Source organism: Xylaria bambusicola, assembly GCF_022495145.1.
Source record: "Xylaria bambusicola strain CBS 139988 unplaced genomic scaffold F5B22scaffold_81, whole genome shotgun sequence".
Lineage (NCBI taxonomy): Eukaryota > Fungi > Ascomycota > Sordariomycetes > Xylariales > Xylariaceae > Xylaria > Xylaria bambusicola.
The window spans coordinates 3,432-134,200 of record NW_025953634.1 but is presented as its reverse complement, the minus strand read 5'-3'; the positions used below and the strand labels follow the sequence as shown (position 1 = coordinate 134,200).

The following is a 130,769-nucleotide window of genomic DNA, read 5'->3' as shown; positions in this document are numbered from 1 at the left end:
CCAGGCTGCCTCGACCGGCGGTTCCTGCGCCACCCTACTTGAAGCTGCTGGTACTGATGGCTCTGGTGACGTTGCCCAACCCACTGGCAAGGTGACCGGTGGCGGTGGCTCCGGCTCTGATACCAGCGACAGCGCTGCTGCTCCTAACGGTCTTTCCACACCCGCTTTCTTCAACTTCGGCAAGACTCTCTTTATTGCCTATGCCCTTACCGCTCTCGTATCCGGAATTGGCATGCTTGTACTATAAGACTGTTAGCTTTGATGTCAGCGAGAGAGGGTCTGGATTTTTACTTGTAGGAAACGAAATGATGCATTATACTGTAATTGATTTGTTTGGCATTGCCATTGGTCCCCTTAGTTGTGCTGTGGATGCTTAATTTTGGGGTTCCTGGTCAATATGGCTTGGAAGACTAATTTGGCCCATTTAGAGTTGAAGGAATGCACACTAAACCCGGCCACGTGGTTGCAAATCTTTCAAGAAAAGTTGATGTATGAAGGAACCATGATTTACAATTGGACTTAAAGATACAGGGAAAGCTTCTTCATGATTCTGTATACTTGCCAAGAGCAGCCTCTACTTATTCGGTGCAAGAGATTGCTGAGTGTGCCTATAGTTCCTTGTTGCCACCAGATTCATATGGAAAAGATGACAATTACAGGGGCTTCACATGAACCACGCTTTCGACTTCACTCGTCGTTTGCACCAAGCAACATATACAATTTCTTAACTAACTGACTGACTGACTGACCTAAACGAATGGAACTTGTCATGACCGAGGACGAAAATTATGCAAGTGAGTAGATAAATTATTTAAGAGGGGGGGCGGGGTTAGTAAAAAAACACAACAAGGTTCTCATAACTTCGTGAAAATATGATGCTTGGCCCTTTCCTTCCTTCCTTCCCCTTTACCCATCGTCTTTACACTCACTGTAAGGACCAGCCTTTTTGTTTCCTTTCTGTTCTCATCAAAGTTCGCTGACTTGGCTTATTATTTCGGCACTTGCACGGACAATTCGTATGTCGCGCCGGACTGGATCGATGTGAATCGGGCGCCCGGCAGCACGGTATTGCCGTGTTTCACGACGACCTCGTCCACGTCGGCCTTCGAGATATTTACGTGGAATGTCCCCCCGCGGAATAGACGCGTCGCTTTCATCCCGCCCCAGTGAGGCGGTAGTTGAGGTCGGATCGTCAGACCTTCGGCGTCCCCGCGTAACCCGCATAATCCCTCGATGAAGCATCGATAGGCCCAGGACACGGTCCCCGTGTTGAATAGCTGGCTTGATCGCCCCGCTGTGCGCGGATACTCGCGCCACGCGCCCCGGTAGTAGTTGGGTATGTACACGGGCATCTGGCCCCGCTGGATGTAATCGGCGTCGCTGGGGCCCGGGATCAGCTTGCGCAGGACCTCGTACGCGCGGTCGGCCTCCCCGATGCCGTAGAGCGCGTGGATGTAGAATACCGCTGCGTGGTTGTATACGGATCCGTTCTCGGCCGAACCGGGATACTTCTGCGTCACGCGCCCGACGTCCTCGCGCATCCCGCTGTACGGCGGGTCGAACATTAGTGTCCCGTACGGTGTCGAAAGATGCTCGTCCACGGCGCCCAGCATCTGTCGGATTTGGCGCGGCGACGCGGCACCGCTGAGAATCGACCATGTCTGTGGATTCAGCCAGATCTTCCCTTCGCTGTCGTCCGCGACGCCGAAGACGACGTCGTCGTCGGTAATGCCGCGCGCGAACCACGATGCGTTAAGGGGCCACATGTGCTTGTTCGCGGCGTCGTTGACGGCGGCCGCGCCCGCGCGGTATTTAGATGCTAGCGAGGTTTGTCCTTGGTGCGAACAGACTTCCGCCCATAGACGACATGCGAACCCCGTCGCGAGCGTCAACCACCCTGATACCCCCTTGCCCTTGTAGCCTACCATGTTCATCGGGTCGCACCAGTCGCCTTGCGCGATGTAGCTCAGGCCGCGCTCGTCGCGCGCCGAGAGAAGCCAGTCCACCGCGTGGCTTACGCGCGTGAACACCGTGTGCTGATCCCCGCGGACGTCGGAGACGGGCTCGTCGAGCAACGCGTAGTCCCCTGTTTCGGAGAGGTAGACCTCGAGCGCCACCGGGAGCCAGACGCAGTGGTCCGTGTGCGGGATCTGATTGATGTATTTCAGCTCGGCCCCCTCGGCGAGCAGGATCCCGTCGGGCATGGCGCCCGTGGCTTCCTGCTGGGACAGCGCCGTGAGAAATGCGCGGCGCGTCACGCCCGGGTTGATGTAGGCCATGCCCATGTTGTCCTGCAGGTAATTCCGCGTCTGCGGGTCCGTGGTCAGCCGGTTCACGTCCCCGTGGTAGTAGCATTGGCGCGGCAGCCAGTGGTTCACGAAGTTGTCGAGCGCGGCGTCCGGCGTGCTGATCTGTAGACACCCTGTCCCCTTCGCGATGTACGACGCGTATTCGCGGGCGCAGCGCGCGAAGCCCGCTTTGCTTAGGTACCGGGACTTCATCGTCGCGATCTCGGCGTCGTCGAGAGCCGGGCCGAGAAGGAAGCGCAGGGTATGGCTTGACGATGGCGACAGAGAGAGACGGTATTGTACTGCTGCTGCTGGCGTCTCGTAGCGCGCGTCGCTGCATCCTAGCTCGTCGTTGTCTGTGATTGCCGAGGGCGCATGCAGTCCTCCTTCGCCCTCGAAGGCGCTCTGTCTTGCCTCCCAGGACGTCGGAGCCGTCTCGCATAGGAAATACGATTTATCTTTCAGTAACTTGTTCTTGAAGTAATCCTCCGCCTTCTGGTACGGTGTGATACTGCTCGCTACGACACCGTTCAAGTCTGCGCGCCATTCGCCGGATTGGTTCATCCATGACATGTACCCGAAGGGGAAATAGGGGTACACGCTGATCTTCCGGGGCCGATCGCTTAGGTTCGTTACCGTGACGGACCAGAGCTCTACCACGTCGTGCGTGGGGATTACGAGGGTCATTTCTACGCGCAGGCCGAGACTTTCGACCGTCCAGCGGACGTCGCTTTTTCCTGCCGAGAATACGAATTTATCAATAGGTGCGGCGTTGTTGCGCACGGGTTCGAAGGGTGCGCTGAACATGTTTTGCGGGGACGGCATTTCTTCATCCTTGATGTATACGAATCGCCCCGGGTGGTGCGCGTAGTAGTTCTGCTCCGGCTGCATGAAGGTCCGCGCCTCGAGGTTCGGCGCGTGGATGTACTTGGCTGGCTCTGGCTGCATGAACTGCGCCGTCGCGTACCCCCGGCATGTCACCTGGATCATCATCTTCTGGTTCCATAGAAAGGCGCCGGCTTTGGGGAGCGCCGTTGGGCTTGTTAGCTCGTACCGGGAGCCGTCGGCCGTTGGACTGCAGAGAGGCGGCACATTGTGGTTGTTACTGATACCGTTGATGTTGTTATTATTGCCGTTACTGCTGCCGTTGGTACCATTGCTGGTGTTGCTAGTACCGTTGCTGCTATTGGTACTATTGTTTGCATTATTACTCCTAGCACCATTGGTAGCCGTTACCGGCGTCCCATTGCTGCTGCTGGCCGAGTTAATCGTCATTGGGAGAGATTTCCTACTTGGTGGGTGGCCGACTTGCTCCGTGACATTCAGACTACGTCCCCGATATCTGCCGAGTCCGGTTCGGGGTCTTACGGAAGAAACAGGGGGGCGGTAGGGTCTCTACGCTTCCGAGCCAGACAACAACACGCCCACTTTCCGCAGTGGAGATAATCTTAAGGAAATAGGGAATTTCCGAAAAGGTATTTCGGAAGGAGAGACAAATTCTTCGAATAATTAAAAGAAAACGGAAAGGGAAGTGAAGGGAAAGGGGAGGAAAGAAGGGAGAGAGAGAGAAAGAAAGAAAGGAAGGAAGGAAAGGGGAAAAGGGAACGGAAAATACGATTAGATCGACTTTCCTCTTGACCGCCTCGCATGCGAAAGTAGGAAAGGAAAGGGGGAAAAAATCTTCAAATTGTCATTCCAGTCCTTGTCATGCATGTGTCCATGGTCGACCGCCGAGTATAGCATCCCGGCATCGAGTCAACGAACGGGAGAACCAGAGAGCGAGACGAGGGCACGAGGTCACGGCTTGCTTACGGGTAGCTAGATTACATGACGTTACCTACATACCGAACCTTGCAGAAAAGAAGCGAGTACCTAACTAACCTAGGCTACCTTTTTCGTGCTGCGTCTGTCTGTCTGCCATGCAAGCCATGCCATTTTTTTCCTCTATAAATTTTTCCTCTCTTCGTATTTCTGTTCTGCCGCGTGGTCATGAGCCGATAGTACCGGCGCCGCCACCGGACCGTTGGGACATTGGCGTAATGCAATGTGTGCCATCATCATACAGTCATCCTACTTTATACTGTACGACAAACAGTTAACGAACCACTGTACAAAACTCGCATTGGCCCCCTTACAACCGCCCGAGAATATACACGCACACACCCCGAAAAACACGGTCGCCAGCCAGCAAATGCTGTAACCCCTGGAATGCCTAGCACGGCTAGCACGGGAGAATCCGCGGGTAAAAAGGTGCGGTGAGGCAACCCCCATCCCCCAGAACCATAAACCCCCAATGCAGCCGTCCTCCCCTCGCTCCAATGGAGTGTAGGTCAGCTGACTCCACCGAGCTGTCTCGTCGGGACGAGGGAAGGGATACGTATATGTACTTCAACTTTCAAGGTGGGAACGCGGGCTGATGAACGAGGTCTGGACAAGTGCTGTGCCTGTGCTGTGCTGTGTTGTAGCCTGTAGCCCGAAGTGTGTTTATGTCTGTATATACATCGTGCTTTGGTCTGCATCAGTTATCTCATGTCGGGTTTGGTTTCTCTTGTCTCTTTTGCTTATGTATAGGACCTATTAATTGTCTATGTAAGTAAGAGGCGCGTGGGGGACGGCGGGAGGGATATGCGACCTCAGGCCTGTATAATCATGCCCCTGCCTCCCAAAAGAGGTAGGTAAAAGTGGTTTGGGGTTCATCCTACTGAGAACATGTTTCTGATATAGCTGGTACCCCCGATTTCACGATGCTGATCATCGCGATGGGGCTTGGAGATTCAGATGTGGGCAATTGGAGTTCATGGCGAAATAGTTCACTTGCATTGCCTACCTACCTACCTAGGTACTCACGCTACAGTGGGATTGGGTTGGGGCTTGGAGCTTACTTTGGTCCTTTTTCTTGAACAAGGTAACGGTACAGTATATGTATTGGTCTACGAGACTTGTTCAATGGATAACGGCGTACTTCAAACCCGAATTCTTCTAGACAGACATGTAAATGAATGCTAATTGATAGGGCACGCAGCAGGTTTTTGTTTTACTAGTGGTGGAGCCATACAAGTGTATATAATAGCCTCGAGAAAGATACGCGTCATAGTCAGCTGAGGCTGCAATTGACGTTCTCAATACTTCAGGTTCTTCGGGTAAAGAGCTGGAATAGGTAATTCGATGGCTTTACTCGATCCAGGCCCTTGTACACTAGAGTAGAATCGATGTAGGACCATTGCCAGCCACACCCCGTTTGCCGGCCATCGTAGTGTACCGGTACTCTGCCTCCAACAATGAATGCCCAGAGTAGTAACCTGGTGTGTTTAGACTACAGACATACAAGGTACGGACCGATTCTCAAGAAGCTTCGACGAGGCTCCAGCTATGTTAGTTAAGGCGCCTAATAAACTGAGCTAGCTGGTCAAGGTACTCAGATAAGTAGACCGCGAAGTACCGTCAGTCGATTGATGGCCAGCCGGTATGGCGCAGCTCGCTTGCTCCGTTGGTTCCATCGCTTTAAGGCGTTATTTCGGTCCACTTCGGTTTAGCTCGCCCCGAATCGGCATCATTAATATACGGGGGGTTGCAAATGGCCGGGAGTGTTGGTATTAAGGTATGAATATTGTAATGGCTTTCAAGTCGATGTCATTCGGCTACCTACCGAAACTATCTATAGTAGCGGACCTGATGACGAGGTATGTGTCTTCTGAGACACGGCCGCATGAATTGCCCGGAGTTGCATATGCGTCTTTGAGTACGGCATATCTACAACAGCCAGGTAAACGCCTGGGCTTGAGAGCTAGGAAACTCGGCCCGGCGACCGTCAACTTGTCCATGTAAAGAGTCGATACCATGCCCTAGACAATGTCTTCTAAGTCATTGATGAGCCATCAGGTGATTCCGCACCTAGCTTTACACAATTGGTACTACTTTCCTACATACCCAGGAGTCACGACGCTCCGAGGTCGGTTGCTTGATCTGTGTCGAGGAGGTAGCACTGGCCAGGTAACATTGGGGGGCACAGCCCGGGCATTATGTGGCACGGTTGGAAGAATACTTATCTATACCGACCTTGTGTATTGATATACGACCTGTCATTTCCATGTCGGGATTAATGGATTCTCCGCTGAGGGACGACGAGGCAATCTCCAGCATTTCTGACGCACGCTTTCTGATAGCGGGAATTGAAGAGACCGCGTATTACACTTGATTAGTCGCCCGGCATCGCGTCAATGCTCGAACAGGGAACAGCCAATCTTCTTACTTCGTAGACGGATGCTTCTTTATTGCATAAGTCGAGCGGTGTCACACAATTGCTGCAGTGCGACAATGTAGACCGTGAGGTGCATTTGGCATTCTCTTTCTCTCGTCGCTTGTTCCAATATGCCACGGGCCACGGCATACACCGGAACACGATGCGCGACTTCATTTATAGTCGCGAGCTCACAAGGCCACATTAGCCCTTCAACGGATATGGTCGGCATATCCGCGTGTCTGAATCGGCCTGTCGGACGCCGCCAGGGAGAGTCCGGACAGTTTGCTTTTGCAAGACCTGGGTCTGGGTATGCGCTCATGGATATCAAGGCGAAGGGTTAAGATGTGTAGTGTAAACGACGGCTAGGGATCAGAAAGGAGGGCCAGGCCTCATTCGAGAGGGCTTCTTCTAAACACGAAGCGCTTTAGGAGCATATGTATGCAGGTCAGCGCACTTTATTTATGTCTCCTCCACCAATCCGTCATCAATCGTCAGCTTACCGGATTTCTCGAGTATCTGTCTAGACTATAAGGATATCTGAAGCGTGAGAAGCCTCCCATTCCCTGAAGGATCGCATACCAAGTCAAGCTAGGGGCTTTACAGTATCGTCCCTGTCGCCCACGCTAGGGAGGGATAAGGGACAGCGCTTAGTGTGTATATACACAATGCGTACGTAGTCTAGCTTATGTCCACCTCATGGTGAATGAGCGCCGATCATCCCCACCACTTCCTCAACTTCAGCCTCTACCCCTCGTTCTGCAGAATCACGGTTCATTTTCGACGCCATAGCGCCACCAAATATGCCTGAGACTGAACGTTTGCCCACCATCTTCTTTATCCCTGGTGCGTGGCACAAGCCTTGGGTCTTTGATAGCGTGCGCGGCATCCTCTCGGCTCGTGGCTTCGAAACCGAAGCGCTGGTACTTGCTACAGCTGGATCGTCCGATCCCGACATCGGTCTCCAGGACGATGCCGCCAAAGCCCGCTCGGCTCTCACGAAACTGATTGATGACGGGAAGGAGGTTCTTGTTGTAGCCCATTCATATGGCGGTATCGTTGCCTCCAACGCCGTCAAGGGGCTAAGCACTACGCAACGTACTGCCGATGGTTTGAAGGGTGGTGTAAGCATGGTATTGTATCTAGCGGCATTCATCATTACCGCAAACACATCGCTTGTGATGGCTGCTAGCCATTCCTCCTTTGGTGGTGGTGGTGGCCCTCCCGATTGGTGGGACATCTCGGAGGTACACGTCCTATTTTCATTTATAACTGTAGCGGGAGACTAATACCATGGCATACAGGACGGCAAATTTGTCACGCCCTCCGACCCGCGTGAAATGTTCTATCACGATGTCGAACCATCGCTAGCACAGAAGGCCATAGATGCTCTTCTGCCGATGCCTGTTCGATCAGCGGCAGATGTATCCCTCTTTGACCCCCGAGACGGCGGCTTCGAGGTCGGCTATATCTTCGCTGAAGAAGACAGAGCTGTTCCAATCGATGCTCAGAAGGGCTTATTCGAGCTATTTCCAGCCGGATCTTTCTCTGCTAGCCTGCCTACTAGCCATTCGCCATTCCTCAGCAATCCTGATGCTCTCGCTGATACTCTCCAGAAAGCCATCAAGCACCTGCTTACTAAGAGATCACAAGCATAACTAATTACTATATGCCCTTTTCATCTTTCCATACCTGTGGTGGAAGGATTATGAACTGAGGCTTTGCCCCAGACATGGCAGACAGGGGGGGTCATTCGGGGTCTAGATTCAGGTAGACAGGGTGTTATAGATACAGGAAGATAACCTTGCTTCTATCGGTCTCATATACATAGACTAGACATAGAACGAACTCGGTCGTCTGTAATAGATTCCTTGTTGATGCATCTCTAGACACTTCAGAAAGGATAGCGCGCATTTTCTCTACAGGATAGCTTGCTTGCTGGAGCTGCTAATGTTTTAGGCTATTCATTCACAGAGTAGCAAAAAGGCTCATGTAACAAGGGATATAATACTATGCCTACTGATCGACACGTGTATTTCTGCTCGAATATGTAGCATTGTGGCCTTTAATCAAGCGCGTCCATCTTAGGCGGTACTGCCTTCATCGATTGCAGAGGCGCAAGTTTTCCATATTGGTTATATCAGTTGATCAACCTAATAAATGTACCTGAAGTTCAAGTTCTCCTTATCCGTCATATCGGCAAACGCAGTGGTATCCAAGTCTCGCCCTTCGAGCCCACCTTCCATAGCAGCCTGGATCTTGTCTCTACGTCTATTTTCTCTCCTCAAGAGGATCCAAAATGTAATGATAAGAAGCACTTCGATGAGGTGGGAGACAATCATTGACCAAATTCCAAGCTCATAATAGGGTGCCTGGTTGGTCAAGTAGAAAAAGGGGCCAACAATCTGCGGAAATTTGTTAGTAAGGTAATATAGTTTCTAGAAAACCAAAGGTTACAGCTAAAAAGGTTATCGTAATAATAGGTCGGCGTCAGGAACAGGACGTACTATTCATGGTTAGCTTGATCCTAAATTCATATATGCGTGTTGCAAGGGTAACACACCATTACCAGTGCAATAACCCAGGAACAGAACGGCATTGGTGACAACCTTTTTAGTGTGGCCGGATGTGTTCGCAGTCTGGAGTGAAAGGATCATAACGAAGGCAGCATTGTACGGACCAGTCAAGTAGTACGCAATAAGTCTTCCGGCTTGTTGCTCGGTGCCAATGTAGCGTAGACCAAATGCCCCGGCAATATTGGGTATCAAAAAGATGAGAATGAACATACAGCGTCTGTTCACGAATCGGTTATTTAGGTAAACGCATGCCAGAATACTAATAGCGATCAAGACCCCGTAAGGAATCTGCAGTAATGTGGTGCCCAGCGTACTGAACCCGAAGCCCTGAATAATCAACGTGCCGAAGTTGGATATGCCTCCATTAGGGACGTTGCAAACGACGCCGAGGACAAAGAAGAGGTAGATCTTGATATCAAGAAATGCTTCTTTGACCTGATACGCCTTTAAATGTTTATTCTCGATTCCTGTCTGGTTCTCTCTCAAGCGCTGGACTGCCATGCGCTTTTCGGCCCTCGAGAGACCCTTCGCTGTGACCGGAGAGTCGGGCAGGAAGATGAACATAACAATCCCCCACGCGGAACATAATGCCCCTATGATTAGGAATTCGTACTTCCAAGACGGGAGGGCGCCTCTTATGCTACCAATCGCTAATACCCCAATTAGCTGTCACTGATCTCAAGGACATGAGATAGGCACTCACCATATCCGAGTAACCCGCCCAGAGCAATGCCAAAACCATTTGCAGTGTACCATAAGCCCATGCGCACAGGCTGCTGCTTTCTCGTATACCACATTGATGTAATCAGCATGAAGGAAGGATCGGAGCAAGCCTCTGCCGCGCCGGCAAGAAAACGAAGAGCTAATAGCTGTCCAAAATTCTTTGCGGCCGCCTGAAGCATTAAGAAAAAGCCTATAAGGGGTTAGCAAAGCCAGCGGGATATAGACGGAAGCACGTACCCCAAAAGAAAATATTAACGCCTAAATACTTTCCTAGTTGCTGTTAGATTCAATTTGCTTTCATCTGTAAAGAAACAGGCGCCCTTACCGATTGGTAAGCGCTGCATTAAAAAATTGGTCGGAAAGGCCCAGAACAAGAAGCCGAAGTAGAAAACCGAGCTCAACCAGTTATAGTCGGCGCCTTTTAAGTTGAGATCCTCCCGGATTCCAAAGATTGCTATGTGGTGTTAACAGGATAGGAGAGATAGACGAGCCCTTGGGAAGAGACGAACCAGCATAGGACAGGGTTGTTTTGTCGATATAGAAGAATGCGTAGCAGACAGCGAGATATGGTATGATCATGAAATCAATCTATATGATTAAGCATCAGCTTACAACTTATGATAGGAACTCGTCTGCCCCCCCGTCACCTTTCGCACGAGTTTCCGCTCTTCGACTGGGTCGAGCGGCTCGTGAATTTGCTCTGGCGAGTCGAACAAAGCCATGGCGACATCTGCATCTCGGGCAGCAATACCCTTCCGTGGCGGGGAGATGCTTGTGCGCTCATGGTGAACTGCCGAGGCAGGTTCAATATCGTCAGATTTTCCTGCATCGCTCGCCATGCTTTAACTGCTGCACCGTATTGAAATAACAAAGAATAATAGTGCCGCGCGTCCACGCTAGTTCCACCGGTGGTCTGAATGGCCTTGTGTCAAATCGAAGAGGCTCGATAGAAAGTCAGCTAAGATCGTCTTATGAGCAACTGATATAGCGCGGGCTGGAGCTTAAAGCTTGGGCTTCACATCAAGTCCCCCCCCCTTCAAGATGCATCGGGAAACGAGTTTAAATGAAAGTGATGAACTACCAGAACTAAATAAACAGGGCCTGGGAAAGGTTTTAACTCACATACGATTCTCAGCTGTAAAATCAGGGTTGTGAATATCAAGGAAAGAGACAGCAACGAGCTAGGTCCAACACGACGCGATGTTTATGTTGTACCCCTTCACTGAGATGACGCCCCCGACAATAGGTCTTCGGCAATGTGTGGCTTCCCCACGGCGATTTCCCCAGGGGTTTGCCTCGAATGCGGGGAGAGACGCCCACCATTGCCGATCACGATGAGGGGAGGGCATCATGCCACTTATCTCCGTTGATAGCGAGAGTTCCCCAACCTGTACTGCGAATGGGCGAGTATTGCTGTGAGATCAAGGGAAACCTATTCCGCCATATGAGGAAGCCCTCAGCATGGTGTCCGCATAAGCAGACTAGAATATTGAAGTGATAGCTGAAGGACACACTGGCATAGTTCCGATAGTGCTTCGGTAAAGTTAAGTATTTCAATAGATCATAGAGAGCCTAAAAATATGCTTGAGTCCAGAATAAAGGCTTTCCCATCTATCATACATAGAACTGCATCCAATTAGCAGATAATTATTTGGGGTTCTTGAGTTTGAGATTCCTACGTCACATTATTTTCGTGAGCGAAACTAGAAGGCAGCACGTTACCAAGAACGACTTTGAGCAGTCTGATTCAAATCAATCTTTATTAATAGCGATTCTGTAATGGGCAGCTATAGCGGCTTCCGGTATATATGCATGTGTCGAGTCCACAGTCAATCAGGCGCAGGTACGTTAATATCATCTGCATGATTGCTGTACATCGTGATCCATGGAGCACCCGGATCTTGTTGATGGTCGTCAAGATTGTCCGTGTGCAGCGTATCCTTGATATTCTATACCACCTTTCTTATTGCATACCTACCTATCAAACTGAAACCTAAGCGGGGTGTTGCAAGATCTCCCTAGCCTAACTCGATGAAGCCCGCAACATACTTACATGATGTCAAATTAGCCTGCTCTCGGCCATGTCGGGATGCCGGGCCACTCTTCCACGTCGACCGTGTCGGAAGAGAATATTCCACATGTCAGAACAGGCTCTGTACTCTAGCAATACCAAGGTCGTAGCGGATCGTTATTCATAACTCAATGCTATAGCTTGGCTTGCGGAACAAGACGAAATTGGGAAAGTGGAGAACTAGAGGCACACAAGAGAAACAGTCCAAAAGCACGGAATGGACATCATGAAGAGCTCTATATAAGTCAGGCGTGAGGGAGGTCACTGGGCCACACTCCTTCACTGCATCACAGATCACCTTGCTGCATCTTACACGAGGGTAAACAGCAACTATCCAAAATGGCCGGTCTAAACTTATTACTTGGTTTGGCCATCTTGGGTCTTTCCACGGCCCAGAAGCCTGTTGGCGAGGTCGATAATCACCCCAAGGTCACAACATACAGATGCACCGTTGCGGATGGGTGCAAAGAGGCGACTAACTACCTCGTTTTAGACTCGTCTTCGCATTGGGTTCACCAAGCCAGCAGCAATGCAGGCTGCGGTAACTGGGGAAGCGGTCCCGATCCCACAGCTTGCCCGACCGAGGAAGACTGCGCGAAGAACTGTGTTATGGAGAGAACCCAAGATTACAGTGCCATCGGTGTGACGACCGAGGGTGACAAGTTGCACATGGAACAGATTATCAACGGCAACGTTGTGTCTCCTCGGATATACTTGTTGAACGAAGCGCGAGACAAGTATGAGATGTTGAAGCTTACTGGCCAAGAATTCTCCTTCGACATCGACTCGACTCATCTGCCATGTGGCATGAACAGTGCCCTTTACATGGGTGAGATGCTTGAAGATGGAGGCAAGAGTGATCTGAACCCCGGCGGTGCAGCATGGGGAACCGGCTACTGCGACGCCCAGTGCTACGTTACCCCTTTCATTAATGGTGTTGTGAGTAAATTCTGCTCTTCTTCTCCTCCTCCGCCTTCTTCACATCGTGCGACTAAAGATAAGCTCCCACTTCTAGGGAAATGTCGGTCAAAAGGGTGCTTGCTGCAACGAGATGGACATCTGGGAGGCCAACGCTCGATCAACTCAGATTGCCCCTCACCCCTGCAACCAGACTGGTCCATACCTCTGCACCGGCGCCGAGTGCGCTGCGGGAGGCGTGTGCGACAAGAACGGCTGTGGTTGGAACACGTACCGACTGGACCAGAAGGATTACTACGGAGAGGGCCCCGACTTCGACGTGGACACGACGAAGCCGTTCACTGTAGTGACGCAGTTCCCCGCTGACGCCGACGGAACTTTGACTGGCATCCGTCGGCTATACTTGCAGGATGGCAAGGTCATCAAGGCCAAGGTGATTGAGAAGCAAGGCGTTCCGGCGGTCGATCTCGAGACCGACGATTACTGCAAGGCAACCGGTGCCACCGATTTCATGAGACTCGGCGCCATGCCCGGCTTTGGCGAGTCGTTGACTAGAGGAATGGTGCTCACATTCAGTCTGTGGTGGGACGAGGGCGGTTTCATGCAGTGGCTCGATGGTAGCGCCCAAGGTGCCGGCCCCTGTAACGCGACCGAGGGTGATCCCAAGAACATCAGAATCATTGAGCCGGCGCCTCAGGTCACTTTCAGCAACATGAAGTGGGGAGAGATTGGATCAACATTCTCCGAGGCGTAGGTAGACTCGGATCAGAGCGGAACTGCCGCCTGAGACGCACCCGGCGAACACTGGATGAGGAAAGCGTCTGTATCAATAGACTTAGATAGATGAAGTACCGTGCATTTACCTGGAGGCTGATGCTGACGGCACTACTGTATTCGGTGATATTCGGTGACTCGGACTAACGGCCCCCAACGTCATGATCAGCAGCCATGTGTGATGGTGCAGTGTCACGCTTCAACATCCGGCTCAATGAGGCTCTCGCAATGCTAACAAGCGGTGACCGTTTTAGCAAACGAATAAGCACCTCGTGTCCGCGTAAGCACGAGGTTGGCCCAATTCGTTGTGTGTGCGAGACGAGCAAGGATATAAATAGGGCTCATAGGTTGTAGTTGGTAACCGTAAGCTGACGGCGTATGCAACAAGCTCCAACAAGCTCCAACGAGCTCCAACGAGCTCCAACTCGGTGAGAAGAGAAAGCTGCCTGGCATGCTTGCACGCGGATATGCCTCACGGGAAGCCGACCGGGACCCCGAGTATAAAAAACGTGGTTTGACCGGAAAATGTCATTGATATCGAGATGACTCAAACTGCAAGGCTCTGCCCTAGCTTCATATAGCCATATATTCTCACAAACAAGTCGGCGCTCTTGCTTCTTCACGATACTCGGTCATTCTCATTCTACTTACCCGAAAAGATGCATGTGGCACAGTTTACGATCAGCGGCAAGCACGAGATTGCCCGTGGCCGGCCAACCTCTACTCATTCGTGGCGGTAATTGGATACCACAAATATAAAGGTCAGTCAAGCGAATATAAATTCAATGAGACATTTGCTCATACTGAACTTAGGCCTTCGAGGACGGGCACCACCTATCTGTCCAATACGGCTTTATGAGTTTTCAATATTCAAGCCCCTGTGCCATCAAGCAGAATGTAATGATAGGATATCTGTGTATGAAGGGAAGAGTATCGATTCGACAACCAGTCAATGATACCGTGCAGTAATGGTTCATTTTATACGTGCTGGGATACGAGGGTATGAATAAACACGCTAGGTAGTGTGTGATGACTTGGATGGTTTTACGAAGATGGCTAAAACGATCGCTATATGAAATAAGGTGAGAGAGAGAGAGTATCTCAATTTATCAGCAGAGGGAAACTATCGTCGGCGCAGATTGTGACAACGGGGCAGAGATATAGTTAATACTCAGATCTGAATATCAAATACCGTCATGAATTCCCAAACAAGGCTCATGTGAGATGTTTCAGCCGTTCCCTGCTCTGATTCTCAACACCAAAAGCAAGGCCGTGTGAATTTGAATGCCATTTGCATAAGACAATAACGCTCTCCTATTTTGTTACTGGCCTCCTATAAACTGTCGGGCACGTTATGAACTTGTTGTTTCTAGACGCCAGTGTTAATATTCGACTTTCTCCTTAAGCCCATCTTTACCTTTTTCAACATTGCGGCAGTGAATATTTGAGTGGCAATGTGAGTTATAGTGCGCATCATAGACAGCACTAAATCATTCATAACGTGAAACGACTGGTACCGTGGTACAGAATCTTATGCCTCTAACCCTCTTCACTGTTATCGCCGAATTGAGCTGATCTGTCATGTAAAAGCATCGCTCACAGCAGCATCTAATACAAAATCTCTAGAACTAGTTCTCCGTGCCCGTAGCTTGTACACATGAGATTGAGATGAGCGATTCAAACCTTGGTAATATTGTGACAGACAGCTGCATCAATAGCACTCTTCGACACCGTTGCGAGATAATTGACAAGACTCCAGATACTGAAGATAAACTGAACTAGAAAAAAACGAACGCTAGTACGCCAAGTAGATGAAAGCATGGCAGGTGCAATAACCATTCTCGACTACACATCAAAAAGTTGATGCGAAGCTAAGTTTCATGATATCGTGAGAGTAAACGGCGTTAGGGATTGATAGTGTATTGCAGCCAATCAGAGCATCCACTTAGAGCACTATCTGTAGTCCGCCCAGATGAGCCAAGCGTGGTCGCTTACTGTTTATCGAAGATCATCGCTGTGATGAAATGATTGAAGGGGTGCCAATAAGGACGCAGAAGGCCAAAGACAGCATTGGCAGGTGAATACTATATATCTATAGAGCCCAAGAAATGCTGCAAAGTAACGATCATGGCTCTCATGAACACTAGTGCAATCTCCAGAAGTTTTGAGTATAGAATATCAGTCTTTTTATCCCCCGTGCCAACGCGAACTAGGTATAAGCTTTAGTAAGCTGACAAGAATATGGGCTCATCAAATGAAGAAGTAAGAATGGCATCGTATGGTATCGTCTTTCGTAGCTTCTTGGCAGGGTTTAGATATCAAAGTCATCTAAAGACAACCGGGAGGGTGCTCAGGTTTTGGGACGCAGATAAGAGCATCATTCTCAAGCAGCCTACTACCCCGTAGTCTTCATTGCAGCTCACCACCATGGCCTGCATTAGGACGGATGTGCTAATCGTCGGCGCCGGTCCCGCGGGGGCAAGTTTGGGATGCTTCCTGACTCGATATGGTGAGTAGCATGAGAGCTTCGTTCAGAATGGTGAACCTGATCAGAATTTATTAGGGGTGACGGGCCTCATTGTTAGCAAGACATCTTCAACAGCAAGAACACCGCGAGCCCATTTTACTAGCAATGCAACATTTGGTATGCCTTCAAGGCCACGACTTCCCAAATGTGCGTTTGATTCTGATAGTCCATGTGCAGAATGTCTCCGAGACGCCGGCTTAGAAAATGAATGTCGGAGTGTTTCCACATCCAGGGAGCTCATCAAGTTCTATCGCTTCTGCCATACAATGGCGGGAAAAGAGCTGTCAAGGTCGTACTACGCAGGAAATGATCCACACAGAGAGGTGAATCAACCTCACAAGGCTACCTGAACCTTTTCGTAACTGAGTGTCATAGGGAGAATATAAAAGAGCCTCGCCTTGCGAACAGGCAGACCTTCCCCAGTCTACTCTAGAGCCGATCTTGCTTCGGGTAGCCACGCAGAATGGATTTAAGCTTCGTTGGGACTACGAATTTATTTCATTTAACGAAGACGAAGAAACTGGGAAGATCCATTCTACTATTAGAGATATTCTCTCTGGCAGTTTGTTGAAAGTGGTGTCGAATTACCTTTGCGGTGCCGACGGCGCGAAAAGCGTTGTTGCCCGAGAGCTGCAGCTCCCGTTCCATGATACTCCTGGTGGTGGTTTCGCGTTGAACGTGTGGTTTGAAGCAGATCTAGTATGTCAATCAACTATAATCTTGGACTATTACCGGACAGTCGCAGGCTAACACATATCCCCATTTCCAGAGCCATATGATGGCGCACTCTGCCGGGTTGATACATATGTTGTTGGCACCCGACAAACCTCAGCCAGATTACTGCGCTATTGCTATTACACGCCAAGTCAAGCCCTTCTCTGAATGGGTAATTAGTATGTTGGCTAAGCCAGGGATCGCGAAGGTGACGGCTAGCGAGGACGAGATCATTCAACATGTTAAGGACCTCCTTGGAGACCCCTCAGTAGAGATCAAGGTCAAAAGCATGACAACTTGGTCCATTCAGGACTGCTACGCTGAGCAATACGCTCGCGGAAACGTATTTTGCCTTGGAGATGCTGTCCATCGGCACCCACCTTTTAACGGACTTGGGTCTAACACATGCATTCAGGACGCATATAATCTTGCGTGGAAAATCGGATATGTACAAAAGGGGTGGGCTTCTCCCTCGCTCTTAAAGTCGTTCAGTGCCGAAAGGCAACCAGTCGGAAAGGCTGTTGTCAGGCGCGCCAACAAGACAGGGACTATTCACGCGCAGCTCTTCGCCCTGATGGGTGTTTTCGAGCCCGATCTAGCGAAGAAGCGAAGAATCCTTGACAGTTTGGAGGAAAACACTGAAGAAGGCGCCGAAGCGAGAGCTGCGTTTCAGCAAATCATTGAGAACCTCGATTCCGAACGCCATGGATTTGGTGTCGAAATGAATCAGTTGTATCAATCCCAGGCCGTATGGGCCGACGATGAACCGAACCCCCCTCCCAGCTTCTCTACTCCTGAAGAGGCGGATCTTCATTACTTAGAAAGCACCTATCCCGGCTTTCGACTTCCTCACGCCTGGCTTCGAACCACAAATGCAAAACCGAGCGACCCCATGATCTCAACACACGACTTAGCAGGCAAGGGCCACTTCACCATACTAACCGGGCTTGGTGGGAAGGCGAAATGGGCCTATGCGGCACTCCGAGTGCAAATAGATCTATCAGTAGAGATCCCAGTGTATAGTATAGGGGCGGGAGACTACCGCGACGTCTTCTACGACTGGTCTAAGAAAAGTGGGATTAGTGAAGATGGGGCAGTACTGGTTCGGCCGGATCGTTTCGTTGCTTGGAGATCTAATGGGGACGATCGAGATCCGGAGAGAAATGCAGATAGACTTATCGAAATTATGTCGCGGATTCTAGGTCGATGAAGAGTTTCTGAGCATGGCTCATACCTCAGGTTTGGATTTGGTATTTTGTGGCCATATCTACTCGCTACTTTGGTTACCATTATCTAACCATTTCAGAGGCTAAGGCTAAATTCTTAAACATAAGTGGATAGATTAGCTAAACGTCCATTCTTGCATTTTCTACGTAATGGTTTGATACGTTTGGTAAGATAGGATAATGTATGGAAGTTATCATAAATGAATCAACCATTGCTCCCTAAAAAATTCATAAGGAGGAGAGGGGGAAGGATAGCTTGGAAAGTTACAAAAAATAGTGTTTATACAGCCTAGTCTAACCAACTTTCTCTGTGTATTCGCAGTTTTTGCGCTTAGAAAACAATAGCATACCAGCCCGTTTCTTTGTACTCCCATGACGAATGAGACCGAACCAAACCCATGATTCAACTGTCAAGATTTCGTATAGGATTATGCCTTATAAATATGTAGTAAATGGGTATTCGCTGGCTGAAACCGAGGCATATGGATGTGATAGAGACTCATTGCTGCCAGCACAACGGGAACTCACTGATAAACATGAACCAAAGCTTCCACACTACGTAAAATGCCTGCTTTGCCCTACTGTAAAAGCTGGAGTGGCGCGACCAATATTCATCAATCAATCGCGTGTAATATCAGAGTAGTACAACGATTCGCTTAAAAGTAAGTTTGTAGTCTGAGAATTGTCAAGGGAGAGTAGCCAGAGGGGAAGAGTCAAGCATGGCCGTTCAAGGGGTCACGATAAGTGGTTTTATGTGGTCTCCAAGTTCCGGTATGATTGGCTACCGAGCAGTGTGCTCTTGAAGGGAGAATAGTCAAGGGAGCTCACATACTCTCACATCATCAACTCATACACATGTTTGGATACTAAGTACGGAGACAAAGCAGAGCCTACTCACGACTTGTTAATCAATTAACAAACAAAGAACCTGGAAGGTAGCCTCTTAGGCTCCATCACTTCTCTTTCATGCCCAGAATGGGGCAAAGATGGGAATTAGAGTGAAAATGGCATTGTTGAATAGATGCGCACTAAGAAAACAGAGTTTCTATTCGAATACTTAAGGATATAACTTCACCCAGGCAAACTCGTTCATAATAAACCAAACCGATAACTCAAACCAACCTACGACCAAAATCAACAACAGCAACTCGAAGCTAGCTTTCCAAACACAAAACTATTCAATTAACTTACCGATTATCGACAACCACCTCCACGCCGAAACTTACAATCCAAAATGCCTTCGTTCAAAGCTTTCCTGTTAACTGCCACCCTAGCGAGTCTAGCAGCAGGCCACATTGCCCTCGAGAACCCAAAGCCGTACAAGCTTGTTGCCGACGGTGCCACAAACCCGCTATTGTCGTCAGGAGCAGATTTCCCATGTAGAATCCCTCCGGGTAAGTCATATATCATTGACGGTGAGCCGACCGAGATGGTCATCGGCGAAGACCAAACCCTCTCCTTTTCCGGCCATGCAGTGCATAGTGGAGGCTCCTGCCAGCTCGCGCTCAGCCGCGGATTCCCGACGAAAGATTCACCCTGGAAGGTCATCCACTCGATCGAAGGCGGCTGCCCCGCACGAAACGTCAAGGGTAATCTCGATGGCGAAGATCAAGACAAGTACATTTTCCAAATTCCCGAGGGAATTGAACCTGGTACCAACTGGACACTATCATGGACCTGGAATAATGCTGGTGGATCTGCCGAGATGTAAGTAACTTTTTTTCTTGTATTCCACAAATCTTCATGCTTATTCAGATTCAGCTAACTTAGATTTAGGTATATGGCATGCAGTCCGATCACCATCCTTCCTAGCAAGAAGAAGCGCATGAGTCTGCCAGAGCGTCGGGATGCTTTGGCAAAACGGGAGACTAATTTCCCCGAGCTCTTCGTGGCGAATCTGGGCGAGTTCAGCAATGGCTGTTCCACTTCGGAGGCCGTGAAGGACATAATCGCCATCGCTTACCCTGATCCTGGATCATCCGTGGAGCGTCCTAACGGTGACAACCTTTTCAAGATGACGTGCAATGGCAACCCTCGTGCTAAGGGTGCCCCTGCTGCTGGCGCTGGTGGCGACGGCAGCGCTGAGACAGAGACGCCTAAGTCGAGCTCGTCATCCTCAGCCTCAAGCTCTACCGTCCCATCAAGCTCCGCATCCAAGAGCCCGGTATCATGCCCCCCACTCACGCCCCCTAGCTCAACAGCAGCGGCGACGACAACAACGGGACAAGCATCTACCACTGGCTCACTTATCCCCATAACCTCGTCTTTCTCCGTCTCTCCCTCCCCAGGAACATCTGCTATGCCCAGTAGCGAGAGTCACAACGATGAATCCTCCTCCGCTACAACACTGTTTCCCATCCCTTCTGCATCAACATCAATCATGCCCAGCGCTAGTCAAGACTCGTCCCTTCCTTCTGAAGGCAGCAAGTGTGTCGAGGGCCACCTAACGTGCTTGGACAACGGCCTGTTCTTCGCGACATGCACCGGTGGACAGCTTACCGCGCACCAGCCCATCGCGCCGGGGTACAAGTGCGAACCTGGTTCCGGCGTTGGGCTTGAGATCGCGCCTATGTAAGTAGATATCCAGACAGCCATGTACTCTTAGTAGCAATGGGCTTGCCGGCTTGTTTTTCCTTATGAACCCTCAGGCGCGTGTGTATAATCCTTTAGTTTACCCTCTGTTTCATAATCAATTCTGGAAATTGATTCATATAAAATGATTCATTTACTTGCTATGCCTGTGAAAAATGCATGTTGCGGTTGGTTATTAGGTATATGTTCGTATCCGTTTGAATTAAGAGATTGTCCAGTTGGTGCAATCTTAGCCGATCTGTTGAAGATCCAACAGGGGTTAGATTATTAAGCATCATCGCCCAACCTACTACGTAGACAAGTACACAGTAATCTCGATGTCTACCCTGACTGTCCCGTAGGGAAAGCCCTGTCTTCATCAGTTCAATGGGACACGCCCAGTGGATACACAGCCGCGCTCTCGGGATTTGGGAGCGGAGTTTGCTTGACGCACAGGAACTGGGCGTTGTTACAAAACGGTTGAGGTTTTTCCATGGGGGAGTTAGAGAACTCCAACAGTAGTGCAGTGTAAATTGCCTGGCCACATTTGCGGTTCCTCTTGCATATGGCACTGGAAACGGTTAAGAGCATGTAATATATAACCCTTGATAAGCAACCATTTCCTCTCTTTTGGGAACTTGCAGCATCTTACATAGACGCTAAGTGAAAACCCCCCGCGGAATGTAACCCTACCTAGTGTGAGGTTAGGCTTCCGCTGAACGTAACATCAACATCTGGCTTCCATCTATTCGACGTCTGAGGTCTAACTTGAGCGCTATGGTCACAATTACTCTTTAAATGTAACATGCATGTCTTCCAGTTCGATATATGATTCGCGCTCGGGTTTTCCAGCGACATTTCCTGCGTAAACCCCTTCGCCCGCCAAGTCAGATTGGCTATCGCGGGATTCATCAGATAAGAGTCGATTCCAAAACCGTATAATGGTGTCTGATCCCCCTGGGCACGGGTGGACCTGCGCTTCGCACCGGACTTCCCGGAATGTAGGTCCCGAGAGCCGCGGACTGGTATTGACGCAGGGGAGTGGCGAAGGACCGTTCGCACGCTACGCTAATGTGGTTTAGGGGCTTCGTTCTTCTTCCTCGGCAGAACGTCCCCTAGGAGGGGAGATGGAGACAAGGAGAAGCGGAGGGCGGAAGCAAAATACTCTCATAATTGGTAGACGGGGAATTAGCGTCGGAGATAAACGCTATGGTAATGGGATAACCTCCTTTTTGGGGAAGGAATGAAGATTGATCTGTTAGAGGCGTAAAGCAGGCTCTTCGCTAATAGTATCAGAACCTTCTCACTTGTATTTAGTAGACTGGCGCGGTAATACAGCTGCAGTAATGGGCGCTTGACTTTGCGGTTGTAGTGTAGATGCATCATTATGTATTGTAGGCGGTTGCTGATCACAGAGAGCACTAGAGAATACAGATCTCAGGTATGCAGATGATGAGAATTCTGTTGCCCATCCGGGGTATTTGCTGACGTACTGCCCGGCGTTTCCGCTCCCTCCCCCCGAGAAAAAGAAAGACAAACCCCTGTGACATCCGATTTTGTTTACTCCCCAATGAAACCAGTTAATCCTAGATAAACACAACCGTGATAATGGACAGGCAATAGAGACCATATTAAATTGACAGGAAATATCTTCTTAAGAGATAGGATGTATGCGAGTCTGATAATGCAGAAATAGCAAGTCGTGGCAGCGCCAAAGCAATGCAGTAAATGTTGTAGGTTTGGTCAGTTTCATGCGTGGATATAGCTCGATATAGCACGGATGCAGGCTTGATTGGCCGGTTTATTCCCCTTTGTCCACCGCTCAAGAGCATGCTACGCTCGTCGTTTCCACGACTTCTTCCGTCACGGTAACCTTGACAGCCGAATTGATGTCCCGAATGGCCTCCCACGGGTTGTCTTCTCTCGGCATCCAGGCCACCTCGATCTCTCCGCAGCACACGATGTAGAGCTTTGACTTGCTCGGATCGGTGGGATGGGAGACGAGGTTAAGGCCCGTGGGGCTATCCAGACTGCTCATAATGACATGGGATGTTCCGTTTCCTGCCGCCGAATCGATCTGCACCTTGTGCAGGTGACCGTCGATGTGACTTGCCACGTAAGCGTGCGTCTGGTCCGGCGCAACGGCCATCCCGTCTAAATGCGAAGGCAGATCATCGACGATGGTCTGTACCGGGCCTGCTAGGCGGATCGCTATCTCAGGCTGTGATGCATCCAACTCCACCGGCAGCCGACATAGCGTGCCGCCGCCCGAGTTCGTAAAGTAGACAAAGTCCCCAACAATCTGTAGCCGGTTCACACCGAAGAACCCTTCTCCAGTACCGCGCTTCATTGACTCGTCATCGGCAAACATCGTCTTTTTGCCCGTATGTGTATCCAGTTGCCATATGCAACCCGTTCTCCCGTCGGGTAGGAGAAGAACACGGTCCGATACGGCCCTCACACCTAGGCAATACCCATCATCTTGTACACTCGTGACACGGATTGTCTTGGGCGGAATGCTATCGTCGCTCCCCATAACTACACGCCAGAGCCAGACATCTGTATGACTGACTAACTCGAGGTCAGCAGTGCTGCAGAGGACGAAATACTCGTCTTCGCAATCCGGTATAGGGCAGATATTGACAAGTGAGTTGCAGTCGGGCAGTGTGCACACCAGCTGAGGAACGGCGTCTTGGTCGCCGGCCATGAATGTGTATAATTCAGGCTTGTCTAACCGTGTCGCCAAAACTTTGCCATTCGGACGGACCACGAACCCTTCGAACCACGACTCGGAAGGAGCCTGCGTCAATAACACGACGTCTTCTTCAGGCATTGTCTCTCTCCCGTGACAATAATGGTATGTATTCAAGAAAACACCTCTTTTTGCGGGTGTGCGTCAGATGGCGCAGAACAGTTGGGGAACAGGGGGACAGGGGTTAGAGGCGATTGAATGATTACGTGATTTCAGGTTGAGGTGAAGAGTGCGCGAAGCTTGAAGAACGCAAGATGCCGTCAGACGATATGGAGGAAGAACGGGAATGAGAGAGAAAAGTGGTAGTGGTATGACAGGTAGGGACTGTTTGAGGCTCTGGTAGAACTGTCAGGTTTCAGAAAATAAATCCAAAGCAAGCCGTTGCTGCTGCTACTTTCCCGCGATTGCATATGCGACAATCTTCCACGCAGAGAGAGAATCGCCCGCCACACCCCGGGCATATGACCAGGATCGTGACAGGGTAACCTTCGTGGTATATGTAGGGTAGGTATACCACCCTCCCCAAGTAAGTAAGATGTGCTACACTAAGTAGGTGGCCGTCTGGCGGTAGTTCGTGGCCCAGATGCTCTGTTGAATACCGAGGTACACCCCATCAGTAACTTGGTCTAACCTGGTCGTGTAAGACTGACAAGGTTACCTGTGTAAGTAAGTATGCCAGGGGCAGGCATCCCGAAGAGGACAACTATCAATCAGAAAGAACGTCAATCTAGGTACCGTAGCTGAAGATGTTGCTACCATGTGACCTAGGTAAGCCTCGTCCGTAAACCTCCCGGTGAGCGCGGTGGCATGGTTCCTACATGTACGTCGGTAGGTTGGCTAGTGTGCACTAGTTAGTAGAAACCTCGTGATCACGAAGTAGCCTTTCTGTCTACAATATCGGCCTAGATAGCCTGTCGTGTAGATCAATAGGAATCATCAACCGTTCCCCCTCCCAGGAGTTCACTCCATGTATCAAGTAAGTAAGCATGCCCTGTAGTAACAAGTTCGGTGACATACTCGGTGACATTTCGCTGCGCCTAGCACAAGACAAGTCTCGGAAGTCCAATCCATCCAGCTGAGTCGAACTGAACTAACTGTGTGAGGTGGGGAAACCGTCCGCCATCCAGGACGGGAATAGGCCAACCGACACCTGGACTGATCTGGGCTGGAGATGCGGAGTAGTCTACCGGCAAACTACCAGCCTTGGTCTCAGTAGACGTACATTTGACCGCCACCCTTTAGCCGACTTGGTCGATGGTAGAGATCTAGATAGTCTCGGTAGGTAACGTTAGGTAAAACCGGGTTAGAGCTGGGTAGGTTAGGTAAGTAAGTATCCTCTCTTTTTTGCATAGTTACTGCCGATGACATCCACCTCTTACTCATCGTTACCAGCGTGGAGGTAGGCGACTCGGCGAGGAGGTACCGGTAGCCTAGATCGGCCCAGTCTGACACACAAACTCCCAATGAAGGCAGAAGGCTTTAACATGCCAGCGCCAGGATCGACAGGGAATCCTGGAGTGCACTGACAAGCACTGACGCCACCCAGCTTGTGAAAACTACACCCTGAGCAGAAGAACTTGGGCATCTGACTTGGGGACCTAAGTATCGCAGTGGGAGAAAAGCAGGACCAGAGGGCATATAACAGCGTACATATACATACATGTGATTCAACTCACCTATCCCAGAAACCCATAGAATGCTGTTGGTTGGCTGGTAAGAGGTAAACGTACCAGCAATGCCTCGTTATGCCGGATACTGATATGCGCGGTACTATCATGTTACATTAATGTGTACATCTAGATACAGTAGGGTTGCTAATTGTTGCCGCTGTCAAGTCTGTCGGATGCGGGGAAAAGGCCTCGGATCTGCACTCCGGGCCCGAACCCTTCACTCAAAGCCCTCACTAGGAACCAACTCAAGACTGATCGACTAACAAATCTTCGACTCGAATGAATAACGGCGCGTACAGATTAGCAGTACTGCCCAAATACTGCTGTTATCTTTCTTGGCAGAAGCGTCGCTATCATCGTCGTTCACTAACATCGCACAACCCCTATATCACGTCTTCACAATGTAATCGCCACTTTATACAACGCAGCATGACGATAGCAAGACAGGTATCTAGCTGTACTATCTCGAGAGCTTGAATAGAAAAAAACTCGGTCTTCTCCGTCGCGCCATTTCCGGTTCATCACCTCATCGTGCCGAGACGGTCCTTTCACAACCGACATTGCTTTCTTAGTCAATCAGTACATACATCCCCCCCGCAACGCTCAGATCACCAGACCCTTCGGTTGGCACTCTAGAGAGAAGAAGCTATGCGTAGTTCCCCCAACTTGGTCTTTCTTGACAGTAAAATTGTTGGCTGCCTTGTCAAAGTAAGAATTGTCGGTACTCGGCAAACCCCCCATCTGCTATATTGTAGGACAGGCATGATATGCGCTAAGAGAAAGAAAAGAGTGTAGTACTAGTCGTCTGTGTACCGTATGACGTCTGTGTGTGCGTGTCCGTGTCCCGCGTCTGTGCCTTTCTTGTTCCAAACCAGTAGAGTATGTCTACCGGTATGTTCGTTCGTTTCGTGTGTCTGTGCGGAGGAGGATCTTATAATATCTGGCTTGATACATGTATATACTTGCCTATTTACTCATACAAAAAAAAAAAAAAAAAAAAAAAAAAAAAAAGGAAACTGGCTGATCGCGTACATGTATTAGAATTAGGTACCTATCCAAATTAACAATCAAGAAACGTATTCAAGGAGCACCTTCGTAGGTGTAATTAATACGTGTTTATTATATAAACACTATTAAGTAACTACCCATGCAGTAAATACCTATACTACTATGTAAGTAAGTAAAAACCATACAGTATAGTAATTAATGCATGAATAATCCTTAATTCTGCTTACTTTATTACATCACATCACATCAGAATATCTCGCTCTTTGTGCTACTCCAATTCAAGTTTTTTGTTCAAGCAAAATTTTAGCTCTTGTTAGGTAAGTTCGTTCTTAGTAGATTGGCAAAGGCAGTGTGCATCTATGTCACGGAACAGAGTAAGATTGTAATACTAAACCGCTACGCTATCTGTAAAAGATGGAAACGACATTATCAGGTCGAGACCCTGCGCGCCTACACTCACTATATTATACTGTGATAATCTACGTACTCCTTTACCTACCTACATAGGTGAGTAATGTATGCAGTTTATGTAGGCGGTTTACATATAACGATATACTCTTCCCGAGACAAAACGACCCAAAGGAAAGGAATAAACATTTCAGCAAATGATACTAGCTTGGGTAGTTACTCCGTAGATAAAGCAGTTTACACAGACCTACTGTAGACTGTCTAGATTGTCTGTCTGTGGTAGATAGTAGGTACGTGGCACTCCGAGCTACTCAATCAATCCTTTTCTTTTCCAGACCACATTCTCACAATCTCATTAATCAAGTGAACTATCATATTCGCAAAGTCAAAAGCCAATTATCATATCCTATCATAATATCTATCGTGTCTCTCTATCATGGGTATAATACTCGCAAACAGGGGGTGTTTTTATAAACAGTTGAACAGTTGGCAGGTAAGGCAGGCTCCCTCCCCTCCCCAACCTAACCCAACCGAATACCGAACAAACAAAGAGCAAGTGGTGGCATTAATTACAAGGTATTAAAAGCAATAAGCCAAAAATGCAAACAAGAAAGAGAAAAAGAGACATTATCTTTTCCAAGGGGTGTCGGTGTCCGTATTAACAAGTGGTTCGAATGCCATGCCTTATCTAGACTGCATAGAAGCCCTAGGGGAATTTTTCTGCATAGACGGTCTCGGAGACTTGAGCGACGAAGGACTCATGGGCGAACCTCTGGCCATATCCAAGCTGTCGCGGACAGGCACGTGGCTCTTGACAGCCTCGTCGAGCGTCTCGCTCTTCCGCGTATCTTCAATCGCTCGCTCAGCCTTAAACTGCTTCTCGATATCGCCGTCCTTCTTCCCTTGTTCGCGGATTTCTTTGAGGGCTTCGCGCGTCAGATCCTGGCGGAACATGCGCTCGACAACCTCCTTCTTGCGCGTCTTCCGCCCGCCTATGCTGATCAGGATTCCGGCCGTGATGTTAACGGTGATGGACACGCTGAGGATGGTTGCCGTGATGGCAGGGTGTCGCGTCCTGTAGTCGATACCCCAGGTTGTGGCGCCAAGGGAGATTTGCAAGCACGAGTGGAGGTCTAGGAGTAGGACTATGGTGATTAGGAAGCTCTGCGGGAACGCGTAGTGTGTCTTGGTCTCGTGCGGCCGATAAAAGGTATGTGATCTAGCGAACTTTTCTTGGTGATGGACAAGGGTAGCTTGTTCGGCCTCGGTCAGAACCGATATCTCGTCACGGGCAGCCTCAAGCTCTGGATCAGTGGGCAAGTCGTTCTTGTCCCGCAACTTGCCCATCTGCAGCTTCTTTCGGAGCTTCCACGTCTTTCGGTGATAGTGCCAGATGAAAAACATGTGATATGTGTCGACGACTCGGAAGGGCGCGAGGCCGTCACCCATGATAGCAAAGAGAGCAACAAGTACGTAGTCAATGACGTTGATAACATACAGTTGTTTAGCGCCTACATAGATCCAGCCGATGAGGAACAGGACCCAGGCGAGACCGAACAAAGTAATAAGAGTGGCATAAAGGGTGACGAAAAAGCCAACGGGCCTGCTCACGTATTTTCCAAAGGCCTTCATGGTTCGTTTGAACTTGTTTCGTCGTGAATGAAGCATATGCCGGACATGGTCATTGAGCTCGGCCATCTCTTCTGTACTCCATCCTTCCAAGGACACACCCTCGGGGAGCACGGCGTGATTGAAGTTAAAATCGTAGTGCTGATCCTCGATGTGTGGCGCCTGCTGAAACCTATCTTCGGGTCTCTGTCTCTGGGGCACGTCTATAGATGATGTTATTGTTCCACGACTAGGGGCACGAGTCAGGTTATAGGTGGGATGTCTGTTGATGAGCCGACCGAGAGACGGAATGAAGAGAGAATTCTGGATATTGGTAACATTGTTCAAAGTCGATACCTCGGGATCTGGCAATTCGAAGTCCTTGTTAGCGAGACTGGAGGAACAAGCCGTGATTGATAGATGTGGGATATGGGGTGTGTGATAGGAGGACTGAGAAGCAACAAGAGAACGTCGACTACGCACCAATGACATCCAGGACGTCGGCAAGCTCTGGGTTCACAGCATTACGGCCGTCGGGGGCGTTGAAGAAAGCCGTGCTTCCAATCCTCTTATCCTCGGGGACGTGGGCCAAGGTTGGGGCGGCGGCGGCATTTCCGCGAGGACGGAGGACGGCCAATCGTGGGCGTTGGCGGCTTCGGCCTGATGGATCGGAACTGGAGCGTCGCCTCCCAGAGTCGGCCCTGCTGACTAGTCCATCGTCGTCGAATTGGCCAAACTCTCTCTCGTGATTTTCGACGACTGACTGCGGTCGATATAAGCTCGGGCCGATATCGTCGTCGTTGTTATTGTTGGCGTTGCTGGCGTTGCTGTTCCTCTTGAAGCGGACGTGGCGCCCGTTGTCCTGCGGCATGATCTAACCTTCTCTCTTGTCTCCCCTCTACAACGTGGGCAAGGCAGAGCAGGGCGTCCAGGGCGTTGAAGCAAAGGGGAGGGGAAAGAAGCAAAGAATTAAGCAAATTACAAAAGAAGAATGACAGACCACAGCACGGTTGGGGAAGATAAGTATATGGAGAACATGGTCTGTCTAGCGTAGGCCGGATCGCAGGAAAGACGGCATACCTATGTAGGTATGAATGGGCCGGTAGTGCCGACTACGACGTAGCAAGGTGTGTCAGAGGTTTTGCTGGCGCGGACAAGTTGGCAACTATGATCTCATCGAGTCCCACCTTCAGCCCGCCGCCAGCCCACTGGACCCAGCCAAGGTGCTTGGGTACAGGCGCTGTGACACGGCCGCTGCGGGGGATCGGGATTATCTACCTGCGAGGCACTTGTAGCTGAGCTGATTGTAGTCTAGTCTCCCGCTAGACGCCTGCAGCTGCTAGGTACTGACATGTACTCTGCGATCTCGAAAGCCCAGACCAAACCCCAGTCCTGCAGTATCCAGTACCTTGGCTAAGTGGTTTGGGTTCAGGGATCGGGGAAGATAAGATACTACCTACAGTACTACTACCTACTACCATGTAGGTATTTCACATTGTTTGTCTCATCGACGCGATGGTAAGAAATCCTTAGCACGATACACTTCATGCGGTTTGATGATGTATTTATTGCATGGGGGATTTTAGTATAGCCTCAGTATTGATCACCAGGGCGTTACTGCGTGTATTCGCTAATGGCCAAAGGATTCCAAGGTTGCATCTACCATTTGTCGTTGATCATTATATTACTAGTACGGTAAGTAGGCTGCTAGCCTTGGACTAATCGCAGGCCGATTTTGTCATTTGTTTTTTACATGACTGCACACCTTCCTCTATTCTCCAGCGCATTGACGCGCTCTTTGAGGCTCTTGACGGCTTCTTCGTTAAGTCGCCGCTCATCATTCAGCATCTTCTCGAGGTCCTTGAGTCTCTCCTGATAGTGTTCCTTGAGCGCCTCCACCACAAGCTTGTTCTCGGCCGCCGTGTTCCGCATCGTCGCCTCCATGTCCGCGAGTTCGCGTTTGTGCTCCTCCTTCATCTTGACCAGTTCCATCATGACCTGTTGACCCGCCGCTGTGTCCCTGAGTGCCTTGTTATCCTTGCCCATTTCTTTCTGGAGCCGGACGAAGAACGGCTTGTTGGCCATGAGGATTTGCGCTATCGAGCGCGCTGACTCGGCCGTTCCCGCATATCTAAGGGCTTTCGCTTCGAATGCTAGCAACACTTTCCAAAATTTGTTCTTCAGCTCTTGCTCACGCGCCAGTCCTTCTTCTGGCGATACCTTGTCCCACATGCTCGTCGCCAGTACCACATTTTTCAGGTTGTTCTCTCCCGTGAGCTTCTGGAACATTTGTAGGTTCTTTGTCGCATGGTGAGTTACTCGCGTGTCGGAGATGGGATGCAGATAGATGATTCCTGAGAGCTTCATGTCGTTCTTGTACGCCGCGGCGAGGTAATCGGCAATAAGCTGTAAGACTTCGCTATCCGACAGATTGGTGTCCGAAAACCCGGGCGTGTCAACAAAGCGGACCACTCGGCCGTCGATTTTGGTCTCGATTACCTCGATATCTCGTGTGCCTGGAAACGGAAGACGAGGTAAGTATCAGTCCGGTATCCTCTCGCGTCATGAGCTATTCAGAAAACGTACAGGATGTCAGGCTATGCCCAATCTTCAAATCAGGACGCCCTGTTACTTTGGATATGAAAGTTGTCTTGCCAGAACCTGTCATTCTAGAGGCTGTAAGCATCTAAAGCTCAAAAAAGAATCTCACGAAGGATGGGAATCGCTTACCCCATGACGGCGATGAGTAGATCCTGGCCGGTCCAGAATCGCTGCATTACCGATTTGGTATATTTCAGGGCAGACGAGCCCTTCTCAGGCTCATCGTCATTCTCCGACATCCAACTGGAAGCTGCAAGATAGGAGTCATTCAACGAGTCCCGGGTACCTGGTGCGACTGGAGGCTGTTGGGCATGTTGGGAGGGTTGGGTTGGTTGTCCGTTGTCGAAGGCTCGTCCATAGTGTTCGGGCGGCCAATATTGATGTGGCGGCTGGCCATGCTGGGATACGGGAGAGGACAAGTCGCTCACAGGGTCGGCGCCTTCGACGACATCGAAGTCCTCGTCGTCGGAAACAGAAGGCCCGTTAATTACGGCCATCGTGAGTTGCTTGGTGTATTTGAGGTGGGACACTTAAACTAGCTGCGGTGTCGGTCAATATTTTTTGGTTTGGATAGGTAGGTAGGACGAGAGTAGCGCAAATATGGATCCTAAGAGAGGTAATTGAGGTAGGTGAACCAGGCAGCCATATTAACTCGGAGGTTATCCATCCACCCACTTGGAACTCTCAGGGTCCAACTCGAAGGTCGACAGGCTGGTGGCCTCTGGGGGGAAGGTGGGGGTGGGGGAAGGAGGGAATACCACCCAACGTACCTGGTACATGCAGATAGGTGGAAGAGACAGACTTTGTGCACAGGTAGGTATTAGAGCCCCCGTAGGTACTGTGTACTTCGTAGAGAGAAGCACATGCATTCGTCCATTTGGAGCAACTTGACGTCACAACTGCAGCCCAACGAATGTCCATCTAAACTGCATGTGAACATCTCAAGTTTTCCCCTCAAAAGCAGCTTACCAGAGCCTTGCTAAGGAAAAGCTTTTTTAATATCTACATGCAATGAGTTGATTGGATAGCTAGATAGGTACTACGCCATTGTCGCAATTTAAAGCTTCAATTCAGGTTAAATCATTCATGCGTCCATCCGTGCACAGATGGCTATTTGTCGGCATGATTTGCTGAAGAGCTTCGACCAGATGACACTCCTACTTGTAGTAGATGCTGATCCATAGATCGGTCCGCAGCATCAAAAAACCAAGCATCAGTAGGTAAGCTACACATGGAAGCACAGTGCCTCGTCTGTAATATGATGTTTACTATGATGTCTTTAAGAGATTGCGGGCCAATGACGGAAATAGGAATCGATATATTGCGGTTGCAATCATATGTCATCTGAACCACCAATTGGCCGAAGCGTTGAGTTCGGCTTCATGCCCAACGCTCCGAACGCTATGCCACCAGCCTTGGGGGATGAACAAGGCGTCGCCGGGGCCCAACGTGGCTTGCCAGACCTCCCTCGATGCGCCCGGGTCGCCCCATACAGCACGATGGAGCCCTTCTCGCTCGGGGCCATCCATCATCTCGGGACCGCGGAACCGTGAATTTCCGACTGCCCCGAGGCTCCTGCGAACATGTTCGAATACCGACAGTCCAGCTCTCGGGCGCAGGAGACGCACGGCTTTGGACCCGACCAGTTGGCAGAACAGGTTGGGGTTGGGGTCTCGGTGTAGTGGTGTATAGGTGGGTTGCAGTCCTAGCCAGATGCTCGAGTTGTAAATGTCACCTTTTCCGACTCGGCCCACGATGTCGGGCACGGGCAGGTCTTTCCCCAGTGCCGATGGGAGACTCCGGATATCAGACTGCGCGATGTAAAGCTGGCTAACGCGTTGCGAGGGCTTAATTTCCTTGCCTCTGTTGTACTGAGAGGCCTGGATGATGAGACTGAGCGGGGCGTCAAATTGTAGAAAGCGCGATTGACTATTCTCTGCTGACTCTAGCAATCGACTGATGAGGTTCTCTAGAAAATGGCTGTGCGGACTGGTCGACGCACGGGCAAGCCACGCTTGAAATCCTTTCAAGCAATCCGGTGAGCACCCGGAGGATTCGTCCCCGTGTGTTGGAGGAGGAGGAGAAGAAGAAGAAGAAGAAGAAGAAGAAGAAGAAGAAGAAGAAGAAGAAGAAGAAGAAGAAGAAGAAGATGATGATACTATCAGCTCATAGGATACAGTAGTATCAGAGAAAGACTCCAGCTTGTCGCCGCCGAACGCGACTAGCCCTGTTACTTGGTCGTTTGCCGTGGTCCAGCTCTTCATGGCTGGCAGCCGGTGGAACCTGTTCAGATGCACTGGTATAGCGGGCTCCCAGGCGAGCGAGCGGAAAGTTTCGACATCGATGGCTCCCGAGAATGCCGTGACAGGGCGGACTCGGTCACTGCGGTCCAGATGGCCGGGCACGGGTGTTACGTAGCGTCGTCGCACCTGTAGATGCCCCGCCCGGGACCATAATGCTTGGAATGCTTGGTACGCTGATGTTCGTTGCATTCTTTTCTTTACACTCTAGCACTATCATTGACAATCAATAAGAGGCCAATTGCATCATGTCATAGCTACCATGCGACTAGAGCATGTTGATTGCAAGCGCGTGTTGTCTGCGAAGGTGGTAGTGATAGTGATAGTGGTAGATGGTCTCGGCAGGTTTCGAGATCTACAAATTTAACCCCATCAGAACTACCTAAGTGCATATGTAAGAAGATAAAATTAAAACATTCATCATCTATGAACATGAGACTGCCCCCTTCCCTTCCCTTCCCTTCAATGGCGGATCATTGTATGGGCATTCTACCAGGTTGATTACCTAATACATCCATCTACATGCAAATTCCGCTTTGGGAATTTCCATTCCACAAACGCAATCCCCACTGGGCAACGCAATCGCTGGACATACATACCACCGCATCGACGAGACCCCATCCGGCATTCAATATGCGGCATTGGGCATCTACCGGCATATAAAAATGTGGCCAACCACTTCACTTCCACTGCCTACTTACCTACATGTGTACTTCGTATAGGTTAGGTAGTCTAGGTATCTACAGAGAGGTACCGGTAGGTAGAGACCATTGGCGTTATCGCTTATCGCTATCGCTAATCTGTGTAGGTACCTAGGTAGGCAGCTTTGATGATCTAAGCCCCCCCTTCTTAAGTGCCTACACTTCTTATCTGCCTATCTCCTAGGTACCTAGGTAGACAGGATTGCTGGCTACATGCATGCACCGGCACCTGGGGCAGATGCCGACACAACCTCAATCGCAGCCACACCACCTTGGCCGGGCACCACTGTCTGTGTCTACCTGGTTCTGCTCTGGTGCGAGACCCAAAAAATTAAAACATCAACGTCTATTTCGCACATTGTATCGTCACGGCCGAACATCATACACACCATAGTGCCTTGTTTTTCTCGGCCTCTTCCTCAGCCTTTTCCCCGTCTATCGGCCCGTCCGTTCGTCTGTTTATCTGCCTGCCTGCCTGCCTGCCTGCCTACCTACCTACCCATCTTCTCTCTCCTCAGCTCGACCCTCGCCCCGCGCCTCTTCCGACGCCGAACCACATTGTCTAGACTAGCCACCTGCCCGCGCGTCATGCAGGTGATATAGTGTAGATAGTGTGCTTCGGTCCCTCTTTCTCTCTCTCTCTCGTTTCTCCCAATTGCCCTGGATAAGTGGACTGGCCAGGGTCCCAGGGGTCTGAGTTCTAGGTCTGAGTTCTAGGCCTCTCTTCCACACCCCCGCCCTCCAGCCCGCCCTACCTATCATCGGGACCCCTCCAACGCGACATCGACCAAGCCGAAACGCGCCTCGAGCCCGATCCCGACCCCATCCCCATCCCCGATCTTGCTTTGGACTGGACCTGATCCTCGCCCTGAAGCGCCTGTCCCTTCTGCTGACACCATGATGTCCTCGTCATCGGGCACCCCTGAGTCCTGGATATCCTCCTTCTGTTCACTCCTCGGCCACGAGTACTTCGCCGAAGTCTCGGAGGAGTTCATCGAGGATGATTTCAATCTTACCGGCCTGCAGACTCAGGTCGCCATGTATAAAGAGGCGTTAGAGGTAAGATGGCTTATCATTGTTCCCCGGATTGTCTCTCCCAACCCCGTGGCTCGTGCTTATCGTCTCCTCTACGCTATTAGATGATACTCGACGTGGAACCTGAAGAAGATGACGAAGACGAAGAAGAAGAGGACGAAGAGGAAGATGAGTCCATCGAGGGTGTAGAGCGCATGCGGCATGGCGAACGTCGCAACCACAGCCGCATCGCGAGCGACCTATCTGTCATAGAGTCCTCCGCCGAGATGCTATACGGTCTTATCCACCAGCGTTTTATATGTTCGCGTGCTGGTATCCAACAAATGTCGGAAAAGTATGAGCTTGGACACTTCGGCGTTTGCCCCAGGAGCCATTGCGACCAAGCCCGCACTCTGCCCGTCGGCCTTTCTGATATACCCGGCGAGGAGACTGTCAAGCTCTTCTGTCCCTCTTGCCTCGACGTATATGTACCCCCTAACAGCCGTTTTCAAACTGTTGATGGCGCTTTCTTTGGCCGCACATTTGGCGCCCTGTTTCTCCTCACCTTCCCCGAATATGATCTCACCAAGCGAGGCGCTGATGTCTTAGCGGGCGCACGAGTTGCCGAAGACGACAAGGAGATGTTGAACGGCATGTACCGCTGTAACATAGCACCAAGTCTGGGCAGATCGAGGATCTACGAACCTCGAATCTACGGCTTCAGGGTATCCGAGGTTGCTCGATCAGGTCCTCGAATGCAATGGTTGAGGGACAAGCCAAATGACCTGTCAGAATTGGATGAGGCACGACGCTTTGCCGAGGAAAATCCGGAAAGCGATGATGACGACGAAAGCATGAATCTTAATGGGAGGCCTGTACGTCGGTTGCGGCAGCGGAGACGGAACGGGGCAGGAGGTGGTGGTGGCGGTGGTGGTGGAGGAGGCAGCCCGATGGAGACGAATGGTGCCGAATCCGAGCTCTAGAAAAACATGAAATACGCATATCATTATCAACCAAGCATTTAAGGGTCTTCCACTCCTATGACAGCATGACCGTCTGAGATCGAGACTGTGAAAGATGAAAATTCCATGCGAAATATAGGGAAATACCCCAAGTTCCGATGATAAAGGACAGGGTCGAGAGAAATTATATACTTCCCTCACCCCCTCTATAATTGTGTGAAGAAAGGGGATTGTTTATCATAACCCGTCCCTACCTACGCACAGTCACCGAAATGATGAAGGAGAAGGCAAAGAGCCCTCACTCATGCGGGCGAGGGATTTGGTATATGGCATGGTGTGACGAGACATGGAGGAGGCGAGGCGAGCGAGGTCAGGAGTGCAGTTGCATGGATGAGTCTGAATGAACTTGAAAAACTTGAACTTGAACTGCCATTGCGTAGGTTGGGTCAGGTTAAGACGGACTAGGGCTATGAGGTAGACAGTTCTATCTGTTCGTCTAGCTAATTGTCTGTCTAGACAAGCAGGTAACTATGTGGAGGGTGGCTGGGCTGGGCTGGGCTGGGGCCGGCGTTGGTCGATATGTTGTTATGTTATAGACTAAGTGAGCGAAGGGGAGAGAGTGTGAGGGTGTAGTCCGTGTTTTAATACATGAAACATTTTTTCAAATCATTTTTAGCCAATTTTTGAAAAGTCTTTGTGTATTATTGTTCATTGTATTCTGGGGTGGGATGGTGGATTTGCTGGTGCTGAGTACTCCCACTTATTCCGCTGGCTGGCTTCTCGTTCTTGTCGTCTTCTTGATTGGAATTGCTTGGCTTCGTTTGAAGTTTTAGGAGTGGGTTGGGATGGATTCAATGTGGTGTTTGGGAAGATAAGAGGAGACAGAAGTGAGAATAAGGCTAAGGGGTATAATTAGGTGTATTAGAGTGATTTTAAGGTAGTACCTATCTAGGACGGTGTTGTATATGTAGTTATATATATGTATATATACACGCATACACGTATACCTACACAGTGAAGAAACTTATACACCGTCAGGTACTTTGATGGAGTTCCTAATATCTTCATGGTATGTAGACGCGGATATCAAGAAGTAGGTAGATTAAGATAGAGAGAGAAACTATGACAAGCCGTAGTAAGGCTCGGTATTTAAGCTAGAATCATCTGCCACGTCTGTTAAGGTCCTAGTTGGCCGTGGCGGTACTATATAAAATGGTTATGAGTTTAAGAACGGGTTATTAATGTTGGTGTAGCTTGCTGAGTACTAGCTATTGCGGGAAGCGAGATGCTTCGGTACCTTAAGTAATCTATTGTATACGTTTATTCGTGACTACTATGAACTTTTAGGTTATATTATAATGAAACGAAATGATGGTTGAGAACATGACTAATGCCTAGCCTGTGCTTTTAGAGATGCGTAGGACGTAAGGTCTTACAGACGCCGATGAGGATACGGGTGCTCATTGTACAAAGGCTAATGGAAGGACATAAAGTTGCTAGATTATATGAGAGGTGGGCTATGCCTATGTTGATTAGGAATGGATATAACAACGCGACATAGTGTTATATCGCCTGCCTTGCCGGTTCGGATGAGTTTAGGCACGAGCTGAAGTTACTGCTTTTCAAGCAAACACTATGCTCATGTCATGAGTGATGGGATACAGAATATACTTTTTTGGGCTGGAGATGGCTGAGGGAAAAGGTGGATGGTTACAGACTAGATCTTGATGTTAGTTCAAATGGGGGGGAGGGGGGATCTCGGATCTCACGTAGAGTCTGAGACTTACAAAATATATATCCTTAGTTTTCTCTTTCTTTTGTTGGGGAGTCAATAAGTATATAGATCTTTTAGCATCATTTTTATTCTACTTTTTAGGTTTGTATATATGGGTTGGGCACCAGTAAAGAATGCCTCCTAAGAATGATGGGATTCCCAAAAACTGACTTTTGTAATCGCAAATAGATATATTTGTCACACACACACATACAATTGATAAAATACAAATTATTTATTTAGCTACTTGCCCTGTCACTTGTTCCTGTTAGAGATAGGAATAAAAAGTTCCAAGAAAGCCACAGGAAGTAATGCAGGCATTGGTAGAACTCAAGGTTGCGCTGAGTTTCATCCAGTACCGCCTGGCACTCTCCGGCCAGATTGGAGCTCGGGTACTATCCATACGCAGAAGCCTTCGGAAAGGAGTAATGCCACATCACGTGGAAATATGTGCTCTTGCTTATCCGAAGCGGCGGGAGGCGGCATAGATAGCAGTAATCGACTAGGTAGTGGCGTCTGAATACACCAGGCACACACAGCATTGGGCTGAGTGGCCCGTTTTTTACGAGACGCAGAAAAAGATAAAGTCCGCTGGCCCGATGTTACCGGCGATTGATGCAGCCGAATTGTCTTAATTCCGGATGTAATTCCTCAGATTTCACACTACGTAGTGGAATCCTATTATCTTGGTTAGCACTACCAACGGCAAGCTAGGTACTTACATAGATATTGAAACGAATACGGGCCTACCTTCTATATAGCCATGTTCTTGGGCAGTCCTACGATAGCCTGATAGCCCGATATACTGGTATCGGGTATGAACCGGCAATACCTAGATGGAGACTTGGGTGCATTGCATGCATCTGCGTAGAGCCAGTACCAAGGCGCATGATGCTTTCGTGTAATCAGTGATCAGTAAGCTATTGATGCTCGGCTAGAATTCGGTCGAAAATACAGCTCACTCTCCATCACGTAAGTGTCATGGTATGATATAAGACGCACCATTGTCGATCTCTGGTAACACAACTCTATATATGCAGGGGAGGGGCACGACATACCAAGACGTTGTTGAGCACCTCAGTCATTGCGCGACTGAACCCCCAACGGTGTCTGGGAGGGTATATCCCCTTAACTTCCAGCTCAACTCCGTGACACTTTTAATCGGGTCTTAAGTATCTTTTAACTTTGCTAACAGATCTAGTTACATGTAAAAGATTAAAACTACTTAGCTTTTGCCGATGATCTATACGTATTTAGTGTAGCGATAGGTATTTTCGATATTAAAGCTACTATAGTACATATGTAATATGCCTTAATTGGCTACCTATGTCGAATTTTAGCAGGTTGCGGAGTTGAGCTGGAAGTTAAGGGGATAGTATGAGCAAGATACTGTATCATACTGGTTTCCGATTGGCCCCGGCTGGGAATCTGGGTAAGGCGAGTGACGGATGGATAGGATCTGCATGTGTACTCCGAACTGTAGTCTATCCGTAGCATCTGCGACATGCATGATGGGTGCATGGGGAGAAACATACAAACGAGCTACAACGAAGCGAATGTCTATGCTGATACGACATCACATCAGCGCGTAATTGCTGTCAGCGCGCTATGGAAGCCACGACATGCTTCTCCTGTACCTATCGTGTGGAGGATAGATATCTACATGTCATGTACCGGTAGGCCATTAGGGAGACCGTGTTTCGTCTCAGGAATGAATTGAGACAGACTCCCATCCTGCAGATTTGTGTTGTGTACCTGTACATGGACGTGAACAGACTCAGCACCAACCCACGTGTTGAATGCACAGAACCTATATGTACAGTACAGTACCATGCAGATTGCCAACAATGAAACATCGCAGAGGCTAATAACTTACTGTATTGCAGCGCTATGCGATGGTGTAATACGCTGAGGGAACCCTCTGCTATTGCGGTAGAGAGGCAAGATCTGCGCCGCGGCGATCCGGAGGAACAATAGCTACCGATAGTAATAAACCGAGAGCCCGTCTTGGCATTCCTGGGTAGTGCCCCAATCAACGGGCAGAGGGGTTCTCTGACCTCGAAGGCGCCCGTATACCCGGATTTCCGTGCGCAGTGTGTTGCTCACTATGTGATACGCCGACGTGATGGCTACGGCTCTCTTAACTTCCCTACAGGTCTATACACTGGCAGTACTGCACTAGCTAAATGTAATATTACTTAAGTATAACTGGTGTTTGGTAGCGTGGTGTGTGGATAGGAAGTAAGTAGGGACTTACTATGTAGTTAATATACTCTACGCACGCCGCAGGGTAGGTGGCCAAACTGCGGCAATCGCATAATAACCCTGGACGGCCCGTATAACGTTGGCGGCCACGGGATCTGACGAATGGGACCAGGCAGATGGCGTCAAAGGAGATCAGATTCATAATGATTCATACGCCGTCAGCAACGGCCAAGACCCCCTCTTAGTGAATTTGTACATTTGACTTTGCCCACGATAACAATTCACTGTAGGTATTGCAAGAACATGTAGGGATCATCAACCAGATCGCTGGACGGTTTGAGTTTTATACCCTGTTCCCTTTCCTTCTTTCTCTCTCTGTTTGGTTAGTTTCTTTGTTCAGGATTCGCCCTTGATGATATGATGTATGAGGTGGTACACACAGTGGAGAGCTACAAACAGATGGGATAAGTATGTCGGTGCTGTTGTACAATGTAACTTGAAGTCCTCCTCTCTGATTGGTAGCATCACATAAGTCAACATTACTCATTATAAATCACTCTTGAGTGCGACATAGCGGACGTTCCTGACTCATGGCCGTAGGCGGGGAAATCCAGGGTACTTCACTAATCTGGCCGTAAGACTCTAGAGGAGAAAAAAAAAAGGAAGTAAAGAAAGATGAATGGTAGCGGGCTGTAGCGTGGTGTATGGGGGTGACTGTACGCCGGCAGTGTGGATGGTCTGGATCTATTCTAGAATGGTAAAAGTGCAGCCGTGTAGGAGTGGTAAGATGTTCCGACGCGATTCCAAATGTGACCTCAGCACCAACACCAGCTACTAGCGCCCGTTGATTGATAATCTACATCCCCTACTATCCTCTACCAAGACAACTAGAATGCTCCTTTACTGTGGCTACTAAGTAGGTTAGGTACATGTGCGAAATTGTGCCGAGGAACCCCTACATATCAGATAGACAGGGACCTCTTATGGTATGTACGTGTAGGCAGACTGACGACACGCTGCTAGTCTTTGGCAGCTTTCGGAGAATAACGACATCCGTCACTGCCATAATAATCTACGTCGTGTGTCGTATTAGATTGTATCGACCGGAGTAGTTGGTTCGCTTGTGATCATTTGGGCTACTACCATCTCACCTTAGTGTACCGTACCGTCTCCGTGGGGACCCCAAGAGCAGACCAAGAGGCAATATTCGGTATCATGGACAAGGAAGGATGCACGAGAGCGGGGACTACAAAATGACAAGACAGAAGAGGAACAGGGCGCGAGCGAGAAAAAATAATAATATCATTTGTAAGTTTTATCTCCGCCGCTCAATACCGATCAAGTGGGGGGAGGTTTCTGGCTTGGGTACGATTAACTCCCCGAATTCTTTGTTATACATACATAGCATTGGCCCTGCACCCCAAATCCTCCTCCGTTGTTGTTTTCGAACAATCTTGCCCTGCCCTGCCCTTCCTGCGCTCTATCTGTGCCTTGCTGGCCTAGAGCATTGTTGCGGCCTGGCTCAAGATACTAAGACATCGAGATACCGCGCCGCCCGTTTGTAAACTGGTTTCTTTCCTTCCTTTGCATGTCGGTTCGGCCGGTTTCTTATCACCGGAAGCTGGCCCCTAGCGCTTCATCGACCCGGTTCTGATTCTTAGCGTACAAGAAACGTGTCGCAATATTCACAGCATTTGGGATTCTTAGATACCCGAGGTAGTCGAAACAGCCGTTTTCATTAACTCACCAATATCGGTTAGGTTGTAGGGAATAGCCGGCCTGGAATCGATTCGGCTTGCTTGATCACGTCGTTACACAGTTCGGCCCGGCGAGGACTTAATACAGGCCCGTAAGCCACGTTCAACTCCGGACCGTTCGACATCGCCACTCAATTTACGCACCCTGCCCGGATCCGCTACAACATCGCGACCATGACCGAGGGAGTTAAGGGTCCCGTGGAGGGTTTGAGCGCCCCTGGAACAGGTCACAACCTGAACAACGATGCACAAACATCTCAGCGCCCGCCTTCATCAGCAACTTCAGTTCCCACCTCGGACTCTTCTGAAGAGCAACGGGAGAGAGCGCGGCAGAGTAATCCCAACGGGTTCTCTCGCATTCACTCAGGCATCTCAGTTGAGCAGGCTCAGGCCGACTTCGCGGAACTCCAGAGGGAAATTTCCGGCTTGTCGCGAGCTAGCCGAGTGAACAGCCATCACGCGGGTGACCCAGAAAAAGGAATGAAAGGCGACATCACCGGATCAGAAACTTCGGAAGAGGAATTTAATCTCGAAGAAGTCCTCCGTGGCGGCCTTAGCGCCGAGCAGGAAGCTGGCATTAAACCTAAACATATCGGCGTCTATTGGGATGGACTGACTGTCAAAGGTATGGGTGGCATGACCAACTATGTGCAGACATTTCCAGATGCGTTTATCAACTTTGTGGACTATTGGACACCCCTCAAGAACCTGCTGGGCTGGGGCCAACAAGGCGTCGAGGCCACCTTGCTAGACAACTTTCGGGGTGTCGTGAACCCAGGCGAAATGGTTCTTGTCCTGGGTCGTCCTGGGTCCGGATGTACTACGTTCCTCAAGTCTATTGCGAATCAGCGATGGGGCTACACTGGTGTCACAGGTGAGGTTTTATACGGTCCCTTCACCGACAAGGAGTTCAAGGAGTACCGCGGTGAAGCTGTATACAACCAAGAGGACGACATTCACCATGCCACTCTAAACGTGGAACAGACTTTGGGATTCGCTATCGACACCAAAGTCCCCAATAAGCTGCCCGCAGGCACTGACAAGGCCAAGTTCAAGAACGACGTCATCACTACACTTTTGAAGATGTTCAATATTGAGCACACTAGACACACTGTCGTGGGTGACGCCTTAGTTCGTGGTGTCTCGGGCGGTGAAAGGAAGCGTGTTTCAATCGCCGAGATGATGATTACCAATGCCTGTATCTTGTCATGGGATAACAGTACTCGTGGTCTGGACGCTAGTACCGCGCTGGATTTCGTCAAGTCTCTGCGAATCCAAACCAACCTGTACAAGACCTCAACTTTCGTATCCCTATACCAAGCTTCGGAGAATATCTATAGGCAATTCGACAAGGTACTAGTGATTGACTCGGGTAGGCAAGTGTACTTTGGCCCTGCGGCAGACGCGAGAGGTTACTTTGAGGGCCTAGGTTTTCTACCGCGTCCACGTCAAACGACACCAGATTACGTTACCGGATGTACCGACGAATTCGAACGTGCCTATTCAGATGGATATTCGCCCGCCAATGCGCCGCACAGCCCCGAAACTCTCGCTGAGGCTTTTGAAAAGTCTAAGTTCTCACAGCAATTAAGCGATGAGATGGCTGACTACAAAGCTCGCCTTGAAACTGAGACTGGAAAGCATGAAGACTTCCGCGTGGCGGTTCTGGAAAGCAAGCGTCGTGGAGCAAAACGATCAGTCTACAGCGTCGGGTTCCACCAACAAGTATGGGCGTTGATGAAGCGTCAATTCGCCCTGAAAATCCAAGACAAGCTGGGTCTCTCTCTCTCATGGCTCCGCAGTATCATCATTGCCATCGTCCTGGGAACTCTGTTTCTGAACCTCCAAGACACGTCCGGCAGTGCTTTCAGCAAAGGCGGTCTTCTCTTCATCTCGCTCTTGTTTAATGCTTTCCAGGCCTTTTCCGAACTCGGTTCAACGATGACGGGCCGGCCAATCGTCAATAAGCACAAAGCCTATGCCTTTCATCGGCCATCAGCCCTGTGGATTGCACAGATCTTTGTTGATACTGCCTTTTCTGCCGTACAAATCCTGGTCTTCTCCCTCATCGTGTACTTCTTGACTAATCTATCAAGAACGCCTGGCCATTTCTTCGTGTTCTACCTGCTCGTTTTGGTTGGAAATATTGCTATGACCCTATACTTCCGTATCATTGGATGTCTCAGCCCTGACTTCGATTACGCCATCAAGTTTGCCGTCGTCACTGTCACATTATTCATATTGACCTCCGGCTATCTGATTCAGTATCAGTCACAACAGGTCTGGCTCCGTTGGATATTTTGGATTAATGCGCTTGGTTTATCATTCGCGGGCTTGATGGCTAATGAATTCTCTGGTACCGAAATGACTTGCTCGGCTGAGTCGCTTATTCCATCTGGCCCTGGTTATGATGACATTCGATACCAAGTGTGCACCCTCGCTGGCTCCAAACCTGGAACCCAGACCGTTTTGGGCTCCGACTACATTACACAGGGATTTAGCTACCACCCTCAGGACTTGTGGCGAAACTTCGGCATTATCATAGCCATCATTGTTTTCTTCCTCATCATGAACGTCCTTCTTGGAGAATTGGTCAAGTACGGAATGGGAGGTAATCAAGCCAAAGTTTTCGCCAGACCAAATGCGGAGAGAACGGCACTGAACGAAGCGCTCAACAACAAGAAGCTCGCACGTCAAAAGTCGAAGACGACTGAGGAGAGCTCGGCTTTGAAGATCGAGTCTGAGAGCATCCTCACATGGGAAGACCTCAACTATGATGTACCTGTCCCTGGAGGTACTCGACGGCTCCTCAATAGCGTTTATGGCTACTGTAAACCCGGCGAACTCACTGCACTTATGGGTGCATCGGGAGCTGGTAAAACCACTCTTCTGGATGTATTGGCTTCTCGAAAGAACATCGGTGTTATTCACGGTGACGTTCTTGTTGACGGATCCAAGCCTGGTAAGGAATTTCAACGGTCGACCTCTTACGCTGAACAACTGGACATGCACGATCCCACCCAGACGGTTCGCGAGGCCCTGCGATTTTCAGCCGATCTCCGTCAAGCTTACGAAACCCCACAATCCGAGAAGTATGCCTACGTCGAGGAGATCATTGCGCTATTGGAAATGGAGCATATCGCAGATTGTATCATTGGTACCCCTGAGGCTGGTCTCACTGTCGAACAACGCAAGCGTGTCACTATCGGTGTTGAGCTGGCAGCTAAGCCGCAGCTACTTCTCTTCCTCGACGAGCCGACCTCTGGGCTCGACAGTCAAAGTGCTTTCAACATTGTCCGATTCTTGAAGAAGCTGGCTGCTGCCGGCCAGGCTATCCTCTGCACCATCCATCAGCCGAACGCAGCACTTTTCGAAAACTTCGACAGACTTCTCTTATTGCAGCGAGGTGGTCGTTGTGTGTATTTCGGTGACATCGGCAAGGATGCCCATGTTCTCCGTGATTACCTCGCCCGCCACGGCGCCGTTGCTGGCCCATCCGACAACATTGCTGAGTATATGCTGGAGGCTATTGGTGCTGGTAGCAGCGCGCGCGTGGGCAACAAGGACTGGGGTGATATCTGGAACGACAGCCCTGAACTGGCTAACGTCAAGGACAAGATCTCCCAGTTCAAGGAAGAGCGCAGAAAGGCCGCTGCTGAGATTGATCTCAGTTTGCAGAAGGAATTTGCTTCGCCGCTCTGGCACCAGATCAAGACTGTTGTCTATCGTACAAACGTCTCCTATTGGCGCTCTCCTAACTATCTCTTCACTCGCGTCTTCAACCACATTGTTATCGCTCTCCTAACGGGTCTGACATATCTACAGCTCGACGAGTCTCGGTCTTCACTGCAATACAAGGTCTTTGTCATGTTCCAGGTTACCGTTCTTCCCGCCTTGCTTCTGCCCCAGGTTGAGCTCATGTTCGTCATCAAGCGCGCCATCTTCTTCCGAGAACAGCTCAGCAAAATGTACAGCACCTTTACGTTCACTCTCAGCATGGTCCTGGCCGAGCTTCCATACTCTATCTTTTGCTCCGTCCTCTTTTTCCTGCCTCTCTACTTCATCCCTGGCTTCCAGTCGGAGGCCTCGCGTGCCGGTTACCAGTACTTCATGGTCCTTATCACCGAGCTGTTCGCCGTCTCGCTTGGTCAAGTGCTCGCCGCTATCTCGCCCTCAGCCTTCGTCTCGAGCCAGTATGATCCTTTCATCGTGATCACATTTGCCCTGTTCTGCGGTGTCACCATTCCTTATCCTCAGATGCCCGGTTTCTGGAAAGCCTGGCTATACCAGCTTGACCCCTTCACGCGTCTCATCAGCGGTACCATCACTACCGCCCTTCACGAGCTTCCCGTCAAGTGCACCAGCCGCGAGTTGAACGCCTTCGTCGCACCACCTGGAGAGACCTGCGGATCGTACATGGAGAAGTTCTTTGAGCTCGGCGCGGGATATCTCGTCAATAACGATACCTCTAACTGCGAGTACTGTGCCTACAAGAGCGGCGACCAGTTCTACCAGGCCTTCGAGTACACCTTCGACACTAGGTGGAGGGATCTCGGTATTTTCATTGCATTCGTGGCGAGCAACACAATTATCCTGTTCGTTGCTGTAAGTTCTTTTTGTATCCATGCTTTTCTAAGATATGTTCTGGGTTTTTACTAACTGTGTTACTTGGCAGACCCGCTTCTTGAACTGGAACAGACGATAAATCAACGCTATCGTCTTATCTAAGCTACAAAATATCACTAAAATATCCCGATCACTACTTCGGTGTATATTCCTAATAGAAAAAGAAAACGGACGAATGTACGGCCTTCACGCGGATAGTCTTGGTCCTTAGAGCAGAGCTTGGAGCGAGATTATTATTACACATTTTAGAACATAGACTGGCGTTGTTGGGATCTTCATTGTTTTTGGTACCTACGTACTTGACCGTCATGTCGAGTTGAGTTAGGGTAACCCCCGTACATAATTGATTTTGTTGCTACCTACCTATGTATGGATGGTGCACAATAGGATGACGAGGTCTGTGAGATATAGGGTGTAAGATTGAGTATTAGTAGATAGAGCTATAGCAAGCTTGATATTTAGTTGCGCTCGTTAAGTTTTGCTTCTATGTTGACGTGACTGAGCATTGATTGAAACCTCACTGGAAATACAGCCATCTCTGTTCTACAGGGACTATTAACATTTGCAAGTACGTGGCATTGCTGCCGCGGCGGATGGAAGTAGCCTTCAGCAACTGATAGCTTCAGCCCGTGTTGTAATTCAAGGCGACTTGAAAAAGAGTTGAGACACTGTACGTATGAACACCTAAAACCATCGTAGAAGCTTTATGAATATTCGCATTTCTCATATCTGAGATACAAAGTATTGCTCTTCGGATGCCCTGTGTACATGTCAGTCTGCTCAATGCCCCTGTCATCAACGATATAACTCGTATAATTAGAATAAATCGCTGCGATAGTGAGCTTCATATCTGGGTCACGTTAGTAGATAAAGAGCGATCAAAGGTGGATGTTACTAACTGTGCATGGCGAAGTTCGACCCTAGACACATTCTTCCGCCACTCGAGAACCCCCAGAACTGCCTGTTCGCAGCCTCGTTGGGTTTGTTAGCTAGCCACCGCGTGTAATCCCATTGCTCGGGACTCGGATAAGCTTCCTCGTCGCGGTGCAGGTTATACGCGGATGCGGATACGCGCGTGCCGCCGGGCACTAGGTATGGGCCTATCCGACTGGATGGGAACGGCACAACCCGTGGTTCGGGGCCACCGGCTGGTGCATAGCGACGCACGGTCTCTAGGATCATGGCATGGAGTTTAGGTAAACTGTGTAACTGCTTTGAATCCGGCATGTACATCCTGCCGCTTTTCATGACCATGTTTGGCTGCAGGGAGAGCAGCTCATTCCGCAGCTCGGCCTGGAGGTCGAGAGACTGTGATAGATGGTGCGAAAGATACGTCAAGGCTACGCCTGTGGTTTCCTGCCCGGCGAGCACGTGGTCGAAGACCTCGGAGGCAACGGAGAGTTCTGGATAGCGGATGGTAGTCGAAAGAAGAGGGGAAGCTTGTCCGTGAGTACTCTTCTCTTTGTCGTAGCCTGATAGAAGCGTCCGCACAACTACAGGGTCATTGGCAGGGTCCAGAGGCGCTCCCAACCCTTGGATGTCTCGCGTAGTAGCGTCGCTCAACTCTTTACACCACGCCTCAAGCTCCCGATTTGCCGCATCCACCCATCGCGGAGTCAGACTAATACCTAGATATCGCAGGACCTTTGAAAGACCGGGAAGCTCCTGCGCAAAGAACCCGTATCCCTTGCGCGTCGTGTATAGTTTAAGCCAACGCCTACGATAAGCTTCGTTCTCGATGAAATTAGCGCTGCGCCGAAAACCGAAGCAGTACGCCGAGATGAAATCCATAGCTACAGCACAGAAAAGCGAATGCACATCAATTCCGTGAGGCGCTTGACTTGGTGACAATGAATCTCCTAGTACAGGCATCAAGCTGGCATTGAGGATCTTATCTGCCTGAGCGGCTTGGGACACTGATGCGTTAATATACGACTTCGAATACACATGTGAGATCATGCGCTTTCTGAGTGAATGGGGTTTTGATTGCACAGAGGAGAAAGTGCAGGGGACTCTATGCGAGACTTAGTATTGCTCTACGTGTTCTATTCGACAAATCAAGGCCCGTCATTACCCAAAATTGTCAAACACAGAGTACCACGAGTGCTTGTCAAAACCGCCCTGATATATAACCCTGACGGCCTCGGGAGAAGTGACGCTCAGCTCACGGGGTCCGACGCGTATGATCTGGCCGTATTTTCTATGGGCGGCGTGTAACGTCCGGTTTTCCCTGCCACGGTATCGGGCGAGGAGAATCCAGGCATCTGAGATCGAACACGTCCAGTGTGGGGTGGGAATGCGAGCCAGAGGAGAGAAGAACAAGGGGCAGAGTATATAATGGTGTGCGGCGAGCAATGCCGCGATGAGGAGGGCGAGATGATACATAGTAATCACGAAGGAGAGACCTGGGGGGAAGTCGTTTGCGCAGCATGGGAATGAAGGCAGAATGTGTGTCTTGCTTACTTACCTAGATATCTATAGTAGACACCACCTGAGATGCGACATCGCTCTCGGCATCAACAGTCTCACAGGTTGGAGTAAGTTGGGAATTGAACGGCATTGCCTGATTGATTCCCTTATTCCATCCCAATCCTCATGTAACCAATTACACCTCCAGGAGCACCCCAGACTCCCCTAATACCCCAGATATATAAGTAGGTACCGGATGCAACATGGTACCATTCGCGGCATATATATACAGTAACACCATGTGCAGATATGTGTTCAGTGTTAAGTCTGCGCGATACTCTCTATGATACTACCTGTGTTTCTAAACCTCCCACATGACCTCATCTACTTTCTACTTAGTAACAAGCCATCGAGACTAGTTGATACGCCAAGGGAAATTGCATTAATCAAGATCATTTGTAATTATCGGGGCATGACGCAGAGACCGCTTGGCGTTTGCCGTCTTTGGTCGGTCATCTTGAAAAATAAGAGCCGACGCGAGAAAGTGTCTATAAAATGTGGTCAGCATTTATTTTCCTGGCTCGTGATAACCAGGCCACCGAAGCGTGTTACAATCCATGTCCTTGACAGTGTTTCATTTGGTTCGAACGTTGGCTCTCTTACTAGTTCTTTTTTCCCCTGTCACACTTGGTACGAAATGACTCACATGCGAAAACCATCCACTGTATTGCTTGCCGAATTTACATCTTGTTTCGCCAGGAGCTAGCAACGTCGTACTTATAAATGAAAACAAGACAGCTGCGGCGGTAGACAGTCACGGTTTCTTATACAACTATTTGTATATAACCAGGCGGTCTGTGACGTCTTTTTCACGTACAATATGGAGTCCTTATCGGCTCTTAACCTTAATCCTCCTAAACTCGATACATTGCCCACCGATATCCTGCTTATCATTTTGGGCTACTTGGACACGGCTCGGAGTATAGCCCACTTGGGTGCGACCTGTAAGGGACTATGCCAGCTCATTTCGGCTGAAGGTTGGCGCGTGTTTGTGAGGACCTGCTTCAGTAGTCTCAGGCTACCTGAGAGCAACTCTGCTGAAGAGTGGGCGCGTCTAGCACGCGTCCTCACCGCGCAGTCACGAGATTGGGATAGGCGAGCCTTCGTCTTCCATTCGCTCACACCGCCTGAAACGCGAGAGACCCGAAGACGCAATGACAGAAGACCTCAGACATCGCAGTCCATCCCAGGCAACATTATTGTCGATGCCCACCTACAGAGCCAAGGGCACTTTGACGAGGAGTTCGTGGCCTGGGGCGCTGGCGAAGATGTCGTCGCTCGTATTCAGCGAAAGAAGCGAAAGGGCCAAGCCACGTTAATATCTGAAGATTGGCATTTGTGTAAAGGCTCGGAAAATGGCTTTGTTGCGGGAAAGGGCGATACTACCAGTATATCAATTGTCAAAACAAGCCCTTTCGAAGATGGTAGAGATATGAGTGTCGTGGTCGGAAGGGCAAACGGTGATCTTCGCTTACTCTCAATGGATCACTCTACTTTCGGCCGCACATTGATGCGATTCCGCCCATCACCTGCTTCCCCTATTCACCAGCATGAGATACGAGCAGTTGACGTTGATAGCTCCAACATCATAGCAACCAGCACTAGAGAAAGTGTCTGGCTCTATCCTGCCCAGAACCATGACCAAGTACAGGTCAACGATACTGAAGATTTATTCATAGACCCGATCACTACGGCCTGTCTCAAAGACTCACAGCAGCTGTCCTCCTTTGAATTTATCCGCTCTATGAAAATCCTAAACAAAGAGACTCTTGCCGTGGCTTTGAACAGGAGCTTCGACCCGCTCCGTGTTCTCACTGTCACCCCGACCGGCTTGGACATCTCCAAACCAGCCCGGAACCTAGACGAACTTCCCTACATAGATGCAAGTCCTCGAACTGTGAGGGCACTTCTACCCGTAGATGTGAGGTCAATTGCGAGCGGATACGGGAATGTCATACTCAGCTCTTGGGATGATGGTACTATCCGGCTTCAAGACTTACGGACTCCGTCACCAGTGGACCAGATCTACCAGGATAACTTTGAAGTTGCCACTCCCATCAACGCGCTCATCTCTCACGGCCTCGAGAGGTTCGTTGCAGGCAGTGCGTACTCGCACATGCTGAAAATTTTCGACTTTCGTTGGCCTAGGGGGTATTATCACACCGACTCGTTGCCATGCACTAGCAGCCGGCCATATCCCACCCCCAGACCTCCGACCATCATTGACGAGCCCGAGTGTTATCACAGGCGGTCACTATGTAACCACCTGTTTGGCTACCGATGCCGATGGCACGCATTGTCGCGCCATGATTTCTACCGACCCAACTGTAACATCTACCTGCCATTTCGAAACTACGCGAGTTCGCCTATATACTCTTTAGCGAAGCCTTCGGATATTTCCCCTGTAGTCTACGCTGGGCTTTCCGGCTTGCTTGTCGAATTCGCACTGAAGAGCGACATGCATACTGCAACTGTCTCTAACCAACCCCCCCTTTATACTCGACAAACGGGCAAGGTCGCAGTCTTGGAAACAGGAGATGGCTCCCGTATTTTGGACGTCAGTAAATGTCAGCGCGTACCCGAGATACGTCGGCAGTCATTTAGCGGTATAGAGGGTGGCGGTATCACGGCGAGGAGACAGCATCGGCTTGACGAAGCTTTGCAGGATCCTCGCGAGTGGCAAGAATTCAAGGCTTCGCCTATATGAAAGTGACGAGTAGCGACCACTCCCTTGTCTATGAAGGCTACACAAGAGCGTCTCGGTAACGTCTCATAGTCACATACTTTCAGTTACGATAGAAACATGGCAAGGAAACCCCAACAACCAACAGCGAGCCTAGTTGCGCAATTTCATGTATAGAATCTTGGTCTTAGGCGAAACAAGGCAGCGTGGAATTGAGTTGAGACTTTGCTATCTGACAAGTGGTAAATGAGTGTCTCGTCATGCATCGCCATTCTCCCTTCCTTTCCTCCTGCTCCAGCATCCGGCCAACTGGCCTGTCCATCGAATCACACAGATATGGCGCAACCCCTTATTTCTTCTGGGTTTTGCTAGACCAGATAGGAGTTCCCTTGTACATGACCACGTTACCATCGTCCTACGGCACTTGAGTCAGTAATTACCGGAAGGAGTACGCGTTCAACACATATTTTAGGGCCATGGGAGGCGCAATGAGACTCGAAACCTGCCAAGGGGTGGTGGTGGTGGATGGCAGGATCAATGACTTCAAAGACTAACCTGGACCGCGATGATGCAAGTGCTGTCACCGGTAGGATTGGCTGTGTTGGTGTGCCAGATGGCTTTGCCGCTCATGTCGCTATACAGCAGGTTTTGGTCAGCGACGACGTACTGTCTCCCCTGTACCGTTCGCAACTAGCGATCGTCAAAAGGCGTCACGAGGGTACAGGATAAACTCACTAGATGCAAAGATTGCCGTCTCCTTGCATCTGGATGCCCTTAACGTTGTCCTTCTGCTCAGGAGTGTTCTGCCACTGGCATTTGCCTCCCCAGTAGATGGCGATCTTGCCATCCGCCTGCATTTTGAATTCGACAGAACCATCGTTGCTCCAGAGACTGTTGCCAGTGAGCAACCACTCTCCATTGCCAAGGGTGTTATGAGAAGGCATGGCGAATAAGTATAAAGAGTTACTAAGACTTGTGTAGATAGTCAAGTGTGTCTTGAGTGTCTGGGTATCTGGATGATGATGGATGATAGAACAATAGACTCTGTTGTCAAGAGAGGGTTGTCCTCTTTATATATCCTGCCGACTACTATTTGGACGGAGTGCATCTTTCCACTGCCTTCGGAATCTACCTTGTTTCATTCACATTGTGTCTCCCGGACTCATCCTCACCCTCCACGTCTCGCCCTGCACGCGCCCTTATCAGGCAACAACGCAAGCATTGGGTTTGCCTTCCCCGCTCGCAGCGGTATATCACAGCCGATCGCTTGAGCTCTAATCTCTTCTGTCTTGCCCGAGCTCGAGTCGAGACGCACGCCAATGCACGCACGCGGTACAATCCGTCGAATCCCACTGCTTCGATCTTTTATCGCTGCAGAGAACGCTTTCCATAGTGTCATTATGCGACATCCAGCTGGTCCACGGACGAAAGCCACTAGTGTGGCGTTGTCTAGATGCCCATGACGCGTCGATAGTTTCACAGCTGTTCTGATCTGGGTGCCGTTCAAAAAAGAATTTGTAATTAGACGGTTCACAGCGTGACCATATGTGAGCGTGCTACTCACGTTGTAAACAGATCGATGGAATTGCCCTCCCCCCGCCTCAACAGACACACGGAGTCTTGTCATCGTGGCTCTGCTCACAAGTTCCAAACGACATGTTCGTGAGCCAAGGACCCCGAAATATGCAAGAGAACCCGCTGGTAGGGGTGTCATGTTCTGCATCAAGATATGCATCATTGCGCTGCGCTTAGGATTTCGGGCAGATCTGGCTGCATCCGACTACCTACTCCGTCTCCGGCTCTTCCACGCGGCCGCTAGAGAGGCAACTTTAACCCCATTCAAACGTGGTGACAGCGGCTGCCGCGATGCTCGCTCTTGTCATACAACGCACTCGAACGGCCACCATCGTCATACGTAACACCCACCTCTTGAGTGACCAAATTGCAGATGTTTACGTGGCCCCTTCATGCACAATATAGAAAAGAGGAGTCGCTTGGGGTTCTCATAAGATGAAAACGTCTAGATTTGCAGTGTGCTTCTTTATTGCGGGGGACAGTCGTGCCATGCTGTGAGACCTAGTATTTTCACCGTTGCAGTCTTGGGGCACGAACACGTCATAAAATGTGCCGATATGAACGACGATGTGGTGTTTCTGCTCATGTTCGAAGAGGTACCGTGTGACGAACCAGATTCTCCGAGCGTCAATCAAAGAGTTCAGCGATCCCTTGTGACTGGGCGCACACCCGCAGATGAATCTAGTGTATCCTTGCTAGGGACCGGGCTGGACGATGAGCTTATGAAAGTACAGCTTTAAAGTGCATCTAAGATAGGTGCGTGAGGAGTAATATGATGTTGTCCAACCACTGCCCAGTGTTGTTTTTCTTATTCGAGTGCCGAGACGGCTGCATCGTGACAGCCGTCCGTATCTCAATACCTATCTCCAATTACGTTTGATTGAGGCGGGGGGGAAAGATGCGTCTCGAAAAAGGCACTTGGTAAGACATCAGTCAATTTGATTAACAGGCCGCATCTACTCATGTTACACCCTAGGTATTCCGCCGTAGTGAGCTCACCTTCAATTGGTCTTCAGCTAGTGTGCAAATGTTGTAATACAAGACTGAATATTGCAACATGCAGACGACAGCCATGACGCCGGGTCGTCAATTTATCTGGGCTGTTATGAGATCACCCTGTGAACAATCACATCAGACCATATTTGGTACCGACGCGCTGCAGCACCGCGGAAAAGCTGCAACGCCTCATCGACGTCGCAAGGCATGGAGCGTCTCGGGCCGATCCAATTGTGGCAAATATCATTCCCCATCGACTGGTCTAGGGCCGCCTCTTCACTTGCTTCCAAATATCACCGACTAGTAACCGTGGAAGATGGTATGCAGATGCGTAACTACTGCATTCGGTCAGGCTAAGTTGTATGCAGCTCGCCTATTTATTCTAGTGCTAGCTATACGTGAAGGATCCAGCAATATCAAGAGGTGTTCGTGTTGGCTATCCAGATAAAGACGAAATAGATGCGTCTACGTGTTGTCTGAGCAAGTATGGCTTAAACAATGTACTCCTCGTTAACCTGAATCTAGAAAAGTTTCTTACGATATAACTCCCAGGATGAATCCTGATGACCGAATATAGCGGAGAGCGCCTCATAGTATGTCATTGCCATGCTAAACTTCTAGCTTGATTGACAATTTCAGCTGTTCCAATGAATTGTACGTTCTGCTTCGTCTATATATCTAAATACAGTAAATGCCGATAGCCACACAAGTCATTGTAGAGACTTGAACAACTGCACCCAACGCATTGCCCAATAATACCAAAGCACACCCCCAAATGGCTGTATGGGTTACGATCCTTACGTAACGTGGTGCAGTATCAAGAACATCTTCATGCGCGTGTCAAAGGTGGGGGGGCCAAACTGTAATGTATCATGTAAGCGATCTCAGCCCAGCTCGTTGGCAGCTACGATTTAATGACGCGGATGAAGGATAATGCAAGATTCGCGCCACCTACGTATCGAAAAATTCTATACTTCAAGAGAAATCTATCAAACTGCTGTATTAGAGAAAGTAGCAATTGTACGATAGTCATGTGATTAGAATTTAACGAGATGGTAGAAGAAAAGGCTATGCGAGTCCTGGTTCGTATGCCTATGAGGCCATCTCCAACAAATTCCGAGGTTCTAGACTGTGTTCCGGCTCATCCCTTCTTACTCATATTGGCATATAGGGCCCCTTTTTCTTGAAGTACTCCTTGTCTAGTGGAACAACAAATGGGTTTCGTTCAATACCAATATGAGGCTTTCCGTCTTTGCCAATATATCTACCAAAGGTATACGTACGATTTGTGATTGTCTTATCGCCCGACTCTTGTTGGTTGATGAAGTCCTCAGTAGCTTGACTAGCAACTGAATACGCTAGAAGTGACCCGAGAGAGGTCGGCATTCTAGGGAGTAGTATAGCCAGTGCTCGGGTATACACAGCCACGGAAATGAGAAGATAGACAGCCAGAATAGAGATACTCAAGATGAATGCAGGCTCGGATAAGAAGATGCGAGTTTCGACCCGGAAGATAGAGGCAGGGATTGGATCTATTTTGTCTGTGGCCTTTTGGAAGAAGGACGGGTTCAAGCCAAACAAAGTAGCGGCTAGTCGTCCGTAAAGATCTTCTAGAATTGGACGCATTGTAGCAGGATCTGGAACGTCGTGGGCTGGGTCAACAAGCGATCGGTTGCCAATCATCAATGTCAACAGGTGGTTGGTCCAGTCTGTCGTCACTGTTTCGTTGTGCCAATTTTGGTTAGATTGGAGGTTGGTTCGAGCTACTTCATCGACAATAGATTGGGATAGATTCGCGGGCCATTGTTCAAGGTGCGTAATGGGATCGCCTATCTGCTCAGTGGCGATGATATTGTCATTGGTATCCACAGTAACGTCAAACACAGCGGCTCGTAAATGTGACTGGCATATGAGTAGCGTAGAGCTCAAGCTACGGTACCCCGGCTCTTGTTGCGTTGGGTGCACACGCATCCATCCCGCAATCAAAGGCGTCTTCGACCAACATACATCTCCCATATATGTATTGATAAAGGTAAGAATCATTTCCCGAGTAGAATTTTGTCTAGGGAATTCGCGATACACTGGGCTCTGAAGTATAGAGTTGCAGTCAACATATGAACCGTAAGCCACTGTGCGACGTCTTGTTGCAAGCGTTCCTGATTGGCGTGCACCCGCTGCTGCCTCTAGTTGACGTCCAGGCGCTGCGTGCCCGTTATGACGACTTCTGGAGCCAGTGTAGCCAGGAGCGGTCGCTGGTCCGTGGTGAATACGACTTTACGCTCTTTTCATTCCTGGGTCTCCTATGGGCCGTCTTGTACTGCGGCGCCGTGACTGCCCCTAGATCTGTCCGGGACGAGACCTCTTCCCTCCGCGCTCCCTTCCCCGAGGCCTTTCTGGCCCACCTTAAGTCCAAAATGGATGAGACGCTGTCATTATCGTGTTATCATGAGGTGGCGACCCTTGATGGGCTCGTTGCTTCGGTCCTCGTCTTTGAGTGCGACCCTGATATGGATGGAATTATAGGCGGGCCATCAGGTCTTTCACGATTGGTCCAAGCAGCAAAGACCCTGGGGATTGACTGCGAGAGATCTTGGAATAGGGGCGGCAAGAGCGATGTGGAACATGATATGGGTCGACGGGTATGGAAACATATTGTACACCTCCAGATAATGAGTGCCTTTACATCGGGAGGGCCGTTGCCATCACAGCTCGGCAAAATAGAGACAGATGAAGGTGACAACAGCGAGGTACTCGACGACATGACTTCGACGGCTCTTATTCTCGCCGCAGGGTGATACGAGACGGCCGGTGCTTTACGACATGTGGTGGAGAAGTGTTCAGATACTCAGAATGGAATGGCGACGGAGACGTCCGAGACACTCGATCGATACATCGCACAGTTTCATGACAAGCTCGATGACATGATATCCCGGCTATCGGCGAGCGGTCTCCCGGAGCATGGCCAGATCCCATCGCAGTTATTCGAAGCGAGCGCTCCAAATAATCCACGGCTGTACGGCGACTATCCTCGGCAGCAGACCGTCCTCATTTCGTTTGCACGCACTCTGCTCTCTATGATGAAATATCACATTTCGATTGTCTCGGGCCGCATGTTGGGGTCGCCCTGGAACAGGTAAGACATACCCAGATTCAACCCGGTGATTTTGATAGCATGCTAAAGCGGTGAATGCCTCCAGCTTAATACCGAACTGCATCCTCTTCCTGCATAATTATCTCCACGTTTCCCAGCTGCCTGCTTTCCACCCTTATCGCTGGCTCTTCCCGGGTAAGTTGCAGCCACTACACGAGTGCTTCGTCGTGCTCCAATACCTAAAACAACCCAACCAAGAGCACGACGTCCAGATTTTGCACAATCTCCTAAACGAGGTCTTCGACATATTCAAGCCTCGAGAGAGTGGTGATGAAAGTGGTGCCATCGAGCCTTGGCAGCGAGCTGCCTGTGAATTATACGCAGCACCATGGACCATACTGCGACAAATCCACGATGATATAGAGAGAAGAACATTCCGACAAGGCGACCCTTTGATTCATTCACCAAATGATGATGATGGTGATGGTGATGAAATGGGAAATATATGGAACGATTTCATATTCCTTGATCGAGGACAGCTATCGTCACCCACGGTGGTGTGAAGTCATTAAGATGTTTGCCATGAATGTGATATGATTTTATGGGGGTTCTAAAATCTGCTGTAGCCTGTATTATGTCTACGATTTGGAAACAACGGTGCCCCCGTTTTTTGTACAATCGTACAGCCTGATCTTCAGGTTCTTGGCTAAAGCTCACCTCTAAATCCTAAGCTCCAGGAGTTAAAATAGAGAATAGCAAACAAGTATCAATTAATGTGCCTCTAGAAACCTGGCAGCATTTCATCGCCTATCCAACTATGTGGTCTATCGTGTGATCTATTCATCTATAAGATGTCCGCCCGTGTTTGGTACGTAATTAAGCTGAGTGTAACCGCCTAAATTTGGGAAAATATAAATTAGATAGTGTTAAATAATTCTGTAATTATTGGATACCAGGAGGAAAGAAGAGAATAGGCACTAACCAGAAGACTGGGACTCTGAATATGTAAAGTGGTTTCTTTCATATACCAGTTAGTTACTGACAATATGCAACTATTAGTCTTAATAATGAAGAAGAGGTGGCTGTTTAAATCGATATTATCCCATTGATGAAAAACAGGAAGAAACAGGAAAGACTCCTTGTTTCCTAAAAGAAACGGAGGCTCTTTGATTGATAAGCAAACCAACCGTCACGTATGTACACACAGCAACAAGTGGATTCTCTCGGCCGAGAGCAGGCAGACACTAACATCATCGCTTCTGCTGTAGATACTACATATAAGAGACGGAATCGATCATGTAGTTTCGCTAGGGTTCCCCTAGCCTAATACATTACCTCTACTGACGCAAAATCACATACGGAATACCCCTCATTTCTCCATTGAACCGTTGACATGGGTGCACTACCAATCCCCCCGACTCCTCCTGGAACAGACCTCACGGGAAAGACGGCGATTGTGACTGGCGGCAATGCTGGATTGGGACTCGAAGCGGCTCGGCAATACCTGACTCTCAAAGCTGCCCGTGTCATTATCGCAGTGCGCTCTCCAGCTAAGGGGAAAGAAGCCATCGCCGAGCTGAAGGCGGATCCTACCGTGCAGAAATTAAACCCAAATGCGGCCATCGAGGCCTTTCCCCTAGACCTCGATGATTTCCAGTCTGGTGTCGACTTTGTGCGCAAGGTCAAGAGTGAGGTCCCGGAGCTGGATATACTGCTGAACAATGGCGGTACCAACATCCTCAAATACCACAAGAGCGCAAGCGGACACGAGCGCGTGATGCAAGGTCTCCCATTATCCGCTCGCATCCTGGTGACGCGCACATTGCTAATACGCGAAACGGCAGTCAACGTCTACACCCACTTCTTGATATCTCTAGGTCTCCTCCCGTTGCTTATATCCACTGCCGAGCGTCGTGGTGCTCCCACACATCTGAGCTTCGTCGGCTCTTCAATGCAGAGCAGCCACTCACTAACCAAGAAACCCCTGACCCCCAACGGGTCGTTTCTGGAGCACTTCGACGACCAGAAAACCTACGACGCAATGACCCGGTACCAAGACAGTAAGTTCATGGTCAACGTGCTCGTGCGAGGCCTGGCGAAGGTAGTGGGAGAGGAGAATCCGAAGGTCATTGTCAACCACATGTGTCCCGGCCTCGTGTACACAGGTTTTGACAAGAATCTTCCACTGTGGTTGAAACCACTCATGTACATTTATCGCAGAGTTTCGGCACGCCATGTCTCCGAAGGCGCTCGTACGCTGATTCACGCCACGGCGGCGGAGGGGTCCGAGTCGCATGGCAAGTTCTTGAGCAACAATATCATTCGTTCGTACGTCTTTTGCCCCTTTCCCCCTAATTTTGTGTCTTCTTCATAATTAGTTAACTAATGTTTCTTTCCTTCCAGTGGCGAGGTCCCTTTCCTGGATGAAGCAGCTGGTAAGGCTTTTACGGAAAAAGCATGGAAAGAACTCGTGGCCGAATGCAGCAAGTTTGAGCCGGGGCTTAGTCGATATGCTTAATCAACATCATAACATCGTGGACTTTGGAAGCCGCGCAAGCGGAATGAATATAGATTCTGGAAGTGTTGTATATAAGTTTAAGTTGTGTGTCTAAGCTGTTTTGATACAGATTTTTATGAATGGTGCAAATGCTAGTATAAGTCACCAACGCCTTTGATTCAAGGAACAGCAGCTATTGGTTCGATCACCAATTAAACCTGCTCCTTATACAGATTTAGTCTCGATGTTAAGCTCTAGATGACAATAAACAGTGAAATAACTGAAGGAGGAAAGCAAAAGGCTTGGGAAAATAAGGCAAGACAAGGAAGTGTACACGAAAGTTCAGAGAGGAAAACAGACAAGAAAATACACAGGAAAACCAAAGAGACAGAGAACTACAAGGAAGGAAAATATTATAAGCTGCTAATGGTTAGTCCCACCGTGAAATATCCAGATGCAATGACGTCCTCCGGGGCCTTGTATTGGAAATCCAGGCGGGACGAACGAATATCGCTCCCTCATTATACCCTTATATCGAGAGCCTACTGCTTGTGCTTTCTTTTAACTGAAATAGCATTGGGGAGCTTTTCCCTAAGTCTGGTGGCCAACGATGAGCCAGAAGGTTCCATGTCGGGGTAGTGCTTGAGGACTTCACTCCGCCCGTTCTCAAATGTTGCGAGCTTGACAAAGTCACGCTTGCCTTCATGCTCCTCATTCTCAAATATATCCTCGTCACTCTTGTTGTTCGCGGCATCGAAAACCTCCTTCGTGTCGTCGCTTATGAGCTGAGAAACGGCATGCCAAATATTACCGTAGCGCGAGTGACGAGTCTGGATAATGTATAAGACTGTTATTATGGCAACGTATAGCAAGTGAACGCCTAAGAGAATAGTGACTGTAACAAGCCCGTGGCATCCAGTCTTGTTACATCTCGACGGCGCTCTGACAGCAGTAGTTGAGACGATCTGGGCGTCCTGCAGCAAGCTGCGCGAGCTCAAATACTGGTCATGAATTATTATTGCGAGCGCGGTGTGATAGGCTAAAAGGGCATTTGCTGGCCGGCCAGTCAGCGCTATGGTATCGCTAAATAGGATCCCAGTTTCTGGGTGAATTTGGCTAATGGACGCATAACTACAGAAATAGCAGAGCCCAACTGTTTGGTTGGCGTCATATGTAGCGACCGCATAATGCACCCATTCCTGTAAGAGAGGAGTCAGCGTGGCTGCCGATGCGGTGATATCGTCGTCGTCAAACCGCCATTTAGTATTTGCTGGACTTGTAGGCGGTCCATCGTGAGGCTCGCCTAGGATATGCAGGTCTAAAACCCCTCGGTCGGCAGAGCTGCCGCGTGGCAAATTCGATCCAATCTGTCGTTCGACGTCAGATACATCATATGCAAACGATCCAAATGACCATTGCGTGATAGGTTCTTCGAGGTCCCACGAAGCTGCCATACTCACTAGCTTCCGGTCCGCGGTAAAGGCATGGAAGCATAGTGATATATTGACCCGTACTCCCGTCGCAATCTCGTAACTTCGCCACTCCCCATTGTCAACCCAAGGTGGATCCTCAACATGCCCTTGGAGCTGATGCACGTCCTCGACATTGGTCGACAAGATCAAGGAGATCGGTACGTTCCTCGACCACGGCTGTTGAGACGAGTTCCATCTGGGCGCATGCAACGACCAATCAATCTGGCCTCCTACAGCACCAAGGTAACAGGCCACAGACTGCCAAGAGGTTGTAGAATTGTCATGACCAACAAAGTCGATTGGACTGGAACAAAGAAAAGCAATCTCCTCACATTCTCCAAGGGAACAGGACGAATTCGCATCCACCTGTGCCCCACGAATGGTGAGTTCATACTGCAGTCGGCCTTCGATTTCAATCGCGTGATTACCTAAGTCGTCTGTGTAGTGGGTAAGAGAGATGCCATATATTCGAGGTCTCATGCAGGCTGTTTTCGAGCTCATCACTATCGCGTTACCCTTAAAATACCGAGTTGATATTCGATCATTTGGCCTATCCAGCGGTAAAAACGCTCGTTGAACTAATCCAGTTTGGCTTAACCCTCGCGCATCTGGGAGGACGTTATAATCCGTGTCCAGTTCCCCAAAAACGCCGTATACAGGTTTCGATGCCCCAAAAAGCCAGTTGATTACTGATAAGTCGGCGCCACTTGGATCAAATAGATCTGGCATTTGGGTTTGACGCATATTGCTGACTATGGCGGAGTCTACAATATCTGATAGCAAGATAGTTGATGCAAACTGTAAACCCAGAGTTGTAACAGCTAGCAAGGATAACAACCAAAATTCAATAGACCAGATGAGGAATTTCGAAGATAGCATCATTTGAACCATTTTCAATGGCCCGTCATTTGTGCTCCGAATGATCGAGAACCAAGCAACATCGGGTTTCGGTGTGAACTTCTTTTCTAGCACTAGCGCAGCCAGCATGGACGTACACACTGCAGCTTGCATAGAGATAATGAAGCGAAGCCCTAGAGACGTGAGAGTTATGGATTGTGTCATCCACCCTCCAAGTGCGATCTGTCTCCAGACCCAGGTAGCGTCTGCGGATTCGTGACCTCCGTGCCCAAGCCAAAGAAACATCAAGAAGCCCAGAAGAACGAGTGCCACAACCGAGCCGCCAATGATGGTAAGTGAGCCAGAACGGCCCAGAGATTCTTTGATAGGGAGTCGAGGTGCTGGTACCGGTTCGATACTGTGCACTGCCATGTTACTGGTATCTTGAAAGAAGTTGTCGTCTGGGATATCTAGTGTGGTGGCTCTAGACATAGGTCTAGATGAAGGAATATTTCCATCGGGAACTGAACTTATACCGACACGTTGTTCACGCTCCGTGAGCAGAAAAGCTGGCGTTCCTGGCCTTGCCATAATGGTGTCATTATATCCGCCGCTGGGGACTGGACTTAGCGAGCGACTGGCTTCAGGAACATCACCTAATACATCTAGGCCTCTGCTAGCCTGGGTGTCCTGATAGTATATCATTAGTCGTTGTCGCTACTAGACGGTGGCCAGTGATAGTACCTGTAGAAAATTTTACGTTTCTCGGTGTTATTTGATCGTTTCCTCGGGGTAATATTTGTTAGGTCTTCCATACTACGTGTAAACCAATTGGTGTGTTCACAGGAAGGTCGTAGACTTATTAAAAGGCCTCGAATCGAAGGCAAGATCGCACTTATTTAATGGTCCTCTATACTAAGATACCGATCTCATTGTATTGCCGTATATTACTCTAAATATAAATTCAAGCCCCAAAGAGCTAATTGTATTACAAGAGCCATCCGCAGACAACGATTCATCTACATATAAAAATAGCTTTGAAAGTCAACCAATTAATAAGAAAAGAAGGGTTGGTTTGTTTATTTGCCTTACTGGTTGTTGAAGGAATCGTAGCCAGGGCAAGAAAATTGCTGGCTTCATTGGAATATAAAGGAACTAGTAAGGTAATTGGTTAGCATTCGTCACCGTCGTATTTTAATGTCGTAGCCCCCTTTGCCTCTGAATACCATCAGGCTGAATAGCGAGGCATGATCTCGTGTGACTGTAGAAGCTTAAAGGGGGCGGTGCACTATTTAAAAAAAAAAAAATCAGCCGCAATTCCGTTGTTGGGGGCGCGTGTAGTTTTGCACCTAAAATCTGGAAGTCGGTACCCCCTTAGACTTGAGACAGTGCTTATGTTAATTAAAAACTTGGGGGTTTGGAGACAAGTGTTGCATGCGCGTAAGCCAAACATGCAGATACCCTACGGCTACGCGTGCAAAAGACCCTTCATGAAACTTCAATATTAAGACATGCAAGCCCGTATTGCTAATGTGAAGTTATACAGACTTCATTAGCAATGGCTTGGGAGATTAGCCGAGGCCGTAGCAAGGCAGAATTAGTTGTATATAATTAGTTCCCAACCCAGCCACCAAGGCCAGGAAGGGGCCAAAATGGGCCATACATCACTACACATATCCAAATAATCACCCTCGCCCTCGCACTCCATCCATCCTGGATAGTAGCAGCCCCTTTTTCATTCATCCCACTCTACCCCGTGTGTCTACCACATTGCTCATATCGCTCATATTGAGCGCTAGCACTAGCAGTACATTATCCCACTGCTCTCATTTCATCATCAAGTAGGGAGCAGAGGAGTTGGGGGTGTGTAAATCCGTGGCAGCAGGTAGCAAGACGCATCTACCCGACCGTAGCCCATCAAAAATGCTGATTCTATCACAGTACAGCCATCTTCGACACCTCAATTTCCGTCTTTGCCTCCGTATGCAGCCTCGTAGCGTTCCGGATGGTATCAGCTGCGTGGAAAGTCGTTCTCTCAAGTAACATGTTATAACAAAAACACTATATGATGGCCGTACAAAGTGTACTCTTCATTAACCCTCGGATCCAAATACCAAATTCCTCACCCACAGGAGCCGCTCCTCATAACAAGTTCCTAAAACACTACAAATCGTATGCAAGAACCTATGTCCCGCATCGCGGATCTGCCAAAGACTCCTAGAATGATGTAAAAGTGCCGCATAATGCGCGAGGATGACTAGTGCTTGCGGCAAGCGCTTCACGACAAGATCAATGAACTTGGCATCGACGCAGACGGACCAAATGAAGGCCATCTGGTGCACGCGCGTATGTGTCTTGGCGGCCGCTACCTCGTCCAGACCAACCTGTAATAGCTCTACCGCTCCAAGACATATCTTGAGGGTGTTCTCGTCTAACCCACGCGACTCTTCCTCAATCCAGCGACGGAGGTCACCTAGCTCGGTTCCGTACGCTTTCCTAGGCCGCTGGATACCGCTGAAGAGAAGGAGTGGCCATAATTCCGATTCAGGCAAGAGTTGCCATGCGTCGGATGCGATGGCACGCAGACCGCGGTGGACGTGCACGTAGCGACAGTAATCATCCAAGAGCACGGCGCCGTCCGACTCGATGCCTGATAATGTGTCTACTAACATGTGACGGCCGAGAATGGACGAGAAGAGTAGCGCGGCCGAACAGTTCCTCTCATTGATCACCAGTCGTTCCGAGTTGAAGAGATTGATTGCCTGCGTCTGAAGCTGGGAGGCTTCGGCGAGGTAGTGGCCGGCTTTGTCTGGCGTCACCACGGCCAGGTGTCGCGATGAGATGGCTAGTATCTCGTGAAGTAGCCAGGGAAACTCGAGAGCTAGCTTGTTCATTACTGTGGTTGCGATCGGGTCCATTTGCGTGTCTAATTCAGGGATTGCGATGGATGGTTTGTAGTGTAGGAGGAATTCCATGTGGTTCATGTTCACCACGTTACCCACCACTGCGCTCAACCCCGGACTGGAGAGAATACCCGCGCCATAGGGATTTCCATGTAGGCCCACGACGGTTCTGGTTTGTGTCCCGGGAGGAATGTGTGCTGTTGGCGTTGCGTTAGAATTCGGGCCGGGACTCGGGGCTTCATCTAGATGGCTTGTACTTTCCGGGCCGGTGGCGGTGGCGGCGGAAGCGGAGGCGGTGATTTCTATGGCCGCGGCGGGAGAAGCGACATATTTGCAGGTTCGATGAGTAATGGTACAGTGAGCGCAGGTTGGCCGCTTCTCATCACATTTGATGTGGCGACGCTTACACTCCTGGCAGCCAAGACGAGATTTCCTGTGACTTCGACGATTCATGTGCGCTTCACTGAAATGCAGGCAACGTATCTCACGGAACAAATGGTAGTTGTGACCATGAACGCGCGGCTCGTCGGGGAGGGACCTCGGTGGACGAATATTGGGCATGAGATGCGCTTGATGCTTATAGTAGTAGATATGGAGTAGGCGAGCACTCTGCGGAAAACCCCGTCCGAGCCCATAAAACTACTGCCTGTTTAAACAACTTAGCCTAGGATGTGCTGGGTGTCTCTTGGCATGAACAAGTGGACGTATATGATGAAGTCGAATTCTGCAAACAAACCGACCGACGCTGCGCTGCAAATTACATGTATGCTTTCCTAATACGCAGAATGCTATACTCCAAACAACACCAGTCGAAGTGACATGACATAAACCATTCCGCAAGTAATCGTGACACATTTGACTCATACGTGCGTCTCAGTCTTTTAATGGTGCTTGCTTGCTGCATATTTTCATCGCTATATGATCATCTCAATCCTTCCATCGTTAATATACCTAAATTAAACTTTCATACTTATCCAGACCGCTACTTTGCTGTTTCTGCTGCTGCTGCTGCTGTTGGGGTATCGGCGTCATTACATTCATCCCATTGCCCATCATGCTGTTCATGCTTCTGCTCCCGCCCATGCTATTCATGCTCCCAGTTGCCATGGGCGTAAGACTTGGTGACGATGTATGTCCCATTGACAGGGAGGAGGTCTGTCGTTGTACTCCCCCAGAGGGTGGTGGTGGTAGCCGAAAACCTGAAGACGCGTTGCTTCCACTCGACGGTGGCGGAGCTAGAGAGAAGGATGTGGCTTGATTTAGTGAGGGTCGCTGTCGGTTCGTGTTCATGTTGGACATGCTGGACATGCTGGATGGCATCATGCTAGTTGCAGCGCTCGAAGACGCCCAGGGGCTAGCTGTGGCGCCCGCAGACGATGACCAGTTGATGCTAGTCGAGACTGGCTGCATAGTAGAGTTGGCCTGCGCCGTAACTGGAGCAGGTTGTAGGGGCTTTGAGAATTGGGTAGTTTGAGGACTGAGCGGGCTGAAAGCTGCTAGATCCGGCGTCACGGTCCGGAACGATGGCGGCGCCTGTGCCTTGGGCGGATTGAACTGACTGTTGCTGGTTGGCGTAGGCGTAGACCACGAGAATTGAGCCGTGGGTGATTTGACAGCAACTGGAGAGCTGGCAGCCGGGGCTGGAGTCGAATCCCACCCGCCGCCATTCATCGGGTTGCTTGACGCTGGGGATGCCCTACCCTTGACGAGACGCTCAAAGTCGTCGTGTGTCGCCCCGTTCGTCGAATCGAACGTAGTTCCCGTGACACCTCCGAAACCTAAGAAATCATCATTCACGGCCGGAGCAGGCGCGGCTCCCCCGTTAGTAACAGCTAGCTCTTGCAATTTCTTTACTTGCTCGCCTTCAACTCTACGCGATAGTGATTTAATCAGCTGCATGAAGCTTTGGAATTGCTTGAGGTCTAGTAGCGGGCCGAGACTCATATTCCAAAGGATGGGTAAGATCTCCATCGCCACGAATTCTGCATCGGCAACGTCTCCAACAACTCGCAGAACATCTAGGGCAGCCATCATAACAGCCGGTTCTTTCGTCTTTATGACTTTAATTAGAGGGACGATTTTCTCCTGCATCGTGTATTTGTCGAGAGCACTGGAGGATGTCTTCTTCTTCTTCTCCGGACCTAGCCCATCGAGACCATCATCGCCAGAGCTTGATTCATTGGAGCCACCACAGAGGATGACGAAAGCACGACAACCGCGTACTTTGATTGCCAGGCTATTCGTCTTGCTGAAGACCGTAGCAACAACTGGGAAAAGCTCATTCTTGATTGTACTGAAATCGAGGATAGGCAGTACCTCTGGCAGCCCCCTCAGAGCCACATCGACCAGTGATGGTGTGGGAGATTCAATTGTAGCGAGAATTATCGGGAGAATATCTGGCCATAGTTAGTAACAACGCTGGATACATGTCTTGAGATCGCCATATGTCACAAGGCGACGCTTGATGGCGAAGTAGCATCTATAATATCAATGCTAACAACTTCCAAATTGAAGGCTTAATGGGACAGGCAGCAATAAGGGGGTCGAGCAAGTTCTTCGTTGGAGGAGTATAACACATACCATCTTTGAATTCCTTCCCCGAACAATTCTCGGCAATCAAATTGGTATTTTCTAGGACAACCATTAAGCCCGCATCCCGAGCTGAATCCTTCTCTTGGTTCTGTTTCACATTCTCGACGAATATCTCTTTAAGCTTGGGGCGAACCCTCTCACCAAAGGCACGCTGTGACGACGGCAAGAGACTCAAAATTTTGAAGACATTCTGAAGAATGAGTGAGAGTAGCTCTTTGTCCTTCATCTCCTCCAGCAAAGCTGGAAGCACCTTTTTCTCCATGACTGATTTCGGGAACGACGGGAGAACCTTGTTCAAACCTCTCATGAATGAGGATTTCTCACTGGGAGTCTTGGCAGGAAATGCATCAAGAAACCGGATTGTCGAGACAAGGATGTTATCAAAGTATTGACTTTCCTGGAACTCACGGGCCGTCATGCGCTGTGCTGGCCGCCTCGTGATTAGGCGTGGGAGAACATGGCTCACGAGATCCCTTGGCAAGGGACGTTTTGACAAAAAGTCATTACCGGAGGATGGCACGGTGGAAGATGAGGTAAAGATACGTCGGTAGGCGGATAAGCTCCCGCTCGTATCTATAGGGGAACGGTGAGGGGAATTATATAAGGAAATACATAGTAGGCCAAGCGAGAACATATCGGCGGATGAGGTAAGGTTGTTATCCAGGACAAAGTCCGGGGAGGTATAGTCTAAGTTGATTTGTACATAACGCGGCAAACGGGTGTCCAGATTCAGAACCTCGGAGAGATTGATGGGTTGGACGGATGTAGGTTTCGATGAATTTTCAGGGGGACTACAGAATGCGAGGCCACTAACTTTCCAGTCCGACTAGAGGCAATGTCAGTTCCGTATCGTTCAAGGATCTAGGTTGTGCTGGAGAAGAACGAGAACCAGTATCGTCTCGGAGAGAGGTAACATAATGTAGGAAACGTTCTGGAACAGGTGACGGAAGACGATCCAACGGACCTTTGCATTGATAAGAATGGCGTCGGGGGTAAGATTGCCGTGAACCAGCCCGGCATTCTCATGGAGAAACTCCAAGGCCTTGCTGACCTGAAGCAAGCCTTTCTGAATCTCGAGCTCGTCAATCTCTAGCTCACGCCTCCGCCTCACGCCGTCGGAATCCTCGGTGACATAGCGACTGGACCGACCCCCAATGCCGCCGGCCCTCTCTTGGTCGTCCTTCTCCTGCAGCAGGCTGGCAAGGGATGTAGTGACAGGCTCGGTGACAAACTGAAGTCCGCCGCCTCTCGTCTCTTCGACGGGTTCGACGAGTTCTAGGACGTTCGGGTGACGTAGCCGGGCCAGCGAGGATGCCTCTTTCTTTAAGCGCTCGATGATCTATTTGGCAGGTTAGCCATCTTGTTCATCATGACGCCCCGTTCCCGTCTTGTTTCTGGCCATGGTGGCATCTGTGTACAGTAGGTGGTAGCGAATAAGGTGAAGGGCCTGACCTCTTCCGTAGCGCGCTTGAAGGACGATGCGCTCGATCTGTTCAGTGTGCTCCCTATTCGCAGATAAACGGCATCAGCGGCGATGGCTCGGCGCGGTCGGGGCGCAATCGCGATCGCAAGCGGTCCTTACCATGGGAGTCCAGCGACTTCTTATCGAAGACGAAGACGGAATAGGGCTTCTGGGTGGATTTCTTCTTGGCATCGTAGATCTTCCAGGCGCCGGCGGTGGACGAGACGGTCTGGGAGACGGAGTAGTTGGAGTTGATGTTGGAGGAGAAGCTCTTTAGCGAGGAGAACATGTTGGGCGACGGGGCTGGGATCTAGGTTCGTGGGCGTTGACCTCGACCCTCATATCGCTGCCTTGGAATCGCTGCAATTCTTCCTGCAATGCCCCCTGCAATTCCGTGGCCGCCGTGTGCCGTCGGGTACCAAGTCGTCGTGTCGTCGTCGCCGCCCTTGCCGTCGATGTAGTGGGCTCTGTGTTCACTCGGTAATAGCGGAAGACGAATGAATTAATGGCTGATGAGCACGGTGTTGAATCGACAGGGCCGGTGATCTGTATTTGCCTACCTACTGCAGTCGAGATGAGGCCTACAGTTGCATACGTACCTAGGAGAAGACGGGAAAGTAGGTAGGGTAGAGTATGTAGATACAGAGAGAGAGAGATGGAGTGCTGTCGCGCGACGCAGGAAATTATTATTTCTTGTCACCCGCTTTGAAGTACTAGCGACCCGATCTGTACATGTAATGGAAGAGTGATCCAAAGTACTGAGTACATGCATGCTTTGATGTTTGTAACCTCCAGGGCTGTATCTCGATACCGGTATTTTGTATATTCGTACAAGCATGATCCACCCCTGCTGTACCATTACATAGTACCATTACCATCACTTATTCTCGTTGCTCCATTGCTCCATTTCTCCATGTAGCCATGATCTGGTCTGATCTGGGTTACCATTGATCCTACCTACTCAAAGTAGGCAATCATGCCCAGATGTCTGTGTGCTTCTTCATCAAGATATTCCAAGTTTGTAGACCTAACGAGGATCATCAGGATGTCCATGTCATCCATCCAACAAAGTCCTCCAACGAAATCCTTCCAATAGAGAGGCACCTTTATCGAAGTATCTTTACTCCGTAAGTAAGTCGGTCTTTAGCGCATTGACCCTAGCTATTTTAGATTCCTAAGCAGGCTCCGTCTTCCGTCTGCTTGTTCCGCTGTCCGCCCTTAGCCGCCTCGATGCGTCCCGTCTGTCTGGTCGTTGCTCCGAGATCGCAACCGGGACCCTTGATCCTGCGCTATCGTGGTCGTCACACCGGTCCAGTCGAAAACAAGCTTCATCCAGGTTTATTCCCGTCCGTGTCCTGTCATTCTACATTCTGCATTCTGCATTTTGCTTGTAGTGCTCGCCGAGCAGTTAATTGACTAGGTAACCGGCTCATTGGAGGGCACGCATTCGTTCTTGACGTGATCATATACATATTGCAACATCTTCAATATTTCCAATTTTCCCATTTTTCCCCCTTCCGCTTTCCTCTTTGCCCTACCCGCCAGCCATACTCTCAGATTCCAAAACATGTTGCGACCACTTCTCCCGCGATGCGCGAGGGCCCTGAGGGCGTCTACCGCTGCTGCGACTCCTTTTACACGCTCACCCTATGCTCTGTCCACATCGTCCTCCGTCTCGCGATGGTATAGCATACAGCCCGCCGCCGCTTCGACAGCCAAGCAACTCGACGTCGACCCTTCCAAGCTCACTATTCAGAAGACGACGGATCCTAAAACTTTGGTAGACCCGAGCACGCTGGTCTTTGGCCGACACTTCACAGGTAATCCTTTCCTCCTCCCTCCTATCAGCGTATGAACTGACCGGCTAAAAATTCCCCTCCAGATCACATGTTGACAATAGAATGGACGCAAACCGAAGGCTGGCGCGCGCCCGCCATTCAGCCTTACCAGAACCTCGCTCTTGACCCGGCCTCGTGTGTCTTCCACTATGGCTTCGAGTGCTTCGAGGGCATGAAGGCCTACAAGGACAAGGCTGGAAAGGTGCGGCTCTTTAGGCCCGACAAGAACATGGAGCGTTTCAACAAGTCGGCCGCGCGCATCGCCCTCCCCACCTTCTCGTCACCAGCCCTCATTGACCTCCTCTCCCGCTTTGTGAACCTTGAGGAGCGCTTCATTCCCGACAAGCGCGGGTACTCGCTCTACCTGCGTCCCACCATGATCGGCACCCAGAAGACCCTCGGCGTGAGCCCGCCCGGATCGGCCCTGCTCTTCGTTATCGCGTCCCCTGTGGGCCCCTACTTCCCTCTCGGCTTCAAGGCCGTATCCCTCGAGGCCACAGACTACGCCGTGCGCGCCTGGCCAGGTGGTGTAGGCGACAAGAAGCTCGGCGCCAACTACGCGCCATGCGTCGTGCCACAGCTCGAGGCCGCGAGTCGCGGCTTCCAGCAGAACCTCTGGCTGTTCGGACCCGAGCAGTACATCACCGAGGTTGGCACGATGAACCTGTTCGTCGCCATCCGCAACAAGGAGACGGGGCAGAAGGAGCTCATCACGGCGCCTCTCGACGGTACCATCCTCGAGGGAGTCACGCGTGATTCGATCCTCTCGCTCGCCCGCGAGAAGCTCGCGCCCGAGGGCTGGCTCATATCAGAGCGCAAACTCACCATGGCGCAGCTCGCCGAAGCCTCCGAGGAAGGCCGTCTGATGGAGGTCTTTGGCGCCGGCACCGCTGCTATCGTCAGCCCCGTGCGCACCATCAGCTGGAGGGGCAAGCCTGTCGACTGCGGCCTCCACGAGCACGAGGAGTCGGGCGAGATTGCGCTGCGCATGAAGGGATGGATTGAGGGGAGACAGTACGGTGACGAGGAGCACGAGTGGAGCTACATCTGCTGATAGAGATGCTGATGATAACGAGAACCATGCTTGCTGAGTTATACCCAGGTAATGCTGTACGGTAGAAGGAATAAAAAAAAACAAAAATGAAGAAGAGAAGGCATTAATTCTGCATCCATAGCGTCCAGCCACTTTAGCACTTTGTTTCCTCGGCTCGAAACACTGAGAGAATTATGAGGAAGGTCAAACAGGGGGAAACAGGGGGACATAGGCGACGCTCGATCAGTAGACGAGCAATCAGATAGACAGCAAGGGATTTGATAAAGAGTGAGCGAGCAAGGATAGAGATCATGGCACACTACACTGCATGGCGAGCTAGATGTACAGTATGAACAGTCAGCTTGCCTACCTGTCTGCATGCTTGACTATTTATCAACTGATCTACATCGTTAATGCCAAACCAGATTAGATTGCATAGACAGTAGTAAAACGAAGGTGATATCTGAGTACGTGGTAGAAGATCATTAGATTAGATCCAAGGCATCAGATTTGATCAACACTGTTTTTGAAACTATGAAACTATCTCCACTGTGCTCGCTCGCCTGTCTCTCCTCGTTGTTTTCTGCTATTATTTAGTCAATCTTGAATATACTAATGCGTGTGTATATATATTTATGTTTCTCTGTGTGTCTGAGTAGGTATGCTTTAGTGGCATTTAGATCGAGAATTTTAGTACACATTATGAAGCGCACGTACCTCACCTCCCACAATATTAGATCATAAGAACATGGAAACAGTGCACTCGTAGTAAGAGGTGTAGCATCGATCTCTTGTTACCAATCCTCTCAATTCTATTATCTTACGATTTCATCTGATCTGTTTTGATATCAATGATTTTGCAGGTCCATGTATAGGTACCTCTTCACCTACGTATGTCAGGCACGAGGGACCTACCACTTGAAATCCCTCATCATGAAGCGTAATGCAATGTGAGTTTATTTTATCCGACCTGCCATATATATAGGCAATCTCACATCCCTACTTATATTGAGATAAAATAGACAGATGGACACAATATATGCATCTATACACATACGTATATATATGCACATATACCGTCTATATACGGTTATCATCTACACAATAAATATATGTTCATCTGTCTACCTGAGTAGTCATCCCATTGAGATATGAGGATGAGTAGATGCAACCTTAAAATCAGTAACAGTATCTTTACCGAGGGAGACCAAGCCGACTAGGACGTAGCATTTCAACTCATCCATTCATCCTTGTCCATCTTATCCTAAGCCCGCAACGAAAATGAGAAACCAAAATATGAGGCGTGAATATATTATCACAGGAAAAAGAAAAGAAAAGGAAAAGGAAAAGAAAAAAGAAGGAAAAGGAACAGCCACTAGATACCCCATGCGTGGGCAGACAGACAGACAGACAGACAAACAGGCAGTATCCGTTCTATGTATGTATTGTATGCATATGATGTAAACTTGCGTTCTCTAAATTGATAAAAAACAAGAAACCCCTATTTATCCATTCACTTTCATCCACTGATACGACATTGTCTATCTGTGCATTCCCTGACACCCAGCTCATCCAGCTAGATGAGACACAGCAGCAGCCCGAGTAAAACAAGGCAACGGGAGTAACGGGGTGAATTTAGAGACAGAAAATAGGCCAGTATTTGATACCAGCAGAGTATATTGATTCATATATTTCTCTTCCCCAGCCAACATAACGTTGGGTGTTCGTCTAAGTACGTAAACCGAAAGAAAGTAATACACGTATCCCATATCCGGCAAGATGACATTTAGTAGTAGTAGTAGTAGTAGTAGTAGTAGTAGTAGTGATTCCGACGGTTCTTCCTTGACCTACTTCTTTGAAGGATCCTCTAGAATGCCCTCGGCTTCTAACCTCCGACGGGCCTCCTCGAGAGCCCAGGTTTGTATCCTGCACAACTGTCAATCAGCAGGAAGTTCATTACGCTAGGTTCATTACAAGATAGAAGACGAGGGAGAATGGGGAAGTCAAGGGAAGCGAAAGTAGGAACGAGGGGCAGAAACGCACGAAGTATCAGGCTTGAACCCATATGCCACACCAGCCAAGAGGACCGAACCGCAGAAGCCGTAGAAGAAGGGCGTCTCCCAGCCTTCCTTCTGGTATTTCTCGCCGGGCTTGACGCCGAACAGCCAACCCGTGGGAGGATCGTACTGCGGACCGTGAGACGCCGATGTGCGGGCGCTCGCGGTGAACTGCTGTCGGGTGGATGGGGTGGATTGCTGGAGGGCCAGGGCGCGCGTGGCTCGGGCGGCGGTGGTTGTGCGGATGGCGGACATGGTGGTCAGTTGTATGTGCCCTTTCCTTCCTTCTTTCTATCCTACTTGTTCTTTCTTTCCTGATATTCCTTGCGTCGATGTTGATGACCAGGCGATGAGATAAGATGGAATTGATGGGCGCTATTTATGGATGTGATGGATGCTTGTTTGTTCGATCCACGATACGGAAGACGTGGAGTGACTTCCCAACTGGTGGCAATGACGGAAGGGTGTTGCGGTCTTGTTGGTCAATGATCCGGCGGAAAGGAACAAACAAGAGATGGTTTGCTTGACTTGGCTAGGTAGCTAGCTGTCGGTCGAAATGGCGTGGCGGCGTGGCGGCGTGTGGAGGGCAGATTCGACACAACCAACGGAAGAGTGGAGATGGGGTCGAGGGGGTGAGAGGATGAGAGGTGCTTCTCTTCCTAGCCTTTCTCGCCTTTCTCTTTAATTCCCCAATTGACGACACTTCGGCGTAGTGGTGGGTTGGTGTTGGCGTGGGTGGCTGAATGAGGAGAGGAGAAGGATTCAATTAATTAGTTAGGTTAGTTAGTCAGTCAGTCAAGCCAGGTCCGAGTCAAGACAGGATACCAAGACATGTCAAGCTTGTCAGGTTGAGCCAGGTTAGAGTCAGAGGTCCGTCACCTGTAGCCGGCCGCTTCGGTCTGCCCACCTGCCCGGTGGAGACATCTGAGCGACTTTAGGTACTTGACCCTTCGTATTATGCATAGATGTATAGATGCATAGATGCATAAATATTCATCAACTTCAACAAAAATACCCAGGTCGACAGACAGTTACCACGTGACTCGTTCCTCATCCATATTTATTTGGATTCCTTTTTTTTCTGGTTTCCTTCTCGACAATCCCACTTGCATACTACACTTACATATTGCTATTTGCTCGACCACCGTAGATGTTTGACTTTCTTCTCAGCAGGTCGCCTCAATTGATCCAAACAAGCGTGAGTTCAATTCCTCTTTCTTCTATTCCAGCAATACGCGACGTTACGCACTTCCATCACCACCGTGGTAACCCGGAAAAATTATGATGATCAATCACTTCTAAGAACAGCCAACTGAATTCCTTCATGTTGATACTCTTAATATATCAAGCTCAACAGTCTGATGTTTTCCCTCCTTGAACTTCTACTCGTTTTCGCCTATGACTACACCCTGCCTGGCGGTGCTAATGCTCTAATCCAGGTTTCATGATGAATGTGTAATGCATGGTAGATGCTGCCTCCAATATATTGAAGAGGGATGACTGCATCTTTCCGTGAGGTGGATAAGACAGGACAACAGGTAAACAAGATGGGATAGTCGGGCACGTAATTTATATGGGCGGGTAGATCCGGCATTTAAGAAACGAGTCGTGGCCGACTGCCAAGAGTAGAATTGCAATCTCATAACACATATCAATAAATAATCATGCATGCACACACATGGAAAATTAGAATTTCGCACCCGCATTGTGATTGATACGTAGTAGTAGTAGTAGTAGTAGTATAAATCTCTCATCTTCCGTCCCCCCCCCCCCTCCATATCAACGCAAAGCTAACCCCCCCTGCCTTTCTTGATTTTAATTTTAGGTCATTTGTACGCTACCTAGGTACACATGAATGATCAATCGAACCACTCATCGAAGAGGACCGTTTGGTTTGTAACAAGAGGTCGCGAGACGAACTTCTTCAATTGGCTGCCATTCGACGCCTTCGTTGCTCGCTATATTCACGCCCTGTATTTATTTCACAACGAACCTCCCTTGCCTTCCACCGTACAGGAATAAAACAAGACGAAAAGCACAACAATAAAGATAAGGGAAGAGGAAGCAAGACTCGATCACTTGAATACACCCATGCTATTCCTTGGCATATGTCCAACCTTGCACCCAAGTTCCGTGTCTAGGTTCCGGCTCTACCATGGCCCGCCCGCCCACTAACAAGATAGCCATAGTTGAAGAGCTGGATTCGACCGCGGCCACACGCCCTCTCGCTCCCCCTCCCAGACCAAGCCCTTGGGTATGTCGGGTTGATGGCGAAAGGCAAGGGGAACCACCCCCTCGAGGATGCTCTTATGTAATCAAAACTCTATGTGTAGTAGCGGGGCACGAATCTCCTATAGCTTGAGTGTTCTCGTATCTCATGGACATTGGATTGGCGTCGGTTGCATGCGCGTACCGCTAGTCCCCGATACACTCGTGATAGAACGGATGCGCTAGTCATAGTCATCTCGTAAACTGCGCTCTCAAATCGATGATAACGGTCAATATTGTTGGCGCGAACACGATCGGTTGAACAACCAGCTCCACTAACCCCCTTTCCTCCCGTCAATACACCTACAACTCCTCGTCCTCAGTGATTTGCACTGCTGGCACCGACTTCTTCATCTGTTGATCTGCATTAGCTCTACCTAGCACATCCCCAAGAGCCGAGGGGAAATTCGCTGATCGATCCTCTGCCGTGCCGTCTGCACTGGCTCTGTGCTTCTTCATCGGACTGCCGATAGTAGACTCGGCTGTGAAAGCTTGAGACAACAAACTGGGCGCAGTGTCAGGAGCAGGTTGATTAGGCTGTGCTGTCTCTGGGGGTGTTGAATCTCCACCTTGAGGTCCAGCACTGGGTGATTTGCGATTGATAGAGTCAGGCTCCGCCGAGTGCTGACGCTTGAGCTGCAGATCAATCAAGTTAGGATAGACGAACAAGACAATAGTTATACAGCATTTTTCCAAAGAAGAAAGGGGGCTCACTCGAATCCTGTCAATGCCTGCCTGTAACTCTCCCGTCACCTTGGCATCCTCGGGCTCAAGATGCGTCTTGATGACCTTATCATCGACGTCTTCCATCTTGGCCAGCGGATTCTCCTCGTCGGCGTCATCTTCGTCACTATCATCATCCATCCCACCACCGGCGTAACCGTTACTCTTCCTCCGCGCCTTGCGACGATTCGCGGCTTCCGTTTCTTGATCTCTGAACGCCGAGAACCCCACGGTGCCTGTTGTTTTCAACGGGCCAAGCCCCGAAAAGTCCAACGTCGACCGTCGCTTACTGCCAGGTGTCTTCTGAGACTCTTTTGGTCCCGGAACTATCCCCATTTTCTGAAGTTGTCCTAAACATCTCTATGTAAGTAACTACGATCTAGCAACACGGGGTAGAAGGTTACCTACGCTGGCCGCGGTAGAAAAATGTAAAGACTGCATAAGGCTTTTCGGGGCCGTCGATACCTGTGACTGTCTGTGTGCTAATCGTTTTGGGGTCGAGCGTCTTTGGCTTCGCGAAGCTAGTAGTGTGCTCAACATCGGCGTCGATAGCGCCGTTACTTCCCTCCTTATTGCCACTATCGCTGTCATCATCGTCATCATGGGCATCAAACTGTGGTGAGTATTCACCCTTTTTTATCTCACCCGACGCAATCACTCTGAACATGGCGACCTTGATCTGGCCGGTAGCCTCGGGTGGCTCGTCGTCATCTGAGAGGGAGTCATCATCGTCGTCAGTGGTTCCCAGCGGGGCCTGGTCGTCCGAGCGGTAAGTGAGGGTGTCTCGCGTTCGGCGGGTCTTCTCAAGATCCAGGTCGTCGCCAGCCTGAGCGCTCGACTTTTGACGGCGGTGTCGCCGTTCGAACTTTTGCCTTCTCTTTTCTACCTTTTCAGCGGCATCATGGCCTTTTAGATCAAGACCATTGAGCCACCTTTCCAAGCCGACCTCGCGAAATAAGAATTCTCTCTCGGCAAGACCGCCGCCTTCGCTTTCAGGTACTTGAACCCAGCGAGAGTTAACCCAGGTCTCCTCACCAGGGCGCAGAAGTGTAGCAACTTCTTCTTTCGCTCGCCCGTCGAAGTAGATGTAGGCGGCAATGGTCTCATTCTCTGAGTGGGTCATGGGGATATAGGGCGTGACCGTGTTGGCATGTTTCGAAGGGTCTGTGCTCGAAGAAGGTAGAGGACCGGCGTAGAGGGGCTTGGGATTCGGGCAGTCAGGCGTCGTCTTCGGAGTGGTATAGGGAATAGGGTGACCGGGAGTGAGCAGCGTGATGGATATGGCGAATTTGGCAGGCTCATGCTTCGAAGTGTCAGGGTTTAGCTGGGGCTGAGGAACAGGTATATAGGTGCTAATGCGCGAGAGACGAGACTGCTTTTGCATGCCATACTCAGCAATAGGAGCCGAGTTGGCATGGATGCTGACGGCGATGCCCTTGAAGCAGGGCATCGTGGGTAGGGATAGCAGGGACGACGGCTACTACGACAAGGACGGCAGCGACTTATAGCAAACAGGAACAGCGCTGATGGCGATATGAACAACACAGTAGCAGCAGCAGAGGAGCCCAGTTGTGGTTGGTGGCCTTGCAAAGTCGGAAAACAGAAGCGGCACCGAAATCGCAGGGTGGGCCTTTGATCGAGTTGGCGGTGACGAGAAAGTGGGAGGGAGCTACGACGATAGCGGCAACGGGCACAACATGGATTGGCGAGCAGGCGCTGGTATAGTATCCATTCAATCGCCCCGGCGCTTGTTCCTGCAATCGAGTACGTGTGTGTATAGCTGGCGGCTGGCAAGTCGGGGGCAAGCCGTGAGGGTGCTATGTAATACTTGGTAGGCGGGGGAGCGTTTCTGCAAGGAGGGTCGAAGGTTGCTTGTTTGTGTAGCTTGCTAGCTCGGCTGAGGAGGGCAAAGGGGGGAGAAACGCGGCGGTTTCTCTTGGCCGTCGGGATGTTTCCCAGCTTCCAAAGTGACTATGGTGAGGTCTGTAGAGCGGTGTTGTATGAGCAAGCGAGGACAGAGTGTCGAGTCGGCAATGCAAGGCCCATGAATGGCTGTCGAGGCGAGGACTTGGACGTGGACTTGGGCTTTCACACACTCGCGGACTGGGGAGAGAGACTTGATGGATTGGACGGTCGGTTCACGAGCGTGACAAGTGCGAGGCCAGGGACAGGGGGGCCAGGACTGGGACCAGGATGACGATAAGAGATAAGAGAGAATAAAGAGAGAGAGAGAGGACGGCTCAAGACGAAACTGGACTGGACTTGGGGTTACCACATCCAGCCATCCATCCACATCGGACTCTGGTGCTGTGCAGTGCAGTGCTTCGCGTGTTTCCAAAGCTGGTAAGCAATGAATCTTTGTTGTGAGTGTTCTTGGCCGTGGTGATTTGTTTTGGGGGTGTTTGTGTTTCTCTCCAGAGGCGGTGGGGTAAGCTGGAGGAGTACATGCAGGTGCGCTGTACATGCGCTGTACTTGCGCTGTACATTGTCTCCTGTAGGTACTGCTACTAGTGCTGTCTAGTGCTGTCTAGTGCTAGGTACTGTACAAATACAGGTGCCTTCAAGCACTTGATATTCTGCTTCATTTCCCGAGACAACCTACTTAGTATGCATATATATATCTATTCCCTCGGCCAATCTCGCATAACGCAGAAGACTTTTAGATATCTGAGCTTTTTCTCACTAAGTACTTACCTAGAGGTAGGTATCTACATATATCGTCTTAGATGCCTGTATACCTATGGGACCTACCTGCTCTGGTAGTGTGAGCATTCCCTTATATACCTACCTAGGTAGTACATAGCTTGCTGAACTTCACCTATCATTTCCCCCACCGCTTGAGACAGAATTTTCGAGTCCAAAAGTGTTTCACCGCCATGTACAAATTTTCAAGGGACTGCAGTGCACTGGTAGGTACCTAGATACGTAATAATTATGTGTGCCCCTCAACCTAACAAAGGATGCATGATGAAAAAGAAACTCCTCCTCAAACAACTCAGATAATCCTCATCTGTATGCCCAGGCTTGCTGGTGCGTGACCAAGATGCCGAGACTTGTTCGATGTCGAGTATGTGTATATGTTATTAGATGGGTTGAGTTATATGAGATACTTGCAGTGTCTGGTATGTACCAACCAAGAATATATAAACAAGACATCGAACACACACACACACACACACACAGAGAGAGAGAGAGAGAGATAGATATATATATATATATAAAAAGATGTGAGGTGGAAAAAGAAGCATAACAAACCATGTTGACCATTAGGTACAAGCTAAACGTACACATACTGCCTTCCACAGTACTATGCCGGAGACCACCCTCAGATCCATGTGCCTGCTTTCCCCATCATGTCTTGCAAAAGGGTATCATTCCATATTATAACCATATTACTGTTCTCAAACACCATCGCCGCTGAATCGTAGGATAACAACATACTTCCTCCGTGAAACGATTGTCGCTTCCCCTCGGGTCTATTACTGCATGCGAGCTCATAGCATGACCCCCTAATACCATCGCTCATGAACTCCTACTCCCACTCCTCGACACTCTCCTCCGTAACTGACCTCCTCCTCCTCCACCATCCCGGAACCCCGAGCCCGTCCTAGACACCGTCCACCCTTCGTCGGAATCGCCCTCATCATCGGCGTCGCCCGCGTGTTGTCGGGGCGGCTGGTCGAGAGGCAGATGCCGCGACTCAGGCTCGGGAGTCTCTTCCTTGACATCAACGTCGTCGTCATCCTCTTCCGTCTTCGGGTCGTCTTCCACGTATCCCCCCCTTCGCACGTCCTCATATTTAATAGACAGAACCTGTCCGGGACCCTTAACCCCAAACGCGGCCCAAATGAATCCCATAGATACCATCTCAGCGATCCAGAACACCGCCGTGCACACCACGAACGACAAGATCCGGTGATTATACATAAACCATCTAACCCCTGTAAGCTGTGCCACAAGCGTCATCTGGCTCGAATAGACTTGTAGAGTCTGCCCGGCCTGGACATCGATTAGCACGGAAAGGGGTAGTGCCTTCTTGAATTGCACGAGCTCGCCCATGGGGATCTCCAGCGTGATTGTCTCGGCAGCCCGGTTGAAGAAGATATGGTAGAAGAGGAATAACATGCGCGAGGCTAGCGATACCAGCGGGTCTTCGTAGGGAATCAGCACGGGCCGCCGTGAGAAGAAGACGACGTTCTCGGGCGTTACGTGCGCGTATGGATCATGCGCGGGCGTCGCCGCGAACGCATATGGTAGAGCAGGATCAGCTAACGCCGAGCTCGTCGCGTAGAGCGCCACCATGAAATTCCCGCGCTCGAGATTCGCGGGGGAACGCGGTAAAGTGAGCGAGACGGATATGTCGTAGGCGGTCTCTAGCATAAGGTCCGGAGATAGGGATACGATCCCGTAGGGATTGAGGCCGGCTCTGTTGAGAGGTCAGGCCTGATTCTTTCTTCATGAATATTTTAGAAGATAGAGAAAGAGAGAAATAAAAGAAAAGAAAAGAAAAATGAAAAGAAATGTAAATGGGGAGGATGGAAGGACAGAATAGAAAAATGAACGCACTCATATTGTAAATGTACAGGCACGCTGACGAGTTTCTTAGGCACATAATTGAAATAAAACACGCCATATGCGAAAGCCGCGATGCCTAGCAGTAGTACTGACGCTGAGGCGAACAGGACAATGCCTAGATATACCCTCTTCGCTGTCGGCGAGGTCGCGACGCGGTAGGGCTCTTGTACGTATTGCTGATGGTGGAATTTGTTAGCGATGAGATAGATGCGTTGGTACTTGAACTGAATTGATTTGAAGTGAATGATGGATTGCTCACCATTGGCTCCTGGGCAGGTAGCAAGGTAGTGTAGGTCGATGCGCCCGGTCGGCGCGGCAGTGAGAGATGGAACCTCTACTCACTTCACGGGTAATAGTATCTTCGCACTTTTCAGTTCCTGTAAGTATCAAGAGTTCATCAACGACATTGCCGCCGTCGATGTAGTTGTTGTAGTTGAGATAGCAACTGTTCTTGATCGTGATGAGGTTTGGCTGGCCGTGTTGTTGACATGGGTTTGGCATGTGGTTGGCGGGGTGGGAGGGTGGCTTGGCAGCTGCCATGGAACATAACATCACGTCACTGGTTTCAGGGGGAGACAGGTTCAAGCCTGACTTTCGAGGCGACGAACTTGCCTACCGGTACCTAGTTAACACAATACCTATATTCAGGTCTTCTATCGATGGGAGCATCATATGGTTATACAGTCTCAATTCCGCTACACATAATGCAGTGTTTCAAAAACACTGAAAATTCATTTGCGCCATGAACTCCCTGTCATCATCATGTAATATGGTATATGCAGTGAACAAAAGCTATGCACTCTTCTTCGAGCCCACAATTCGCTATACATCGAGGCTTTCAATAACTCTGTTTCAATAACCTCACTATCGTATCAGCAAGGCTGCAGGTAATTGCTAGGAACAAGTCCACCCTGCCCAACACCATTGCCGGAATGGATCTCCGCCTCCCACCAGCCGTCGTCCTGGTGCCGAAGAACAGCCAAGATATCGCCCTTTGCGAACCCGAGCTCCTCCGGGATGGCCGCCTGGTACATGTACAATGCGCGTGCTACAGAAAAATCATGTTAGTTAGTCCGTAACAACTCACTTGACTATGGGAACAGCTTACCGTAGTGTAGAATAGCTCGTCCTTCGGGTGTATACTGCCGAGACGGGTCCGCCACGCTCCCGCTTCGCCATCGGTTGTCGCCACCGTCGTAAACGCTCGGGGCCCGGTAGCTGTGGCTCGTGCCTGGCCGCCCCCCGCCGCTGCCTCTGCTGCGCACCGACCCGTAAACGGACCCTTCGCCTCCCACTGGCGCAAGCTGAACCGCCATCGCACTAGCCCTACTTGCTGGGCGATTGTAGTCACCCCGGTATGGAGCCGGAGATGCCGTCCTGGAGTGGTTGCCACCTGGAGAGTTTGCTTGATAGTAGCTTTGCTCTGACCCGCGCTGCGGCGTCATCGTGGGCTGCGGGGAGCCTCCGTGTTGGCTGCCGCCGTAAGGGTTTGGTGAAGCTGACCGGGGTCCCTGCCTTGTCTCCGGTCGAGTGCTGCCACTGCTACTGTATGGATTCGGCGAAGCTGACCGTGGTGCCTGTCGTGTCTCTGGTCGTGTCTCACCCCGGGTTGTGGGTCGAGGGGACACGCTTCGCGGTGGTGCTGGGGAAGCCGCCCGCGGTACATCAGCCTGTCTCGTTGCCGGGCGCGACGGAGTGCTGTTGTAAACGGATGCAGGCCGGCTGGAGCTAAGCATCTGTCTCGTCTGCCCCGTATACTTCCTCGACGACTCTTGCATGGCCTTTGACGTGACAGCCGGGGGCGGTACACCCAGTCTCTGCACCGGCGGCGTATCGTAGGATGGAGGCGGTGTTCCTCTCAACCCGGTACTTGCGTCACTACCGGACCTAGGTGCTGGTACAGGCCGGCTAAATAATGGCGTCCGCTCTTGAGTCCTTTCTTGGGCCCTTTCCTGCGGTCGCTCCTGTGCTCTTGTTTGAGGTCTCTCTTGGGTTCTTTCGGCCGGTTGCGGATGACTTTGTGTCCGCTCGTGTGTCCGATCAGGAATTGGCGTAGAAATACCGTGATAGCGGTCGGCAGAGACTCGGGTTGCCGCCTGCTTGTTGTCCGCAGCGCCTTTTAGTTCAGCCAGTGCAGCCGCAATGGGATCTAGTTCCTCAGCCGGCTGGGTGTCTTTGGCAGTAGGTTGAGCACGCTTGTCTGTGTTGGCAACTGGGAAAACATTCTGGCCTACGTTTAATGCTAAGGACGCATTGGCATCTATCGGCTCAGGGCTAGCTGTCCTGTCCTTGAGCACGTTCTTCGTCTCTGTCGGATAGACTGAAGTCCTTGCCTCCGGCTTATAAACCTGGGGGGCGCGACGGGATGTGGTAGATTCTTGTGATGCCACGGGACCCCAAGTGTTCCTTGTTGATGGTCGAGCGTCTTTAGACACATCCTTAGTACTCTTCCTACGGAACGGGCTGTGATTTTGAAAGAAGCCGCTTTTCTTTTTCATCATACGCTTCTCCGGCTCGGCAGCTACAGGCTCTGCTACGGAGGGCTCCGGTTTCACTGGAGAAGTCTTCCCACTAGGCGGTTCTTGACTAGAGAACGAAGTTGGATTTGAATATTCGCTGTTGTCGTCGCCCGCAGAAATGTTTGAGCTAGTGGCCGAGTTGACGCCATCATAGCGTGCCGATATATTGGAGCTCGTCGCACTATTCAAGCCATCAATACGCGGTCGCGCATTCGACGATGTAGCTGAGCTGATGCCCTCGGAACGTGGTGATATGTTAGTGCTAGTCGCATTACTGATGCCATCAAGGCGCGGTTGTACATCCGAGGACGTAGAAGATCTCAGGTCCTCGCGACGTGCTGCTATACTCGAATTGGCCGCACTGTTCAAACCGTCGATACGTGGCTGTATGTTTGAACTTGTGGCCGAGGTTCTCATTGTATCCCACCGTGCTACTACGCTCGAATTACTTGCCGAATTTGTGGCTTCTACCCGCGCCGGTACTTCGGAATTCCTACTAGGCGCGAATGTTTCGGTACGCGAAGATACATTAGGTGCTATAGAAGCGGGCTTCATATTGTCAAAGCGTGATGGTTGCTTGTGGTTAGACGCCGAGTTCGCTCCGTCTGTACGACAGAGCATCGTCATGCCGTCCATGGGGTAGGGGTCATGAGGCACTGCAGAAAACTGAGCTGGGTCATATTGCTGCATCGAAGGGGCACCACGTCGATCTAGGCTGCCGTATGGGTCTTGAGGAACCATGCCTGGAAGCTGGGCATTCTGATGCAACATGGCCGAAGGATGAGTATTGTGATCCGGGTAGCTCATGGCTGAAGAATGACTAGGGTGTGCATGGCCAGGGTGAGGATAACTATTCTGACGAGGCGCGCCCACCGGACGACCACTCTGGTGAGACATCGCAGTAGGATAGCTGTTTTGTGGTGGCATGGTCGAAGCGGGATGGTCGGTCGGCGGAGGAATGCCAGCAGCAGGTTCAACATGTGATGGTGATATGGGATCCTGGTGACTCAGCTCCCGAGCGAGGGCGGAGTTAGGATCATGATGAGACTCCAGAGTTGAGGGCTGTGGTGAGGATGTTCGGAAGGCTGGATTAATGCTGCGCGGAAACTGGGCAACAGAGTAGTTCTCCTCATCTGAATCATCAGATTTGTGGTCATCGACATCGCCCCGACAGAAGTTAATGTATTTGGGCGGATCAGGAATCTCTTGACCGGTGCCCTTTTCCTTGATGAAATGAACAATGTCGTCCTCAACGTCCATCTTCTCGAGCGCTAGGCGAATCTTCTCGCAAGACGAATCGTCGCTGACGCAGACGGTGGAGGCAAGATTAGCGAATGTCCACAGGCTGCTTTTTGAGAAGTCTAAGCGCTCTTCCTCGAGGTCTTGGAACTTATCGGCAGCGGCCTTCCACTCGCGGTTCCAGCGAGCCGTCGTGTCCTCGAGAGCCTTGACTGCGGACTCGTACTCGGCATTCGTAGAGGCGAGACTGATCTGGGTCTTCTCCAACTTGGCCTTGTTCTTGCGCTCCTCCTGGCCCATGACCATGTGCCCTTGTGCCAGATAGCCCTTTATTCTGAGGCAGTCCTGCTCGTAGCGATCTCGTGTCTGCACAATCACAATTGTCTCGTTAGTAACCGGTCTTATCGACTGCAGTCCATGCCATCCGCACCTTATTCACAGTATGTGTTTGCTGTATTTTGACTTTCAATATTTTCTCAACCGTGTTTTGTATAATCTTCCGACGTTCCTTCATACCGCCAGCAAAGGCAGCCAGCGGCTCTTCGAGCTCTGATTTCATCTGGGCAGCAATGTTGGCGTGTTGCTTGGCCATGGACTCGACCTCGCCGCGGACAGTATCAAGCGATGTTTTTAGAGATCCCATCTCGTGCGACCCCAGAGGTTTTCGCGACAGGGACATGAGTTTTCGAGCGTAGTCATCTTCGAGGGATGCGCGTGCTGATGCCGAGCAATTCTAGTTAGCAGTTGCGCAAGGTTTTTTCCCATTGTTTCTTCATAGAAGACCGAGGTGGGCGAGGCGCAGGGAGAAAGAGAAGGGGGAAAGAGAAAAGAGCTTAGGACAGGATACTCACCGCTATAGAATGACCTCAGCTCATCGCTCGTCTGCTTTGCAGAGGCCATGCGATCAAGCAAGGGTCCGACGCCAGCGTCATCTTTGCCCCAGAAGTTGTTGGCGACTATGCAACGACGACAGGCGAATATGTTAGTGTTTCGATAGCAGAGCGAGGTGTAGGTGATCGGTAGGTGACTAGGAACTCACACGACAGTGCCACTGTCGGCCCTTCGGTATCGGCAGGCATCCTTCCTCCGCTCTATGACCGTCTCAATGGCGCGAATCCGAGACGATGCTGTTGATTTCTTGTTTGGAGGTTGGCGAGACTTGGAGGCGACAGAGGAATAGAGGAATGCAGGTATATACAGCGAGTACCAAGCTAGAGCCAGAGCTACTACTAGCACATGAGTCTCTTAGCCAGCGTTCGCAAGAGGCCGATCGAGACCTGCGAGAGGTAGGTCGCGGAACGGTGTTTTCGGCAAATTACGGGCGATGTACAGGTGATGGTGATAAGAGGCTTCGATTATTACTTTGATTGATGTGATGGGCAGGGAGATGTCACGACGATGTCACGACAGCTGGAGATGGATGGAGGGATCATATTTACCTGGGCCGTCATGCTTGCCTGTCTGGTTAATCTGGTTGTCCAGGTGACGGCAGGATGGGGGCGCCGCGCCTTCCCTGCACCACTTCAACACCACTTAAACACCACTTAAGCCTGGGTGGAGCCTTAGATGCGCCATGTCCCACATCTATTACTGCATTTGGAAGAGGCATCCCTGGTGGTGTGGCTTGTATGGCTAGTACCTAGGTAGCTACCTACATAGATAGTGGTCAGATTAGGTACCTACCTACCTAGGTAGGTAGTGGGTTTACCTACCTACCTAGGTACCTTAGGTAGGTAGTAGGTACCTATGTACCTACCGGTAGTGGCTAGCAGCAAGTTGGTAGTGGCTAGTGCAATGCCTTGCCCACCAAACTTAGGTAATCGTCAAGAGTTCATCTCTACCACATGTAGAATACCTATTTGCTTGGATGATAACTAGATTCTCAGCTTCAGTATTGTGGTAATAAGAACACCATGCAGATGTGGATAACCTTTTAATGAAACAAATCACTCTCATCAACTTAGGAGCAGCTAATATGGTTGTACGCAGAACTCGAGCACTCACAATCTTATGTCATGCCAACTATGAAGAAGTGAGAGTTTTGGGTATTGATGAGATAATGTCCCTCTTGTCGACACGTACTCCTATGAGCTTCAAAGATGCCAAGTGTGATAATGTTGGCGAATCTTCAGCATGGTCAAGTTTGTCGTTAATTACCACAAGCTAATGGAATAACAAAACACGAGAGGCGAGACCAGTAACAACAACATATGGGGGGGGGGGGCCCTTCTTAATTATCTACATTACGTGGAGGTGATCATAGAGCGACGTGTCGAGATGCCCGAAGCCCTGAATAGGGAAGTCGTCGACTCCGCGGCGGGTAGGTTTAGCTCTGATACCTTTTTCGAGATCGAGGATGAAGCTTTCATTATATTGACGAATAGGCTATAGGGATTTGAAGAGTGGAAGTAAAGTCCTGCTAGAACCGGTAATCGAATATAACATAGACACGAGAATTAAAGTATGCCCGAGAGAAAGCAAGAGATGACACGGAATGGTAGGAGAGAGGCGATCCGACCGATAGCGGCGTCGCATTGAGGCTGATAAACTGAGACTTGAGTATTGCCCTATAGAAATCTAACCTTACTTGGATCCCAAACAAGCCCAGGGACGAAGCGAGGGAGTGACATTGATGACGTTGCTGGCTGGCAAACTTTCTCCATTCCATTTACCTCTCTTCTTCGTAAACGCCTATATTTATTAGTGCCTTGCTTAATTATACCAGCGACATAATTCTATTTTAGCTACTCTGAAACAGATAGCTTGTATCACAAGCCGATATGTGAAATTGCATTTCGCCTAATGACCTCTCATGATACGTACTTGACAAGAATGGGTTGTAGATAATCACGGTTGGTAGGTCGTACAAATTTTGTCGTCACGTATCGGCCGAAAATATACATTGAAAATTGCATTGTCTATCATGTCAGCTCATTCAATGAAATAGCGCGGAGCGTGGTCTACATCAGAAACGAGAGCAAGCGATCCGAAACTGGACTTAGGTACCAGTGCGCCGGTCACGGTAATTAGTTCTGGCTGTATCCTGATGCATCCCTTGACCTCGTTGTGGAACTGTCCTGCCCTAGCCCCGTGACTACGGTGACTGATGAATCCAGATCCTAGAGGCACTCGGGTCATGCCGTCCTCGGCGATAAACGTACCCATCTGCCGTCTGCCGTCTGCCTAGATCCAAGGCTGAGTCTGGTGACTACGTCTCGTACGCAGACGGAGGCAAGCGCTGCCTCCCTCCTGTCTGTCATTAAACGAATGGATCGCGGACACGGGTCAGGTTGGAATCGTGTCTACCCGCGCGTGTTTCAGTACGCTCCACGACGAGCCAGAGAATCATCGGTCACGGGGATGGGGGAAGATTGAATTTAATCAAACGTCAGTGTGTCGAACTGTCGTCTTGTACCACGAAACAATCAGCCCCTTTCATTCGCTTCGGGGTATTTCAGTCTCATTGTGTACCCGCCTACGTGGTAACACCAAAGTCCTGGGAATCATGAGAAGTACATTCAGTTAATCACGTCTTCTTCTCGTTCTGAAGTATAAAAAGACATTGCGCTGGCAGCAGTGTTCTGGTTTCTCCCTTGCTTCCGAATCATCGCCGATCCTTCGAGAAAAAAGCGTGCTGCTAGGCCGACCGACTTACTTCGATGCCCGCGTGACTAACCCTCCGCAAAATCTCTGCCTTACTCTTCAGTAACTTTCAACACGGTCATTCTAGGCAACTGGCTTGCCTTTCACTTCACTACGCGCTTCATCGCCTTCTTCATCATATTTTCACTTCGCCCCTCATAATCTACATATCGCTAGCCAGCATTTGGCGGCGCGATATCAATTATTTGTCTCAGCGCTTCGCTCATTTCCCACCCTAAACCCCCTTGCGATAAATTAATATGAGTTCAGCAGAAAACTCGGGTAAAGACACCCAGGCAGGGAAGCAGGAAAAGGGTAAGACAACCCGGTTTCTAGTAAGAGCAAGGAAGAAAACCTTGACTAACCAAAATGCATGAAGAAGAGCCACCCAAAGAATGCGTCCCTAGCCCACCTCCGCCTAGCCCACCTGAGCCTGCACCTGAGCCTGCACCTGAGCCTGTGCCAGAGCCTGCACCTGAGCCTGTGCCAGAGCCTGCTCCAGAGCCTGCTCCAGAGCCGGCGCAAAGAGAATGCTTTCTGGACGGCTCCGAAAATCAATACGAACTACTAATCGGTGTCCAACACGGTGTGCCACGCCCCCGTCGCATGTGGGATGGTCCAGCCGCCCTGGCGACACAGTACATCTGTGACGAATGTTGGCGACGTCTTGGTCACCCCGTTACTGAAGGAGCCTAGTATCCGTTCCGGGTTCCTTCGATCTGGATGGCCAGCTTGGTTTGAGACGAGCATTCACTTCATACACCCTCCTGGGCTGGGCCAAATAGGAGTACCTATGACAGGGGAGGCGCGAAATATCCTGGGCTGGTACCCATTCTTTCTTTTCTATCGACTGAGTTGAGCTCGCTTTCGGGGAGGAACGGGGGCCTATCTGTTGGAGTCGGTACGTAGTAATGTAGTTGTTATCAGGATTCACGATTCTGGAACCAACGTCATGTTTCTCATCGAGACTGCCATTTTGGCTGTGACGCTATCATTTATGGTAGGGATGGAATAGCCCCTCAGGAATGGTGATATGATCTAATATAATCATAATTACCACTGCTGTCGCCTTGAGCCTCTGGCATTAGCATGAAAGCGACATGAGATTTATATATCGAACTGTGATTCAAACGTCCACTCATGACAGGTTGGCGATTTCAAAGTAGCAATTGGGCATATGAGATAGCAGGCAGTATCAAAAGCAGTACCGATTACTAACAACTTTTTAGTAGTAAGTCTCACATAGATGACATAGACCGTGAGCGCTGGAAATCATAACCCGTATTATTGAGGCAGCGCAAACCTTTGTAAGCATTTTCCGTCTCCACACTCTTCGAACCCATGAATCATGATCGTATTCACTTCTTCGCCGCAACCTTGGCCAAGTCAGCCAGGGCATCACGACGCTTAAACTTGGCATCTTCGATAACACCTGATTTCACGTCAGTTTGAAGAGGCACATCATTGTGTGGAGAGTTTAGCCAGCTCGCTCGCCCCGCCGACTGCAGCACTCAGGGGGGAAATGGGAAGATAATAACAAACATACCGGCATCGGCATCGCTCGAGAAGTTACCAGACCACTCGATGTAGGTGCAGCCCTCAAGCTCGCCGTAAGTGACGGCGTAGCATCGGATGGTGGATAGGACCGAGGTGTATGTGAGGTTAGGTTTGGCGGTGATAACGCTGTATGTAATGTAGTGGTTGATGGTCTGCGGAATTCTGTTCGTCAGCCATCTGGGCAGGCACTCTGGGGGTGACTTGACTTGGTGGCAGCGTACGCTGTGCTCCTCCTGCTTCACGTCGAGCTCGGTGCCGTCATTGAAGGTCCAGTGAACGACATCGGCCTCGTCGTTGGCACCCTTGACAAACTCGCTGGACTTGAGGGCGGTCCAGAAGTTGCTGAAGTTTTGGACTGGGGATGTGGCAATGATGGTTAGCTGAGTCCGCGATGAAGGTCATGGATAATAGGTATGCATAGTTTGTTTGAAGAAGACGAAAGAGATGCGACGTACGTTTGATGTGATGCCACACATGGCTCAGAGGAGCCTTGATGACGGCGGACTCCTTGACCGAGGTTGAGGTGGGGATCGACATGATTCTCAGCGGCTTCGGGGTGATTCCTGAATGATGATTCTACTCTCCCACAATGACAAGCTATTTTGAATTTCTCGGTGGTGAGACTGAAAGTGGAATGATTTGAAATGAGGTGGAAAATGAGATGGAAAATGAGAAATGGATGACTTTTTGACTGTCCTCACAAGCACTACCAGGTCTACATAAGTAAGAGCTCAGTTCTGTTTGCACCTGGCTGCAGTCAAGCGCAGTCTATACGTCATACTTAGAAATGTCATGATGAGGAGCTGAGGGGCCTGTGTAGGCAATTTCCTATATGAGTACCCGTGCGAGCCAGGCTTTACAGAGAGAGAGAGAGAGAGCCTCCAAATTCTTGGTGCTTGGAAATACATACCTACTTGATTATGTACCTATGTAGGTAGTGAGGTATCGTGATCGTGTTCATCGTGTTCACTGTCGCTGCAGGTATTCAAGTTTTGCATTGCCGCCTACACGCAACGACGTAGCTCTCCGCTCACTGCATTTCTGCATTTCTGCCCACTCACATGTACCTACCTAGGTAGGATATCCCACACAGATCGTTTTCACTCACGTCGGTGATGCAAGTCATCAGATGAGACAGCGTAGCTGCGTAGCTGGCAGGTTCCAACGGCGCAAACTCATCTCAGAAAACCGTCGAGACTCTGTTTTGCTACAGTTCACACCCGCCAGCGCTGGGATAGTTGATACCTGGGCGCTACTGGGTACTGAGGTAGGTACCTACCCAAGGTATGTAGCAAGCCCTGCCCACTAAAAGCTGCTTTCAGGCTCTAGATACCCTACCTAACTGTAAGTCACCAGGTGTTCTCCAGCATTCCAGGTCGGGCTACAGAGTGGCATGGCGAGGTAGGTTCGCCCAGAGTTCGCTCTTTTTTTTATTTTTTATTTTTTTTATCTTTTATTTTTTTTAACATCCCTGGCATCGGATGTAGATCCCGACTTGCCGTCAGATCGTGCATTCGCCCAGCGCCGGTTAGCTCTATTGGTGCGATTTCTGGGCCTCCGCACGTCGCATCACCGCGCCGGTCAACCACGCGGTGGAGAATCTAGGGCCATATAATAATAGGAGGTAGGTAGCCATGGCAGGGTCCCCGAGGCTTTGAAACCTCTAATCCGGACACGGAAACGGAGTACGGAGTACGGAGCACCGCACCCACCTCTTTTCCCAATTGCTCGCCACTGTTGCTCCATTCTACTATATCCCTTCTCCCGAAGTCACCGCTGTACTAACGGCGAGATGACGAGATGACGAGTTTCGATGACAAACGGTGGTAGCGCCCTACCATGTACTCATATATATATATATATATATATATATCTATCCCCCATGTCCACATTGGCACTTATGTTATCAGCCGCGATGAGCATTATCACATCTTGTGCGTCTCGCCAAGAACGCCCTCGGCAGAAGTGTGTCGGTTGGTTTAGTCGTAAATAGTCTTGCAAGATGAAATACTCTTGGCTTCTCGCCCTGGCTAGCAGTCGGCTCGCTGCCTGTGGGACAATGCTCTGGGACGGCCGCTTCAATGATCTAGCTTCATCGACTGACCTCAATAAATGGTCCTGGGCAACCCAAGTTGGTCCGTATCAGTACTACATCCACGGTAGTGGTCAGATTACCGACTATGTGAACCTCTCATCCGACTTCAAGAACCCCGCCGACACGGGCTCGAAGCAAGGCGTCAAGATCACGCTAGACTCGACGGCATACTGGAACGGCCAGATGATGCGACGTACCGAGTTGATTCCGCAGACCACGGCCGCCATCAACAAGGGCAAGGTGTGGTACCATTTCAGCATGATGCGGAGCAGCACAAACGCACCCAACACAGCACGCGAGCATCAGGTCAACTTCTTCGAGAGCCACTTCACTGAGATGAAGGTCGGCTGGCTGAGTGGCGCCAGCGGCATAGAGGACCCGAACCTCAAGTGGATGGCCAACAGCCAGGTGAAATGGGAGACCGAGTTCACTGCCGGCGTGTGGCACAATGTTGCCTATGAGATCGACTTTAGCGCCAATACGGTCGCCTTCTGGCACTCGACCGGGTCCGACGACCTGAAACTGACTGTCACGGCCGTTTCCGTGTCGGCGTCGAGTAACGGCGCTGACTGGCATTTGGGGGTGTTGGAATTGCCCCGCAACGGCTACCCCGACAAGGATGAGGACCTCTACTTCTCTGGCGTTTACATCGAAAGCGGCAGCATAACGACGTCTGTGGCTGGCACTGGTGGTAAGTGAGCCGGCTTTATGGTGTCATCTCTAGACGCTGTTATTAAACTCGCTTTCAGGTTCGTCCGGTGGAGGTGGCTCGAGCAGCACTACAAGGGCTACCACCTCGACTAGCACAACTTTGTCAATCTCGACTACGAAATCAACTACGACTACAACGTCTGCACCTGCTTCGACAACGACTCCATCAGGTTGTGTCGCTCAACAATACGCGTGAGTACCGCTTTGATCTCTGTACTGCGTATTAAGATTCTGTCCTTGGTCGTAAACCGCTGACTCGTATCTCTAGACAATGTGGCGGCATCAACTGGACAGGATGCAAAGCGTGTGCTAGTGGATTCACCTGCAACGCCCTCAATGACTACTACCACCAATGTCTTTGATCGCGCGTGTACGCTGTGTCTGGATTCATGTATATAGTTTCTTCGCTGCCATACATACTAATCACCCAACGTGTATTTGTGGTATCTAGAGGGATTTATCACTTTGCAGAATAGCCGTGGTGCGACCAATGCAGGGAATAGTGGGATCTTGATGCGCTTGACGACCCGATCTGTCTATCTTGTTTAGACAGTCGGGGTAAGAAGTGGATTCTCCCTTTTCCCACTTCGTTCTTTTGTCTTTGGGAGCTCATTCAAGACGTGGGTAGGGTCTAATTGATAGTAGAGGTAGGTACTCCATATAGCAGTGAGAGCTCCTATTGCTGTTGAGTGCAGCACAATAACGATCAGCACAAGGTGAAAGGAGACTCAGCAATATGTCTCTGACCGCCTTGCTAAAGTCATAATGAACTCGTATATGATTACAACTTCTCAGTCATGATCATCTAAGGTTTGAACAGCTAATAGAGATCTGCTCCTCACCTCTCAGCTCTCAGTCCCCAACTTCCCACTCGACATTGTTTGGGACCTCTGGGCTTGTCGACAATTCGCTTGAATATTAACTGCGATAGAGCAGTAGAACTACGGCGATTATAGTCTGTCACCTACAGATCGAAGGACTATCCTGTATGCTGTTGAACCTTGACACGACAGAACGGGAAGATCCTTTGATGGGGAATGAGTAGTACAACTTAGCTATCTGTTACGTACGCGTTCGCCATGCCGGAACATGATACTGCTGTATGTGATCGGAAATAATTTGTCTGTTGGCTGGTAACGCAGCATACCGTATAAAACTAATTGGTCCTCTCCGGCAATTAAAGATGCAGTAATTACTTGGCAAGCTTCTATAGTGGAGAGCAATGAGGCTAGTGATGATGACACCAAATGGAATTACCGACAATTTCACTAGCCCGGCCCGAAGTAAGGGAGCTTGAAAGAGGGAGATATATATGAGCAATAGAACAAGACTACTGAAATTCAAGACAACTCCAAAAGAGGGATGGCTACTATTAAACGCCGAGCACTCTGTTCTGCTCATTGATTAGCGGGGTAGTCTGCGTGTGTGCTACTACGTATTTCCTTCATCCAGATGAGTCTAAATAACCTCTTACTAGTCGGAGATTCGTCCAGTGGCTGAACTGAGCGGGGGCTAGATAGCCTGCCGACTCCGGCGATGCATTGTCGCTACAGCGGACATATGTATTTAAGTAACCATGATATTTCTGCCGGAGTTGTGTCTCTGCTTGTTTTCGTCGAGAATCGATCGCGGGTTCGAGGACCTCGCTGATCGTCGTCTAATTGGGTCATGGACCGATCGTTATGCACCACACATCTCACACATTATCGTCATGCGCTCGTTGACGATGGTCTGCGATCTTTGAGATGTCGTGCGTGGTCGGTGTGTCTCAGCCAGCCACAGAAGCTCTTGGACGTCAGGAATTGGATGTCTATGCGCTCCCAAGTAAAAGACCACAGAGCTAATGCAGCCAGACGTGAACTTAACACAGTGCATGGGATACTTGCATAGTTTAGGAATTCGGAGCTACGCATAAGTAGCTGACTATCAACTGAAGCTACAGTGCTAGCAGATCGCGACCCGATCCGCTTCGGCTCAGGCGGATCGGCTTCTAGCCCCAGATCTGGCCAGCCGGGTGGAGAGGCGGAAAGAGAGAGAGAGAGAGAGAGAGAGGCCCACAGGGTGTTTGCTTTTGCTTTTGCTTTTATGGAATGATGCTGCAGTGAGCTATCACATTCTGCTGGATCGCAATGTGAGGGGCCAGGAATCACTGACAATCAGACGTGATCAGCCTGCCGTGCAGTAGCGCGGAGCAATAACACGGATGGGGGCGATACGCTACAAATGCACGTCGTTGATCGTGATCCGAATTCTGAGCCAAACAATGCCATCATGCTGCCAGCCACCGACAACACACCTTTCAACTATTTGCTGCCTAGTGCACTTTAGAACTAATCTCGACTTGGTCTCTGTTTCAGGCCGTGGAAGGCCATCGGGATGCTATGAGTGCTAGAAGTGACCACTCTCTGCATATATAAACCCGGACGCGGCGTGCTCTTTTCTAGTCATGGGTGTCAAGATTGATTCTTCACCAGCGCTCGATATTGACTGAGCACAACCCAACATGGGCAAACTACTTCGTACTTCTCTCTTGCTGGCACTCAGCGTAAGCATCCCTGCCGTGGTCATGGATAAAGCGAGTCCCAGCTAACCTAACTACAGACCGGTTTGGCCTCGGCTAGAACTGCGTGTATCTCGGCTGTCTCTTGGGGTGACCCTCGTGTTGACATCTTCGGCTGGGCCGACGACAAATCTATCTGGCACAAGTTCTACACTGGATATGACTGGCAGCCCGAGAAGTTCGAGCGCATCCCCTCCGAATCGACTAGCTGCCCAGCAGTTTCTTCCTGGGCCTATGGCCGTCTTGACCTTGTCTGGGTCAGCCATGCCGATGAAACCGTGATTCATAAGTGGTTTGGCGGTGGCAGCTGGGGCCCATCGTGGAAAGAAGCTAACAATCTTGGTGGCTATGGCGACATCGACTTGATCGAGACTATCTCTTGGGGCGAGAACCGACTTGACATCGTCGGCAATGCCTTCAATGGCTCCTTCCTGCACAAGGCTTGGACCGGTGACAGTTACTACCCCTCTGGTGAAGAATGGGAAAATCTAGGAGGCAACTTCTCTGGTCTACCTAGCATTGGATCGTGGGGTGAGAACCGTCTCGATGTCGTTGGAATCTCAGCTGTGACCGGTTCACTATTCCACAAGTACTGGGACGGTAGTGGATGGAGCCAATGGGAAGACTTGGAGGGTGGTCCTTTCATCGGAACGCCCGCCGTCTCTTCGTGGAGCTCGAATAGGCTCGATCTATGGGCTCTTGATGAGAATGCCGAGTTGAACCACAAGTTCTGGGATGGATTCCAGTGGAACGGCTGGGAGAAGCTTGGCGGCAAGTTCACACAGACCCCACGAGTTGCTCACTTCGCCCCTGGGAGAATCGACATTGTTGGCAGGAACGTTGACGACAACAAGTACTACCTGAAGAGCTTCGATGGTCATAAATGGAACCCTAATGTAAAGGACTGGTACGACCTCGGCGGCCCCTACAGTTCAGAACCTGAGATAGTTACGAAGGCCCAGGGACAGAGTAAGTAGAGCTTCCGAGCTTAAACTTTGGATGATTTCTGACTTTCTACAGACTTCTTCTACGTGTTTGGAGTTGATCCTGAGGATAGTCTGCGAATGAAGCTTTGGAGCGGTTGGGACTGGCAGCCTAGTGCCGATGGGTCATGGCCACTTGGAAATGTGTCTGACCCATACCCGGAAGAGAAGAACTCCTTCGAATCTGATGCTCAGCATGTGTTACTTGGCACTGAGCTCTAGTTTTGCCTGGGGGTGGATTCACGTAGTACATCCAACGGACCTTATCGCAACATCGGCAGCAGCAGAAGGTAGGACTGTACCACACGTACACTGGTAGCTATCAAGCAAGTAAGAAATCACTGCATGTGGTTAGCACGACTTGTTCACTGCCATTCCACAATCGTACTTCAGGTGGCGTTGAGCCGATGATTGTGACATATACATCGGATGCTAGTTCTCAGCTCAGTATGCAATAGCCCGTGGCCGAGCCCTAGTAGAGCAGACATCATGCATGAAAACACATCAAATGCATCGTGACTCTATAAACTGTAGTATTAGTACGGTGTATGTAAGTACTAATGTGTAGCGCCCCCTGTTCACGCCGCCAAGATTGTGGTATAAGAAAGCATTTGTGCTAATTGACCTGGAAAAGTTATGGCAGTTTCTTGGCCCCGTATCATGCCGACACATTAGAAGATGCTCTTACGAGTGCGGTCGGTTCTGAACATGATGGGAACATGCCTTTGGTAGTCACATCATATTCTTTGGATCATGCTAGTCACCATATTATGGCATCTGGCGCCATGACGAATGCTATGCTTTGATTGGCTAATTATGGAATGCCTTGTATTATCTTATCGTGCGTGACATAGTCGGCGCTTCTCCGCACGCCACCAGTTCTCCAGGTCAGGATGGCTGTCAGTCATTCCCGGAGGTACCCAACTAACCAGCATTTCCATCTGCGAGTTACAAACTGCATTTACCATGTAGCCATGACGACGTGCAGGCCGGCTGATTTATGTTAGCGCATACTTATGCGCAATATGTTTTGGGCGTCATCGCGAGCATCTTAAAAGCAGCTAGCGCTAAAAACAGACAAAGACGAACATGACCGATAGCGCCACTAATATTCACAGCTCCTTCTGCATCAGCCATTTGGAAGTCAAATGGTAACGTAACGAGCATGCAGTTCACTCGCTACCTACTCATTATATAACACCAAGCACAACCACGATTCAAGCTCTCACCGGTCGGCATCTTTGCCGCCAGGTAATTACTAAAGTTTGCCTCCGAAAAGACACGATATCTCCATAGTCACGGCGGCGTACATGATGTGACCATGAATGTAACGCTTAGATACGATAAGTTCGATTGGATGATGGGCCTCGCCTGTTGGAGACGTGAATTTTCGATCAAGACAAACTGCCAGCAGCGAGCAAGATAGCTATTTAACCAGATTCAGAAAATTAATGCATAAGCTACGGGAGAGTACCACTGCTAGGCCCATACCATATTCATATAGACGCGTTGGAATTCGTCAATGTTGCGGCAAGATTGGCGAGGAAGGTAAGGGATGTGAGCTTTGTATAGATAGTGCTCTCTCTCCTGGTAATGAAAGATTTGATCCGGCTGAGTCGCGCTATAGACAACCCACATCGGGAAACAGAGTCCATAAGGCTATAAGGACTTTATACACCTCGTGAGCGCCCAATGTTGGACCCTAGTCTCCTGATATCTAAAAGGCTGCCTCCATACTCACCTCGAATGCAACTAAGCTCCCGAAAACTCGCTTGTTTATATGATACTCAGATCATATCACGCATATCGGAGCTATAGCACCGGGTATAATATGACTCAGATATAGAGAATGATAGAAGACCGATATGAAAAGGCCGGGTACTGAGTGCTGATCGTCTCATTAATCATTGGGGGTGAAGTATTGGCCTCGAGGGACGATCTCGATCAGAAGTAGTAGAATATATTCAGAGCTCATTCTCGCTATTCTAAGCAATCCAAGCAACGGTTGCTTTTATAAACATTAATCAGAAACAAACAAAGCATTGTATGAAGTAGAAGCAGCTCCGTTAAGGCATAAGTACTAAATGCAACGAGTTATTATGAATTCCCTGGAGCGCCCGGTCCGACCGGGGCGCTTCCTGGTGCCAGTCAGCCCTCTCGTCACATTGGCTGTCATTGTTGTGGTGGCGGTTGACTAGGTGGGTGTTGCATGATCATGGGAACTGGTGTTGGAGCGGGCACCGGAGCCGGAGCGGGTGCAGGCAGAGGTACAGGTACAGGTGTAGGCGCAGGTACAGGTGGTGGTGGTGGCATTATCACTTGAATTGGTGCTGGCGGTGGCGGCGGCGGCATCGCCGGCTGTACCGGTGGTGGCGCAGGTGCGGGAGCCGGTGCCGGTGTATACACGTAAGGGACTGTTGGTGCTGGATAAACCTGCAATGGTTCTGGTGCTGGTGGCGGCGCAGGTCTAGGAAACATGCCACCCACAGACCATCGGATCAAAACCAACAAGCCGACTATTGTCCATTGAAGTCCTTGAATGGGGCCACCTGGGAGGATCTCAAGCAGTGGAGTTGGGCCGGACAGAACCGTCGTTGTGTAATTCAAAGCGTTGGCAGCCTGAGTAGTAGAATACGCTGCCGCCAGAGCAAAGCCGAATGCGTATAACATTGTAATGGATAACATGGACCTCATAAAAGCCGGATTTTCATTAGGATTGGGCATGATTTGTTTCATAGATCGCTTAATGAAAAGCATCGCGATGACGCTGAGGAAGAACAGCGCAGCAGAAGCCGCGATGAGGGGAGAGAAGATCTTTGTCTGGAAGATGTACGCGGCTTCGAGAAGATGTCCCATATCGTTGGCATAGGTGCCATCTGGAGTCGTGCTGCTGTTGCTGAGAAACTCGTCCTTCAACTGAGTCTCTCCAAATGAATAGCTAGGCACGCATTTCAATTCAATCCCGGAGGGCTGAGAGGCGCATATTCCTATTTGGCAACTGATATTAGTTTCGACTGTAAGTCGGAAAAAAAGAGTCGCATAGAGAACATACCATAGTAGCCTATCCGCACTTGCAAGGGTTGTGTTTGATTGGTTTGGAGTTGAAGAAGAAATAAGTTGGGGACAGACGGCGAAGTCGACAAGCATCCAACAAGGACCAGAACTAGTGCAATACATTAGTTTAACCTAATAAGTATGAATCTAAGAATGCATATCATACCATAGAAGGTTAGAACTATCGCTGACAGGATATATGAGAGAAATCTCATATCAACGCGTTCTGGACTGGATTAGTCGTATACTTTTCGTTTTCGAGGGCTAACCTACGGAACGCTTTGTGATTTGCAAACATCGTGGCGGCAATAAGATATGTCTACGAAGAGACAACAATAACAACAACACAATAGTCACCTATAAGGAATGAATAGTGGTATGAGCAAAGGGAAACAGTAGTAGATATTTAGTGCAGGAGAACAGAAGCGGTCTTATATTTACTTGAGCATACAATACATGGTAGTTTTCTGCGCCAGTTTCGCCCAAGTTTCCTAGCTTTGGCTTTGGCTGTCTCATTGATACGCCTAATAGGCGCGCAATGTGTTTGTTCAAAGGATGCTTTCGTAGGCAATCGCATTTCTGTCCTACTGGAGCCGTCCAAGCCCCAAGAGGTGATTGGGATACCGATCAACTGGATAGAGCTATTCGTGCCTAGCAAGCGCTCGGGATCAAAGTTGGTAGACAACAATCTATTATTATCCTAGGCCCGGCAGTTCTGTAGGCGGAAATAATACGAAAAGTCAGCAAAACGTTACGGGCACTCGATGATCGATAATGGCACATACCCTTACGCTTGGGCTTTTCGCCCCTACATCGCTTTGGACTAGGGTGCGTTCAACATGGGCAATGGGGTCAAATGCCCTTGGAGCTCGACGGCCTGACGGATAATGGTGGTCCATAGAGTAAGGTTCCAGATCGCCCAAATATAGAACGACGGAAGCAAACATGTATTCATAACAACCTCATCCATAGTTACAATGTGATATCCAGTCACACGTGTTTAACAGCCCGAAGATTACTTTTCGCGGTCATGTATTCATTAAATATCCAGGTATTTAGTTCGCGTCGTAATAAGATATTGGCTGATTATACTTAGGTAATTATTCTCATTTGTGGTGAAGCTAGCTCCTGATGTCACAAAGGAGATGCACCGTCAGACTATGTTGCCAGCCTCCTGAATCTGGATATAGGATATAATCAAGAAGATAAAAAGCAGTAGATAACCGATGCATATTATCTAAAGGGTTGTGGCACTTACGATATGCGAGATCATCATTGACGCTTGGATACTTAAGACGACCAAGATAGAGAGCGCGTTTGTAGTAACACAGCTTTACTAGAAAGCGTGTTAAGCGCCCAACCTGTCTCACTCTGTGGTGTTTTCAATACACATGTATACCTTTCTGCTTTATAATTGGCTTGTGCAGTCTTTATTTTGGTAATCGGATCACGCTATTGGTGTCCGCTGACTATCTCGGTAGTCAATAGAAGACCCAGTCGCTTGGAACCGTGAAAGGCTTTCAGATCCAGCGGTCTGTATCTCGATACGCTATTGGCTAAAATGCTGCTTGGTTGCCTAAACTCGCTCCTTATCTGCGTCCAGCAGTCAGAGTGATTTTTCTTTCAACCTACTAGACGCCACTTCTATGCGATGCTGAGATAAGTATAGGTCCATGAACTAACAGCCCTTGAGCCAAAGCGAGCACTTGACAGGATATTGGCACGTAATCCCCGATACCAATCCATGGGTTAGTAAAATGATCTCCCGCAGACTTGGTTGCGTCTGCTGATGTGCGTATCCCGTAGTGTTCATCGAATTTTCTTTGACTGAAGACATAATGCGCCCTATTGGCGGCTAGGAAGGGTATTCTGGTCAGGCTATGACAGTACTCTCTATCGATGATTATTCTCCTGGGGCCGAAGTAGTCTGGTGCAGGAATACAGCTCCAGGTAGCTTAAGCAGTAGTGACAAGCCCACTTTACCTGAAGTACTATAACACATACAGCTACATAGAGGCTGAGTTATAGTCACGGGACTTCTGGTGTCACTCCATGACTCATAGTCACATGTTACTTGACAGGCCGAAGTGATGAACAGTGTGTGTCACTCTTCGCTTTAGGTAAGGATATCCAAGAGCTGTTTTTAGAAAAACTTAATGTTTATTTGGACTGTGAGGTTATTGCCGCTGACAAGACTTGGCCATTGCTCCACTTCCAAATCAAAACAGCATAAAACTAAATCTGTGTAAGGAGATTATCGGCATCATTGTTTGGAGTAGACGTCGCGACAGGAGTGTATTCGGTCCCTTGACCGGACGTGTTACCTGGGGCAGTTGCCGTATCGTGAGATAGGTGTTGCGGTGGTTTATCCGGCTTGTCACCCTGAGAATCTGACAGCCGAAGATTGCGGAGCTCCTGGCTCAAGGACACTGCGTCAATGCGAGCTGAGGCTTTAGTTTCCAACATCTTCCCAACAAGTTGAGCTAGTTTCGTGCTCTTTGGTGTAATGAATCTCTGTCGTACACTTAAGATGCAGTTGATCCAACTGTCCATTTGATCCATCGCTTTCTCGTGGGCGTCAACTTGAGTTCCAACAGGACTAATATCCGGAAGCTGCCAGCCCTCGTAAGTTCTTTCGGGCAGGCCAATGTATCCAAACAGCCACAGCATGATGACACCCAGGGCCCAAATGTCAGTTTCTGGCCCTTCAACTCTACCGCTCGTCATGTACTCAGGCGGCAAGTACCATGGTGTACCACAGCCCCGACTTTGGGCTGAATTCCCGACTTGAAAACTCAGGCCGAAGTCGATTAGCACCGCGCCACGATCGTTATTATAGAGAACATTGGCTGGCTTGAGATCACCGTGTATAATTTCTTTACTATGCATATGTGAGAGCGCCGAAGTTAACTCTTCCATGATCCTTAGCGCCTGCTGTTCAGTTCCCGTGAAGTCTAGGTCCGGGCTAACCCAATGCGATAGCGCTTTGGCATCAATATACTCGAGGTAGAGGCTATGGAAGCGGGCGTCGCATCCTAGTAACCGCACAATGGAACGCTGCGACCAGTCAATTAGCGCACTAGTCAATTACCCATGGAGCAGTCACCGATGCGGAGCACTTACATGATGTAGACATGAGTGTATGGTGTATTCGCGCAGCCAATTCTTAGAGGTTGAGGCTACCCACCGGTCATCGCTCCGTCTGAGCTTGACTACCTTCACCGCAATGTCCGTATTAGGTACTGATGAATGTCTCGCTCGCCATACGGCGCTGTATTTAGCATCGATAATGGTGTCCAGACGAGTGAGCCAGTAACCGTTCTCCCGAGGTCCGACATGTATCTTCATGCCTTTCTCGAGCTTGACCAGAGCATTTTCGTCTAATTCAGACGGTGAAGGCTTATACAGTGGCGCCACGAGCTTTTTAGAGACCTTGAGCCTCTTGGACGGGTTGCCATCCGCAGAGGCCACACGTTTCAAAGGACGATCGCAGGAAGTTGGCCAGGCTTTACGTTTCATCACTTGGACCTCCAATATAGACTGCCCGTCGAACACAAGATCCCAAATTCCAACGGAAAGTGCTCTGCCTTGACCACCTGGTATCTGATACAACGTATTCCTACCACGCTTAGTAGCCAGAAAGTGCCGAAACGAGTGGTTGCAAATATAAACACAGTCTCTGGAGGGGTCGAAGTAGAAATAGAAAACTGCGTCGTGGTGGATAGCCGTGCAGCCGATCTCTTCGTGCCCTGGCGCAACAACAAGGACTTCAGCCGGGGTTGACTTGTTTTCCATTGTCATAGACATCCACGGTCCAAAGTGTCCAGTACCATTAAATGGATTTATATTAAAATCTTTGACCTTGGGATATAGAAGCATACGGGCACCGTCAAGTTGTGGAAGGGCAGTATCTTGATCCAACTTGGTCCAGTCTAAATATGTTGTTGGTGGCCCATCAGTTAGGTAGGTTGTTGCTGGGAAGGTTTCGAGTCTAGCCTCAACATGTCCTGGAGAGAAGAGCTGTGTTGATTGTGTACTGTCGTCGACGGTCAGGTCTTTTGGAAGTAATCGTGGTACAAACTCATCTGCCATCTTGCTGGGGCGACGTCTTCATACGTGGGATTTCGAAAGCTAAAGGCCTGGAAGAGAACAAATTCGTTGAGTGTTCAAACATGGTACATTCCCCGAATCCCCTTAGGCGGGCACCCTCTCATTAAATGTATAATTTCAAACGCTGTCAGCACCCTGCTGCTGAAGCAAGGGATAAGCTTTTGTAACAAACTCCTATTTTTGTCATTATCATCGCATGATAAGGACGTCCTTCACAAGGCCACTCAAGGGCAAAGGGGTCGGTTGACTTAGCAAGCATTGCTGAAACTCGTAGCATGCAGCTAGCCAACCATTAATATCGTGTTAAGTGCCTTTCGGCCGTAAATTTACCGCGTAGGCTGCCCGGCGCGAATTCTTGTAAGATCCTGTCAACCAATGGCTTCCAAGGGATGGACTGTGACACCAAACCCCACAAGTGCACGAGCCAAGCACATTGCTGGCCAGGCCGAAGATCGTAGAATAGAAATTTCTTCCATTCCCAACACTATCTAACAACATTTTCGCGTTTCTTGATACCGCGACACATCACAACTTGCGTCTCATTCATACAAAAGTTCACCATGAGTTGGCGTGAAGGGGAAGCCCCCACCATTGACTCTCATTTGCATTATCATACTCCCATTGTGTACGAAGACTCCGATCAGTGGGATTGGCCTTACTGGAAGTTTGGATACAGAACCCGCGAAGCCCTCTTCGAAGAACTGCACGTCGAATACAATTCGATTAAAAGCGCAATTCAAGACCCTTTTAGCTGGCATCTAGATGTCTGCCAAATAGCCGATCTTGCAAGCACCAGGGAAGAGTTTGAGACCTTGCTCAAAAAACGACGAGACGAGCGCTTTGAAGAACTAATAAGAGCATGGGATGAGATAGCATTGATGTTGATTACAGAGTCTCATCGGTTCATGCTGCCTCGGAAAAGAACCGACTACTGGGCTAGATTCATACGCATTTCTCGACACTTCTCGTATGACGCAATTGTTGGATACTTTGGCGCGTATTGCAAAGAGCAAGTTGTGCTACCTCCACCCGAAGATGACGAAAACAACCCCTTCTTGACAGAAAAGGCAAAGGAGCTCCTAAGACAGCAGAGGCTTGAAGTTGAAAAGCAAGCTAGAGTGTCCGAAACGGAGTCTGAGAATGCTGGCACAGAACGCTTCTTGCTGGAGACTGTTGCTGGGCCTAGCACGCAACGAGGACCTCCCGAACTTCAAATAAAGGAACCGACTAAGAGGGATGGGAAACAGCCAGAAAATAGTTACCGGAAACCCCAGATGGTGGACAGAGCCACACAAACAACAACACCCACAATAATGGACAAAGTGGTAGCTGACGAAATACCATCATCCCAAGCAACCAACGATCAGAAGAGGGGAGTTAAGCGGCAGAGACAAAAGAGTAAACCTATAATAAATAACCCACAAGGGGTGCGGAGAAGTGCACGTTTACAAGAGCAGGCCGAACGACAAGCCAAACGCAGAAGGCTGTGATAGCGCACGCATACCTACCACAGTTCGACGCCGCACATTGCCACGACCTCAGGCGAAAACCCCTTACGCCGTTGATATAATTAGAAGCGGATGTATGTATTGTATCAGTTAGTTCTTTATCCGAGTTCGGTGAAGCTGTCCGAACAGCTCCGATGACACTCTTCGAGACTCATGCATATAATTTTGTTGGCGAGAGACGTCATTGTTCCTCTCAACCGGGCTTAATATGGAGGAATTGATACTCAGTCACTATTCAGATTTCCCCGCCGCATTTGGACCCCACGTTGCAGCGGATGTTTTGGTACCTCATGGGCCTAGGCCAAAAAGAGGGCTCTTACATGTAATTAGTGCAGGTGTCTCCTGACATCCTATCACCTAATGTGGCAGTCTACCTCCTCGTAACCTTTCCACCTCAATCCCACTCAAATGGCGAGTTTGATGCTTCGCGGGCTATTATTTCTAAGTTTACAGTTTCAATTAATCGTAGCCTCCGACTTGGTAAATTGTGTCGCTCACACTGCCAAGGCTCATATCAATGGCCACATAAGCATCCCTGAATCCGTATGCGAATGGTTGGGAATCCCATATGCGTCTCCTCCGACCGGCCAACTTAGGTTCTCACTGCCCAAGAAGTTCCAACTTAAGGGATCTATAAATGCTGATAAATATGTAAGCAAACTTTGCCTCTCGGCTGCTAGCGCTCACAGGCCGGTAGGGCTTTGACTGTCCGCAAACTCCGTCTAACTCATTTGTGTACCCGAATGCTACATTGCAGTATTTGAGGATATATGCCAACTTCGTCAATCAGCTTAATAACACACAGAGTGAAGATTGCCTAACGCTTAATGTCTGGTCGAGAAGACCTAACTCTGGGCGCACATTGAAACCGGTGATTGTGTGGATCCATGGGGGTCGCTTCGCTACTGGCTCAAGCCACACGCCATTCTATCATGGCGGAAACCTTGCGGGTGCACAAAACGTCGTCGTTGTTACATTCAACTTTCGAATGAATATCTTCGGATTTCCGGGTTCACCCGAGACAGCCCATAACATCGGCTTCTTCGACCAATATCTTGCCGTTGAATGGGTGTACGACAATATCAAGGCATTTGGCGGTGACCCGGGGCGCATTACGCTCATCGGACAGTCATCTGGTGCGGTGGCTGTCAGCAATTGGGCGTACGCTTTCAGAGACAACCCTATCGTTGCAGGGACAATATCTCATTCAGGCAGCATATTCTCGTTCCCCATTCTCAACGCCGACTTAGCTTCTGCCAACTGGAATCACGTAGTATCGGCACTCGGCTGTGGAGCTTCCGACTCGGCGCTTTCGTGCATGCGATCTGAAAACATCTCCTTTGAATCGATACTGAGCGCTGTCAAGACCGTGCCACAAACAGGGAGCTCCCCTACACGCTCGGTGCCTCCATTCCAAGCCACCGTAGATAACATTACGCTATTCTCAGTGTTTGAGTATGTTTCACGACTTAGATCCGCCAAATTTGCCCCGCTACCTCATTTCCAGATACATGGAGATCACGAGTCCGGATTCTATCGGATATCGGCCTTGGCTCAAGGGCGGTCACTGTCGGAAAGCGAATGGGCTAGATTCGAGCTTGAGTCTTTCACATGCGCCACGGCTGCCGAAACGTACTGGCGGGCGAGAGCCGGCGTACCCACCTACCGTGCACGGTACATGGCCGACTGGGAAAACCTGAGGCTTTACTATCCGCCGTCAAGCGGTGCCTACCACGGCGTCGAGGTCAACATGGTTACAGGAAATTCTCAATCTATAAGCGGCATTCCGCCTTCCCCATATGAGACGAAACTCGTAGGTATCATGCAAAAGGCTTGGGCAGTCTTCACAGCTGATCCCGTACGAGGATTACTCACCCTAGGTTGGCCACATTACCAAGCTAGTGGTGAATCGCTAATTCGATTGGGGGTTGACACTACGCCAATGGTTGACATTGTCTCTTCTACAATGTATGATAGTGCATGTTCTGCCTTAAATCTATCATTTTGGGATGTTTCCATCCCATATTAATAGGAAGAGTCATGTCACATTCTAGCCTTGCATTCTAATCATGTGTGGTTCTGGGACGAAACTGTGTCTGTTGACTTTTCGCGGCCATGTGGGGGCGATAGGGGTGCTACTCAGTGCTCACCGTCGCCCTCTACCGCTCTCAGCTTGTAGGCGTCAGGCCTTCGCTTTGGAATTGACGTTGATACCCTACCGCAGTAGGATAATAGAACGATCTAGCCCTGCGTACTGCTCCTTCTACTCCAAACCCTACCACCTTAATTAAGCCCATCGTCGTTTGCCTCGCCTATTGGATGGAATATTCTAAGCTGACCATTTGGTTTCAAACTCATCATTTATGTTGTCCCATTAACGCTCTAGGGCGCCTTGCAAAAGGCATCCAGCGAGGATCTTGCCTTATAAATAATGAGAACAGTTGATTTATAATCTTTATGCTTATTGTTAGTTAGTTATTTTTAATTCATTGAATTATTATTTTTATGAGTTATATTGAAGGAAAAGAGGATAATATTAAACAATGGATTTGAGGCTGAATACGAAAAGATTTAGGGGAAGGATAATACACGTACCAGAATACGACAGCAGAGCCATTTCAAATATTATGCCGCTGAAGAAACCGGTATATACCATCACCAGCAACAACATAGTGGCAGAGCGGGAGTAGAAACATTAATTAATTACCGGGTTATTCCGAGATTCCAATATTGTAGCTGCGACTTATCCTATCTACTAAGTGACCTCCTTATCGCTTGTTGGTTCTTTTGGCGCTTGCGATCTCTAGATGTCGTAAGAGTATGCTACATGCAGTCGCAGTCCTAAAAACCCGGCCCCAACGCTCAAGGTGGTAGTGTGTTGACCTATAGAAGGGTATAAGTGCCCAAAATTATGCCTAAGCTTCCTGATGAAGTCCGGACATTCACTTACACTGCCATCCGCAGACGTGGGCTGCAGCAGCAACTATACGGGTCTCGTATATCACATACTGCAGTCTTAAGCCCGAACTCCAGACTGGTAGATAGTTTTGATACAGAGTCCTAGTACTCCAGTTGATGATTAATTACTTGTCTGTTTACCTCAAGGTCCCTTTTTTAGAGGGCTAATCTTATAATTATGCCTACATATATGCCTTCTGAATCATACGAACTATACGATACACACAGCTTTGGCTGCGCGAAGGAATCCGCTCCGGCCATTCCAAAATCCTAGGCTGCATAAACGTCAGGTGGGGTGCAGTCCGAGGTTTTGATACGGCTGTCTTCGGGCCCGGAAGTCTCCGGTCTTGTGTCATGAATGCGACTATATAAGGCTCTTGAGACTGAGCTTCTCTTTCCCTCAAAGACATCCCTCCATCTCCTGCTCTTCAATTGAGTACTTGAGCCAACGTCATAATGAAGCTCATTGCTATCGCCCCTGCCTTCTTTGCGGCCCTCACCGTAGCTGATCAAGTGTGGCCACTCGAGTTGGATTACGATTATTCCATCCCTACATTTTCTGCCAGCAAAGATATCACCTTGACGTGGAAAAAGGGTTACTTCAGCTATAACCTTGGGAATGACTACACCCCGAAGTACTTCACCTTGTTGGTCGCGGCTTATAACAATACTCCAACCGGCTACTACACCGATTGGTCTGGACACGAACAGCCATTGTACGAGGCAGTCACAGCAGTCGAGATAGACAGTGAGTAAATGGAAAGATATTCTCCTAGCCGTGAACTTCACACTTGCTAATTTGATTTCCTTATCCATCGCTTAGCCAAGGCGAAGACAAATGCATTCAGCTATGTCTGGAAGCCTAAATTCGTTAATGGGTGGAAAGGAGACGGCTACTGGTATCTATTTCTCACGAAGTGGGTTGCTACCAATGGAATCCCAGAATCGGCTGGCTCGAAGCTCTTCTACCTAACGGACTGAAGCAATTTATCTGGGTAGATTGGGCTTTGTCTCTACATTGTGCCCCTGAAGTTAATGTGTGGTCTTGTTGTGAAAGGCGTGCCAGGAGATGCACGAGGGACAATGCGAACAATGTTGGAAGGGTCAAGAGTCGCGTTATGTTAAAGCGGCGCTATTAGATGTGTGAGGTTGAATGGAACTCATTTCCTCCGCCTGAGTATGACATCAGGTCCCTGGGTCGGCTAGTTTTTATAGGGACCAAATGTTTAGTCGAAAATAGGAGATAATTTCTCTGTCTAAAATTGTAGTGTGTGATTGTGAAATGGAAATGCCTTAGTTATATTATTACTAATCAGTGATAAAAAATCCCTACATCGTTAATAAAAATATCAAAATTAATCTTCCCCTCTCACCAAAGTCCCTCCTCCCTTTATTTAGGGCGCTATAAGACCACCTAGATACGGATTTAACACTGCCCCAAGGCTCCATAGTCAAAAGAAAATGGGAAACCCCAATTTACAGCCTCCCACATCGTTACTGTTAACATATACGACGGCCAAGTTTTCTAAGCGAACTCGACATTGCTAGCTGGCTGAGAGTTGACTTTTAAGCCAAGCAAGTCAGGTCGAGAATAGTGGCCGACAACATCCAAATATTGCTTGGCGCGCCCCTTCTGTTGAAGGTCCACGTCAGCGTACAGAATAATTTCTTGTCCAGGGTCGGGGCGATCGACCAAGGGTTCGCCTGTAGGCCCGTAGATCATAGAGAATCCACCACCGGGGGCTTTAACAAACCGCAATTTATCAGCTTTAATTTTCACGAGATTCTCCGCTGTGACAACTTGCGAGCAGATAGCGGTGAAGCAGGCACCTTCCATTGACATAACTTGAGTCAGACGGTCGCTCATCGTGTTCGACATTGAATAAGACATCTCATCACACTTAGGAAACGTCGGTGGCCAACTGGCGATGTGGATGTCAACATCCTGCACGTATTCGTAGTAGCGCAGCAAGGGCTGGGTGTGTTCCCAGCAATTCAAGCCTCCAATATTACCAAATGAGCTTTCAACTACGGTCTTTAGAGACTCAGCTTGGCTGTCGGCCCAGATGCTCCGCTCTACGTGTGTCGGCTTAATTTTTCGGCGATGATGCACAATGTCGCCGTTCTCATCAATGAACGACTAGCAACTACCTGTTAGTCTGGATTCTTGCTATCAATTCGAGATCGCAAGTAGTTATTTCTGCTCTGACCTGGGCGATATAGAGAGACCCTCGAAACTTTTCGCTGTAGCCTAACACACAGAAGAGCCCAACTTCCTTCACGGCGGCACGGATACGAGTCATCTCTTCCGAATCTTTTTCCATGGAGTTTCGAAAATACTCGTCCATGAAAGCGACGTTATCTTGGACCGACTGACCCCATATGCTCCTTGAAATGAGTTCGTCAGCATACGCTTGTATCGAATCTGAGGGACTAGAAAGGATCTTATATTAGTACCATACCATGGGTAGCCAGGAATCCACACTTCAGGGAAGCCCATAACATTAGCACCATTTTTTCCAGCTTCTAGAATTAAACGAATCGTCTTATCGACTCCCTTTTGTAAGTCGTTCCATTCTGGCTCGGCTTGGACAGCCGCCACGCGGGTAGTCTTTGATGGGATTGCACTCATAGTATCCAGAAATTGACAGCCAGGAAAATAAATGATGGAAGAAGAGCAAGTTGCTATCAGCGTTGTCTTTTAAAAAACCGGCGGAGAAGGAGCCAATTTCTACACATGGGTAACGCCACGTGATGTAATAGCGGAAGAGGAGGGGTATGCTTCTTACTGTGGCATTTCCATAGAAAGATCGTATGCAGTGTGATATTGGTCGGATGCTACCCGGAACAAACCCAACCAATGAATGCGGTCATCACAGCACACATAAATGTTACACATAGAGTAAGGTGTATGCTAAAGAGGCGGGGTTTATGGCCTGCCTGGCTCTATGTGATAGATGTATTAAATTAGTACATATTATTATAACTGACCAAAAGGGTAAGATCACTAATCATAAGAGCGAAATAGCAGCTATAGCTTCTAGACTCAACACTGGCGTATATGAAAGATGGAATTACTTTATGTCTATAAAGAACCCAAAGCGCTTTACCTAGAGCGATCCAACAACGCTTAAGAATAGGTCGGAATGATAAGTGCACGTATAAGTGAGTAAAACTACACCCGGGATAAATTATATCCTAGGCATTACAATGGTGTAGAAGGTTATATAGAGCGGCGTTAGCAGGAAGGGCATTATTCTATTACAGGCTTGAAATTTATAAGCGCCCAGCCTCCTTTAGTAGAGTAGGAAATGTATGTTCAACAATTACTCATCGATTAATATCTCTATATTTATACATTTCAATTTGTAGTCAGCTCTTTACCATTTAACAGATTCAGTATTATAGCGAGACACCATTGAAAGCGAGGAGGTTATTAGGTGATAGAGCTAAAGATACAACTTTCGGTGTGGCGAGCTTCTGTATACGTTTGCAGAGGGCGATAGGATCCATGGCGCCCTCGAGAGCCAAAAGGTATGCACCAAGGCCAGCGACATGAGGCGCGGCCATCGAAGTACCGGAGATGGTGTTGGTGCCGAGGTCGTTCCAAGTTGATGTAACGTCGACGCCCGGGGCAAAGACATCGACCAGATTGCCCCAGTTTGAGAAATTAGCACGCGCATCCTTATTATCGGTGGCTCCGACGGTGCACACGGTCGGCTCAGAGGCGGGGGATGAAAGGGATGCAGGCAAGCCATCATTACCAGCGGCTACAGCGAGGAACATGCCGCCGGCGACCATGGCAGCGGCTGCGTCGTTTAAAGCTCCCCCCAGCAGGCCTAGTAGGTTAAAATTTCCGAGGGACAAGTTGGCAACTGACCTCCCAATACCTACTTTACAGTCTACGATTAGCACTTATTTTCTCAAATGTAGAGAGACTGTTATAATTGCTTAAGGGGGTGTGGCTTACGTCTTTTATCAGTAGCATCGTGAAGAGCCCATTGCATTCCCTCGATAACACTACTTGTAGAACCAGATCCGCTAGCGCCAAGCACCTTGACCGCAATCAATCTGGTCTTCTTTGCAACACCCCAGGTTTTAGAGCCAATGGTTCCAGCACTGTGAGTGCCATGGCCGTTACCGTCGCCTTCTCCCTCCCCGTCGACGAAGCTGGCACCAAACTCAGCGCGGCCCTCGAAATCGGGATGGTCCGTCGCAATGCCAGTGTCGATGCAGTATACGAATATACCTTCACCGGCGCTGTCGTTATATATGTACAAGTCTATTCCTGGCGTACGGCTTAAGATTTATATTAAAATAAAGGATATATTAATAAATAACGCGATATAGGGGGTAAGCTATAATAGCTCTAACTTTAAAGATCTACCCTATAAAATTACTAATATATGCCTTAAAAGTAAAGTAGAATTTACTTAATAATAATATATATACTTTTAACCTTTTAATTAATTAATTTACTTATTTTAATAATTAAAAGTTTTATATATTTAAATATAACTTTATTACTTTATTTTTATAAGAAAACTTAACTATATATTAAGGTTAAATTTTTATCCTATATAAATAGCAATATTTATGTAGGCTTTGGGTTAGGGTTAATAGCATGGCCCGTATTGGACTTGGAGAAAAAAACGTTAGATTTTAGCTACTTAAAGCATATAGAGCTAATTAAAGCGTTGGATTTTATATTGCTATCTTTACTATTATTTACTTCTTTTATATTACTATCCTTATTATTTTATATTATTATCCCTATAATATATATACCTTTAAAATATATGCTTTATAATTTAACTAATTAATTAATTTAACTATTACAATTATTTTATTTAACTTTATTTTCTTTTTTACCCCTTTATTTAATAGCTATAATAGTTCTTTATTATTAATTAATATATTAGAAGCATTATTAATTAATTAGGATTAACGCTATCTTTACCCTTAAATAAATAATTAATAGGTTAAAAGTAGGCTATCGATTAACTATTTATCGTTTAAGCCTTAATACTTATATAAGTTAAATAATTAAAATATTATATTAATATCTTTAAGCTTTAAATCTTTTAAGTATATAAATTTATTTATTATAATTATTATTTAATATAGCTTTAACTTTAACTTTATTATAAGGTCCTTTAATATTATAAATAAAAATAAAGGATAATAATATAATTAAACATTATATATATACTATTTTTCCAATTACTTTTATAAGTAATTTCCATTATTGCTTTAATAGGTTATATTATTTAACCTATACCTAATTATAAAAGGCATTATAATAAAGGGTAATTTTAAATATAATAAAGACTTTAACCTTTAAATAATTTAACCTAAATAGAATAAATTAATTATAATATACTATTTATCCCTATAATTAAATAATTAATTTTAAAACAGTATAGCTAAATACTTTAATATTTAAATCCTATATAAATAACTTATAATAAAATAAAATGCAATAATATAACCCTTTTAACCTTTAAATTATATATAGATAATTTATTATTAAATAAAATAATACTACCTTTTTATTAATATAATTACTTTAAAATATAAATTTTAAATAATAAACTTAAAAGGAAATATATAAATTATATTCTTCCTATTTTAAAAATATAATATTTATAAAAGCATTTATATAAATTAATATTATTAAACTATTTTTTATTTATTTTATTATTTATTTAATTTAATATAAGGAATATTTTTATTATATTAATACCCTTTTATAAAATCCTATTAATATAATCTTTATTAATAATACCTTTAATTAATATTAAATAAAGTTATTAAAAGTGGAAAAAAGTATATTTAAAATAAAAAACTGCATTAAAAGCGGAATCCTTATAATTTAATAGTTAATTCCGTTTATTAATACCCCTTAACTTTTAATAGATATTTAATAACCCTACCCCTTTTATAAAAAGCTTTATTAATATTACCTAATTAAGCTTAATAATAAAGGTTATTAAACCTATATATTATTTATTACCCCTTTTTAATAATTTTCTTTATTATTGCTATAATATATAATAAAGGAAATAAACATTAATAAAAGATTAATTGTTAAATATTATTATTTAATTATTTTTATTAAGGATTAATTAAATAAGCTAAACTGCTGCCCTTTTAAATTAACCTATTTAAAGATCTATAAGCCCTAGCCTTTATTAACTTTTTAAACTATTTAAATTTAAAAATAATATTCCTCCTATTTATAAAGGATTTATATTATTAATAATTAATAATAGTAAAAAAAGTAATATAAAGCAAAATAATATTATAATAGAAAATAAAACAATTATAGCTATTAATATTAAAATAGTATTATTTATTATATATAATTATATTATTACCTTAAATATTAAAAATATAAACATTAATATAAATATAAATAATAAAGTTTTTAAAATAAATAATAACCTTAATATTTATACTTCCTATAATAAGGTATATAATATAAAATATAAATAGCAATATCGTTAATTAAGTTAGCATTTTTTATAATGCCCTATATAAAATAATAATATATTAAAAGCTAAATATTTATTATATTTAATTAAAACTATTATTATAATAAGCTTTAACTCCTTTAAAAAATAAATATTTAATTTAAATTAATATTTATTTTTTTAAAGCTATATTTATATTTAATATCTTTTATTAATTATCTTTTTATTTATAAATAAAGATAAATATTTAAAAGGTTAAACATTAAAGCAAATTATTAATTTTATTTTTAAAGGGTATATTATTAAATATTTTAATTTATTAATTAATATTAATATTAAGAATATTTTATTAAACTATATTAATAACTATATATTAAGCTACCCCTTTTAATATTAATTTAATAATATTAATAAATTAAAACTTTCCTTATTAATTATATAATAAAAGTATAATTATATTATAAAACAATTAAGCTTTATAAAAATATATAATATTAATAGCTTTATATTTAAACTTTAATTATTAACTACCTTTCCTAATAATGTTTTTTCCCTTTTATATTTACCCTTTATTAAATTTATAATTATAAATAACCTTTATTATTCCTTTAATTCTATTATATTATATAAAATATATAATATATTCCTTAAAACATTTAGGTTTAGCTATAATAATATTACCTACTTTATATTCCTATATTTAATATTTATTTAAAAGAATATATCCCTATACCTTTTATTTAAAATATAATAATAATTTATAAATAACTATATAATCCTAGTATTATATTAATTATATTTATTAAATGTTATTATATAATACTTTATAAGCTTTATTTAAGCTTAAGTTAAAGTTAAGATATTTTAATATATTTATTAAAATATTAATAATACCTTATACTTTACCTATTTATAATATAATATATTATATAAATATACTTTATTATTTTAGGAAGATTTTAAATTGTTATATAATAAATATAATTTTAAATACTTTAAAAACCCTATTTTAATCTTATAAAAATATAAATTAAAAGATATTACGTTAAATTTATTAACGAAGGGGGCATTATATAAATTCTATATTAAATATTTTGCCCCTATAAAGGTAAACTACCTATATATAGAAAATATATAAATAGATTTTACTTTTTATAATATATCTTATATAATTAAACTATAACTATTATTAAATATTAAAAACCTATTATTTTTACTATTCTTTAAATTTAATTACCTATTAAAAAGTATTTACAGCACCTTCCCTATATTTAAAGGGTTTATAACTTATTACTATATATAATACTTATTATAAAATATTAAATTAATAGAACTTATTAAAAAATCTATTAGCTTAAAGGTAGGAAAACCAGCTTTATATTAAATAAAAGCTTATAATTTATATAAGTAATATATATAAACTTTTAATAAAGATATAAAATTGTTTAATATATTATAATTTAAACTATTAACTTTTAAACTAAACTTAATTTAAACTTATTATTTAGGTAAAAGTAATAACTTAACTTATAGGAAATTATTACCTATAATACCTTTTATCCTATAAACCTTTTAAATGGAAAAAAGTAAGCTATATAATATATTAATTAATATATTAAATTCCATTATATTAATTTATTATAACATTTATTATAAAGTATAGGTTTTATAATTCTATTTTATTATAGCTATTAACTTTTATAATATTATCTTTTAAAAGACTATTTATACATTTATATTAATAAACCCCTTTATATATAACCTATTTTTTATTATATTAATATAGGATATAAATAACTTTATTTTAATCTTTATAATATAATTTATTAAATTAATATAATGTTTAATAATATTTATATTATTTAATTTAAAAAGCTTATTAAAATAATTTAATATAAAAAAGCAGATAAGGAATATATATATTAATTAATTCTTTATTATATTCTTTTATATTAATTATACCTTATATATCCTATTATATATACCTTAGGTATAAAATATAATATAAAACAGCTATAAATAAACGTTTAATAAAATTAAAAAGTAATATAATTTAAGCTTAAAAAGTATTATATAAAAATATAATATATTATAATTTTTAAATAAAATACTTAAATAATATATATTTAAACTTATAAATAATATATTAAAAAAAGTATTAATATTATACCTTTAATTATAGCATTATATTAAAATATTAATTTATAGCTATATAAAAGGTATTATAAAAAGAAATATATTAATAAAAATAATCCTAAATAATAACCTTTAAGCTATTAAAGAATATATTAATTTATTTAACCTTTATATATAAGCTTAAACTTTTTAAAATAAAACATTTAAATTAATACTTTAATAAATAATATATATCTATAACTTTAAATTCTTTAAAGTATATAAGGTATTTATAAAGGAATTAAGCTTTAATATCTTAATATATAAAAAAGCATTATATAAAGGGCCCTTTAACTATATAAATAAATATATAAATATTTTTATACCCCTTACCCTATATATTATTTACCTTAAAATATTTATATATATAAGTAAGCGGAAGGTAATATCGTTAATTAAAGGCTATATAAAGCTATTTAAAAAAGGGGTTATTTTAATATTTATATTAACCTAATAGTAAAAGTTAAAAAAGAATTTTATAAATAAGAACTTTAATAAAGATAATTCCTATAATTAATTTATTTATATTTATATTATATTAAATAATATAAATAATATAAAAAGTTAAATTATAAAGATATTTATATAAAAGTATAACTATATATACTTTATATAAAAAAGCCTTTTTAATAATGGGGCTATTAATTATATATTAATAAATAATTAATTAAATTATAATAAAGCTTATATAGGTTTATATATATTTATCACCCTTAGTTTTAAATGATTAAAGCTTTTTTATATATAAAGCTTAAAGTATAATATCCCATTAGAGTTTAAATTCTTTACCTTAATATATTGCTACCCTGATATATTTTATAAAAAAATCCTTATTAAATAGCTACTATATATTAAAATATTTAATTTATTATAAAAGGCCCTATTATAAAAAGTTAAAAATGGAATACCGGTAAATAAGCTATAGCTAAAGGTAAAGGCTAAGGAGGTATATTAATATATATATATATATAGGGGAACATTAGGGATAGGAATATACCTATACTATATATTCTATCCTAGTTTCGTACCTTTTATACAATTCTTCGTATGTTTAAATGGAAATAATCAATTTTCTATAGCATTTTAACAGCCTTAAATCCTAAATAAAAACCCAGTTTTAAAACTACCCACACCTTATAACTAACAATTCCACATCTTTTTAAATAGCGTTAATATATCTTTATTACCTATTAATATATTTATAATTCTAAACTTTTATAGGACCTATATAAACCCTTTAATATTAAATATTTAACCTATTTAAACATTTATATAAAAAGGGAATAAACTATTTAAAATATATATAATATAGCAAAAAGGTTTTAAAATATAACTAATTCTATTAATGGATATAATATAGTAAAACCGGAAAAGTTAAAACATATTTATAAAAGATATAAAAAATAATAACTTAAAGGAATTTAATAAAACATTAAACTATATTACTAATAGTAATAAAAAATAAGCTAATATAAATAATAATAATAAATTAATTATTAAGGGTTATTATATATAAGCCCTACCTATATTTAATAAAATAAATATAATAATATATAAAAATAAATATATAAATAATTTAATAAAGTAGGTAACTTTATTAAAAGTTATATATTAATTAACTACCCTTATATTCATTTCTTTATTCCTTTATATTAAATAAAGTATACTTTATTAAATAAACGTATTTTAGCTATATTATATTTAATATAATATATTTAAAGCTAAATAATAAAGTAACCTTTAAACTTTATATTTAAAAAATCAGCCTACGTAGTAAGATTAGTTAAATACCCTATATAGGTTATTTTTTTAAGGGTTATCCTATATAAAGTTAATTAATTAATTAATTAATTAACTAGTTAATTAACTAATTAATTAACCAGCTAGTCAATTAATTAATTAATTAATTAATAAATTAATCAATTAATTAGTTTACTTTATAATAGCTTTATATATACCCTTTATTATCCTCCTAATTATTTTAAGTATATTTAGCTTAATAATTTTTATTTATAAGCTATATTATAAATATATTATTAAAGTAATTAAAATTATTTAAACTATTAATAGTTAAAGGTTATTATTATTTAATATATAATAATAAAGTTTATATTTATACCCTTTATTTAAATGGAAGTTTTTCCGTTGCTTAAATAGTTTAAAAAATACTTTATTTAAAAGGATAGGTTAATAGAGCTTTATTTAGCCTTAAAGGCCATCGCTATTAAAAAGGACCCCTTTAGCTTTAAGTTTAATTAAAGAAGATTAATTAATTAACTTTATTATAACTTTATAACAGAACCGTTTAATAACTTAATTTAAGGTTTCCCTTATATTATTTAATAGCTTATTTAAATTATAAACTATTTATAACGCCTTTTGCTGCTTTAGCTATAAATGCTATTATACCTACTAAAAGCTTCTATTAAGTGAAGTTAATTAAAATAAGCGTAAAGCCTTTACTAAAGCTTATAAAAATTGGACTATAGCTTAATGGAATTAAATCCTTTAGTTTAATAAAACTTAGGTAATATATAGCTATTATAACTTTTAATATTATATTTATTTACCATATAAAGAATGGGATATAAATTGCTGCATTAAAAAACAATAATGAAAAAGAGGTTAAATGTTTTAGGGTTATTTTTCTAGCTATAATAAAGGCCTAAAGGTATTTTAGGAAAAAAATTAAGGAAAGATTATTAATATTATTTATTAAAGGTATATTATTTTAATAATAAATAATTAAATTTAATAAAACTTTCGTTAAGGTATATAACTATTCTTTATATAGGATAATGCTTTTAACTATAAAGCAAAAGTTATAATTTAAGATTTAAATAGCTATAAGATAGAATGTATTAAATAGCTCCCTTTTTTATTAAATTTAAACCTAATAAAAATTATATAAAATTAAATAAAGAACTATATTAAAGAATATTATAATTATTTAAGTAAGTAAAGTTAAAAAATATATTATTAATAGGTATAGGAAGCTTAAAATATAATATTAAAATAATAATTAATATAGCTTTTAAAAGGTCTTTTAAATAAGTATAGGTAAATGGAATTAAATAATAGGGGTTATATTAATAAATAATTAAAGAATTTTAAAGCCCTCCTTATATATTAATAATATATATTATATTTATTAAGATCTTCGTAAAGGATTTAGCTATAGTTAATTTAACAGTTTAAATATATTTAAAGGGTTAATGTTTAATTTATAAAGTATATTATTTAATACCTTTTAATAGGTTAACTACCCCATTTTACTAATAATTAATTAGTTATATTTTTAATATAATATACTTAAGGTAAAAACATTTATAAATTTAAATTAATAATAAAATAAATAATAACTTATTCCTTAATTTTAATAAGTTTAATATTTTTTACTTTAATATTATATTTAAATATAATATTAATAATTTTATAATAAAGCATTTTATTAAAAATATAATATATTTTTATAAACTTATAAATAAAAACGTAAAGGTCTTATTAATAAAAGTAAATAATAGTTTATAGCCTAGGTTTAAATAATATATTTTTTATTAATATAAATAAAGAAATTTAAATTTAAAGTATAAAGGTTAAAAAGTTATAAATTCTTTATTATATAAATAATAATTAATTAATGCATCTTTTATTTAATTAAGCTATATATTTAATAGGGCTACTTTTTATTACCTTTTATACAAATTTAAAAAAATGCTTTATATTTCCTTCTATAATAATCATATTACTTTATAAAGAAGTTAATATATAGTTTATATTTTATATTTATAAAAATAACCTATATTTATCTATTTAATATATTATAAAGATTTATAATATTCCTTATATAACCTTTATAAAAAGAATACTTAGTTTTATAATAAAAGTTAAAACGCTACCTTTAAAGTTCCGATTAATTAAACTTAAGTAAAATTAATTATATAATATATAGTAGATTTAATAGATTAATTATTTTTACCTCAATATAATGGTATTAAAGAAATAGTAAATTAATTATTAAAACTATATAGGTAATATACTATAAAAAAGAATTAAATATTAAACTTTATATAAAGAACATTAAACCTTAAAACCTATTTTAATTATTAGATTAATTATTAATAAATATTAAATAAAAATCCTATTGAATATAATATATGGTTTATATTTATATAAAAGATAATAAATAATAATAGGATTTAAAAGGAGGATATTTATAACTTTAATAAAATTAGTTTTATAATAAGTAGAATTATATTTAACCTTATTATTCTAACATTTAATTATATATAAAAGGTAAAAGTTATTTAATTAAGGAATTTAAAATAGTTTATAATTATTTAAACTATTTCATTATATAGTTATATTTTACTATTTTATATTATTTTAATAAAGCGAAACAACTTATTACCTTAATATAAAAATACTTAATTATTAAATAATTAAAAAGTTAAAACTATAAAGAATAATTAAATAATAAATAAAAAAGGGTTAAATTAAATATAACATTTTAATTAATATATAAAGGCTTATATAAAAGGGATATATTATTTATTAATTTTTAATAGCTATAAAAGCTACTATTTTATAAAGTTTAAATTATATTATAAGGAAAATAATATTATTACCCTTTATATACTTTTTTATTTTTCCTATTAACTTTAATTATTAGATATTCGTTATTTTAATCCTTTAAAATAGTTATATAATAAATAAGTTAATTATTTAATATAGGTACATTTTATATATATTAAAAAAAAGGATTTTCTATCTTTATTTTTTAATACGTTTAATAAAGCAATAATTCTTAACAACGTATAAAAAGGGTTTAAAGGAATAGAACTATTATTATATAACTTAAAATATATTATTAATTAATTAAATTACCGTTTAAATATTCTATACCTTAAATCTTTAATCCCTCTTTAATTATTTAATTATTTATACCTTATAACGTTAAATAACCTAATTAAAGTAAATTCCCTATTATAATATATTAAATAAAGGAATATATAACATTAAAATAGCTTTTCTATATTTATTTTTAAAAGGTTAAGCTAGATTATATATAATATAATTAATATTATATATTACTTTATACTATTAAAAGAGGAAGTTATAAACCTTTATAAAATAAATTATTAATTTAATAAATATTGCTGCATAAAGAAAACTTAATTATAAAATAGCAGATCTCTTATTATATAAAAGGTAAAAAATTTATAAGCTTTTTGGAATATAGTTAAATAGGAAAACTATAAAAACCATTAATACAATTATTATATAAAAAGGAAAGAGGTCCACGTCTAGCATTATAAAGCTTATAATAAGCTTAATTATAATATATAAACTTATTAAAACAATATAAAAACATTTAATAAATTAAATCCTAAATAGTTTAAATTAATTATATAAAGGGTTATTAAATTATTATTAAATATTTATAAAAAGGTTATAAAAGGTAACCCATTTAATTTAATAGCTTAATTAAATAAAAGATAAGTAGGTTTTATTAATTTATTATTAAGCTAACTACTTTATAGTTCTTATATATTTAATATATATATATATATATTCTTTCTTTCTTTCTTTCTTTATTTTATTCTTTTTTCTTACCTTCCTAAATCCTTATTTTAATTTTTATATTTAATAAAGTAAGTAAAGCCCTATAAAATAGTATAATATATAATATAGCATTAGGTAAGGATAATAAGGTTTTAAATAGGTTATTAGGTAAATTATTATAACTTAAATTAATAGCTTTTAAAAACTTTTATTATATAATTCTTTATATAAAGTATTATTTATTAAATTATTATATTATAAAGTTATTAAAGAATTATTAAAGTATATAATAAAGTATAACCATTTATTTATAAAAAACCATCCTTACTATTATTATATTATTAATAAAGTATTAGTTTAGCTTAGTTTTATTAAAATAACCTATTCCGCTTTTTTTATCTATTATCTCCTAGCTTTATACCTTTTTATTTAGGATTAATTAACCTAATAGGCGTTAAGGGCAATCCAGTAATAAAGCTTATTTAAAATCAATAAGTATAACGTTCCTAATTTTAAAGTTCCATAATATATTTAACCTATAAATATCTTTATACATTACTTCTTTTTAATAAATCATATATAAAGTATAAAATAAATTAATCTTAAACTATTATTATTCTCTTTTTTTAATTTAAATTTAATATAAGGTTTATTCTTCCTATAATAAAAATATTATATATATAATATTAATATAATAATTATAATAATATATTTTATTAATGGTTTAAAAGTTAATAGCTTTAAGGAAAATAAGTATAATAGTTCTTTATAGGAGCTTAAAACGCTTATATATAATAGCCTTATGCTTAAGATTTATAATAAATATTTATACTATACCTTTATATATAAATATATACCTATAAGCTAATATAATTATTTAGAATAATACCTTATAAAATTCTTCCATTCTTAACTTAATAACCCTATTATTTAATAACTTTTTTAACTGTTATAAAAGCAATTAAAATTATTTAATATATAATATAAAATAAATAAAGCAGGTATAATTAATTATTTTACTGCTTCTTTAATAGTAATATATAATATTAAAGCATTATAAATTAAAAAAGCCCTTATTTATTAGCCTTAAAAGGTACTTTTATATATAATACTATTAACGTTATATATAATCTTTATATAGTTATTAAATTAAAATATATTAGCTATATTATATTACCCGGTTTAAAGGATAACATCTTTAACGTTTAGCTAGGCTGGGCATCTTAGGTTAAAAATATACGGAGCTATTAATGTTATTGGATAATAATAATAGGTCCTGCTTAAGTATAATTTAAATAAGCTTATTTCCTACTTTTTATTAATGCGTTTTTTTAGGAATTATAATAAATAATTAATTAATTATTAAATAAGTTATAGGTATATAAGTTAAAGCAGTTTTTAATACTTATCTTTCATTTATTAAAATAAAATATAGTATAGTTTTAAAATCTTTAATTTATATTTTAAAGGTTATTTTAACCCGCTTATATTCATCCTATCTGTATTTTTATTATTAACCGGATAACCTTAATGCTATTAAACTAAATATAAGGTATTAGCTTATAGTAATATAGGATTAAAGGTTATATAAATAGGTAAAGGCTTTAAATTTAAATTTAGTTAAATAGTAATATAATATATTTAATTTATCCTAATTAATTTTAAAAAATATAATAGCTTTATTAATAATTAATAAGTTAAACTTAAATCTATTTAGGATTATATAGTAATATATTTATATAAGGGTAGTTATTATTAATCTTTTAATATAATATTAAAATTACCCTTTAGGATTAATTAAGGTAAAGATAGTCTTTTAATTAACCATTTTATTATAAATGTTTATTAATTATAAATTTAAATGAAGATAAAGTATAGTTAATTTATATAATGCTTTATATTTTAAAATATAAATTATAATATATATTAAAGGCCTATTATTATTATTATTATTACTATTATTATTAAAATAGTAAATATATATTTAATTTAGCTATAATTAATTAAGGTTAAGCTTATAGTTAAGCATTTAAAATAATAATAATATAACCTTTTAAATAATAACATTTTTAATATTATTAATAATAATATTAAAGTAGTTTTTAAAAATAATATTATTACTTATATTAAAGGTAATTTTAAACTTAATTACCTTTTTTAACTTATTTATAATAGTTATAATAGGGTTTTTAATATTAATATATATAAAATATTTAAATGTCTTTTTATTTTTAATGGAATAAAGTAATAGCCTTTTTTTTAAGTTAGCTAAAAAGGCTTAATTTTTAAAGGTATAATGTTAGGAAAGATAAGTTATATAAAGGTTCTTAAAAGTGGTACTTTATTCCTTAAAAAAGTTAAACTATAGCTTAAAGCTTATTAGGTAATATATATTTTAAAGGTTAATAATAAAACCTTATAAGGTTAATGTTTTATTCTCTTTTACTTTAAAGTTAAAAAAAATAAGGTTATAATAAGTAATAATATATTTATTTAATAAGGTTAATTAATTATACTTTTTTATATCTTTAATATATTGCCTTTTTAATTATTAGTTCCTCTTTATATCTTTAATATGCTACCTCTTTAATTTCTAGCCCCTTTTTATAAATTACCGGTCCCTTTTTATAAGTTGCCGGTCCTTAATTTACATAGGCTCCGGGTTAGGGTTAATAGCGTGGCCCGCGTTGGACTTGGAGAAAAAAAGGTTAAATTCTGGCTACTTAAAGCATATAGGGCTAATCAAGGCATTGGATTTCGTATCGCTATCCTTACTATTACCCATTTCTTTCGTATCGCTATTCCTGCTATTTCGTGTCGCTATCCTTATAACGTATATACCCTTAAGATGCACGCCTTATAATTTAGCCAGTTAATTAATTTAACTATTACAATTATTCTATTTAACTTTATTTTCTTTTTTACCCCTTCGTTTAATAGCTATAATGGTTCTTTATTATTAATTAATATATTAAAAGTATTATTAATTAATTAGGATTAATATTATCCCTACCCTTAAATAAGCAATTAACGGGTTAAAAGTAGGCTATTAATTAACTATTTATCGTTTAGGCCTTAATATTTATATAAGCTAAATAATCGAAGTATTATATTAATATTTAAGTATATAAGTTTATTTATTATAATTATTACTTAATATAGCTCTACCTTTAACTTTACTATAGGGTCCTTTAATATTATAAATAAAAATTAAGGATAATAGTATAATTAAATACTATATATATACTATTTTTTTAATTACCTTTATAGGTAATCTTTATTATTATTTTAATAAGTTATATTATTTAACCTATACCTAATTATAAAAGGTATTATAATAAAGAGTAATTTTAAATATAGCTAAAACTTTAACCTTTAAATAATTTAACCTAAATAAAATAAACTAATTATAATATATTATTTATCCTTATAATTAAATAATTAATTTTAAAATAGTATAACTGTTTTAAAATTTAAATCCTATATAAATAATTTATAATAAAATAAAATATAATAATATAACCCTTTTAATATTTAAATTATATATAGATAATATATTATTAAATAAAATAATACTACCTTTTTATTAATATAATTACTTTAAAATATAAATCCTAAATAATAAATTTAAAAGGGGATATATAAATTATATTTTTCCTATTTTAAAAATATAGTATTTATAAAAGCGTTTTATATAAATTATTATTATTAAGCTATTCCTTATTTACTTTATTACCTACTTAATTTAATATAAAGAATATTTTTATTATATTAATACTCTTTTATATAATCCTATTAATATAATCCTTATTAATAATACTTTTAATTAATGCTAAATGAAACTATTAAAAGTAGAAAAAAGTATACTTATAATAAATAATTATATTAAAAGTAAAATCTTCGTAATTTAATAGCTAATTTTATTTATTAATACCTTTTAATTCCTAATAGATATTTAATAATTTTACCCCTCCTATAAAAAGCTTTATTAATATTACCTAATTAAACTTAATAGTAAAAGTTATTAAACCTATATATTATTTACTACCCCTTTTTAATAATCTTTTTTACTATTACTATAATATATAATAAAGGAAATAAGCATTAATAAAAGATTAACTATTAAATATTGCTATTTAATTATTTTTATTAAGGATTAGTTAAATAAGTTAAATTACTACCCCTTTAAATTAACCTACCTAAAGATTTATAAACCCTAACCTTTACTAACTATTTAAACTGCTTAAATTTAAGGATAATATTTCTTTTATTTATAAAGGATCTATATTATTAATAATTAATAATAGTAAAAAAAGTAACGTAAAGTAAAATAATATTATAGCGGAAAATAAAACAACTATAGCTACTAATACTAAAATAATATTATTTATTATATATAATCCTATTATTACTTTAAATATTAAAGATATAAATATTAATATAAATATAAATAATAAAGTCTTTAGAATAAATAATAACCTTAATATTTCTACTTTATACGATAGGGTATATAATATAAAATATAAATAGTAATATTCTTAATTAAGTTAACATTTCCCTTTAATACCCTATATAGAATAATAATATATTAAAAGCTAAATATCCGTTATATTTAACTAAAAATATTATTATAATAAACTTTAACTCTTTTAAAAAATAAATATCTAATTTAAATTAATATGTATTTTTTTAAAGTTATATTTATACTTAATATCCCTTATTAACTATTTTTTTATTTATAAATAAGGATAAATATTTAAAAGGCTAAACGTTAAAATAAATTATCGATTTTATTTCCAAAGGGTATATTACTAAATATTTTAACTTATTAATTAATATTAATATTAGGAATATTTTATTAAACTATATTAATAGCTATATATTAAACTATTCCTTTTAATATTAATTTAATAATATTAATAAATTAAAACTCTCCTTATTAATTATATAATAGGAATATAACTATATTATAAAATAATTAAGCTTTATAAAAATATATAATATTAATAGCTTTATATTTAAATTCCGGTTATTAGTTACCTTTCTTAATAATGTTTTTTTCCTTTTATATTTACCCTCCATTAAATCTACAATTATAAATAACTTTAATTACTCCTTTAATTCCATTATACTATATAAAATATATAATATATTCCTTAAAATATTTAGGTTTAATTATAATAATATTACTTATTTTATATTTTTACATTTAATATTTATTTAAAAAAATATATCCTTATACCTTTTATTTAAAATATAGTAGCAATTTATAAATAACTATATAATCCTAGCATTATATTAATTATATTTATTAAATATTATTACGCAATACCCTATAAGCTTTATTTAAACCTAAATTAAAGCTAATATATGCCGGTATATTTATTAAAATATTAATAATACCTTATACTTTACCTATTTATAATATAATATATTATATAAATATACTTTATTATTTTAAAAGCATTTTAAATTATTATATAATAAATATAATTTTAAATACTTTAAAAACCCTATTTTAATCTTATAAGAATATAAATTAAAAGATATTACATTAAATTTATTAACGAAGGGGGTACTATATAAATTTTATATTAAATATCTTACCCCTATAAAGGTAAACCACTTATATATAAAGGATATATAAGTAAACTTTACTTTTTATAATATGCTTTATATAATTGGACCATAACCGCTATTTAATATTAAAAACCTATCATTTTTACTATTTTTTAAATCTAACTACCTATTAAAAAGTATTTAAAATACCTCCCCTATATTTAAAGGGTTTAAAATTTACTACTATATATAATACCTATTGTAAAATATTAAATTAATAAAACTAATTAAAAAATATACTAGCTTAAAGGTAGGGAAATTAGCCCTATCCCCAATGAATACTCGACCTAACGTCAGGTCGAGTATCATTTTGGTAGTGTTATGGGTCACCCCCACTTTTCTAACCACCTTCAGTTGAATTCTTTTTTAACGTTAGGTCGAATTATTAGTTAAACCTAACCGGACGCCAGGTTAAGTATTTATTAATATAAAAATATAGCCCTTATATATATAAGTTCCTAATATAGGAAAAATTTAACCTCTTAATTCTATTCCCGATAAAAATATAATTAGGTATTTAATAAAAGGTTTAATTATTTTTAACACTTATTAATAAATAAATTTTATATTATTATTTTAATAATAAATACTTATAAAAGTATAAATTATATATATTTTTAAAAATAATCTATAATAAGTATAATTTAATATAAATATAAAAGGAAAAAGATTTTAAAAAATCTTTAATAAATTTTTAAATTTAAACTTAATTATAAAATAATTTAAACCTTTATAATTAAAAGTTATACTTTTACTTAATAGGAAGCTTATATTTTAGCTATAAATAAAAAATAAAATAAAAAACTAAAAAATAATAGTAAATAACCTATTTATTAATAATATAACGGAAAATTAAAACGGATATATTTATAATATAATTATAACATAATAACTATTTAAAGGGGAATAAGCTATTATTAATTTAAAAGGGATTAAAGAAATATTAAATAAAGTAATAAAACTAATATTATAGCTTATAATAAATAGGAAAACAAAGGAAGGAATTTCTTTATAAAAAGATATAAAAAGGGTATAAGTAGCTTATTTTATTTAAAAATTAATAATAAAATAGGTAAAGCTAAAATTAAATATTAATAAAAGGGAAGATACCTTAATTATTTAAAGAAATATTAAAGAAGCCCTATAAAAGGCTTTATAATAAACTATATACGTAATAATAAACCTTTTAAAGTTATAAGCTTAAATAGTAGCTATTATATAATTAAGTAATATTATTAAAGGATAATAAGGAAATTTTATCCTTAATAAAAACCTAATTGAATGTTAAATTAAGAATTGTAAAGTAATAATGTTACCTATATATATATAAGTTTTTAATATAGGGAAAATTCAATTGGACGTTAGGTTGAATTTTATTTTAATGGTACCTATATAGCCTAATTTAAATAAAAATATAATTAGGTATTATATCCTTAATAAATATTCGATTTAATGTCTGGTTGAATTTTCCCTATATTAGCATTATAATAGCATCCTAGTAAAGTTTAACATTGGAGCTATATATTTATTATTTAATAAATAGTTAAAAAAAGCATTTTATATTATTTATTTTTGCTATTTAATTTATTTAATTAATTATACCTATATTATCTCCTTTAAATAATATAGTTTAATGGAATAAGTAACCCAGACTATTAAAGGTTTAAAAATATATTTATTATTATAAAAGTATATTTTATTATCTTTTTATAATGTATATTAATTAATAGTATGGTATATTTATAGGGGTTAAATAATCCTTAATATAATAGCCTTTATTGGTTTATTTATTATAATAATTAATATTAATTATAGATATTATTTATATAATTGCTTAAATAATTAGGAAGGTGGTATTTATATGTAGAATTTTTTTATTTAACGAAAATCCTTTATATAAAAGCTTTACATTATCCTTTATTTATTATATTTAATTAGATTAACCTATTTATTTTATATAATATTATATCCCTTAATTACTTTATATAATTTAAATTAACTATTTATTTATATAAGGTTTATTATTATTATTTTTAAAATAAGTTAAACATCTTTATTTAACTTTATAGTTTATATAATTAATACTTTTATATAAGGATATTAAATATCTTTAATTATATATTTTAATTAGTTTACTTTATTTACCTAGGCCCCCTCTTATTAAATAAAATATATAATACTTTTTAAAATAATCCTTTATTTAATCCTATATATGCTCTATTGGATTAAGATTTAAAAAATATAAAGGCTATTTAATCCATTTAATCCTATAAGCGTTAAGGTTAATACCTATAGCCTTTACTATATATTAAAAAGTATTATCTTATATAAAAGCTAATTAATAATATACTTTAATAGCAATTTTATTAAATTTAATTATTAATAATAAAAATAATATATATATAAAAGGTAGTTAAATTTATTAATTTTTAATCCTTTTTTTAAAATATATTAAGGTATTTATAATAGTTAGAAAAATAACCTTAAAATATTAACTATTCTTTTATAGTATTTTATTAACGTAGTATATTAGTTCCTACTTTTTATACGGTAAACGGGTATAATATTAAAGATTATAATAATTATATATTATTTAAGTTTTGTTAAATTAAAGAATTTAACTTTATTGTACTATAGTTTAATTTTTATAAGCTTTGGTGAAGGCTTTACGTTTCTTTTAATTAATTTTATTTAATAGGGGTTTTTGGCAGTAACGATAGCGTTTTTAGCTAAGGTAATAAAAGGCATTTTAAATAGTATATAATTTAAAGATATTATTTAATAATATAATCGAAATCTACTTCGTTAATATTTACTATAATAAAGTAAGTATAAATAAATACCTTAAGTTAAATTATAAAGCGGTTTTTCTATAAAGCTATTATAAAGTTAACTAGTTAGGCTTCTTTAGCTAGG

The 130,769-nt window shown here is 44.8% G+C and overlaps 38 protein-coding genes across 38 annotated transcripts in view; 17 read left to right on the top strand and 21 right to left on the bottom strand.

Annotated features, from left to right (window-relative positions):
- Positions 1 to 517, top strand: part of F5B22DRAFT_551859 (Glucanosyltransferase-domain-containing protein) — a 2,159-nt gene extending 1,642 nt beyond the window's left edge. The window contains exon 2 of the mRNA XM_047972966.1: positions 1 to 517. This exon is cut by the window's left edge and continues 1,272 nt beyond it. Coding sequence (XP_047825305.1) covers positions 1 to 247 — 247 coding nt within the window. The 3' untranslated portion in view covers positions 248 to 517.
- A 126-nt stretch (positions 518 to 643) lies between these two features.
- F5B22DRAFT_551888 (Six-hairpin glycosidase-like protein) lies at positions 644 to 3,649 on the bottom strand. Its single transcript, XM_047972967.1, has one exon. It carries the CDS (start codon positions 3,561 to 3,563, stop codon positions 990 to 992), a length of 2,574 nt encoding a protein of 857 aa, XP_047825304.1. The 5' UTR covers positions 3,564 to 3,649; the 3' UTR covers positions 644 to 989.
- Positions 3,650 to 7,117: 3,468 nt separating this feature from the next.
- Positions 7,118 to 8,434, top strand: F5B22DRAFT_551791 (Alpha/beta hydrolase fold-1). Its single transcript, XM_047972965.1, has 2 exons — positions 7,118 to 7,772; positions 7,830 to 8,434. Exons 1-2 carry the CDS (start codon positions 7,329 to 7,331, stop codon positions 8,181 to 8,183), a joined length of 798 nt encoding a protein of 265 aa, XP_047825303.1. The 5' UTR covers positions 7,118 to 7,328; the 3' UTR covers positions 8,184 to 8,434.
- A 244-nt stretch (positions 8,435 to 8,678) lies between these two features.
- Positions 8,679 to 10,663, bottom strand: F5B22DRAFT_652123 (putative MFS allantoate transporter; the record flags this gene model as incomplete). The annotated part of the gene is made up of 8 exons (XM_047979561.1): positions 8,679 to 8,930; positions 9,024 to 9,031; positions 9,089 to 9,751; positions 9,805 to 10,014; positions 10,062 to 10,094; positions 10,150 to 10,278; positions 10,334 to 10,412; positions 10,472 to 10,663. The coding sequence occupies 8 exons, from the start codon at positions 10,661 to 10,663 to the stop codon at positions 8,679 to 8,681; spliced, it is 1,566 nt and encodes a 521-aa protein (XP_047825302.1).
- Positions 10,664 to 12,028: 1,365 nt separating this feature from the next.
- Positions 12,029 to 13,649, top strand: F5B22DRAFT_551676 (glycoside hydrolase family 7 protein). Its single transcript, XM_047972963.1, has 2 exons — positions 12,029 to 12,834; positions 12,911 to 13,649. Exons 1-2 carry the CDS (start codon positions 12,235 to 12,237, stop codon positions 13,565 to 13,567), a joined length of 1,257 nt encoding a protein of 418 aa, XP_047825301.1. The 5' UTR covers positions 12,029 to 12,234; the 3' UTR covers positions 13,568 to 13,649.
- A 2,182-nt stretch (positions 13,650 to 15,831) lies between these two features.
- On the top strand, positions 15,832 to 18,409 carry F5B22DRAFT_629310 (FAD binding domain-containing protein). Its single transcript, XM_047976472.1, has 5 exons — positions 15,832 to 16,096; positions 16,151 to 16,231; positions 16,292 to 16,437; positions 16,490 to 16,813; positions 16,884 to 18,409. The coding sequence occupies exons 1-5, from the start codon at positions 16,015 to 16,017 to the stop codon at positions 18,036 to 18,038; spliced, it is 1,788 nt and encodes a 595-aa protein (XP_047825300.1). The 5' UTR covers positions 15,832 to 16,014; the 3' UTR covers positions 18,039 to 18,409.
- A 364-nt stretch (positions 18,410 to 18,773) lies between these two features.
- Positions 18,774 to 20,629, top strand: F5B22DRAFT_652120 (uncharacterized protein; the record flags this gene model as incomplete). The annotated part of the gene is made up of 3 exons (XM_047979560.1): positions 18,774 to 18,825; positions 19,329 to 19,761; positions 19,831 to 20,629. The coding sequence occupies 3 exons, from the start codon at positions 18,774 to 18,776 to the stop codon at positions 20,627 to 20,629; spliced, it is 1,284 nt and encodes a 427-aa protein (XP_047825299.1).
- Positions 20,630 to 22,447: 1,818 nt separating this feature from the next.
- On the bottom strand, positions 22,448 to 23,458 carry F5B22DRAFT_652119 (uncharacterized protein; the record flags this gene model as incomplete). Its single annotated transcript, XM_047979559.1, has 1 exon — positions 22,448 to 23,458. One exon carries the CDS (start codon positions 23,456 to 23,458, stop codon positions 22,448 to 22,450), a length of 1,011 nt encoding a protein of 336 aa, XP_047825298.1.
- A 3,226-nt stretch (positions 23,459 to 26,684) lies between these two features.
- On the bottom strand, positions 26,685 to 29,062 carry F5B22DRAFT_551492 (uncharacterized protein). The gene is made up of 2 exons (XM_047972962.1): positions 28,555 to 29,062; positions 26,685 to 28,436 (listed from the first exon to the last, which is right to left on the bottom strand). The coding sequence occupies exons 1-2, from the start codon at positions 28,940 to 28,942 to the stop codon at positions 27,148 to 27,150; spliced, it is 1,677 nt and encodes a 558-aa protein (XP_047825297.1). The 5' UTR covers positions 28,943 to 29,062; the 3' UTR covers positions 26,685 to 27,147.
- A 514-nt stretch (positions 29,063 to 29,576) lies between these two features.
- On the bottom strand, positions 29,577 to 31,397 carry F5B22DRAFT_629284 (P-loop containing nucleoside triphosphate hydrolase protein). Its single transcript, XM_047976471.1, has 3 exons — positions 30,802 to 31,397; positions 30,658 to 30,740; positions 29,577 to 30,587 (listed from the first exon to the last, which is right to left on the bottom strand). The coding sequence occupies exons 1-3, from the start codon at positions 31,167 to 31,169 to the stop codon at positions 29,821 to 29,823; spliced, it is 1,218 nt and encodes a 405-aa protein (XP_047825296.1). The 5' UTR covers positions 31,170 to 31,397; the 3' UTR covers positions 29,577 to 29,820.
- A 582-nt stretch (positions 31,398 to 31,979) lies between these two features.
- On the bottom strand, positions 31,980 to 33,143 carry F5B22DRAFT_629282 (Clavaminate synthase-like protein). The gene is made up of 2 exons (XM_047976470.1): positions 32,852 to 33,143; positions 31,980 to 32,710 (listed from the first exon to the last, which is right to left on the bottom strand). The coding sequence occupies exons 1-2, from the start codon at positions 32,934 to 32,936 to the stop codon at positions 32,013 to 32,015; spliced, it is 783 nt and encodes a 260-aa protein (XP_047825295.1). The 5' UTR covers positions 32,937 to 33,143; the 3' UTR covers positions 31,980 to 32,012.
- Positions 33,144 to 34,423: 1,280 nt separating this feature from the next.
- F5B22DRAFT_551425 (casein kinase II regulatory subunit-domain-containing protein) lies at positions 34,424 to 36,074 on the top strand. The gene is made up of 2 exons (XM_047972961.1): positions 34,424 to 34,732; positions 34,813 to 36,074. The coding sequence occupies exons 1-2, from the start codon at positions 34,571 to 34,573 to the stop codon at positions 35,668 to 35,670; spliced, it is 1,020 nt and encodes a 339-aa protein (XP_047825294.1). The 5' UTR covers positions 34,424 to 34,570; the 3' UTR covers positions 35,671 to 36,074.
- A 5,391-nt stretch (positions 36,075 to 41,465) lies between these two features.
- On the top strand, positions 41,466 to 46,126 carry F5B22DRAFT_551352 (ABC-2 type transporter). Its single transcript, XM_047972960.1, has 2 exons — positions 41,466 to 45,990; positions 46,061 to 46,126. The coding sequence occupies exons 1-2, from the start codon at positions 41,560 to 41,562 to the stop codon at positions 46,088 to 46,090; spliced, it is 4,461 nt and encodes a 1,486-aa protein (XP_047825293.1). The 5' UTR covers positions 41,466 to 41,559; the 3' UTR covers positions 46,091 to 46,126.
- A 361-nt stretch (positions 46,127 to 46,487) lies between these two features.
- On the bottom strand, positions 46,488 to 48,763 carry F5B22DRAFT_629250 (cytochrome P450 3A12). The gene is made up of 3 exons (XM_047976469.1): positions 48,086 to 48,763; positions 46,911 to 48,025; positions 46,488 to 46,861 (listed from the first exon to the last, which is right to left on the bottom strand). The coding sequence occupies exons 1-3, from the start codon at positions 48,394 to 48,396 to the stop codon at positions 46,716 to 46,718; spliced, it is 1,572 nt and encodes a 523-aa protein (XP_047825292.1). The 5' UTR covers positions 48,397 to 48,763; the 3' UTR covers positions 46,488 to 46,715.
- Positions 48,764 to 49,173: 410 nt separating this feature from the next.
- F5B22DRAFT_551282 (uncharacterized protein) lies at positions 49,174 to 51,437 on the top strand. The gene has a single exon (XM_047972959.1). The coding sequence runs from the start codon at positions 49,301 to 49,303 to the stop codon at positions 51,185 to 51,187; it is 1,887 nt and encodes a 628-aa protein (XP_047825291.1). The 5' UTR covers positions 49,174 to 49,300; the 3' UTR covers positions 51,188 to 51,437.
- Positions 51,438 to 51,512: 75 nt separating this feature from the next.
- Positions 51,513 to 52,107, bottom strand: F5B22DRAFT_652111 (bulb-type lectin domain-containing protein; the record flags this gene model as incomplete). Its single annotated transcript, XM_047979558.1, has 3 exons — positions 51,513 to 51,578; positions 51,719 to 51,797; positions 51,899 to 52,107. 3 exons carry the CDS (start codon positions 52,105 to 52,107, stop codon positions 51,513 to 51,515), a joined length of 354 nt encoding a protein of 117 aa, XP_047825290.1.
- A 2,782-nt stretch (positions 52,108 to 54,889) lies between these two features.
- Positions 54,890 to 55,777, bottom strand: F5B22DRAFT_662087 (uncharacterized protein; the record flags this gene model as incomplete). Its single annotated transcript, XM_047980418.1, has 1 exon — positions 54,890 to 55,777. The coding sequence occupies one exon, from the start codon at positions 55,775 to 55,777 to the stop codon at positions 54,890 to 54,892; it is 888 nt and encodes a 295-aa protein (XP_047825289.1).
- On the top strand, positions 55,767 to 56,733 carry F5B22DRAFT_551265 (uncharacterized protein). Its single transcript, XM_047972958.1, has one exon. The coding sequence runs from the start codon at positions 55,849 to 55,851 to the stop codon at positions 56,527 to 56,529; it is 681 nt and encodes a 226-aa protein (XP_047825288.1). The 5' UTR covers positions 55,767 to 55,848; the 3' UTR covers positions 56,530 to 56,733.
- F5B22DRAFT_662085 (uncharacterized protein) lies at positions 56,590 to 57,856 on the top strand (the record flags this gene model as incomplete). Its single annotated transcript, XM_047980417.1, has 2 exons — positions 56,590 to 56,867; positions 56,932 to 57,856. The coding sequence occupies 2 exons, from the start codon at positions 56,590 to 56,592 to the stop codon at positions 57,386 to 57,388; spliced, it is 735 nt and encodes a 244-aa protein (XP_047825287.1). The 3' UTR covers positions 57,389 to 57,856.
- A 140-nt stretch (positions 57,857 to 57,996) lies between these two features.
- F5B22DRAFT_551248 (putative carbonyl reductase) lies at positions 57,997 to 59,604 on the top strand. Its single transcript, XM_047972956.1, has 2 exons — positions 57,997 to 59,153; positions 59,229 to 59,604. Exons 1-2 carry the CDS (start codon positions 58,219 to 58,221, stop codon positions 59,341 to 59,343), a joined length of 1,050 nt encoding a protein of 349 aa, XP_047825286.1. The 5' UTR covers positions 57,997 to 58,218; the 3' UTR covers positions 59,344 to 59,604.
- A 573-nt stretch (positions 59,605 to 60,177) lies between these two features.
- Positions 60,178 to 62,480, bottom strand: F5B22DRAFT_551255 (uncharacterized protein). Its single transcript, XM_047972957.1, has 3 exons — positions 62,376 to 62,480; positions 60,577 to 62,321; positions 60,178 to 60,521 (listed from the first exon to the last, which is right to left on the bottom strand). The coding sequence occupies exons 2-3, from the start codon at positions 62,220 to 62,222 to the stop codon at positions 60,395 to 60,397; spliced, it is 1,773 nt and encodes a 590-aa protein (XP_047825285.1). The 5' UTR covers positions 62,223 to 62,321; positions 62,376 to 62,480; the 3' UTR covers positions 60,178 to 60,394.
- A 1,244-nt stretch (positions 62,481 to 63,724) lies between these two features.
- F5B22DRAFT_640177 (uncharacterized protein) lies at positions 63,725 to 64,987 on the bottom strand (the record flags this gene model as incomplete). The annotated part of the gene is made up of 1 exon (XM_047977820.1): positions 63,725 to 64,987. One exon carries the CDS (start codon positions 64,985 to 64,987, stop codon positions 63,725 to 63,727), a length of 1,263 nt encoding a protein of 420 aa, XP_047825284.1.
- Positions 64,988 to 65,290: 303 nt separating this feature from the next.
- Positions 65,291 to 69,010, bottom strand: F5B22DRAFT_551189 (kinase-like domain-containing protein). The gene is made up of 5 exons (XM_047972954.1): positions 68,709 to 69,010; positions 68,579 to 68,631; positions 68,091 to 68,465; positions 67,115 to 67,952; positions 65,291 to 66,930 (listed from the first exon to the last, which is right to left on the bottom strand). Exons 1-5 carry the CDS (start codon positions 68,875 to 68,877, stop codon positions 65,486 to 65,488), a joined length of 2,880 nt encoding a protein of 959 aa, XP_047825283.1. The 5' UTR covers positions 68,878 to 69,010; the 3' UTR covers positions 65,291 to 65,485.
- An 818-nt stretch (positions 69,011 to 69,828) lies between these two features.
- On the top strand, positions 69,829 to 71,499 carry F5B22DRAFT_551198 (branched-chain amino acid aminotransferase). Its single transcript, XM_047972955.1, has 2 exons — positions 69,829 to 70,408; positions 70,471 to 71,499. Exons 1-2 carry the CDS (start codon positions 70,156 to 70,158, stop codon positions 71,478 to 71,480), a joined length of 1,263 nt encoding a protein of 420 aa, XP_047825282.1. The 5' UTR covers positions 69,829 to 70,155; the 3' UTR covers positions 71,481 to 71,499.
- A 1,681-nt stretch (positions 71,500 to 73,180) lies between these two features.
- F5B22DRAFT_629230 (ESSS subunit of NADH:ubiquinone oxidoreductase-domain-containing protein) lies at positions 73,181 to 74,507 on the bottom strand. The gene is made up of 2 exons (XM_047976468.1): positions 73,503 to 74,507; positions 73,181 to 73,385 (listed from the first exon to the last, which is right to left on the bottom strand). The coding sequence occupies exons 1-2, from the start codon at positions 73,769 to 73,771 to the stop codon at positions 73,307 to 73,309; spliced, it is 348 nt and encodes a 115-aa protein (XP_047825281.1). The 5' UTR covers positions 73,772 to 74,507; the 3' UTR covers positions 73,181 to 73,306.
- Positions 74,508 to 76,087: 1,580 nt separating this feature from the next.
- F5B22DRAFT_652101 (uncharacterized protein) lies at positions 76,088 to 77,957 on the bottom strand (the record flags this gene model as incomplete). Its single annotated transcript, XM_047979557.1, has 3 exons — positions 76,088 to 76,420; positions 76,499 to 76,857; positions 76,916 to 77,957. The coding sequence occupies 3 exons, from the start codon at positions 77,955 to 77,957 to the stop codon at positions 76,088 to 76,090; spliced, it is 1,734 nt and encodes a 577-aa protein (XP_047825280.1).
- Positions 77,958 to 79,978: 2,021 nt separating this feature from the next.
- On the bottom strand, positions 79,979 to 81,462 carry F5B22DRAFT_551084 (putative adipose-regulatory protein-domain-containing protein). Its single transcript, XM_047972953.1, has 3 exons — positions 81,342 to 81,462; positions 81,074 to 81,258; positions 79,979 to 80,933 (listed from the first exon to the last, which is right to left on the bottom strand). The coding sequence occupies exons 1-3, from the start codon at positions 81,342 to 81,344 to the stop codon at positions 80,030 to 80,032; spliced, it is 1,092 nt and encodes a 363-aa protein (XP_047825279.1). The 5' UTR covers positions 81,345 to 81,462; the 3' UTR covers positions 79,979 to 80,029.
- Positions 81,463 to 81,581: 119 nt separating this feature from the next.
- On the bottom strand, positions 81,582 to 86,656 carry F5B22DRAFT_629220 (uncharacterized protein). The gene is made up of 5 exons (XM_047976467.1): positions 85,880 to 86,656; positions 85,692 to 85,796; positions 85,271 to 85,557; positions 82,191 to 85,206; positions 81,582 to 82,130 (listed from the first exon to the last, which is right to left on the bottom strand). The coding sequence occupies exons 1-5, from the start codon at positions 85,917 to 85,919 to the stop codon at positions 81,955 to 81,957; spliced, it is 3,624 nt and encodes a 1,207-aa protein (XP_047825278.1). The 5' UTR covers positions 85,920 to 86,656; the 3' UTR covers positions 81,582 to 81,954.
- Positions 86,657 to 89,840: 3,184 nt separating this feature from the next.
- On the bottom strand, positions 89,841 to 90,576 carry F5B22DRAFT_652097 (uncharacterized protein; the record flags this gene model as incomplete). Its single annotated transcript, XM_047979556.1, has 4 exons — positions 89,841 to 89,914; positions 90,029 to 90,191; positions 90,261 to 90,394; positions 90,495 to 90,576. 4 exons carry the CDS (start codon positions 90,574 to 90,576, stop codon positions 89,841 to 89,843), a joined length of 453 nt encoding a protein of 150 aa, XP_047825277.1.
- Positions 90,577 to 91,843: 1,267 nt separating this feature from the next.
- F5B22DRAFT_550976 (carbohydrate-binding module family 1 protein) lies at positions 91,844 to 93,557 on the top strand. Its single transcript, XM_047972951.1, has 3 exons — positions 91,844 to 92,825; positions 92,884 to 93,037; positions 93,114 to 93,557. Exons 1-3 carry the CDS (start codon positions 92,042 to 92,044, stop codon positions 93,205 to 93,207), a joined length of 1,032 nt encoding a protein of 343 aa, XP_047825276.1. The 5' UTR covers positions 91,844 to 92,041; the 3' UTR covers positions 93,208 to 93,557.
- A 1,485-nt stretch (positions 93,558 to 95,042) lies between these two features.
- F5B22DRAFT_550979 (uncharacterized protein) lies at positions 95,043 to 96,751 on the top strand. The gene is made up of 3 exons (XM_047972952.1): positions 95,043 to 95,390; positions 95,447 to 96,374; positions 96,426 to 96,751. Exons 1-3 carry the CDS (start codon positions 95,349 to 95,351, stop codon positions 96,608 to 96,610), a joined length of 1,155 nt encoding a protein of 384 aa, XP_047825275.1. The 5' UTR covers positions 95,043 to 95,348; the 3' UTR covers positions 96,611 to 96,751.
- A 1,774-nt stretch (positions 96,752 to 98,525) lies between these two features.
- F5B22DRAFT_662081 (uncharacterized protein) lies at positions 98,526 to 99,740 on the bottom strand (the record flags this gene model as incomplete). Its single annotated transcript, XM_047980416.1, has 4 exons — positions 98,526 to 99,375; positions 99,441 to 99,551; positions 99,609 to 99,668; positions 99,716 to 99,740. 4 exons carry the CDS (start codon positions 99,738 to 99,740, stop codon positions 98,561 to 98,563), a joined length of 1,011 nt encoding a protein of 336 aa, XP_047825274.1. The 3' UTR covers positions 98,526 to 98,560.
- A 1,835-nt stretch (positions 99,741 to 101,575) lies between these two features.
- On the bottom strand, positions 101,576 to 104,018 carry F5B22DRAFT_550903 (kinase-like domain-containing protein). The gene is made up of 2 exons (XM_047972950.1): positions 102,566 to 104,018; positions 101,576 to 102,499 (listed from the first exon to the last, which is right to left on the bottom strand). Exons 1-2 carry the CDS (start codon positions 103,532 to 103,534, stop codon positions 101,678 to 101,680), a joined length of 1,791 nt encoding a protein of 596 aa, XP_047825273.1. The 5' UTR covers positions 103,535 to 104,018; the 3' UTR covers positions 101,576 to 101,677.
- Positions 104,019 to 104,023: 5 nt separating this feature from the next.
- F5B22DRAFT_629199 (uncharacterized protein) lies at positions 104,024 to 105,452 on the top strand. Its single transcript, XM_047976466.1, has one exon. The coding sequence runs from the start codon at positions 104,113 to 104,115 to the stop codon at positions 105,040 to 105,042; it is 930 nt and encodes a 309-aa protein (XP_047825272.1). The 5' UTR covers positions 104,024 to 104,112; the 3' UTR covers positions 105,043 to 105,452.
- F5B22DRAFT_629196 (alpha/beta-hydrolase) lies at positions 105,453 to 107,770 on the top strand. Its single transcript, XM_047976465.1, has 2 exons — positions 105,453 to 105,711; positions 105,758 to 107,770. The coding sequence occupies exons 1-2, from the start codon at positions 105,469 to 105,471 to the stop codon at positions 107,087 to 107,089; spliced, it is 1,575 nt and encodes a 524-aa protein (XP_047825271.1). The 5' UTR covers positions 105,453 to 105,468; the 3' UTR covers positions 107,090 to 107,770.
- A 704-nt stretch (positions 107,771 to 108,474) lies between these two features.
- F5B22DRAFT_652090 (uncharacterized protein) lies at positions 108,475 to 108,999 on the top strand (the record flags this gene model as incomplete). Its single annotated transcript, XM_047979555.1, has 2 exons — positions 108,475 to 108,766; positions 108,842 to 108,999. The coding sequence occupies 2 exons, from the start codon at positions 108,475 to 108,477 to the stop codon at positions 108,997 to 108,999; spliced, it is 450 nt and encodes a 149-aa protein (XP_047825270.1).
- Positions 109,000 to 109,272: 273 nt separating this feature from the next.
- F5B22DRAFT_629195 (nitrilase) lies at positions 109,273 to 110,949 on the bottom strand. The gene is made up of 3 exons (XM_047976464.1): positions 110,481 to 110,949; positions 110,229 to 110,406; positions 109,273 to 110,158 (listed from the first exon to the last, which is right to left on the bottom strand). Exons 1-3 carry the CDS (start codon positions 110,648 to 110,650, stop codon positions 109,544 to 109,546), a joined length of 963 nt encoding a protein of 320 aa, XP_047825269.1. The 5' UTR covers positions 110,651 to 110,949; the 3' UTR covers positions 109,273 to 109,543.
- A 471-nt stretch (positions 110,950 to 111,420) lies between these two features.
- Positions 111,421 to 113,264, bottom strand: F5B22DRAFT_640167 (peptidase S8/S53 domain-containing protein; the record flags this gene model as incomplete). The annotated part of the gene is made up of 4 exons (XM_047977819.1): positions 111,421 to 111,908; positions 111,989 to 112,278; position 112,406; positions 113,246 to 113,264. The coding sequence occupies 4 exons, from the start codon at positions 113,262 to 113,264 to the stop codon at positions 111,421 to 111,423; spliced, it is 798 nt and encodes a 265-aa protein (XP_047825268.1).
- Between the last annotated feature and the right edge of the window lie 17,505 nt (positions 113,265 to 130,769).

What these genes read in the sequence shown, in the direction of transcription:
- F5B22DRAFT_551198 (XM_047972955.1), top strand. Translation starts at nt 70,156, where the DNA reads ATGTTGCGACCACTTCTCCCGCGATGCGCGAGGGCCCTGAGGGCGTCT. An exon ending in CTTTGGCCGACACTTCACAG is followed by an intron (nt 70,409 to 70,470) that starts GTAATCCTTTCC and finishes ATTCCCCTCCAG; the next exon opens with ATCACATGTTGACAATAGAA.
- F5B22DRAFT_551425 (XM_047972961.1), top strand. Translation starts at nt 34,571, where the DNA reads ATGATGTCCTCGTCATCGGGCACCCCTGAGTCCTGGATATCCTCCTTC. An exon ending in TGTATAAAGAGGCGTTAGAG is followed by an intron (nt 34,733 to 34,812) that starts GTAAGATGGCTT and finishes CTACGCTATTAG; the next exon opens with ATGATACTCGACGTGGAACC.
- F5B22DRAFT_551492 (XM_047972962.1), bottom strand. Translation starts at nt 28,942, where the DNA reads ATGCCGCAGGACAACGGGCGCCACGTCCGCTTCAAGAGGAACAGCAAC. An exon ending in CGACGTCCTGGATGTCATTG is followed by an intron (nt 28,437 to 28,554) that starts GTGCGTAGTCGA and finishes TCGAATTGCCAG; the next exon opens with ATCCCGAGGTATCGACTTTG.
- F5B22DRAFT_551791 (XM_047972965.1), top strand. Translation starts at nt 7,329, where the DNA reads ATGCCTGAGACTGAACGTTTGCCCACCATCTTCTTTATCCCTGGTGCG. An exon ending in ATTGGTGGGACATCTCGGAG is followed by an intron (nt 7,773 to 7,829) that starts GTACACGTCCTA and finishes CATGGCATACAG; the next exon opens with GACGGCAAATTTGTCACGCC.
- F5B22DRAFT_629196 (XM_047976465.1), top strand. Translation starts at nt 105,469, where the DNA reads ATGGCGAGTTTGATGCTTCGCGGGCTATTATTTCTAAGTTTACAGTTT. An exon ending in CTATAAATGCTGATAAATAT is followed by an intron (nt 105,712 to 105,757) that starts GTAAGCAAACTT and finishes ACAGGCCGGTAG; the next exon opens with GGCTTTGACTGTCCGCAAAC.
- F5B22DRAFT_551255 (XM_047972957.1), bottom strand. Translation starts at nt 62,222, where the DNA reads ATGGCAAGGCCAGGAACGCCAGCTTTTCTGCTCACGGAGCGTGAACAA. An exon ending in CCAGCAAATACTAAATGGCG is followed by an intron (nt 60,522 to 60,576) that starts GTTTGACGACGA and finishes CCTCTCTTACAG; the next exon opens with GAATGGGTGCATTATGCGGT.
- F5B22DRAFT_551248 (XM_047972956.1), top strand. Translation starts at nt 58,219, where the DNA reads ATGGGTGCACTACCAATCCCCCCGACTCCTCCTGGAACAGACCTCACG. An exon ending in AGCAACAATATCATTCGTTC is followed by an intron (nt 59,154 to 59,228) that starts GTACGTCTTTTG and finishes CTTTCCTTCCAG; the next exon opens with TGGCGAGGTCCCTTTCCTGG.
- F5B22DRAFT_551084 (XM_047972953.1), bottom strand. An exon ending in CCTGTACATTTACAATATGA is followed by an intron (nt 80,934 to 81,073) that starts GTGCGTTCATTT and finishes ACCTCTCAACAG; the next exon opens with AGCCGGCCTCAATCCCTACG.
- F5B22DRAFT_550976 (XM_047972951.1), top strand. Translation starts at nt 92,042, where the DNA reads ATGAAATACTCTTGGCTTCTCGCCCTGGCTAGCAGTCGGCTCGCTGCC. An exon ending in GTCTGTGGCTGGCACTGGTG is followed by an intron (nt 92,826 to 92,883) that starts GTAAGTGAGCCG and finishes ACTCGCTTTCAG; the next exon opens with GTTCGTCCGGTGGAGGTGGC. An exon ending in TGTGTCGCTCAACAATACGC is followed by an intron (nt 93,038 to 93,113) that starts GTGAGTACCGCT and finishes TCGTATCTCTAG; the next exon opens with ACAATGTGGCGGCATCAACT.
- F5B22DRAFT_551888 (XM_047972967.1), bottom strand. Translation starts at nt 3,563, where the DNA reads ATGACGATTAACTCGGCCAGCAGCAGCAATGGGACGCCGGTAACGGCT.
- F5B22DRAFT_629230 (XM_047976468.1), bottom strand. Translation starts at nt 73,771, where the DNA reads ATGTCCGCCATCCGCACAACCACCGCCGCCCGAGCCACGCGCGCCCTG. An exon ending in GGGTTCAAGCCTGATACTTC is followed by an intron (nt 73,386 to 73,502) that starts GTGCGTTTCTGC and finishes ACAGTTGTGCAG; the next exon opens with GATACAAACCTGGGCTCTCG.
- F5B22DRAFT_629250 (XM_047976469.1), bottom strand. Translation starts at nt 48,396, where the DNA reads ATGTATCATCTCGCCCTCCTCATCGCGGCATTGCTCGCCGCACACCAT. An exon ending in TCTGTGTTTGACAATTTTGG is followed by an intron (nt 48,026 to 48,085) that starts GTAATGACGGGC and finishes AGTCTCGCATAG; the next exon opens with AGTCCCCTGCACTTTCTCCT. An exon ending in GTCGAACTTCGCCATGCACA is followed by an intron (nt 46,862 to 46,910) that starts GTTAGTAACATC and finishes AACGTGACCCAG; the next exon opens with ATATGAAGCTCACTATCGCA.
- F5B22DRAFT_550979 (XM_047972952.1), top strand. Translation starts at nt 95,349, where the DNA reads ATGGGCAAACTACTTCGTACTTCTCTCTTGCTGGCACTCAGC. An exon ending in CTCTCTTGCTGGCACTCAGC is followed by an intron (nt 95,391 to 95,446) that starts GTAAGCATCCCT and finishes ACCTAACTACAG; the next exon opens with ACCGGTTTGGCCTCGGCTAG. An exon ending in TACGAAGGCCCAGGGACAGA is followed by an intron (nt 96,375 to 96,425) that starts GTAAGTAGAGCT and finishes GACTTTCTACAG; the next exon opens with ACTTCTTCTACGTGTTTGGA.
- F5B22DRAFT_550903 (XM_047972950.1), bottom strand. Translation starts at nt 103,534, where the DNA reads ATGGCAGATGAGTTTGTACCACGATTACTTCCAAAAGACCTGACCGTC. An exon ending in TACACTCATGTCTACATCAT is followed by an intron (nt 102,500 to 102,565) that starts GTAAGTGCTCCG and finishes GACTGGTCGCAG; the next exon opens with CGTTCCATTGTGCGGTTACT.
- F5B22DRAFT_629284 (XM_047976471.1), bottom strand. Translation starts at nt 31,169, where the DNA reads ATGGCCGTAATTAACGGGCCTTCTGTTTCCGACGACGAGGACTTCGAT. An exon ending in CTACTCATCGCCGTCATGGG is followed by an intron (nt 30,741 to 30,801) that starts GTAAGCGATTCC and finishes TACAGCCTCTAG; the next exon opens with AATGACAGGTTCTGGCAAGA. An exon ending in TGGGCATAGCCTGACATCCT is followed by an intron (nt 30,588 to 30,657) that starts GTACGTTTTCTG and finishes TTCCGTTTCCAG; the next exon opens with GCACACGAGATATCGAGGTA.
- F5B22DRAFT_551352 (XM_047972960.1), top strand. Translation starts at nt 41,560, where the DNA reads ATGACCGAGGGAGTTAAGGGTCCCGTGGAGGGTTTGAGCGCCCCTGGA. An exon ending in CAATTATCCTGTTCGTTGCT is followed by an intron (nt 45,991 to 46,060) that starts GTAAGTTCTTTT and finishes GTTACTTGGCAG; the next exon opens with ACCCGCTTCTTGAACTGGAA.
- F5B22DRAFT_551676 (XM_047972963.1), top strand. Translation starts at nt 12,235, where the DNA reads ATGGCCGGTCTAAACTTATTACTTGGTTTGGCCATCTTGGGTCTTTCC. An exon ending in CCCCTTTCATTAATGGTGTT is followed by an intron (nt 12,835 to 12,910) that starts GTGAGTAAATTC and finishes TCCCACTTCTAG; the next exon opens with GGAAATGTCGGTCAAAAGGG.
- F5B22DRAFT_551282 (XM_047972959.1), top strand. Translation starts at nt 49,301, where the DNA reads ATGGAGTCCTTATCGGCTCTTAACCTTAATCCTCCTAAACTCGATACA.
- F5B22DRAFT_629282 (XM_047976470.1), bottom strand. Translation starts at nt 32,936, where the DNA reads ATGAAGAGCTGGACCACGGCAAACGACCAAGTAACAGGGCTAGTCGCG. An exon ending in GGAGTCTTTCTCTGATACTA is followed by an intron (nt 32,711 to 32,851) that starts CTGTATCCTATG and finishes CCGGGTGCTCAC; the next exon opens with CGGATTGCTTGAAAGGATTT.
- F5B22DRAFT_629199 (XM_047976466.1), top strand. Translation starts at nt 104,113, where the DNA reads ATGAGTTGGCGTGAAGGGGAAGCCCCCACCATTGACTCTCATTTGCAT.
- F5B22DRAFT_551189 (XM_047972954.1), bottom strand. Translation starts at nt 68,877, where the DNA reads ATGTTCTCCTCGCTAAAGAGCTTCTCCTCCAACATCAACTCCAACTAC. An exon ending in TCAAGCGCGCTACGGAAGAG is followed by an intron (nt 68,466 to 68,578) that starts GTCAGGCCCTTC and finishes CCTGCCAAATAG; the next exon opens with ATCATCGAGCGCTTAAAGAA. An exon ending in CCATTCTTATCAATGCAAAG is followed by an intron (nt 67,953 to 68,090) that starts GTCCGTTGGATC and finishes CATTGCCTCTAG; the next exon opens with TCGGACTGGAAAGTTAGTGG.
- F5B22DRAFT_551265 (XM_047972958.1), top strand. Translation starts at nt 55,849, where the DNA reads ATGAACCGTAAGCCACTGTGCGACGTCTTGTTGCAAGCGTTCCTGATT.
- F5B22DRAFT_629195 (XM_047976464.1), bottom strand. Translation starts at nt 110,650, where the DNA reads ATGAGTGCAATCCCATCAAAGACTACCCGCGTGGCGGCTGTCCAAGCC. An exon ending in TGGATTCCTGGCTACCCATG is followed by an intron (nt 110,407 to 110,480) that starts GTATGGTACTAA and finishes ACTCATTTCAAG; the next exon opens with GAGCATATGGGGTCAGTCGG. An exon ending in GGTCTCTCTATATCGCCCAG is followed by an intron (nt 110,159 to 110,228) that starts GTCAGAGCAGAA and finishes GGTAGTTGCTAG; the next exon opens with TCGTTCATTGATGAGAACGG.
- F5B22DRAFT_629220 (XM_047976467.1), bottom strand. Translation starts at nt 85,919, where the DNA reads ATGCCTGCCGATACCGAAGGGCCGACAGTGGCACTGTCGT. An exon ending in AAACACATACTGTGAATAAG is followed by an intron (nt 85,207 to 85,270) that starts GTGCGGATGGCA and finishes GTGATTGTGCAG; the next exon opens with ACACGAGATCGCTACGAGCA. An exon ending in ACGAGCTATTCTACACTACG is followed by an intron (nt 82,131 to 82,190) that starts GTAAGCTGTTCC and finishes ATTTTTCTGTAG; the next exon opens with CACGCGCATTGTACATGTAC.
- F5B22DRAFT_629310 (XM_047976472.1), top strand. Translation starts at nt 16,015, where the DNA reads ATGGCCTGCATTAGGACGGATGTGCTAATCGTCGGCGCCGGTCCCGCG. An exon ending in ATGCTTCCTGACTCGATATG is followed by an intron (nt 16,097 to 16,150) that starts GTGAGTAGCATG and finishes AGAATTTATTAG; the next exon opens with GGGTGACGGGCCTCATTGTT. An exon ending in GAAATGATCCACACAGAGAG is followed by an intron (nt 16,438 to 16,489) that starts GTGAATCAACCT and finishes TGAGTGTCATAG; the next exon opens with GGAGAATATAAAAGAGCCTC.